At 41.2% G+C, this 141,335-nt stretch overlaps 6 protein-coding genes across 13 annotated transcripts; 3 read left to right on the top strand and 3 right to left on the bottom strand.

Annotated features, from left to right (window-relative positions):
- Nucleotides 1-35,671: 35,671 nt before the first annotated feature.
- Nucleotides 35,672-48,415, bottom strand: ap1m1 (adaptor related protein complex 1 subunit mu 1). 3 transcript variants are annotated; one of them, XM_063886252.1, is made up of 12 exons: nucleotides 48,191-48,415; nucleotides 46,961-47,117; nucleotides 46,774-46,841; nucleotides 46,509-46,639; nucleotides 45,789-45,936; nucleotides 45,464-45,590; nucleotides 44,995-45,140; nucleotides 43,090-43,161; nucleotides 42,610-42,768; nucleotides 42,236-42,361; nucleotides 36,860-36,935; nucleotides 35,672-36,460 (listed from the first exon to the last, which is right to left on the bottom strand). In XM_063886252.1, exons 1-12 carry the CDS (start codon nucleotides 48,230-48,232, stop codon nucleotides 36,438-36,440), a joined length of 1,275 nt encoding a protein of 424 aa, XP_063742322.1. In that variant the 5' UTR covers nucleotides 48,233-48,415; the 3' UTR covers nucleotides 35,672-36,437. The 3 variants fall into 3 exon arrangements, with proteins under 3 accessions (XP_063742322.1, XP_063742324.1, XP_063742323.1); XM_063886254.1 differs by having other exon boundaries at nucleotides 44,995-45,134; XM_063886253.1 differs by having other exon boundaries at nucleotides 44,995-45,137; nucleotides 48,191-48,414.
- Nucleotides 48,416-49,720: 1,305 nt separating this feature from the next.
- On the top strand, nucleotides 49,721-56,686 carry dapk3 (death-associated protein kinase 3). Its single transcript, XM_063885139.1, has 9 exons — nucleotides 49,721-49,839; nucleotides 50,839-50,936; nucleotides 52,373-52,733; nucleotides 53,476-53,605; nucleotides 53,771-53,819; nucleotides 53,906-53,932; nucleotides 54,035-54,187; nucleotides 54,295-54,340; nucleotides 54,726-56,686. Exons 2-9 carry the CDS (start codon nucleotides 50,875-50,877, stop codon nucleotides 55,254-55,256), a joined length of 1,359 nt encoding a protein of 452 aa, XP_063741209.1. The 5' UTR covers nucleotides 49,721-49,839; nucleotides 50,839-50,874; the 3' UTR covers nucleotides 55,257-56,686.
- Nucleotides 56,687-57,570: 884 nt separating this feature from the next.
- phc3 (polyhomeotic homolog 3 (Drosophila)) lies at nucleotides 57,571-70,259 on the bottom strand. 5 transcript variants are annotated; one of them, XM_063885133.1, is made up of 16 exons: nucleotides 70,238-70,259; nucleotides 67,516-67,606; nucleotides 66,302-66,509; nucleotides 65,632-65,787; nucleotides 65,492-65,551; nucleotides 65,056-65,208; nucleotides 64,786-64,875; nucleotides 64,023-64,218; nucleotides 62,809-63,452; nucleotides 62,604-62,721; nucleotides 62,020-62,303; nucleotides 61,262-61,421; nucleotides 61,064-61,181; nucleotides 59,956-60,088; nucleotides 59,047-59,332; nucleotides 57,571-58,343 (listed from the first exon to the last, which is right to left on the bottom strand). In XM_063885133.1, the coding sequence occupies exons 3-16, from the start codon at nucleotides 66,473-66,475 to the stop codon at nucleotides 58,189-58,191; spliced, it is 2,727 nt and encodes a 908-aa protein (XP_063741203.1). In that variant the 5' UTR covers nucleotides 66,476-66,509; nucleotides 67,516-67,606; nucleotides 70,238-70,259; the 3' UTR covers nucleotides 57,571-58,188. The 5 variants fall into 5 exon arrangements, with proteins under 5 accessions (XP_063741203.1, XP_063741206.1, XP_063741205.1 ...); XM_063885136.1 differs by having other exon boundaries at nucleotides 62,035-62,303; XM_063885135.1 differs by having other exon boundaries at nucleotides 62,020-62,300.
- prkci (protein kinase C, iota) lies at nucleotides 68,658-97,640 on the top strand. Its single transcript, XM_063885138.1, is given in 19 exon segments — nucleotides 68,658-69,140; nucleotides 77,371-77,492; nucleotides 80,870-80,959; nucleotides 83,436-83,486; nucleotides 84,335-84,420; nucleotides 84,742-84,879; nucleotides 84,978-85,032; nucleotides 86,114-86,169; nucleotides 87,083-87,259; nucleotides 88,887-88,934; nucleotides 88,936-88,985; nucleotides 90,190-90,276; nucleotides 90,366-90,501; nucleotides 90,624-90,711; nucleotides 92,173-92,298; nucleotides 92,744-92,823; nucleotides 93,097-93,186; nucleotides 95,273-95,388; nucleotides 95,867-97,640. Coding segments are annotated over 19 exon segments (1,764 nt in total). The 5' UTR covers nucleotides 68,658-69,060; the 3' UTR covers nucleotides 95,955-97,640.
- Nucleotides 97,641-102,345: 4,705 nt separating this feature from the next.
- On the top strand, nucleotides 102,346-135,777 carry skila (SKI-like proto-oncogene a). 2 transcript variants are annotated; one of them, XM_063885995.1, is made up of 8 exons: nucleotides 102,346-102,490; nucleotides 104,736-106,017; nucleotides 123,781-123,876; nucleotides 124,615-124,703; nucleotides 126,589-126,731; nucleotides 129,119-129,486; nucleotides 130,019-130,249; nucleotides 131,565-135,777. In XM_063885995.1, the coding sequence occupies exons 2-8, from the start codon at nucleotides 104,899-104,901 to the stop codon at nucleotides 131,811-131,813; spliced, it is 2,295 nt and encodes a 764-aa protein (XP_063742065.1). In that variant the 5' UTR covers nucleotides 102,346-102,490; nucleotides 104,736-104,898; the 3' UTR covers nucleotides 131,814-135,777. The 2 variants fall into 2 exon arrangements, with proteins under 2 accessions (XP_063742065.1, XP_063742066.1); XM_063885996.1 differs by having other exon boundaries at nucleotides 102,367-102,494; nucleotides 104,740-106,017.
- Nucleotides 135,778-138,366: 2,589 nt separating this feature from the next.
- On the bottom strand, nucleotides 138,367-139,590 carry gpr160 (G protein-coupled receptor 160). Its single transcript, XM_063886743.1, has one exon. It carries the CDS (start codon nucleotides 139,588-139,590, stop codon nucleotides 138,703-138,705), a length of 888 nt encoding a protein of 295 aa, XP_063742813.1. The 3' UTR covers nucleotides 138,367-138,702.
- Between the last annotated feature and the right edge of the window lie 1,745 nt (nucleotides 139,591-141,335).

Below are 141,335 nucleotides of genomic sequence, written 5' to 3'. Positions count from 1 at the left end.
CTAATTTCAAATCTTGTGGAGGAGATAGTAAAAACTCTCCATAAAGGTCAAACTCAGTATCAAATATTTAATGCTCATGAATGTGGTAGTTGTTTATATTCCACACACAAAAAAAAAGTGACCTAACAAAAGAGAAAGAGAAAACAGATCCAGCAACCGCATCACATAGGTAGCCACATGCGCCGCAAATTAGAGAAGTGGGCCTGACTTGTGGGGGAAGAGGTTCCCCACTGGTTTTACACACAGAGATAAACAGTGCATTTTGCTGAAAATAAATCCCCTTCATCTCAACTTGACCTAGAATTTGAGCGCCCACATTGAGGGTTTTTCACCAAACCCTGTTGTTACCTGCTAAGGAACAATTGGGGACATCTGAGACATTTAGCATCCAGAGGCTTATCCCTGTTGGCTGTTAGCCAAAGTAGACCCCAAAAACCAAAGGGTCCTTCTCTAAAAACTGGTTAAGATGTCCTCCTCCATCCTGAAATATCCTCTTCAGAGACAAAATGGGGTTATAATGGAAATGTATGGCAGGGTGTGGTGTGTTATGAGAATCCCACAAATTATGGGCTGGTGGGGAATTGTTCTAATCCAGCAAACCATTGCTACGGAAACAGAGCTGCCATTTTAAAGAAGGAATGGAGCCAGTTATTTCCAGGCCGAGATCTAATGGATCATGTGGAAGCTGTGTGGGCCTGGTGGTGTTTTTTGGGAGGCTGGGGACCCTACAGTTTTGAGGGTTTAGGGGTTTTGCATCTGCGAGTGTATAAAAATACCTGTCAGTGAGATTGTGAGACAGATTCAAACAGTGTGGAAGTTATAGTTAGGGTCAGTTCTAATCCAAATATGGCTCGCAGTTGTGTGCTCTTGATTTTTGTACCTCTCTCAGCAAGAAAATGTGAGGAACAGCGATCAAAGATAGGGTCTAATGTATGCGTTTCAGTAATTTAAGCTTTCAGCTATTTGCTCTGTTCTTGGCGTCATTCTTTACTTATAATTCATTGCACTTGCTAAGCTAAATCTTTCATCAGATGTTCAGGCGCAGCAATGTCCTGGATCATGTTGTGTTTCTGTGGTGCGCTGCTTTTCTTGGAATGTGCTCCAGCTCTTTGATTGTTCTGTTTCCTGTGATTTCAGAGGCCCTTTGTCTCTGCGTGGTAACTCACTAATCAGGGAACTCCGTCATAGCTCCCCGTCGCCAGGCCGCGCTCCCCTAATGTCACCCTCTGTGTAATGATATTTTTGGCTCTGCTCTCATGCCACTCACAGTCCATTCAAACAAAAAAACAAGAACAATCACCTTAAGGAATGTGAAACCTAAAAATGAGAGTGTGGTATCAATGGCAACTGCTCTGTCAGAGGTAAAAAATAACAGTAAATCCCCCTCAAAGGGCAGGTCCTCTCACTTTCACATGTAAGCTCCTTCATGATTTATTTATGACATGATATATTACAGGCTACTGCATTCATAGATCATATATTCTCTGTGAGAGGAGGATCGCATAAACTAAGACTTGAGAATCATAATGAGGTCAGTTTTTTTGCAATCTGGGTTTCCCCCATCTTTTTTTGCTTAGACTGTGGTTTCACGATGTGTTATGGGATCCATGAAAAAACAATGAAACCAGATGTGCTTAGTAATGCGTCTATGTACAGTCTGAACAACTATGCAGAAGTTGAGCTGAGAGCACACCATGTATTCAGTGTGAGAACTTTGTGCCGTCTAAGCTTTCTGGAAGGGCCGCTGTTCCATTTTATACCTCCTCTTAAAATAAGCCCCCTCCCATTGGCTGAGAGCAGTCTGGTCATTGAATCACATCAGGCCAATTAGAGAGTAACACTTCCTTTACGGTGAAAGATGTTTCCTGTTGATAGTAAACGTGTGGCCTGCTGAGGAGCAGCGAAAGGGTGCAGAGGGGGGAGCTTATTGAAACGCTGCCAGTGTTTCCCTGACCTCTGTGGCCTTCATGGCGGAAAAACTGATGCTGTCGTTGGGCTGAGGTGTGGGCTTTGACTGTGTTTATGTGTTTGCGGGTGTACAGCAGTGGTGGAAAGTAACTGAGTACTGCTGAACAAAGAAGAGATACTTTTACTTGACTATTTTATGATACGTTATACTTAACATAACATTACATAACACTATTTAACTCAAGCTTTATCTGACAAATATAAAATAGTTACTTTTCAGATTAAGATTTGACATAAAACCAAACACTTTTTTAAATACAACACATAGGAATTGAACAAGTGGATTCTCCCTTTAATAGAGCAGTGTCCCTTGTAACATATCAGTTGTTAGGGTTGCTAAAAGAGAACTAGTTTGAACCGCATGTCCGATGTAAAAAGTGTTCATGGTTGTTGTGAATGGCCACACTTAAAGGCAGCGTGATAATTATATTTTTGCACTCAGGTATTCACTTGACTCAACTCAAATTTAAGTTGTGTCAACAATGAAAAAAAGACAACCAGAGAAAGAAGTTCGAACCTTGAGAGTGAATATCGACTTTCTAGTTTCCGAAATGTTGTGCGGTTGGCAACTTCTGTTTGACCAGAATGGAAGAGCCAACACTGCCCTTGTACTGGGACATTTCCATTGATTTGATCTGAATACTTCTCCCACCACAGGTGTACAACAACACACAGACCTGGAGAGAGGAGACACTTGAGCCTGAGCATTCAACAACAGGCAACATGTGTGTGCTAAGATTGATTGATTTCTGATGTCATGTCTTGCTGGGGTCACTGGCTGGGGCTGACAGCAGATCCTGAGAGGTGAAGTGTTTTACTCCCTGTGGGAATGACAGCTTACTCTGATCAACTCAGACAGATCACTTTCCAAGACTGTCTTTAAAGCAGCAAACAGATGAGATGTTTAACTCTTTGTGGCACAAATGTTGTGTTTGCTCAGACATTTAAACAAAAAGAAACCACAAGGGATCTTTTTCTCTCCTTTTGATGTCTGTGAGAAAAATCTGGTGAAGAAAAAGGACATTCCCTGAAGTCTGAATCCTGTCTTGCCAAGGTGTTGGGGAAGAGTTGCTGTCTGCTGACCTCCAACAGGGTTTCAGTGACCAGTCTCACCCCTCACGCCCACCTGTTTCTGCGGCCTGCATAGACTCAGGGTTGTTTAACTCTAATGGGACTCTGCTGCAGAGTTAAAACCGAGGGGCCCGATGGTTGCGGCCACAGGTTGGAGGAATGTCTACCGTCTGGACGGGAAAATGTAATCAGCTGAGATCAGCGAATTAGAGGCCGGTTTCTCTTTCTCCCTTCGCGCCCTCACTTTCCCTCCATGTGCTTCTCACGCATGCAGGCGCTCTCTCACTTTTTTCTCTCACTCACCGACACCAACACACACACATGCACTCTTTCAGATGAAGAAAAATGACACCTTTTCTTTCAGCTATTTCCTCTGTTTTTACATACTCGGGCCTGGGGTACAAGAGGCAACCTTATGTTTTCATGTGACAAAACACACAGAGGTCTGTGTGGATTTGGGAGAGGTGAATAGCCTAATTCATCATTCGGGGTTAGGCCTGTCTAAGCTTCATCAGGGAATATCTCTATCTACACTTAAAAAGTGGGACTGTTGGCGCTGTCTCTTGAGCTGAAAGAAACTACAACTCAGTCCTGTCCTCCGTTTGACTGATGACTTCTCTGGAGAATCCAAATTCCACAGTTAAAAATGTGCTTTTACCAAAAAGCTGTAAGCTGCCGTTTCTTCCTCCGGTTTGACACAGGAAAACAGCATTTTACCTATTCCGAGTTTTTGACTGCAATCACAAGAAAACTACAGTATGATCTGAACCCAATATTTAGCCAGCCATATTTTCTGCCCCACAATGCAATGCTTAAAACTTTAGGTGTGACAAACCACCTGCCACAGTTGCACATGATAAATAAATGTCAAGAACCTAAATGGAATCCGTGTTGTTTAACACATGTAACCAATAAGCACAAGTGTCACCAAATCCAGGATTACAGACTGAAATACCTAGAAATACTCTTTTATGATTGATGAACATGGTATTCCCATGTTAAAGAAATATCAATCATAGCAGAGTGATAGGTGTACAAGAAGTTATTACGTTTTAGTCTCCATTTCACTGTTTAACATTGGTGAAATACCTAATATAGCTTGCCCCGTGGCACCTTTAAATCTCAGAGTTTAGTAACATCTCACAGTAGAGGAATGTGAAAAATACTTTTCTCATTCTCAAGTAAACAACACATACTGCAACATTGGAATAATGTTCACCTTTGGTTTATTCCTTTTGGGTGTCCTACACTATTTTAATACCACACCATGTGCTTGTCCAGTGCTTTAAATTTTAAAAATGCTTCACCAATTGAAAATCTGATCAGAGATTGTAGGCCCACCCTTTGAGAAAATCTGTATATCAATCTCCCATAATAGTATACTGAGGCTTGCCAACAGCATTGTCTCTGACCCCAGCCATTTCCTTAACAGTGAATATGAATTGTTGCCATGAAATCGGAGATTCAGAGTCAGGCCATTTAATAAAGATAGACTGAAGCACTCTTTTAAACACTACTCAATCTTAAAATTGAATGCAGACTCAATCCCAGGTCCGTTATAGGATAAAAAGACTTGAACACACTGTCCTTGATGAGTTTCATGTAATGTTAAAAGTCTGTTTCCTTATTTCCTGTCTCTTGACATATGTGTCCTTGCTGATGGTCTAAAGGGAGCAACTGTGACGCAATAACGTTTTAGACTTGATTTGACATGAAAATGTTTTCACATTGTATCATATTGTATTGTTGTACACTCATGAATCACGCTGTCCCAGCAGTGGCATTATTTCTGATGATTAAACCTCCACAGTGGACGTTAAGGCTAACAGGTCAACCGCAGGCACGCTCAGGCTGCGCTGAAAGTCCTGCGCTGCTCGTCACGTACTCTCACTCTCACACATTCTCACTCACTCTCGCACACATGTTGATAACCACACTTGTAATGTGAACCTTACTGCCGAGGAGAGCAGGCCCATAATTACAGAGCAATGGTGGGACAGCCATAATCACAAAGACTCAAATAGAAATCTGAATCAACAGATGATTCCAGATTGTTTCACTGCCTCTGTTTACACAAGGCCATTTTGATTTACATTCAGAACTGGAAAAACTATTGTCCCTTGCACAAATGTTAACATTACTCTGATTGAGCCTTTAAGAAGCCTGTTAGCGGTGATATGCAATTGTGCTTTTGTGTTTTTGCTTTCACTCAGAAGCCACATCAAAGGTGTTTTTCTCTATCTTGCCAGTCAATAGAAAAAGGCCGTTTGATTCTGCTCGTAACCACTGAAAAACAACGTTGATCTGAGTTATGAATCGCTCTCCTGTGTTCACACCGCTTACAACAGATGCCCCAGTGTGTTTCTGTCACACACACAAACACTGCCTTTCCACTATTTCAGCCCAGCTGGCGGAAACCGTTAAATGAGCAGAAACTATGACACCTCCATGGTATGAAAATTAGATGTAATGCCCATTTTCTTTCCATATAAGTGTATGTTATTCTAACTGGAGGTTTGGTCACTTGTTTTCGGACTTGTTGATCGTGCATGAGCTTCACTGAACAGTTGTAATGACATTTTTTTAATGACACATTCTAAAATAAAGCCTGTAATTTCCTTTTTGCAATACTACTGGTTTAGTGACTTTAATATGTGAAAAAACAAACATTATCTTTTTGATTTGTCTACAGTTATTCCAAAACATGTTCAACTTTTTTTCCGGGGCCAATCAAAGTTCGGAAATGTCAGTCATCCAATAATCCTCCTTTTAATACAAATAATGCATCAGAGATGAGGGTTTTCTCTATTGGTCTACGATCTACAACTGTACTTCTGTTTTCTGCATCAAAACTCTGCTGTTTGACAAAATAGATTTTACAAAATGACTTCTTAAAAACACTGTCGTTGCTCAATGGCAATTGCCTAAGACACCCCATTCCTGGGAAATGAATGCGTGCCCTTGTTCCAAATTTAGTTTTTGCCCGCCACCATGGGCTGCTATTTGGTCTGCCATTTCTCAGGGTTGTGGGCTTATTTAATGAGCACTTTGATCCCACTCAGGTCTGGAGCTGGTGTTTACGCGACCCTGGAGGAAAAAAAAGGAAAGAAAGAGGAATGAAAAAACATATCCCATTCTCTACTAAAAACCTCTGAGCTGTAGAGTCCAGGGTAGCGGCCACATCAGGACCCCGGGGACCCAGACTCCATCCTCCTCAGACCCCAAGTGACCATAGGAAGCGGATGCGGTCCATTTTCAAGTCACAGCAGGGTCAGTTTTCTTTGAAAGGTACAACTACATACGCTATATGAGTGTTAAAAGAGCCTACAAATTCAAGATTTCCCGTCAACCTGTTAGATTCCCTCGAATTACGAGTTCACTGCGGATGTCACTGGCAGCTGTTTTACTTGGGCCAATTTGTAGAATGAAATACATGTGTTTTTCATTGGGATTTCCTTTTATCTGTCTCATAAATTTCATAACTTAACTACAACAGCTTCTTGGCTCTAAACACTTGACTTCCAGCAAGGCATGACATGGAGCAGCTGTTTCGAGGGTGTCAAGTACTTTCTGCAAGTTGATCCATCTGTATACTCTGCAACCTGCATAATCTTCACAACTTCAATTTAAGTAATCCAGTACAGAATCTCAAATCTGAACTATCTTTAGTTGTGTTTGCTCCAATTCAGCACAGAAAGGGGTTTTCTCTACTTCTCTGTCATCAATTAAAAACAGATGACTTACCAACAAGTGGCCAATAAATAAGATTTGTGAAATGGATTACAGCCAACAGGTTTATCAGAGATCAGATATTGTGAAACTAAGAGGAATTTTGCAGGTTGTTGCTTAATTATGGTTTACAGATTGGCAAGAGAATGTAAAACAGATGTGGTGAATGAGAGATATAGTCCAGTTGCTTTTCTGAAGTCATGCATGCTTTTAGTAATAATCATTATTCTGTTATCAACAACAAGTACATTCAAATCAAATCTAAATTCCAATGAAATGCCAAATGCTCACTTAGTGTTTGTAGATCCAGGGAAATCTAAGCTGCTTTTGGTTGTAAAAAAAAAAACCTGATCGCAGGAAAGAAAACATTTGAGGCCCTCTAAGGAAGAGAATCATGTAAGAAACGTAACTTTGATGAGAATATTAGTTTAAGAAGCAGACCGGATTTTACCTCGGAAGGTCTTTATCAGGATCAGACATCTCAGTGTCAAGTGTAGTCAATTGATTCGGGAAGTGACAGCAATATGTACACAAAAAAAAATAAAAGTAAATCCCTTTACACAACTAAAGGATTTCATCTCTTGTTTATTAAAACTCGGAATAGTGTGTAATCATATAAGACAGTCAGGTGTTTTCATTTTATTTCCCTCAAGGCATCGGCATGAATTGCCACATTCCACCCAGTCAAATAAACTACAAGCCTTCAAGGGCTTCAACCAGGAGTACTGAATGTTCTCTTTTCATTCATAGTTTGGCACGTAATTCTATCTTGTCAGGTTGAAGATAGTTTGCTCTGTTTCACTCTGTGGGAGCCCCCTGCACCACACCTGCCAACCTGCCCAGCCTTTTTGTAACCTTACAAGTACCTCAGCAGTCACATGTCACTGCTGTGTGCACAGGACTTCTTAGAAGACACTGAATAAATATGCAGCATCATGTGTTTCTTCGAATTGGTTTGTATCAGCTCGGAGAAGTTGTGGGTGCTTTGTTCACTGTGACCATTTAATCTTAAAATCCTGTTCGTTTAGGAAGACAGGATATGCAAAGCCTGAATAACTGCCAGGCTGACAGCAGGTGTGTGTGTGTGTGTGTGTGTGTGTGTGTGTGTGTGTGTGTGTGTGTGTGTGTGTGTGTGTGTGTGTGTGTGTGTGTGTGTGTGTGTGTGTGTGTGTGTGTGTGTGTGTGTGTGTGTGTGTGTGTGTGTGTGATCTTGAACTTGAAACCTAAAGAAAAAACTAAACAGAGACAACCATATCTTTATGTTACCATGTTTTAATCATAGTTGTGTCATGTGTCATGTGCAAAAATAACTTACTCTAAGCTAGTGAATGCAGACTTGGAAAGTGTGATGGGAACTGAATTTAGAGCCTGAGACAAGACAAGACAACTTGCATGTTGACTTAGTGACTCACAGCTGGGTTGTTGATGTTTGCACTGGGCTGTTAATCACAAGAGTATATGGCCATGTGAGCGGGTGGAGGAGCAGGATCCGGCTGCAGGTAAACTGTGATGGACCGATCCGGACACACAGTAGAGCCATAAATAGACAAACAAGAAACGTGCAATGAAAAGAAAACCATTGATATTCTCACAGTTGGGTGTAGTTGTGGATGGTTTGGTATGCAATATATCAGAGGATTAATTCAGGTGTAAATGGCTGTCAGGCTGGTTACATTGCCTGGACTTGCCTGCTGTGTGCCCATCCACGTGTTCTGGATGCCCATGTGTCAGTGGTTATGAGTCATGCCAGACAACGTTGTTTGCCCAAGCTTCCATGACTCATTGCATGCTTGATGGACGGGACACGGACTGCCTTTTCTCATGCCTTTGTTACAAAATGTATGTACTTGAGCTTTTGTGAGGGATTCTGAACTGCATTTTATGCTTAAAGACAACAGAAAACCTCTCCGTCTTTGGCTTTAAATCTGCATTTGCACGTCACTCAGGACTTCTGTAGTTCTTATAATCAGATCTACGGTGCCAAAGTAAGTTTATTATACTAGTCATACTTCTACATAAGTGCACACACTCACTTCTTAGCTTGAGAAACATGCGTGGGTGACAGTCAATGCCATGTATTGGTGCGTCCAAGGGTTACAGCCGGATGGAGACAGCGTTAACATCAGTGCTGATACGGAGACATTATAGGTGTCTTATCTCTGCTCCTGGCTCCTTAGGTCAGCTATACTCTCCTTCAGCAACAAAATTTTATAGCAACAGAAAGAAATGGCCATAAACATGAAATGACTGACTGATAGCTGCACTCTGCTGAAGGATGCCCTCTAATTAGTGTGCTTTATGAGGCCAGGATCCACAGTGAAAACATGTTCGTGCTGTGCTGGAGAGCAAACACGGCCTGGGAGGTCAAAATGCCCGCAGGAAGCTCTGTCCTCAGACCAAGTTCAGAGGAAGCCTGATGGTGGACCCTCGGAGCCCACGTTGTATTTGTTATTTTTCATGGTTAATTACAGTGTGAGCAATGAAGCAATTTCAACAAAGACGTGTATTTAAGGAAAAAGTATTTGGTGGCTAAAATATTAAGTGGACATAGAAGTGCATTATCATTTCCACAAAAAACATGTGGAAATGATTTTGAATGCAACCCATAGTATGTCAACATGTGTTATCCACGCTACATTTAGTTCATTTTGTTGGCAGGAGCTCTGGATTCATGAAAGGCTTTCTTTGTCTGTTTTAAACTCAAGAAGAAGAAGCCTCACCTTATTAAATGAATCACATAATAAATAATCTCAGCCTTGCAAAAGTATCTCTCTTTCTTGTTGAGAGCTAGCATAATGGGTCGGTAATAAACTAAGGTTTGATAGTTTGATCAATGTTTGAAATATCCTCCAGCAAGACACTAAATACAAATTTACTCCAGAGGGGAAAGAAGTGCTTTTGACTCCAAAAAAAACCCCACATTTATGTAGCTCTCCCCTCTCCCTTTTTTTTCCAGCACAATTTGAGGAAATTATATTTGCTGGTAGACATAACATTAAAAAACATTGCAAATATATAAAAAGGTAACCTAAACCCTTGATGATGGAATAATACACATTTCTAGAGAGCATTGAACGTGTGTTTTGGTCATTTAGGAATGAATGCCTGACAAATTCCTCAAGTGTCGGCACTCAAACCCCTAACATCTCCTGTTTCACCTGTTCCTGCACAAGAGAACCACCTCCCAGCAAAGAAAAGCTCTTTAAATGATTGAAATATTTCAGATGCTCGTCCAGACAAAAGAAGTAAAAACAAGGGAGTTGAGTGAGAGGCAAGCGAGGTCCCCCTGACCCTCTGGTCAACCAGAAAGTGGGAAGGGTTAATCCTGCTTTACACTGACCTCACTCAGCAGCTCCTCAGAGCAGCAGGGATAAACATGAGTACGAGGAGGATTCCCTCTCACCTGGAGAGAACACAGCGCCCCGGGCCTGACCCCAGAGGTGACGACAGACTTTACATGACAACTCCTCCACTGAGAGAGAGGGAGAGGGGTAGAGAGAGAAACGGAGCCCATAAAGATAAGGCCCTTGCAGGCAGGCATAGAATACGTGCAAATTCTGTGTTTGTTTATCTGTTAGGTCAAGAATGGGCTTTTTAAAAGTGTTGTTTGGCGTTTGGCAAAAATATATTTGCCATTTAGCATTACAGGTACAAGGTGACATTTTGTGAGATGCAACAGGTGTTTATTTTTATTGAGGTAGCCCTCTAAATTAGACATCTGACTATTTTCCAGCCATTTGAACACATTTTTAAAGATGAAATTAGCTTGGGTAGCTTATAAAATCTGTCATTACAGTCAAGTCTGATTCTGTGAGATTATCTAAATGATAAACTAACAACAGTTACAGGTCACATTCTTGTGTGTTAAGATTGGATGACATCTCTCAATAATATTAGAAGGTAACAGGTGTTACCTCACATTGAGCCATGTAGAAACGTTTACTCTCTGAGTACTTGATTGACCGTATCTGTTGTAAATAGACACATGCAAAGTAACCAAAATGGTGCTACTACTATTATTTTACAGGAAATATGCCATATGTCCGTCAGTACGGGATTTTTAAAAACTCTAATGTGGCGTCCCTCCAAATATTGGTCAACTTGGCTGTTTTGTGTGCTTCCAAGTGTTGAGTCATGCTGCTCCATTGTAACGCTGGCTCACCCAATGAACATCAAATTCTCAGATAAAATATTTGCTTTTGCCATTTTAAATCCTGACCAATCAGTTAGCATGTCAAGTTCATGTTAGGATGTGATTCGGTGTCAAAAATGTAAGTGGTTTGAACTGGAGTGGTCCAACAACTGGCTGAACTGTGGAGATAGAAAAGCAGGCATAACATTTATCCTCCTCATCTCCCTTCCTTTTCAAGGAAATCTTTTTCTTTTTCTTGGCTCTTCTCTTACAACTGATAAAAACTCCTGCTATCGTTCTAGGTAAATGCAGAGTTCAAAGGATGTCAACACTGTTTGCAGAGCATTGGGCGTTGACTTCAACTTTGCAGCAATTCTTTTTTTTTTCCATTTCAGACTTATCTTTATTTCTATTGATAAGGTGAAGCTGAATCATCAGTGTCAATGGGTTGAACGTGATTGCTTCAGTTTTAATTTTTCAGAGTGACTGATGTTAAACCTATAAGTACTGTACACAGTTTTTGTACGATAACGAGGTTTGTATTTGAGGCCTGTGTTCAGGTGATACCCATTAATCAACCGTAGACATGTTTTTGTAGCCATTTAAAAGTGTAGGTGTGTTTTATGTGTAACAGGCTTATAAAACTATTACTGCATTCCATCAGCGTGTTTACCTGTCTGCTCAGGTCTCATCCCGGACCACACCTTCAATCTGTTTTTATTTCACAGCTTCAGATTTATGTATTCCTAATGATGATATATCAAGTGTTTTGGGAAACAGACTTTTTCCTACTTGTGCGAAGATACAAAAAATAGTTTAAATGTCTTTTGTTGCAACTTTCCTTGATTTTGATTCAATTAGATGGATCATCTGCAAACATAAAGTGGCTCTATTATGTTGATTTTCAGGTTTAATATTTGTAGATTGTGCCGCTAATGTGATATGTTTACAAGCTTCAATGTTCAAAAAGTGCTTTATTTGATCTAAACCTAACCCTAACCCTCATACCTGTTGCAAACTTATCAAAATGTAAAGTCTGTTGTTGATCATTCTGAAGTGGCATGTGAGATCAGCATCAGAATTAAAACCTACAACTCCTGCATTCCATCTTTTTTTTCCTGCTCTGTTTAAATTTCAGAGCAACACAACTGTAATAAAATGATCCAGGGAGAAGCTCCTTGAACGCAAGCTCCCTGTAAAATATTACCTGAGACTCTGCAAGTATCTTAATGAGCACATCATAAAACATATCATATGGGTTTCTGTTGAAAGAAAGAGAAATAAAAGAGCACTGAGTGCATTTTGTCTGTCTCTTCACAAAGTGCTTTGTGTGCTGCATTCGTCTTTTAATCTGTAATTATTTACCATTCATGAGGAGCATCAAGTCAGCCGGTATGGCGAATTATGGGTCGGATTTTCTCACAGGCAATCACACAAAATTCCTTACATTCGACTCTTCAGAGTGCATGAGATTTCTATGATTAGTTTACATGAATCTTGTCTTGTTTGTGGAGGACGCTCAGGATCCTTCAGTTGTTTGGATTGTTGGCTGCAGAAAGCACCTTCATCTCCTGCTTTTTACTTTTCTTTTCTACTCAAAGACAATCATAATGAAAATGAAAACACCTGAAGATTATTTTTAAATGATTCTTAGATGCATAAGCGGTGTAAGATTTGATGGATGAAGGTGACATCAAGTCAAACCCGGACTATCAGAGGATTCAGTTGGGTGTGCTTCCACACACACTCACTTAAATGCATACACACACCATGCACCTGTGCAGGACTGTGCTGAAAAGAGCTGATAGCAGAGTGAAAGAACTTGACATTTGTTTTCCTAATCACCTCCGCCACCTCCTTTCTGTTTGTGCAGAGCGAAAAGTATCACAGAGCTCAACAAAGGCCCCATTTACTCACCATCCCTATTTGTCCAAGCGTGTTTCCCTGCAGCTCCCTGCAACCACAGGCTCATTATTTCATCCTCCGTAATGTTAGTTTTTAAAATCCACATCAGCACACTCATTTGGTAGAGATGGTAAATATTTGTGCACCGTATCATAAACACACACACACACACACACACACACACACACACACACACACACACACACACACACACACACACACACACACACACACACACACACACACACACACACACACACACACACACACACACACACACACACACACACACAGCAAACAGACACACATATGCAAGCACACTTCTACCCTTTCATTTGTCAGATTTCCTTTTTTTTCTTTTTATTTGGAGCTCTGAGCTTAAGGCCAGTGCTGCTTTGTTGTGCCTGGTTGTCACGTTTGTTGCTAAGTACTTTGTTTTTTCATGCAAAGCAATTCTAAGTTAACTAACAAAGATGTATACGGGTAAATATTGCTCTCAGGGGAATGATTGTGCTTTGGCTTTGAGAGCTGAGCACTGATTTTCTAATTGAACTCCCTGTATAACCTGTCATGTTATCAATACTCAATAAGGACTCAATCCTTCATGTTTGCTTTGAGAAATGTTAATAACAACAGACCCCTGATTCATTGGGCCCCCTCATCTGTGCCCAGGAATCCATCTCTATTAGTCGGTTGAAGAAGTGTGTCATCCTTAATGCTTTGTCTGTCAAAAAGTATATATCTAGAAAGAATGGATTTTAAACACAACATAGTCTGCTATATAAAATACTAGAAAGGTTATGCACACCAGTGGTTGTGATAAGCTGCTGATGGAAGTAGCCTTGAAAGTGGAGGAAAAAAGTGTTGCACGCTTGTTCATCCTACATACTTTTCTCTTTTATTTAGATGATGTTAAGCCCTCTTCAGGTTGTTGATCTTGAAGAAGGCCTGACCACATCTTCTAAATAAAGGAGAAATGCATTTGGAGCCAGAGTGTCCGAGGCTTTCTTCCTTTTAAAAGTGGTGTTTTTGACCAGCAATGTTAAAACAAAAACAACTCACAATGTATGGCCTTAAATGCTTGGTTAATCACCTCCCTTAAACAGTCTTTCAGGTAGATGTTTTCCTATGCATTATTCTCTTCACCCCTCCCCCCCTCCAATCTGTCTCAGGTTGCCTGCAGTCAGGTGGGATGGCCCGAGGCCTCCGGTTAAATCCCCAGCCCAGACGTCTGCTCGGCCCTAGTCTGCCTCATCGAGAGTCTTGCAATGATTGCTGCTTTAGTCTCCCCTCATTGTTAAGGGGGACCCTGCATTGTATGGGGCCTCTTGTAATATTGTCCTGCAGTGTGCTAGAGAATTGACTGTGTTGGCACCGGGATGACAGCAGCTCCTGTGAGGTATTGTTGACCACCTGAAAGTCCAGAGCCCCAAAAGACCAGCAGGATTGAAGATTGGGAAAAACATGGATTAATGACAGACTGAAAAAATGACCAAATACAAGGGGAACATGTCAGCGTAACAACACACATTGTCAAAACACAATGAAAACTACTCTATAAATGTGTAGGTCTACTGTAGGGCTTCTGTATCATCGATAGTGATGGTGTTGCACTGCTGTAAATCAAATCAAAACTATAAAACAAATCAAATGTTTTTAAACAAATTAAAGAATGTTCTACGTGCTGTGAGAAAGTTTCATCCTCTTTCCAATATAAATCAGCTCAGAGACGTTTTAAATCTTGTTTAACCTGTATAATGATTCATTCACTCACACAACGGAGACATCTGCTGCAGTGTTTCCATCTCCAACACTGCATTAACCTGTTGCATTGTGTTTCAAACTGTATTTGTAACTTAATTCTACAAGTAAAGGCAACTCCACATTTCTTTTTGGCCTGAGGTGGAATGTTTAACGGATGAATAATTCTGCTTTGAAATGTCTGAAAATCTGGTGCAAAAACATTGAAACAATACATGCACCTGAAAAAATAATTTGTGAACGTCATAAAGACTTTTAATAAACGACTTGAGACAGACTTGACGGTAAGTAGAATGATCTGAAATGAACTCAGCTTTAGACTCAGGAAATAACAATGAACTGTCTTTGTGTTTGGACTCCACGTAGTTCCTGGAGGATGCTGTAATTAAACCTTTGAATCAATATCTGGCCTCTTTGTGGCTCTGTGTTATGATTGTTCTCTCGTGCCCGATGCAGAGCCATTGTTTCTCTCAACTTATCAAAGACGCTGCAGCTATCAGATCAGGGAGTGTTTTAACGTCTGTCAGCAGCCTGAACAACCAGAGATACTTCTAACAGTTTCTCTCTCGGCACGCAAGATGATATTCAAAGAACAACTTCTGGAGGAAGTTACTGTGAAGTTATTTCTGGAAGTTTGTTTGTTTCTTTTTAGGGAAAAGTCTGAGGGTAACATTTGCAGTTTACATTAACAAGGCAAATGGAGCCCAAGGATAATGTTGTTCTGAATTGTCAGCGCTACCTGGTTTCATGATGCATGTAGTTGCAAAAAGGGACACCTTACTCCAAGTCAGGACCAGAAATAAAAGCCTGGTGAAAGAAAGACCAGTCCAACATAAGAAAAAGCAGAGTGAAAATAAACGCACACAACATTTTAAGTGTGTAATCAGCCTGGAAAAAAAACCTTAAAGGGGCCCTAATATGCTTTTGGGAGTTTTCCCTTTCCTGGTGTGTGTTATATATGTTTTTCTGCTAAGGGGCGGGACATCTCTGATTGGTAGACAATTAACAACAGAGCTGGTGAGGTAACCAATCAGAGCAGACTGGGCTCTGGTTTCAGACAGAGGGTGAGAAGAGGTGCTGCAGCACAGGCAGTATAAGAAAAATAAAGAGCTTTTTGAACATTAAAGCATGGAGACATGTCCTAGTGGAGGAACAAAATACATTTATGAACCTGAAAACATTTTTTTAAAGGTATTTGAAGTATTAGAAGTTGTTTGTTGTATACAAAATAGAGAATTATATTCCCAAAGGTAAAAAAAAAAGCGTAATGTTGAAACAGCATCCTTCACATGCAACTTTATACTGACGGTCACACAGATAAACGCAAGGTTACCTCTCTTTGGTGGAGCCACTGGAGGGATGTGTGCCGGGCTCATGTAACTGAAGCTCGCAGTGAATCTCTGCGGATAATGACGGTGACTGAGCCGGCTTCTATTGTTCACCTGCATTGTGTTACATGGGAATGAGGACGGCAGGAAACATAGCTTTTGTTCAACTTTTTTATATTTTGTATTACCACACCAATGCCAGGGCTTTCGTGTGCACACACACACTCACATTCACATGAACAATAACACACATACTTACTACATTATATGCAAGACAGCTTCACCACTTCAAAGGCTTCAATCTGTGCACAAAGCAAATGGCAGGAGGAGGCAAATTAGAAGGGAAGCCCGGGTGCATCTTCAGAGAGAGAGGAAGCACATCGGAAGAACCTTTAATCTCCCAAAACCCTGCCAAATTTAACACCCGGAGGAAATGACATCACATGACTTTGTTTTAGTGGTATCACATTGCAAAATACAAAACTGGCCCAGATATTACGTCCTGTCCTGTTTCTTGCTATTGTCAACCTCTGAGGTATTATGTTGCTAATCCAAGCTGCTAGCAGAGCAAAAGTATATTCATGTGTTTTATTTTGTATTTCAATTATATGTTTTCCCATTTAGGTTCCTTTATATTTTTAGACTTACTTTTTTGGCCGACATATGTAGACATTTGTTTTTTCACAGATAGACATTGACTGTATTCTGGCATTTGAATGAAACTTTGAATCTTAGTACCATAAAACTGCAAAAGCAAGGGCAGAATATATTGTTCCCAAGTGACTTTATTTGAGGCTTTTGAGATCTACTGTTTGTATTTGTTTTTAAAGTTATCTGTAAGCTTTGTTTAATTCTGTGTGTTCTCTATAAGCCATGTCAAAAACCAAAAATCCTCTGCCTTGTGATTACAAATATGTTATTTTCATTTCGACTGAAAACAAGGCAAAACAGAGACTTATTTGTTTGCCGTCATGATCATTGTGTTCTGTTTACAACACAAAAAGCTGAAAGGCTTCTCTCTAAAGCCCTTTTGTTGTGCAGTACCAACATGCACTTCATTGTTCAAATCAAAAACCCAAACACAAGTTTTAAGTTATGGATTGGAAAGGATGAAGTGCTAGAACAATGTTTGATGTAAATTGTAACCTTTAAAATAAGCCTGTGCCGTTTAAGCAACCAAGCTTAACTCATCATCTCTTTCTTTGTGACAACCTATAATTGCAGACTTTTTAAGCAGCCCTGGAGATGTGTTGTAGATAAGCTGTCCAGCTTAACACAGTCAAGGCTTCTCAGTGGTTTTTCTTTAGGCATGGTCGTTCCCGCAGGCTGCAGATTTTGTGCGGTGGTGTCATATTTCAAAGACGTTATTCAAAACACATTAGAGAAAGACGAGTGATTCATCTTGTAATCAGCAGGAGAGATATGATCTGATGTTAAAGTTTCATATTCAAATGACACATTTCACTATCTGTTGTATGATTTTTATGTTGCTCCACAAGATCATGAAAGGTCGCTGGAAGACAGTTGTTGAAGTGATTAGTGGTCACAGCATTTAATAAAGACAACCTCTTTAATTATAGAAAACACCAATGGAGGTAAATACTCCGTCATCTGATAGCATCTTGGGTAAAGTGCCCCCCCCCCTTCCTCCTCTCTTCTCCCATCAACACCAAACACTAAGTGCAGGTAACGAAGCTGTAGCCCTGAGGTCCCCCTGTCTCCAGACTAATCAAGAATGACAATAGAAGTCAATCTCATTTCTATTGTGAGGAAAACATTCAAGTGATATGAAGAACTGGGTTTTCCTGGTGGGAATTTTAAATGTCACCAATGCCAAGGATCAGAATCTGTGTTAAGCAGGACAGGTTGGATAGTATATTTGTTTTTACTAAGTAAACTCATGCATATTTTACATAAACTTCTTAACTTGAACATCACAATGTGTGACTTTTTCTTCAGAGGGGTTTCCAGTGAGGATTTATTGGCACAAGTCAGTGAATTCCTGTCCAAAAGGTTGATTAACTTCCTGCTAAACTCAAAACGAGGAAGAGCTTGCTTTAATTTGAGTCATCCAGCATCCTTTGTTTAACGGAGATTACATTTAAATTGAGGCTAGTTTACTGGATTCAACGTTCAATGCTGTAGGGAATATAACTCCCACAAACAATGAAACAGATATACATCAAGAAATCTAGAGCTAAAGTTTATTAATAACGCTTAATGATTCATTATGAGTAAGATCAGTTTTCTCCAGCTGCATTTCCTCAGGCCAGTCATTCCAAAGCTGAAAGGCTCTTCACCTTTGGTCTTCAACCTTGAAAGAGGAAAAGTTAAGACATCTATGCCTGAAAGTTTCAAGTTGCATGAAGGAATGATCAGCCAGAAAGAAAACTGCTGTCAAATGTAGCAGAAAATTTGGAAAAGTGATCAATAAAACCTGTAAAAAAGAGACAAGGAAAAATGTGTTTTCCAAAGTACCATTTGGGTTTTATGTGCCGACCCTGTCTGGAATGTACATTTATATGTCGCTAATTTTTCATCATTACATTACGGACCCATAGTTCATATCCAGTTTCACCCTGTAAAGAATGTGTATTCATGGCACCATAAAAAAAAGTCCAAGCCAATTAAAACAAAAATGATATGAGGAAAAGTGTTATGATGAAGGTGAACTGGCTCTTCAAAGTCGCACAGGGTGTCTGTTAGTCAATCATTTAGAAACTCATTTGTATCCCTGGAATACTCTGGATTCTTGCGTTTAATGATCGCGTGAGAAGAAACAAGCGTGCATATGCCGCATTGTAGCACCAGCAGCTCTGTTTTTGAGTCATCATAATCGTTCAATGGGTGCGCCTTTTGTTGTCCCCCACCAACCTCCAGCTCAAGATAACAGAATTTGGCCAAGATGGGACTTTGGGTAATATAAATCTGTATGATGAATTTTCTCCTTGCCTTGGACTATTTATTAAGTTCGCTTATGTCCCTGGTTGACATAAGAATTTACATTTTGACTAAACTTATCCTTACTTTAAGAAACATTGCGCAACAAACACAGGGATATTCTTTCCCCCTATATTAATATAATTGAGGAATTAATTATGTTTGTCTGTGAAATTTGGAAAACATGACCTAAATCTGTTCCAGCAAATTTATCTGACAATCTGATAACAATAAGAAGTGTTAGATAAGAAAAAGCACTCGAGGGGCCCAGCAGATTGTTGCTCTGCTGACTTATGATCTCCTTGGAATGGATTCAATCTCCTCCTGATGTAGATAAGATTAAATAGCGTGGCATATCACCAGATTTGATGACTTCTACAGCAAATGTTTTATTTGTTCTAAAACCCGAGATAAGGCCTTGACTTTTGCAAACAGTTTGCTTTGGGTGATCGTGCGGCTTGGAGAACAAAAGGTGTGCTGACTGATGCCCTGCAGGTCACATGCACTTCACAGATGAAACGTGCTAATTACCAAACCCTGGCACTGTAGTCGTCGCGCATGCTCCTACCTGGAACAGAGACTTGTAAATTAAGACAATATGCAAATTCTGCCCTCAGAATATGCGAAGGACAATAACACAGACAAGTCACAGCAAATAGCAGCAACAGCAGCGATTATCCCTTCTCATTCTTGGTCATGTTTAATTTTAAAACACCTCTTCATGAACTTATATGAGTAAGAGATAATTGCTCAAGCCGTGTGCAGTCTTGTACCTTACATTGAAAGTGATACTGATGAGCAGAATGAAAAGAATTGAATAACTACAAAGAAGTTCTGCAGAGAGCGTTCACTCTGCAGTTTATTTCTGCATCTGCATCAGAAGTGGAAATCAAAATAAGTAATATCAATTATTTCTGTTTGCCAATCTTAAAAACTTTCTCTACAGATTATAAGAGTGAGGTGTAGTGCTGTGAATATCGTGTCAACCTCAAGTGACGATTCTACTGGAGGGTGCTATTAAAGTACAGATGGCATATATTTTATTAAAGAAAACCCAAGACCCAAAACCAGTATGTGCTTGGCCATCTCTTACGTCGCACCTATAGATTATTTTATTTTTAAAAAGTGAAAGGAAAGACTACATAATTATTGGTCAATGGTGCTTTTTTGGGCCTTTTTTCAGTTGCAGATTCGTACACATTTGGTGGTCAAATATTAATATGCAGCAATTGAATACACCAAAAATAAAATGGCTGTGTTTAATAAAGTCAGCCCTGTTTCGTATTATGTTCCTTTACAGCGTCACTGCGCTTTCAATCCTGTTCGAGGGAAATTCATTTTTGCCATTCTTGCTGTCAAGGTAAACAAATGGTTAACGCTGTAAATGTAATGTGTAAATCACAATCAAAAAGTCTGGAAGCAGAAATAAACATGTCTTTTCCGCCTTTACAAAAAAAAGGTTTTGGTGACGATCGCCAATGTACGGGGGGGTTACTTTTTATATAATTCAACCGTTCAAATTATATAAAGGCTTCAAGTTTTGCATGATTAAGGGCTTGGTCAACTTTCGATGAAAGTGGGTGCCGCCACAAGTTGCAAGTCGCCCTCTGTCTGCTCTGCACTTTTAATGACTATCTGCCAAGATGGCAAAGCTTTAGCGAGTAGCCGCTCAACTCAGAAGGGCTCTTTAGGAACCTATTTGTGATGTCACAGATCCTACATATTTTATACAGAAGATGATGCTACCTGTGTTTCTGCACGTGGGCATATTCTGTTAAACAATGACCATGCCTCCACTGTTGTAGCACTGAAAAGAACAGTGTCTGTTATAGGAGGGACGACTCAAATTAATCTTAAACTCAACACACTCATGGTTAAAATATTTGAGAATTACTCATCAACATTTTTAAATCCCATGACTAAGATTTTACTCACCCTGGTGCACAAAATGAGCATAATGCAATATATATTTAAAACTTTAACCAACCAAACCCAATGACTCAGAGTAATTTGTCGGCCTCTGACAGTTCTGGCTTCAAATGCCACTCTCTGGCCAGTACTCCAGTAAAATGGAAGTAAAATGCTGCCCAGCTTTAAGGATTACAGGATTTGCAATCTAAAATTATTAAAGGAAACTTAGAAATAATGATGGTGCTATTCTGGGTCATTATTTCTTATTTCAGGGCAAGCACTTCACTGTTTGCAATTCCTTCTGTTCAACAGTAGAAGACTGTAAGAAACCAATGTTTCGACACATTTCTGACTCAAACAAGTAGAAGAAACCTGCCTTGGTAAAATATTGATCATGTTTTTGTGTTCTTTTGTGAAAATCTAACTCTCAGTCAACTAGAATCTGACACTTATTTTACTGCATATTGTAGAAATTCCTCAACACATCAGTAAAACTGAATTATGTCAGTTAAATCCCTAACAATGCACGTAATGTCCGCAGTGTTAACTGAGAATCCACCCACTGTACATTAACCAAAGTAGCTTTAACTAGTGACACCTGTTATGAGAACACTGTGTGCTTCCAGTCTTTTTCTTGGGTGATGCTGGAACTGAAAACGCTTTCAACTCAAGTGAACGCCTACAGGATAATAAAAAAAACCAAACTGGACAATGAAGTTTGAGTTGTTAAATGTTTTATAGTGAAATACCCCTGCCTGTTCTCTCAGCATGGTACACTCAAGCAGAATTCAAACATTTACTGACCCTAAAAATAAATGTTTTGTATAATTACATGGCGCGGAGATGTTAGCGTGTAATGCGATGCCGTTTGTGTGTGTTTGTGAAGGGAAGGGGTTGCGGAAAGGGGAGGATGATGGGGCGGGGGAGCTTTGGTACAATATAATTAAAATAGGATGGCCTTCGGAGGGCTCGACTTGTTATTGTCTTTCAACCTCAAAAAGACGGTGCGTATAAATAGACATGTGGCAGACATTTTTCTTCTTCCTCCTCTTTATATTTTACAAAGATGTAGTGAATGAATTCTGCTTTGACGTGGTGAAGCCAATCAACATCCACATGTGGAGTGGAATGACAGCCTCAGCATTTCCTCAATCAAGTTTTTGTACCTGCACATACCAGTCAAACGTATGTCCGCTGTAACTCTGTCAACACAATAAATCCCCTCTCTTTAAACACTACTTCAGGTAAACCTTCCCCGAGTTTCACCCCCGTACATTTCTGACTTATGCAATTCCATCCAAGAGGTATTTTATTGAAGTGGTTGCCTATTTGCCCTCACATTAAACGCCTGAGGAATTCGTCCCTGGGTTTGCTGAGGTTGTTTTGATGTTCATTCAAAAAGCCCGTGTGTGCAGAAGGAGCTCATTCACAGCTCGCAGGGACTCAATGGCCTCATTTGTCCTTGAAGGTAAACACTCACAGAGGAGGCCCTCAAATATGGCCTTTTCAAATGCCAAGGCCCCCTCGGCTCTCCATCATATGTGACAATGAACAAATTTCTATTCAAAAGCACTTACTGTGCGATAGCGTGGCATTGTGGGGCCTTCGACACACCTGAGTAAATGAATGTACCACAAAGAATGTTTACCTTAATTGAACTGTAAACGTGACATCCATGTAGGGCTATGATGAACTTAAGTTTGACGAATGCCACGTGACATTACTGGAAAACCAGTTTGACTCTATATCAGGCCAAAACAGAGGCATTTTTTAATGGGGATTAAAAACATGAGTAATGAAGTGCTGTCTGGGCCAGTGGTTCCCAGTTATACACGTGTTCTCATGGATTGATTTGTTACTGTGCTACACAGGATGCTACATACGGTAAAGGAAAATAGAAACAAAGATATACATTTTCATTTTTCATTGATATAGGAAACAAATTGTATAAGTTTAGGATTCTTCGATCAACTTCATATTTTTGCTAGGCTGCTAGCACTTATGTATGTTTTTAACATTTAATCAACCAATTTATTTATAACAATTTGCTAACTATTCTAGATGTTTATCTGTAACCTTTAGCTAACTTTTTAAGATATTTATCTGAAGGCCCTACCTCGGCTGTTTGTCTATAGTTAGCATTTACTTTTAGGTAACTATTTGAATTGTTAATACATGACTTTTAGCTAGCTGTATTTACGGTTTATGTTATTTTATGGACATTTTTGTTGCTAACTATTTCAACAATTTGAATTGATAATATTACTTAGAACCAACGTTTTTAACTACTTATCTTTAGCTCACCAATTCAATCATTTATTTGTTACTTTTTAGCTACAATTCACTACAATACAACCGTTGGCAAACAAAGCCAAATAAAAAACATTGTGTTCAATACAGAGCACTGGTTGACAAGACACTTGACAACAATGAAAAATGTAACAGCAATAAACAAGCTAAATATGCCATTGATCATGTCTGGATAAGACAGTGTAAATACCGAAACACCACAACATATTTTACCCTGCAGGTTCCCATGCCACAAAGACTCATTGGTGTCACCATGTATCCCATGATGCACCACGCAACGCAGAGGTGTATGTTTTTAGAGGCATTCCCAGGTGAGGTGTGTGTCAGAATGTCTGCACGTCTTTCATTGCACCTATTACATGCAGAAAGCCCTTGTGAGAAGCTGATGTTGTTCTCTGTCAACGTCTCAGACTCAGATTCACTTCAGGCCCAAAGAAAACAACTATGATGATGTTTTGTTTTGTTTTGTTTAGAGGAGACTCACATTCCCACAGCACCTGTAAAATTCCACTCTTGGATTGAAAGCAACCTAGTGGCATCCCACACAAGACAACACCACTCATACTTTAGATAAGAGACGTGTACTCTTGCGTGAATAAAACCCAACCTGAACCTTGTGATTTACAGTTCCTCCAACAGGTATTCAGACGTGTTGCAAGGGCGTGTTGTGTTTTTCTTTTCTCATGCTGCTGCTCAATGCAAATGAGCTGCGCCATTGTTAAAAGCAAATTTCAAAACCCAGATTAGATTTGACAAACAGTTGATGTTGGCAAACAACCAGACAGTCACAATAAGTTTCAATATGCAAATGTATTGTTGATTGAACTTTGTTTATCTGGTTCAACTGTACCTTTCTGTGCATTTTATAAACTTCTAACCTACTTGTGAAATATCATTAGTATTAATTTTACTACCACTGATATAATATAAATATTTATTACTGGCATCATTTATAAAGCACCAAGAAACATCTGTTTCTGAGGTCTAAATTATTTGTTTAGTTTTTATTTCACATCTCGATAAAGTGAATTTGTGTAACCTAAATAGTCTGATGTCTCACTTATTGTTTGCAGTCAATCTCATGTGCCATCTGCAGTGAGCGACTTTTACTGTGCAGTGATCCATTCCTGTGTGTCTTCACTGCTATTTTATCACTGAACAAATCAAATGTTTTGTCTTCTTATTTTCCTGTGAACTCGACAAGCTTTCGTTTGCTCCACTGACCTTCACAAAACAAAGAAAAAGAAACTTCCTCAGTATTCACTGCATCAGCATTGTCTGAGCTCACCCCATCAACGTGCAAATCATTTAAATTGCAGGGAAGGGTGGGTATGTATACTGTAATTTCAATGGAAGATGTGTGCTTAAATTAGAGCGCGGCGTGGTTAGGGGGGCAAATGTACCGAGGCGCTGGGGCCTCTGGCTGGTGATTGGCTGTGTGTTGTACTAACAGACAGGGCCTTTCCACTGGTCGTGACGGGCGGTTCTGATGTGGCCGACCACGCGGCCCTGATGACGGGGTTGCATCTGTTCCTTGACCCTGACCATAATGGACAAGTTTTACCCGCCGGAAGAAAATTACAGCCCCTCAGGAATGTTTCTGTTATTATTTTTCCTTCTTCCTATAAAATAGAAGAGGACATTTCAACGTGTAAGCCATTATAAAACCATTGCTGCTAAGCATCCGCTGAGGGAAATTAGGTTTTTTTGTTTTTGTTGTCATGTAGGAGGGTAATAGACAATTAACTGGCAGTGCAGATGAGTTTATAGGGATGTTCTGCTAAATTAGAAAAGAACAATCAACACATTTGACTAATGTCTTCCTCTGTATCCCGCCTACTACTTTTCTAATACCATACCATGTCTGCCATGTATCTGTCACTCAATTTCTGTCAGATACAGAGGGTGTGGATGACAGACATTGTATGATAGTGTGAGTCAACACACAGCGTGCACAGTTTTTATTCTGAGGGAACATGTGTTTGAAGACTTTCCCACACAAGCTTCTAACAATATAACTCAAACACTTTAACACAGCTCCTGTGGGAAAAGAGTAACTTAAACTCCCCTTTAAAATCATCCTCAAAATATATCTCATGGAGGAATCTTTTAAACCAACCTGTGCGCGCTGGTAAAAACTAAAAGTATAACTGCATATAAAATGAAATTGCTTGATATATTTGGCTCGAGTCATTTGGGTAAATTTAATGGGGTCTGTAAGAAACTAAATAGAATTACCACATGGGTCAACACTAAAAGTGATTCTGGTTTGGCTACAACGGGTCCAGCATCTGTTTAAAAGCTATGAGTTTGAAACAAGCGGGGGAACTCTAGCTCACCCTCAGCCTCTTTTTTTGCAGAGCAGAGGCCAACAAGCCCACAAACAGGTGGCAGAGTTGTTTCATCCCCTGGTAGTTAAACTGCTCCTGAGGATTTAAGTCAAGGGATTCTGATGGACTTTGAGACACAAACAGGTCCTTTGGGTCCTTTCTTTTTTTTTGAAGTGTGGAGATAAAGATCACTTGGATTAGGGCCGCTTGAATTCAGGGAGATGACTCTGAAGGTCTTTCGGAGGGTAGTGAGGTACCCTCAATGATCATATCTGCTGTGAAGGATCAAAGGAGAGGAGCCTCAGCCCTGAGGGATGCTGTAGCCTCTTGTTGCTCCTCACCTCGCTTCACCTGTCCCATCAGGTGTGTATGTTGAGTGCATGAGAGGATAGAGAGGTTGGGATATGCAAGCTATTATGTGACAGATGAAGGGAGAAAGGAAGGAGGAGGCAGGCAAAGTATTCCCTTCAATCTTCAAACATTTAACACATGTTCAGGTAATGAAAGGTGTCCTGCAGGCAGAACAAGGTCCATCACTCTGAGGGCATTCAAGGACACTGTGATATTTAAGGAAACTCGGCAACCAACCAATTGTTTTATTCAAGCACAATGTGTTCTGTTCAAAATAACATGTTTGCCTATCGTGTTTGGTGTCTGCTTACAGCTACATTCCCATTTGACATCGCATCACGTTCTTTCACCTTCCGCCAATTTCACACCGCACTCTTCAATGACTACTATCTAACAAGGGCCCCACAATACTGTGAAGTTGTTTTGAATAGTAAAGCTGTGCGCAGGATACTCTTGTTGATGTGTGATGTGCAACATTTTTATACAAAAAAGGAAGGGCTTTTCCAAACCTTTGACAACCAAAGAGTACATTTTCATGCCTAAGTAACAGTTTGAAACTCTGAAAACATACAGTATTCAGTGTAATGTGTTTTGTTATTAAGAGGTGCAAGTTCATTGGAAATTCTCCTTTTTCTATATTTCTATTCAAACAATAACTGGCTACACACATATATGAAGTCAGAGCCCTTTCACAGATTTCCTGTATAGCGATAGAAGACACCGGTATGCTGTCCCAAGCTGTGACTCAACAATGTGTCCTGTTAGGTATATTGTGGCATGATTTGCATAATGTTTGTTCTAATTATTTCCTGTCTCTTCATTGAAGACAGTCCGGATGTCAAATTTACAGCTCAAAGATTCTTTGTTAAATAACAATCATTTATACCTGAAGATACGAGGAAGCACATCCTGTTGTGACGGTGACACATCAAACAGGAATAGCTGAGAAAACACTGCTGAAATGCAAGAAAATATACAAATATTTTTGAAATATTTCCTGCACACACTCTTGTAACCGCAGTCTTTGATTTAGTCTTGTAATTTATCGCTTCAGTGCCTGATGATCTCCTGTGGGCATGCGAGTAAATTGCCCCCTCTGTGTAGATGTTGAGATAGTGATCACAGTACAACCCCAGCTTTGGTGTGCTGACAGATGGCAGCCGAAGCTTTTCAGACACTTGTAAGTGCAGAGAGTCAAGAAGTCAATTAACCTGGGGTGAAAAGGTCAATTTAAAAGGATCTTTTCACTGACAGATATTCAGGTCTCTCAGGTATATAGTTTGATGAGTTTCTCTGTCTTTACCTCCTTTGTAAGATGTTTGTTCTTTTGTCAAGTAAAAACCCTGTGCTTCGGGTTTTGGGGACTTTCTAACTTTTGAAATGAGCGTTTAGAGATATCCTCATTATGATGAAACAGGACTAGCAACTTTGTGAGGCTGCCTTTACTGGCAGGATGCTAATATAAGATACAGAAATCACCTATTTGACCCAGAGCAAGGACATTTACATAGCAAAGGGACAGTACAGATAGAAGGCAAAGTAAAAAAATAGCAGACTAACATATTAAATAAAGCAGCAAGCACACATTGTATAATCCATGTACACATCTATGGTTAAAAGCGTTATAATAACACTTTTACTATTTTAGATTAAGGTATAAACAATTGCTAATTAGCACTAAAAGCAAAGAACAGCTGAGAATGTTTTCAGGTACAACCCAAAGTATTGCACAATGTAAACCTTTTCAACCTGATGGACTGTGTATAGGGATAATGAATGACCAAAGCGAATACAATTTAACCAAAGAGGACATGACTGTTTATATTAAACGTATAATAGTTGTGGATAAACTTTATCTTGGTCAAAAGTGAATCTCCAGGTTGCACTTGAGGAGAAATTAGGGGTCAGAGTAGTCAGTAGGTTTCATCATGTAAGCAACATTAATGTGTGTATAAAACGTTAATCCATACAATCGCTGTTGAGAAATCTCAGTCTGGACCGAAGTGGTTGATTGACCAACGAACGGCTAACTGTCTTTCCAGTGGCATCCTGATTTCAGAGCTTGAAGAGCTTAATAACGAAATAAACCTTCTGACTAAATCTCAGGTTGTCTGCACAAAAGCATTTGAGCTGTTAATGAACATGTGTCCCAACAGTTTTTTCTGCATTGTGAAATGGCAACTGCTACAATATCTACCAGCCCATAAATCAGTCCCAATAATTACAGAGAGACAGTAATCTCTGTAATTGCTCTGAGGTGGGCGAAGACCGTGCCTCCATGTCTGCGTGCCTCACACCACATTTACAGGTTAATCAACGTGGGAGGCAGCCACACCTCCTAATATAGAGTACTTACTACATCAGACGGGGATATGAAGACACGCTGGTGTTTGCTTAAAGAGTGGGGAAAGAGCAGCAGCTAATCTAATTAATTTAGTCCAAGATTAGTGGCACTCTCAACACGTGAGTTTATTTTGGGAGCGTGTGTAATTTACATTCAAAGACGGATCTAAATGCTTCAGGATGTTTGAATTCTTAAACCCTCAGTGTCTTATGCAGAAGCACACAGCAAGCCAACCACGTGCGCAACCACCCTACCCCAAATCATAAATAGGGGGGGAGCTTTTAAAGCTCTCTAGAGAGACCCCATCATTGCGCCACTGAAATATATACCCATCAAACAAGCTATTTCTGGTCTCAACTTCTTCATGTGGTTGAATTTCTATTTTTGCCTCACCCTTGAATTCAAACTGAAGGATATTGTATACCCTGACCGTACTCCCCTTGCAAATTATATGAGGGGAATCATCTGCAGATAGGATGAATCACAGTAGGTTATCGTGACCATCACAAAGTCGTACTGAACGCGTCTACAAACCCCTGTCCCAAGGATGCGTCCCAAAGGTTTATTTTTACTCAGCTGTGAATGGTTATGGCAGCAAACCGCCATATGGCTGTAAGATTGAGTGGTCTTTGGTGGAAAATGGGGATGGAAATTATAGAGGAAGAGAGCTGGTGTCACAGAGGCCTTTCATTCCTCCTCTTCTCCACGAGCTGATTGGGTAAATACACTTTAGGACTGGGAAACAATTACCGGTTGGGTTCATGAGGATACTGGTCAAAAACATCACCTGCCTTTGTCAAAGGAGAGTTGTTATTATGAGTCTCAGTTAGAAACCTTCAAAGCTGATCTTCATCAGCTGTGTCGTGCTTTACAATGACCTTTGCTTTAGAGTCACAAACATTTATGAACCTCTGAAAACAGACTTTGTGTTTTGGACAGAATAACATGCAGATTCTGCTCCTTTGTGACAGGCAGCACCACATTTGTTCTTGTGCGTGTCGATGAAAAGGTTCTTTTAAAGTTGAACAAGTTTAAATAACGAGAGATGTTTGGGTTTTATATGAAATTCAGACAAAGGATAGTAGGGTTTGGGAAGAATAAAGTTTAGGGTTAGAATTAAACAAGAAAAACTGCAGAATAAAACTAAAACTTGCAGTAGAAGTAACAATCTGACAGATTTGAAGGCAAATCCTCCTGAAGTCCACCGACTTTATGCCTTTCTATTTCTGCGTCATGTAATCTTTATATCTTTGGAATCAAACTTACATGGACTGAATAGTAATGCTATTCTCATTTCAAAATATTTCATAAGACGACAATTTTTGAGAACAAATATTATTTATGGATTGAAACACACATTTTAGCTGTAGAGTACCAACACATGGGTGCCACCGAGTATTTCCCCCCCCCCCCCCCTATCAGCAGTTGCTCAGCTGGAGCAATTTGCCCATTGAATGTTTTGATTATGACTCCTGCACAGTAGTTGTTGTGGCACGATGGAGCGGCTCACTCACTTTCCCCTGCCCAAACTGTCACTGCACTTCAGGTTTGTGAGTAATCTGGTGATTTGAAGTTGGTCATTCCTTTGCTCTTTGATGTTGGGCATGTTGTACATGGCTTGATAGTCTTGGACGGTTTGTTGTGGCGCGGGACACGCTGTACTTTGTGCGTGTGTTTACTTTGCTTCTGTCTATCGAGAGCCCATTTCAAAGAGGCACTATAAACAGCATCCCAAACAGATTCAAAAATGAAACACAGTGTTGGATCCAAAAACCATTTCACCTCAATAAGTAGGGCTGTCCTCGAACATGAGCTCAATGATTGGACTGTAATTACCCTCTGAAATCAACCATTGTCACCCGTTCATTTAAGTGGAGTTCCTGTTAGGGGACAATGAAGCCCCGCTGCAAAATGTCTAGCGAGTGACACTGATGTCAAACACATGTTTCCCCCCGCAGCCCAACAGAAATAGACAACCCTATTTAGAGGGCTGGTTTGCATGCAGGCTCCAAGGACTGATGTTTGCAATCTGGGAGCCACAGTGGGTTTTTACATGATCAGTAATTCAAAAAGTGGTTGGCCAAAGAATTCATCTTGTGCCTCTTTGTTTTGCTGTTGCCATGCACTTGTGCTAAAATATCACTTGGTGCAACTGGCCGGCATTAAGACAGCAGAAAGTATGTCGGACGCCGTCCAAGGCCTATCAAATGTCCAGAGGAGAGAACACAAATATTTTCAGTAGCAGTTAGCAAAACCAAAAGACGCTCTTGTGTGCAATCAAAGTGAATTAGGGGGTTTCTGATGAGCGCGTCAATGTTTATTACAGCTGTTACTGTCCAGATAATATCCAGATGTAGATTTGTAGCTGCTTATAAAAAGCAGTTTGAAGGACAGGGAGTCGAGGGTTGTCCTCCGTGGTACTGCCGAAGGTCTGCAATTGTCATTATCCCGAGTGCAAGGTGTCTTTGTGCCCTCTGTGCACTTGTCTTTCTTTTTCCGAATATAAAAGACGGACAGAAGGTTACTGAAAGCTCCTAAAGGCCTTTGAACTTACATCTAACAGCCAGGTGTCCTGTGATTCTCAAAGAGGACAGACAAGGATTTTACCCTCCATTGTGCTAAAAGAAAAGACTTCTCAATCAGCATTCTGCCCCAAGCAACTTCTATTCCTGGCGGTTTTGTTCAGTGTCAGAGAAGAGTGAAAGACTTCCTTGTTTTTATTAAAACATACATTATTCCCCGTGCTACGTGAACACACTACTTCATCTCTTTTTATGTGTTTGATAAAGGAAGACATCGTTTTCCTTTTACAAGAGCACTTCCTCCTCATACAAGCCGGACACGTGTATTTGTTCAGAGGGGGTTTGTTTACTTTTTTCAGGACCAGTGCCATTACAGACAGTTGTCTAAGGAAAAATGATTGAAGGTCCTGTAGTCTTTGCCCCAGGTTGTATAGAACCATCATTATAGATGTGTAATTTTCGCATAATCCGTCAGCAGTGCAGGGCATGTCGTGGCAATGTCACTGCACAGGATAGAGGAAAAACAAACATGTAAATATAGAGAGCTAAAGAATGATCGGGGGCATTTTTGGAAAGCTATGCCTCTTCTATTGACATTCAGTTTGGATAAGTGTAAATGGAGGACACATTTACTCACTAACAAAACAAACAGGAGTCTGGCAGCGAGCGTTGAGTTGCTTCTTTGTTTTGGATGTCATGACAGTCAGTATCCAGGGTAGTTTTCCAAGAATATAAAAACAGAACTTATAAAGTGAAGCTGAATTAAAAGTGAGGTCAGACTTCCAGTTATGTCATTAAAGTGACTGTAATGCATCTTTGTTCAAAGATTCATGGAGTATTTAGGGCTGTTTTTGATCGTTTTTTCTCCAAGTAGCAACACCTTAAAACAATTAGAGAAGTAATCAATAATTATGAAAAGAATATATATGTATGCTTCTAACTGTTTAAAGTACTTTGTTATGTAAATGATGTCCCTTGGCTTTTCTCCTCAGTAAGGATCTACCGCATTTCTCTGTCTTATTGGATTTGTTTTTTCTATATTTCCTTATATTTTATTGATCAATATTCTAAATGAAGGGTCTAATGTGACCCCTCATCAAAGCTTATGGTCCTATGTAGTGCTGTCATGTGTGCACTTTTAAACAGATACTTTTCTTCGTCTCAAACAATCATTTTCAGGGGCCTCAAGAGATAGAATATTACAGTATGCCATAAAAAAAAAAGGCAAACAATAATAAAAGCAAAAACAATTTAAGGTTGGATAGTTTGGTGTTTTGGGAAATATGCTTAACCTCTTATCTGAAGGGAGTCTGTCAAATTCATGTGTGAACAATAAATATGTATTACTGGAGCAACAAAGATTTGAAACAGGATCAGAGAGTCCAGGAAGTAACGTGGCCCAGGCCAAGAAATAGTCTGCAACATCACGGATCGTTTTCATGTGAACATGTGAAATGACTGAGCTTTGGAGTTACTAGGCAGACTTTGTTCCCTTTAAACTGAGCAATGGTAGCTGTTTCCTGTAGTTTCCATTCTTTATGTTAACTGGTTTTTAATGAGACATGAGATTGATGATGCTCTTCTAATCTTACTTGGTAAAGAAACCTAATAAGCGTGTTTAAATGCCTTACTTTTCCTTTAATCGTGTGCTGACCCCTTTGATTAATCTTATGACCACCTGGGGGGTCCGAACCACAGCTTGGGATCCACTGCTCTGGTAGTACATAATAATATGGTCTGTGTGTTATGAAATGTGGTTGATAATAAGGTTGTTCGTGCTTTACTGTACTCACTGATCTGTCAGACTTTGGACTCACTGCTGATGAGTCAGTTTCCAAGGCAAAGACAAAACAAAACACTCTTACATGAGATCTCTTAATGGGAGGTAAATATAGCAACAGTGCCAAGTGTTTAGCCGGATGTGCACTTTGACCCAGCCACACTAACCCAACGTAAAAGCTGTAATAAGGCTGAATGACCTACTGTCACGTACTGTCTGCCAGCTATGTGTGGGCTGCAGATTACAGAGAAATCTCAAGGTTGAACACTCAGCTATATGCTCTTTAAACCAATATTGTTCCACAGTCTACACAGGAGGATGGAAATTTCCCTCACACTTGAGGAATACCCTGCTGTAAAGCCAGCCCGGACCACACACTGAGTACCTGGTGTTTTTCAACAAACTATTCCAGGTTTTCTGTGGGAGGAAGTCCCTCGCACCGGGCGGCTGCACCTATAGGGAAATACCTTTTCTCCAGTTACTGTCTCAAAGTGACACATCAACTGTTTGTATTTCACAACTGAGGTTGAAAGACTTCACACACACACAATTAAAGGGGCACTTTGCATGCCAGAGAGGGGAACGACCTGTCGTCTTTGACGTCAGAGTCGTGATGCGACACAAGAGGATTCCCTCTGTTGCTAGGCGACGGGGGTAAACACGGGGGTTCCTCGTGGCACACCTGCGTTTGAAGTCCGCCACGCTGTCAGATCTCTACCTGTTGCTTCATCACACTGTTGAGTAACCATAGCTATTTTCCATTGACAATAACTGCACAGAGACACCTGCAATAAAATCTGTAACAATAGGGAAATGTTGGCATGGTAACCAAATAACTCTACAGGGGAAAGGTGAAGCTTTATATTTCACCTGTCGAGGACATGACAAGGTTTATTTGTTTTGTACCAGGTTAAAGGGAGTCCCTACAGGTGGAAATGACTAAATATTAAGTGATTTATATCACCATGAAACGTCCCACCTTGTTTGAGTTATTTAAAATGATGTTTAAATATGCAAATGAGGCATTACCTAATTAAACATTTCATACATGTCTGGAGCATAAATCTGAATATTTGATAAAGAGCCAGGATTTATACTCGTTTTTTGACTTATTACAGTGAAAAGTTTTACTATAGAGCAACCTTTAGATAGATATCTTTGTACAGTAGTTCTCCAAAATGTCATTTGTGCCACACTTAAATATAAATGTGGTTTTATGGCTCGATTTTTATTAGACGTTTTATCTTATCGTATTTTATTTCCCCTCTGTAAAGCGTCTTCGAGCATTTGATACAAATAAAAAAAGAATTATAAAGTATCCTATGTTTGTATCTTAGCTGTCATGCTTAAGTATATTATAATCTGTTCTATCGTATCGCATTGAGTCAGAAAATTGCCATAAAAACTATTTTTGCCGTGGTTTTATATAAATCAGTCTATCTAGGACGCATTAACAGCTCTGTTGGTGGAATGTGATAATAAATATTGTACTTCCAAGAACCTTTTTTAGGAAGTGAAATTTAAAAGACAACTTCTTACTTATTTATTACAAAGCATAATGTGACTAATCAATGCAGAATGATGTGGGCTACAGGATAAGAAAGCAGTTGAACTTCAACAACAAATAAATACTCTACATTAATACATATGCTAATATAACACTGGAGGGATTAATTCCGCTGAACACTTCTAATCTTTTATGTACAACTTTCTGATCTTGCTTCACATGATAATAATCTCCTTCATATTTCTTTAAGATTCACACCATTTTTACTGGAATGAGGAACCTGTGTCGATAACCCTGTGGTTAATCATAGATAAAAGGGAACCTATTTATTGTAAATATTTGTGAACATAGGAGAGGATGCCTATGTTTTGCTGTAACCAAGCCTTCTGTAAGCAGTCCTGCAACATGGGGCAGATGTCAGGTCTCCCCTCTCGCTCCCCAGAGGTTGAATTTACTCTATGAATGCAGCCTTCTCATCATGAGCCAAACACTATATTCACATGCTCTGCCAAGCATCACAGAGACTGTTCCCCAGTGAGGGAGAGCTGTCTGCTCAACCAACGGCTGTGCTGTGGGGATTTCATGACTTTAAGTACAGATGATTAAATGATCATGTTAGTAGCTGTTGTAAAAGTGCCGGTATGTATGGACAATCCAGCAGCAGAGAACCTACTAACACCAGACTGTTCAACAATGTGATGCAGACGAGATAAAATGTAATCCGAGTAGGCTAGCAGTCTCATACCTGTCGTTCAGATCCCTGCTTGATAGGACAAGTATTTACATGCAAAACTGCACTCCAAATCGGGTTAGCTTTGGAGACATGCTCCGCAACTCTGCAAAGAGTTCAGTGAGCTCACTTTGCTTTTTCTCCAAATGCAGCAGATTTACCGACTTGTTGTCTCAATTACAGAGAGGGAAATTCAGGTATTACTCTACAATTTGAGATGTTGTCTCAGAACCGTCCATGTGCTGCTGAAAGAAAGAAAAAAAGAAAGAAAGAAGATGCAGCTGAAGATAAGAAACATAACAGCTTGCATGTTTCAGTTACAGGCCGGTTAACCCTTTACTTGATCTTTATGACTATTGGGAACAATGAAAGATGAATTACACAGCATTATCTTTTTAGAGACTCATTTAGTCCCCAAAAAAGGGACCTCTGGTTGGTATTCTACAAAAACAGGCCCGTAAAAGAAGAATCGAATACTAATATTACTCACAGCAACAGCAATGATAGAATCCAGCATGAGTGAAAAGGACAAATCTGGCAGTTCAGTTCATGGTGACATTCAGCACCTGCTATGAGTGAATCGCATGAATAGAGGGTATCACAGTCACCTCACAGGACAAACTTAAGGAATGACCTCATGTAGGACCACTGCAGTCTGGCTTGGCATGAACAATAGCTAGTCTGTGCAGGTCCATCCTACTTTTCTCTCTAGCATGTCTGCGACAGCTGACCACAGCTTGAGTCACATCCTTCCCTGCTTTCCTGCGTGTTTACGGAGTGCCGGCGCTCAATAGCCTATGATTTCACGGGCCTTCAGTATTGAGAGTCACAGTGTTAGCAAAGACCTCCAGGACGGGATGGAAAGAACCATCCAGGGTTTGCTACAAACCACAAGCGTAATACAGGAAGCCCCCTCCTCTGTCTCTCTCTTTCTGCAGAATATTTCCACTCCATTCAGCATTCCTCTTTGTGGGACAGGTGCACGCAGATGACAGCTAACCGTGATGACTGCAGTGACATCACACACAAAATGACGCAGGGCGGAGATGGAACAGTTTTCTCTAAATAGACATTTAATGATTTAAAATGTGTGGCTACAGACAGGGAAAAGGGGAACATGTTCTGGGGATGGAAAAGAGGGATTTTTAACTGGTACTCCGTTGACTCTGTTGACCGTGCAACATAAACTTCATCTTTTCTGCAAAGCCAAATGTAAAAGGAGGCAAACGAATGAATAGCACAACAGCCGTGCAGGCGGACATTGCTCTGGCATGTATCAATGGCATCACATTGCGGTGATAATTCTAAAAATAAAATAAAAAGCATTTCAATTTACAATCGTTGAACAAATAACACTGAAGTTCAAGAACATGTGACAAATATATACAGATAATCAACGAATAGGAATTGTGGCAGAACGAAGCAGCTTCATGTAAAAAAATATCCTACTCCGATTGACAAAGAGAGTTATTGTGATTACAGTAACTTTAAATGAAAATGTAACATACTCTTTAAAACGTTTGACCCATTCTGATGGATTGTGAGCATCTCTGTGCTGTATGTGTTGGATGTAAACATTACTCCTGCTTTTCTTGAAGCCACACAGTAGTAACACATAATCATTATTAGTTATTCTCATTAATTGAAGGCTCCATCTAATGTTTGCATTGATCAGAAATCAGTAAAACTTTAACAAATACTAAACAAAAAAAAGAAAGTCCTGTGTTCTCATGACTGACACCTGCCATTGATAGCGCATTAGCCGCTCCACTCCGCCCCCTCTGATTTCCACCTGCCTACTGCCGGCTGAGGCGCTGCCTACTGGGTCCGGAGCTGGTAATCTGAGGAGGAAATGGACAAAGACTTAATCAAATGTACAAAAGAAAAGAGAGAATAGGAGAGAAATCAAGTGTAGGCAGCTGATGCTTTCCACCCAGAATGAATGGAATACAAAGGAAATGAGATGAGGATGTTTGGCAATTAGTGGCAACATTAGCAAAAAGACCAACATGTGCAACCTTGTTAAGTCGCTATGAAAATCAGGGAAGCTCGACCAAAAAAAAGTTCACTTTCTCACATTTTGCAGGACGTTGCCACATTGCCTCATGTTGTAGTGTATCCCCTTTCCATAGAACCGCATCAGATCACGGCTGATTCCCACCACATTGCACTGCATTGCCCAACTGTTGCCTAAGATCTGCACATATGGCTGTTCGGCTACGAGTGAACTCTTAACCTACCTCCATTTTGGGTGATGTAGCGCACCCACGGCAGGGCCTGATATCCACTCTTCTCGATGATCTTCAGGTAACGCACCTGTGGAGGGTAAACAAAGTGTAATGACCAAGAGGAACAGGTGTCTGGTCTTATTTTTAAATACTAAATTCAGGCTGTTTTTAGGTTTGCACATCATTGCAGAAGATGATGCAAGTTGCTGCAATCTAGTGTGTTATCAGGGTCATCTAATAACACAATATTTCAAAAGGCATTTGGTAAAACTAACATAAACATTTTCCATTTGTAGTCTAAATATGTCCGATGCAGGGTCACAGAGGTCTGGGGCCCATCCCAGCATGCACTGGGAGAGCCAGGAAACAGCCAGTCTATCACTGGGCTTACACATACAGACAAACCAAAATATAAATATGATCCCAACAATGGAACATTTGAGCAAGTCTTTGCACTGTGAACAAAAAATAGATTGAGTGCACACTGACACATGGAGAAAAGCAAACTATGTCCATAAAGAGACCCCAAACAAGCCCCTTTCATAGCACTGTACCTAATTCTAAGCAGGTTTTGAGCATTTAGTGTCTTTAAACTAACATTATTTGTAAAATCTAAGAGGGGTTAGAGCATTATGCAGTTTGATTGTCTATGAAAGATGATACTTATACAGTATTTTGACTTATGAGGCTCTGTTGTGCCTACATCCTCAGCAAAGGAGCTAGCTACAAACTTTCAGAGCCTCCTTTTTAATAATATAAGCTAATATTTAAACTACTTTTTCAGCCGCATATGCCTTCAAGCATGCAGAAAGCTGTAGTAAGAGTGGTGTTGTTGATGAGGAAGTTGGCAGTAGTAAAAGTCACACTAAGAAGAGGGAAGCAGATACAGAGCAGCTTTCAAGGCACTCACAAAGTGAATTTACATAACTGTTTTCTTGGGCGCCTGGAAGTGAACAAAAAAAAAATGCACATCAGCATTATCATGATACAACTTTCACAAGCCATTAACCGATATTTCACCAACCCAATGTTACGACAGAGCAGAATTACGAGAAGATGTACTAAAAATATCCTGCCGTCCTGTCTTTCACTCAACATGATTGAACATTGTGTTCTACCAGGCATGTAGGAGGAAACTGTTCAAAACTGAGTTAGCAACAAATCATTTCTATCAATTCACCACATTTAATCTGAAAACTTACTTTTCTGTGTTATATTGTCATCTATCGTGTGCAATATATACTTATGTACAATTTAAGCATTATTTTTTAACAGTTTGCTTATGTTACCGGCTCCTTCCATACTCTTTTAAAGACACTACTTTTTGTGCCTTTTATCTGCACTGTACCTTTGCTGCTGTAACGCTTAAAAAAATTGTGGTAGCAATAAGTCACTTGGCACTACAAAAACAAAATGACAGACATATCATTCATCCTTCTGTGCTCTTTTAGGAATATCCTTCCCACAACATTCCTGCATTTTGCTAAATAAAGAATAAATACCAAGTCCTGTGAACTAAAAAATTAGCAGGAGTGAAAGCACTGCCATTTTAAGGGCTGACACGACCCCCTCTCTGAGAGATGCAGCCGTGCCATGTCTCCATCACTCCGGTTCCCAGCCGAAAGCCGGACAGACACGGCAGGAATCTGTGGGCCCAGTGTCGGCGAGCCTCTGGTAGCGGCCGCCTTGTTATTACCTTCCACTACAGAGTGAGGTCAGAGAGAGAGAGCACCGCGGCCACCAGACACATGACGACAAACACATAGACTTGGGATCACCGAGTCTGCTGGCACAGCACTTCTCCCTGAAACCGGCAGCCAAACGTGCAGTCGAGCTGACCGTGGGTACGCAGTCAGCAAAACGGCATCAAAAGCCATCCTCCGCAAAATATCATTATGGCTTGTAAGATGAGAAGGGGGAAAAGGAGGATGTTTGCTGTATCTCGTTCGGTAAGTACAGACTACATGTGTGGTCTGGATTCTTAAAGCTTTTAGGAGAAGTTTGTCCCAAAAAGCAACATGTCTCGGTGTTCCTCAGCATCACCTAAAGACAGGAGATTGGAAAACGACACTTTATTTGAATTCAGCCAATTGTCGGGCTTCTCCATTTCTAGTTAAATGTTTTAAGGTGCAGTTACGTGCATCATACACACTTCACATGTGCTCTCCTCTACACTTAGTGGTGGAGTTAAGAGGAACTTTCTCATGCTTTGATATTTACATGTGTCTAATTAAGCTTCACGGCCTCTTCTCACACGTACAGAGTGGTGATACTGGCTGCATTAGAGCCTGAGACCCAGTCTGCTGTTGCCCTGTAATAAAGAAAAGGTTAAAGGGCCTAGCGAAGAGTTCGATGGGAATATGGCTCTTAAACTGTTGCCTCTGAGATGGTGGGCGCACCACAGTGTGATGCAAACACTGACACTGTTTTTATGCATTTGGCTTGACGGACAGATGTACTGTGGAGGCCTACAACAACATGGGAACTAGTGAACAACTAAAACTTAACCATACATATTCTAGGTTGAAGCCAGTGGAAAACATTACATGACATGTCACTTCTCAAACAAATGTGATTCATAAAAATGAAATTTACACCTTACAAGTTCATATCGATTGTAGATAAGCTGTCACATGTTTTTATGACCCTAATGAAACATCTCCCAAAGGAGCAATGGAGTTAAGAACCAGAACATCTCTTGGGTGGCTTCTAAGAAGATACAGATGATTTAATATAAATCAATCTTGACATTTATCCAGGTTTGTATCAAGGAAACTATAAATTACATAGATTCTCTGTTTATTACATAGGTTTAATCAGATGTGTTTTATTTAGGTTTGTTCTAGAGTACAATTTTGAGAGACTTGAACTTTACTTAGTAATTCCATTTTATGCTACTTTGTACTTCAACCCCACAACAATTCAGAGGTAAATCGTGTACTTAACTCCACTCCCTTTTTTTTGTACATTTAGTTGCTTTACAGATTTGGATGAATGACGTGAAACATAATCATCACCTAAATCAGACTACCCTACCCTGTAGCATACAACGTCATTAACACTAGCTGCACCTTCACCAGCTTTGATAACACTTTAATGATCAATAACTATAATCAATACATATCATATATATTATTCTGAAATGGACCAATCTGCAGAACGATTACTTTTTGTACTTTAAGTAGATTTTGATGCCAATACTTTTGTACTTTTACATTTGAATTCCGAACGTTTGCCTGTAACAGGGTATTCCTACACTCTGGTACTTCAACTTTTACTTTAATATCTGAATACTGTCTGATGTCTTTGCATGTTTGTTTGAAATGATCTTATTAATATGATTAATTTTTACGACAATGACCGCCAAGCACTTCTGCCCAAAGGGTGTGTCGAGATTGAGGGGAACAAAAAAAGACTCTTGTGTTTGAATACAAGCAAAGAATGGAAACACAAAAAGAGGATCTATCGACCAAACCGATGAGCAAGTCTGATCCAGTTCTACAAAGATGACACTGTGTATATTCTTTCTTGTTTTCATATTCACTTATCCTTTATTTTTTAAATGTTTTATATTTTATGTCAAATGTTTTATAAATGGCTATTGTTTCTAAAAGTGCACATATAGATTGTTTTATATACAAGTGCACAAAAAGACGCCCACCAAAAAAGCAATGCGACAACAATATTTTTATAAACTCGTAAGTAAAAATGTCATTCATAAATAAACCAAATCTTAATTTAAAAAGCACTATTATGGGAATTATGGATATGCGTTTATCTAATGGGTATGAAAAAGACATTTGACTTTGCACTATCCCTGAAAGCACTTGCTTTCATTCGAGCATTGGTTAATTTATGGATTGGAAATAATCAAGAGGAAGAAAGAGATGAGTTCTGACAACTGCCAAATTATCTTCGAAAATGGCCAGAATTCACGACTGCCAAACACAACCCCAATTAAAAGTATCACATATTTCAATTATCTTGGGTTCAAGCTCTTCTCGTTTCCGAGTGGGCTGCTTAATGTCCATACGACTTAATGAGGTTTCATTAAATATCAGCATAGGAAATGTGGAGAAGCTGGAAAATAGGACTTATTTTTTCTAAGAGCTTTGCACAGGAAGCAGGGAAAAGGGGAGTAAATAAAGTGTGTTTAAAGGAGGGATTGAGGTCTCAATCAGCTAAGAACAATACATTTAAAGAGCATTATGTTACAAAACATGCTAAAGTAAGTTATGAAATATTGAGTTTATATACCCTCACAATGCTATAAGCCTTCATGGCTGCTTAATCCCGATTACTGTACAGAGAATAACTACTTATTTTTACAGTTTTTTTCTAAAAGTTATTACTCTGCTCTACTTATGAAGCTTAACCAACCATTTCCATATTCTTAAAATGATTTGAGGAACAACATTTATTACTTATCTAACGTTCCTTAAAAATATGTCATTTATTTATAAGCACGTTTGTTTCAAACTTCTGGATTTAACATCACATCTTGCTTGAGAAAAAGCAGCACAATGTCAGTTCTGGTTATTGCAACACTGAGGCAGATGTATGTAAATGTACCTATGGAAAACTAAAACGTTTTGTTTTTGGGCAATGATGTGATATTTTCAAATGGAGTTTGTCAAGGTGCCATTGTTTCCTCACATCAGGACATGGGAAAACTTAATTTTGTGTTTCTGTGGGGCAACAATGTATAATCACAGGACAACTGTGATTATACAGTCAGCGCAGCACATCTGTGTAAGTCTGCGGTCAGCAAGTTTTCATTCAGACATGAAGAAAAACATTAGCCTCTCTCTTAGTGTCATGGGAATCACAATCAATTTCGAATGAATCTACTGACCTGTAAATAAGAATGACATTTTATATCACTGTGTTTAACACACATATGCAGAGGCCAACATAAACTGATGAGCAGCTGCTTTCTGGACAGAGCTGTTTAAAAGTGCTCCCTTACTGCCCCCTCTGGCCAAAAACAGGATATAAATTGCGTAAATTCTTTCTCTAGAGAGACAAGAGTTTATATGAAGGACAGGGCTATAAATTATAAATCCAGGATGACAAGGAAACAACTGACAACCACCAGATATGTGGACTACGCAGGCCTTTGTGATAGTAAAACAGCAGTCCAATAGATCTTGCCGAGCACCTGCTCCCAGATGATTTACTCTATTGGAATGATTTTAAAAAAGCTTGGACTGTAAACAGTTTGTACATTTTCCTGTCATAAACACCTTTTTTAAATAAAATGTTGTCTAATGACAAATATATGTTCACCTTATCTCATATCTGGACGCAAGCTGCTGCAAGTAGGTTGGACAAGGTAATTGACAAAGAGTTACACAGAGGTCATGTGTGTGTTGGAATGGGATGTACCTGGATGCCGGAGGTGGTGAAGTATGGGATCTCAAACTTGACACTAATTGGTGGCTTCCCCTCCTTGTCTTCAGCCTCAACGCTCGGCAGACCGAAGTGGGCTCGCATTAAATACTCCTTTCCACCCTGTGAGAAAAACAAACAAGAAATTCTATGAAGCAAAACTCTGGAAACCTCTTTTGTTTTTAACACTAAATGGAGTGAAATGATTTAAATGTTCATTGTAGAAAATCGACCATTTTTCTTCACCATGAAGACACGTAAACAACCAAACCGCAAACGAATTTCTTAGGGTATTGCATAAAAACCCAGATACAACATCACAGTCATTTTAACCCTCTGTATGACACTGATGAGTCATGATTTCCGCTCACAGGGAAGGACTTGATTGACCAGACGATCTCGCTGTTCTCAGGCACCCATTTCACGCTGCCCACCGTGGTCTTGAATTTGGGTGAGTCAGCGTCCGTTGGCACAGGAATGTGGATCTCCACGTTGTTGGCCGTGGAACGCCTCTTGAACTGACTCTTCGCCTGAGCAGAAAAACAAGAAAGACAGGTTTAACACGATGCCCCGCCCGAACACAGTTTTAATTATAACCTAATTACAGTATTAAATGTGTATTAAATAGGGTTTGACAGGCATGAGAACAAAATACTGAACATTAAAAAACACAGTCCTGAGAAATCATTAGAGTGTATTGTACTTCTGAGGTGCTCAACATACCTCGACCCAGCTTGAACTGCATTACGGTCAATAACTCTTTACTTTTTCCTTCACAACTTTTTATAGCACAACGGTTTGACAACGATAAAGATGTCGCTATAAATGACTTGATTGCAAAAGTGATCTACCTTGATCATGTACTCGATACGACTGTGGGAGTGCTTCTCAATGACGGACTCAATCCAGATCAAAGGCTTCACCTAAGACATAGAAACACAGGTGCTAAACACAGTGATCATATCATATGACACAGTCCCCACCTGGTGGATAGCAGGTGAGACTACAACCAACAACAATATCAGGGTTACTAAAATCTATTTTTTTTAAAAAACTTGGCAACAGTTTAAAAAAAGATTTGACCAATTATTTCGAGACTTTGAATTAAAAATATCAAATAAAAAATGACATAGAAAGGGAATGTGCTTAATAATGCTTATTTTTCTAATTTAAAAAAAGTGATGCCTTTAAAGACTTTCAAAGAATTCCAGCAAATAGTTAAGTTTGAAGTCAAATCACTTTTTGTGCTCTCAGTGATGTAATGAAAATTAAGGGGAAAAACACACATTGCACAACATTTAGGGTGTGTGGGGGGGGGCGGATACCCTATGTAGTTTTGCAACTTGTGCTTAGAGTACGGATATATACAGTAGGAATCCGGCCTGGACAACATTGTTTAAGGTTGATACTGATACTGCTATTAGGGAAGTGCATAAAATCCGATCGATCAGATGAAGCACTAAATGTTTAAACTAAACAACAACCTTTATCCATTAAACGGGTGTCGACCAGGATACAAACAGATATTTTACAGTTTAATGTAGAAATATTTCACTTCTTTCCTTTGTTTGATCTATTTTGTTGTTTAAGCACCTAGAACATTGGGTTTGGTCTGGGGAAAGAGATGGAAACATAGTCTAACAAGCAGCTCTATAACTTCAAAGATGTATTTTATGAATAAATCCGGGCACTAAATGTTTAAATGTGGTTGGTCACTGGAGAGATTTCTTGGGAAGCACATAGCATTGTTGCTACAGAGAGACCTCTGCTCCAAAGTATTACTTCCCCTTCCCACAAGCTTACTGGCAGTCCTGTTGTGAAACATTTATTGAAACTGTGATGCCCATTTAAACTTTCTTAACCTAAAGTGCTTGCTTATCGGCCTCCCCTTTTTCTCAATACCTTTGATTTTCCAAGTTATGTCATGGGTATGCTCTTGGCATTTGAAATACACTTGGACTGGTTGATGTTTTAGAAATTATAATACTCTCTTTAAGAAAGGGCAGGTTTGGCCGAGACATCATTGCTTCCAGGTTGGAAGTGTTGTGTATTAATATTAATTGAATGACTGTGCCTTCCAAAAATGTTGTTTTAAGCATCATTACTCAATATAAGCTTTCAAAAGGGAAATTTAGGATTTACAGGTTTTTTTAAATATTACCGACAAACAAACCAATAAATAAATAAAGCATGAAATAGCACATTTAGTCATCGTAGTTTATCTATTGGAATCTATGGTCGTGATTCAACTGCTGTTAAAGGAAAATGCTGCCGTATTTCCTATAAATGTGATCAGTGTGACCACATGGTAAAGGTTTGCAAAAACAGGGACTCACGCAAAACCAGATATGACAGGATAATAAACATGTTTTTTATGAATCATTTCTCTCAGACCAACAGAAAGTGTACAAACAAGAAGCACGCTATAACAACTAATATAGCTCGGTCATCTTTCCTTGTTACAACAATATTTTGAAGTCCAAATTGAATGACTAATTATTGTGAAGCCCTCTAACGCTTTCTTTCTTTCTTTTGAAGTAGTCAAGAAGGTTGACTTGTTACAAGCTTGACAGGGGAAATGTTCCTTGTACTCTGATTCATGTGTTGCTTTACTGCCCTGTAAGGCATGCAGGGAAATGTATTAAATAATTACCAGCCTGTGGGGGGATTTGCTGCTCGGCAAGATCTATTGGACCGCCAGACCCTGCTGGTGGATTAAACTGGGGGCTGGAAGGTGTCTGACCTAGAGTACTCACGTGAGTGTTGAGGCGATAGGACATGAGTTCAAACTCTCCATCGGGAGGAATGAAGGAGATGGTGCGGTCGTTCTCAAAGCGAGACAGACGGACACACTGGTGAAACTTCACATCCTCTAGCTCTACAGATTTACTCTTTCCTCCTCCAAGATAACACAAGAGAGAAAATTAAAAGAACAAAAAAATAAGTATACTGTTCCTCCATGTCATGAATTTAGAGTTATGAACACTTCACATCTTTACATTTTTGGCCTTTTAAACATTGGGTTTTCAAATATGCATGAGGTATAAATACATCTATCATATACGATGTAGTGCAATGTGTACCAGGAAGAACCCTCCAATTGTCACTCTATAGTTGGAAAGGGTAATTTATTATCATCAAATGGTCCATCAGGCAGCTCCTCCCAAATCCCAAATCATGTGTTAACACAATATTACAGAAGTCTGTAACTAGGAGATTACTCACTTCCAGTATTTTCAAACAGAACCTTGTCGTTAAGGCCGAGCCGCAACTCAGGCATTCCCGAAAGGAACACACGCATCTTGATGGAGCCAACGATCTCACTACGTAGAACATTGCCATTGGCACTGACCTGTAAATAACGAGATTACAATGTCACATAGAACCCCACAAAAGAAAACCTCACTTAACGAAAACTCTCACAGCCGCCAACAGCAAATACAGCAAGATCAGCGAGCTTTTGTTGTGACGCACAAAGGGAGGAAGTTTACAATCACTGTGACTGGCATTCCTTAAGCAACACAGTAATCCTAAAACAAGGAGTTCCTACCAGGAGGTTGACTGACTCAATGACGTCCAGGAAGACTTCGTTCTTCCTGTACTTGATGCCCTCTGACCTCCAGGAGACAGCGTTGGTGACTGTGGCGGGGGGTCGTGGGGCGCCGGTGTCTAGCTTGTGTCCCTCCTGAGTTATGTATCTGAGAGTCAAAAATGTAAACACTGAGGGGAAATGGACTGTCTGCAGAGGTAAGTTCCCAGAAAGCATCAAAGAAGCACCAAGAGTGTCATGGTCACGAAGAGGTAAAATTGTCTGACTTATTTCTGAACATGGAACACTTGGGGGAAATCCAGAATTAGCTTGCTACATGCTCAAACCACAATATTGTGAGTTCAAACGGCCATTTACAGTACTCATCCAGTGATTAATGCTGAGTACAGTAAGCTCCTATTGACTTGATGATTTATAGAAATGACAGGATAATACCAGAAAGCTAAAAAAAAAGCTTTCGTTTGTTCCTGATGTTTCCTGATCATTCGAAAGAATTAACAAAGTTCATTCAAGCTTCTTAACTTTGATAGCCAATCAGATATCCATTTGGACTCTAAGGAAGACTGATGAACAATTGTTACGTTTTGGTATTTTATATACTAGGCAACAATCAACTAAGAATCGCAAAAATAATCAAGAATGGTAGTATTAATATATAACATCTATAGTGAATGTATGTAAAGGTGATTGCAGTGAGGCTATGGTAAAGAGGATACTCACTCCTGCAGGATTTTGCTATCAGTTGTCTGAGGATAGCCAAAGTCCATCAGCTCATCCATCAGCTCGTATATGATGACAAAGTTATCTCTGATGCTCTCCTCCTCCAATTCTTTGAAATACTCGGAAAACACCTGAAGAACAGAAAAGATGTTTTATAATCCTCTTTGTCCATCAATGTGTGAATATAAATGTAATGGATTCATATGTTTTGTTTGTTATCTATACTGATGTTGTTGATGATGTTGGTTAAAGCATGCAATCCTACCTGGACAATTTTGTACAAGAAGGAGAAGACCAGCGAGACGCTAGCATTTTTCTTGGATGTTGCAACCACTGTTGTGAGGTTAAGAATAAGCAACAAATGTTGAAAATCAAAGCAGGGTAGAAAACATAACACAAACTGTCAACAAGTTGCTTGGGTAAAAAAGGCGTGCAGTGCACCAGAAGGATACAGTAGAGGTTGTTGTGTTTGATCCACATGAAACGGACTCCCCCATGGGCCAGGATTGGAGAGAGGGTCCCCTCCTCCTCTTTGTCCATCAGAAGGGTCATGAAGTGCTCGATCTCTGACATGTCCACATCTCCCCGATAATTTCGGCACACCAGGACCTGAAATTCAATTGGAAAACATTTAATTTATGCAGCTTGCAATAACAAGATTACTGAATGTTAGCAGCAGATGCAGTAGTTAAAACATGTACATACAACAGTACTTCTGGTAGTGCTGGAAACACAAAAACTATCATTGATATATAGTTATAATTCTGTAATACTGCTCACAAGTACATTTACTTTTGGTACTTTAATTATGTTTGAATGCTGATACTGTTGTACTTTTACTTGAGTAACATTTTGTTTGCAGGACTTTTACTTGTAACAGAGTATTCCTACACTCTAGCACTTAAATAAGTACAAGATCCGAGTACTTCTTTAAAAACTGGTGGTCAGTTGCCAATGGGCGATGTTACCAATATAACCAAAATGAAATATACTATCATTGTGTTTCCATTCATTTAGACTCTTTAATCATCGTTCATTAGAAAACATGATTGAAAGATCTGACATTTAGATGTAGGCCTCTATGACATTACTAGAAAGGTTTTCTTTTTAAGTAATAAACCTAAAGAAAAAAGTAAAATCTTCAATTTGTCCTTCAAGCATCTACTTTGTATAAGATGCACTATGATGCAAATGTGATGTAAAGCACCTGTTACTTTCAGTTTAACAGAACTGCAGGGGATGTCAAACCTGATTCTTGTGGTAAGAAATGCAAATCGATTAACCACTTTAAAGCCGAATTTACCAGAATACACTCACGGTTAACAGTTAACTATATGAAATGTTTAAAATATAAGCAAAATTGTGTGAAACCACAGAATTGTGAACAGAGTTTGACATTCCCTGCTGCTAACAGCTGATCACCTGTTTGTTTTCTCATCGCTACGTGGCCTAATATTTTCAGTTAAACCATCACATGAGACAGATCTCCATGGCTAGGTGAATTGTAGTGGCATTAAAAAAAAGGCAAAAACCTTAACACTGCATATGAACCTATGCCGATGCAATACCCACTGCTGCAGATCAATACACATCATTATCTGTCAACGAAGAATGTGTTAGCAAAGCTGCTAGCTATGCTAACGACAGGTTAGCAACGTTAGCAGGCTGTACCGTTACCTTACCTTTCCTTTTAAATCCAAGACATACACCGCACTCGCAGACATCTTGAACTAATCTATGCGAGCTTAGTTCAGCTCTTTATTACCAGCTTAATGACAATGTTTGATAATAACTATTTAAGTGCTAAAATCAAAGGACAAGCTTTCATTCATAATACTGAAACAGGGAAAAGCCACCCTTCCCCGTTTGTCACACCATCAATGCATCTAACGAGGGCCCTCTTTGGAGCGGGAGGAAGTACTGCACCAGAGGTATGATGGCCATACTGTAAACTGCAATGTAGTTATTACATAGGCATCCAAATGTATGGGTTGAATGGCTGATATTTTGATAATAAGGCAGAAAATAAGACATAAAGGTAGTAAAATTAGACAGACAGACAGTCAGTCAGTCAGTCAGTCAGTCAGTTCAATAACCACAGGCTGCATAACTTTTACTGCAAGTTGTTCTTTTACTGCCGTAACCCCCCAGAATGTGGCTGTCAGCTAGAAACACTGTAAATATCATTCCTGAGCTTCGGGTTTGAATTTGATAGGATGATTTCCATTTTGCCTGAAACCAAACATGTAATTCTACTTTTCGACTACAAGGTTATCTTTGTGAGATACTAATGAATGACCCCATGAACAGGGGTGGGAAAAGTACTCATTTGTTACTTAAGTAAAAGTAGCAATACTACATTGTAAAAACATTTAGTTAAAAGTACAAGTCCTGCATTCAGAATCTTACTTAAGTAAAAGTACAAAGGTACCAGCATCAAAATATACTTGTAGAACAAAAGTAGTAGTACTCCTTATTCGTAATGGCTCATCGTGTTTTTATCACAGCCTATAACAGATCATTTGAATACACGTATATACTGCTGCTGGATATCTTAACCTATAAATATATGCAAACATTTATTTAATCATTTATTAAATCGTTTTTATTTTGAATTAGCTATTATTCTTAACTTAAAAGTAAAAGTAACTAAAAGCTGTCAAATAAATGTAGTGGAGTAAAAGTAAAGTAGCATAACATGCAAATACTCAAGTAAAGCACAGTTACCTCAACATGTTATTTAAGTACAGTACTTGAGTACATCTAACTAGTTACTTTACACCACTGCCCATGAACAACATATAAGCAAAAATGAGTGAACAAAAATGCATTAAGTAAAAACTAAAAAATGGTGACTTTTGTAACCATGGTAGTACTTGCTTTATTGTGGTCTGAATGACTTCAGTCCCACTGAAGTCTTCGCTGCTGCATGCTGAAACTTGTTATTCATTGACGTACTGCAGCTTGATTCACTCAGCATGAGGTCATTCCATATGGCCCCCTGTCTGCGGTGGATTTGGATTTACCTGCATCAAGTAAAATATCATCACCAGAACTTGACCGATTTCTGCCTTCAGAACAAAAGCCTGCAGAGCTGAAATCAGTCGAAAACCCAGTGAACACCTGTTTTGTTTAAAAAATAATGTTGTTCTAACTGTTCCTGTTGTTTTTTTGCTGCAGTGCTTGCACTATTAAATACTTTTATACGATTTTGTTTTGAAGAAAGACCGGAAGTGGGATGTGTCGCTGGGTTAATCTTCATGCGGTTGAGTCTGGGAATTCATACACAACTACTTGGAAGAGGAATGCAGCACTCGTAGCCAACCATACTGTAAGTCTACTTTAATAACAATTTCATATGTTATTTAGTTAAATACTCCCATTGCTGTCAGTGTTATTAATTATAGGTGTTCCTAAAAAGTGTGACCAACAGCAAAGCCGGTTTTATTCAGTATTTAAGTAACCAGCTAGGCTAACGTTAGCTCTCTCCCGTCGTTTGGATTGACTTCAATTCTTCTTTTAAACGGATTTTTATTCCATAAGATAATGTTATATCTTTCGGCATGAGCTTTATTTTGTGTTGTCACCTTGAAGCTTGACATTGTGTGTTGTTTTCACCAATGAACAAATGTCTCTGCTTTAAATGAACGTTAAACGGCCATTTGTCTATTATTATGAAACTATCATCAGAATTGTATTTGACTGCCCTTTTTCAGATATACTAGAACAAGGTGCTAATTAATAATAAATATAAAAACGCCAGATGCTTTTCAGTGTGTCTGAACAGGAGTAATTGAGTCAGAGATGGTCCAGGAGGAGGTGATGTAGTAGGACTGGTATGCAGAGGTCTGACATCAGCCAAAAACTCTCCGAAAACTGAAGCTGAGTTTACTCGGGCCAAATAAGGAGGAAAAGTGCCCAGATACTTTGTCTGGGCACTTGTAGGTGGAACATACTAATGTGGCCTAGGGTATATGATATAATAAGTCATACAGTTTAGATCTACTAAAATGGCGTTGTTTTGGTCGCTGTCACTGTCAATCATAGACTGTCAATGAGATGTTTAATTCATTGTGTTGTATTGGCATGATTGTAATAGAGCATGATTGTAATAGAGACAATATTGCCATCCAAGTAATTAAGAGATTAAATAGAAAAAGGTACATTTATCTTGCCCGTACTCTGTTTGAAGACTTCTTTCTGTAAAATGCATAAGAAAAAGTGAAACATGTCCATCGCATTTCCACAAAGTTCACAGTGTTTTAAATGGTTTGTTTGTTTGTTTGTCCAAACCCCAAGCATATGGTTTATATCTCCATTTCTCCTGCAGTGAATCTTAAGGAATCATCATTCCAGTCAGCACATAATGGCTGGCTTCAGACAAGAGGATGTGGAGGTGTTTTATGAGATGGAAGAGGAGCTGGGCAGGTATGTTTATTTTTCCTCTCCTACTTTGTCTTTTTCACACCAATGTATGTGAAAACATTGGTGTTAAACCACTACTGTCATCAGTGTAACAACTGTGGTCAGGAACTATTCACACTCTAACATGTATTAAGAGCTGCCAGTTAAGCAATAGGGACAAACATGATGCTTTAGGTTATTTTTTATGCCACATTTAAAGGACATCAGGTATTTATGAAGTGCCATGTGAATCTAAACGCTTACCTGTGTACTTACTTTCTTACCAGTGCTTATAGTTTGTACATCAATAAATAAAATAAATCTCATAAACAGTGCCGCTGCTAGCCATTTTGGTGCCCTAAGCATAATTCCTTCATGATGCCCTCCCCCCCCCCCCCCCCAATAAAAAAACATTATGAGTTGTGATGAGTGAGTGGGGAGGGGAGGGGGGAGGGGAGAGGGGGGCACCATCGGTACCTTTGAGTAGTATGCCTAAAAAGTGCCTCATATTTCTATAGTCTACTGAAATAATTTCGGCCTTATAATTATTATGACGATTTTTCATTAGGCTATTTTTGGTGGTGCCCCCTCGACACTTGGTGCCCTACGCACAGCGCGTAATGCGCGTTATGGGAGCGGCGGCACTGCTCATAAAGTTGCTTGAGTTGTGTTTGAGATGCATTCTGATGCCAGATATGAGCTGCAGTCTACCAAAAGCATTAGATTTGATGAAGGCAAGAATATGATATACATATACAAAGCACATTTAATAACCTTTTTACAATATGCTTTTATAGCTTGTGACTGAGGCATCATATCTTTATGGTTTCCATTAATTTTGCTACCCAAGCTACTTTTTGCTGCAGTAATGCAGCAAAGCTATTGTGTGCGCTCATTGAATCCTCTGCCCAGTCATGCTTTATGGAAATATTTTCCCCACCTGAAACATTAGTGACTTCTTGTCGGTAAATTAATTCCATTTTTTTAAAAACAGATTCTATAAAACAAAACTGTATATAATACATTTCTTTATTGATTATTGTAAAGAACTATATCTTTTTAGCACCAAGCCTCAGTTTTAAAGTTTATCCACATAATGCTTACAATAGCAACAGTAATCTTTTTTCAATATTAATTCATTACTTAGTCTAGTGTTTCCCAACCTAGGGGTCAGGATTTCCAAATGAGCCCACAAGATAAATCTCAGAGGTCACAAGATCCCTGCGAGCATTTCCTCTATGCTAAACCAATTATTCCACAAACTAACATCCTTGAAATGTTCTAAAACTAATGGAAACTGTGTGCAGTCCAGTCCAGTGTAGTAAAAAGAATACTTATTTCATATGTAAATAGATTATAATATATAATTATAATTAAGTTAGGCCAGAAGAAACCCAAAGGGCCAGGTAAGGTCTGTGTTATCCGTGTTTTTTTACGCTTATTTCTTCTCCTCCCTGCAGTGGACAGTTTGCCATCGTTCGTAAATGTAAGGAGAAGAGCACGAGTATTGAATATGCAGCCAAATTCATCAAGAAGCGGCGTCTTTCCTCCAGCCGGCGGGGGGTGAGCCGCGAGGAGATTGAGCGCGAAGTCAACATCTTGCGTGAAATCCAACACAGCAACATCATCACCCTGCACGACATCTTTGAAAACAAGACGGACGTGATCCTGATCCTGGAGCTGGTGTCCGGAGGAGAGCTGTTCGACTTCCTGGCTGAGAAGGAATCTCTGACAGAGGAGGAGGCCACTCAGTTCCTCAAGCAGATCCTGGACGGGGTTCAGTATCTTCACTCCAAACGCATCGCTCACTTCGACCTCAAGGTCAGTTCTCTGTGTGGTTTGGACGCTTTGTTAGTGGACTCTGATCCAGCAGGCGTAGTTGACATGTCAGTGAGGATTCCCGTTGAGGTGTAAGAAGAAGTTTATGTTGTACTGGAAATCTCCCTGAGGTGTGCAGAGAGATTTTTCCATGACAGAGACAGGCCAGGGCTGCAGAAGTCTGTCATGCTGCCCTGTGAGTCCTTGCTGCGTGCTGATACTAACAATACAAAGATGTTTTATGCTTTTCCATTACCTGTGTGGCACTATGAAGCTCATGAAACCTATCTGTTCATCATATTTAGACGTTTTTTTTCCATGTTAAAAAAGATTTGAAAATGTCTTAGACAATATATCTTGGTCTTATAAGTATGTACATATGACCAACATTTTGGCTCGTACACTCTGTGTCCCAAAGATAAAAGGGTGGAAAGTGTACAGCTTCAATATACAAACCTTTTGGGTTTTAAGATAAGAAAATGTAAACCATGTTGATGGCAAACCAAGTTTTCTTTGAGAATATAGAAGGGACATAACATGTTTTCTCTTTGTCTGACTCTGTTTTTGAGACTGTTATTGGTTAACTTTAGTTCCAGGACAAACACGTTGTGAAGAAAAAAGCACTCACTTAGCAAGACGTTGTTTTAATGTGAATGCAAACTTGGATGGTCTTCTTGTAACAGATTTTCCTTTCTTGGCTTTCTGTATACGTAATCCTCTAATGTTTATTCATTTGATCTTTCAGCCTGAGAACATCATGCTGTTGGACAAGAACGTCCCAAACCCCCGGATCAAGCTGATTGACTTTGGGATTGCTCATCAGATTAAAGCAGGAAACGAGTTCAAGAACATTTTTGGGACACCAGAGTTTGTGGGTGAGTTCAAGTTTATTTCACACGTAAAGTTAAAATGTTCTGCTTTAAAGTCTTTGAAGTGTTGTGCCTGTGTGTGTCCTCACGGGTTAAACCCTGTGAGTTGATGATAGTGCGTTTAAGTCCTCCACATCTGGTCTGAATTAAAGCATTCCTCTGTGCTTACAGCTCCAGAAATAGTGAACTACGAGCCCCTTGGACTGGAGGCGGACATGTGGTAAGATGTCAACATGTTGTTTCTGAAGCTGTGTTTTGACCTGTGTGACCGTGTTGATTCATGTCTGGTTCTTCTCGTCTCTGCAGGAGCATCGGAGTGATCACATACATCCTGTGAGTTGTGTTTCACATCACCACTTGTTGTTCACATTCGTTCAAACTTCAATAGCTCGCTCCTCAGCCGCTAAACAAACCCTTTTATCTGTGTTCCTGCAGACTGAGCGGGGCTTCACCATTTCTTGGGGAGACAAAGCAGGAGACCCTGACGAACATCTCAGGCGTTAACTACGACTTTGATGAGGAATACTTCAGCAACACCAGCGAGCTCGCCAAGGACTTCATACGCCGCCTGCTCGTCAAAGACCCCAAGTACGAACCTTTTCGGTTATCATGCTGAAAATTAAACACCACATTTCTGTAGATGTATACAGTTTTAGCTTGGTCGTTTGCTCACTGGTGGAATATTTTGTTTTCAGGAAGAGAATGACTATTAATGACAGTCTTCAGCACCCCTGGATTAAGGTGGGTGTTTTCTCAATAGTTTGTATGGTGATTGTGGCCATAAAGCGTTCTTTCATCGTCAAAGAAATCTTGGCTTGTTTGATAAACACTTACCAAAACTGCAATATCGACAGTTTTGTTTTTAGTAAGTTGAAAGAGTTTTAGGAGAAAACCGCACTTTTAAATAGAACTCTTTTTCAGTGCCTTCGGTTTTCAGCTCAATGTTTTTATTTGATCATCAAAATGTTTTAAATCATTTCCCATTTTTTAATTGTACAAGCATTTTCTTGCATTATACTCAAAATAACTCAGCTTTAATTACAGTTTATGTATCGCAAATAATATTGTTATTTTGATCCGCAAATTGCAATCCTTGTTTTAAACCTTTGCATATTTCCTTCTCCAGGTGATCAAGAGGCGAAATGTCCGCCAGGAGGAGAGAGACCACAAGACTGAGCGGCGTCGGCTGAAGACGACCCGTCTGAAGGAGTACACCATCAAGTCCCACTCCAGCATGCCGCCCAACAACACGTACGTCAACTTTGAGCGCTTCTCTCAGGTCCTGGAGGAGATTGCAGCCGCAGAGGAGGGCCTGAGGGATCTGGAGCAAAACCAGCGCTCATGCCGGGAGGACGTGGCGGCGCTGCTGTCCATATACGAGGAGAAGGAGGGCTGGTACAAGGAGGAGAACCACAGCATCTCCACCGACCTGACCCACATCCGCCAGGAGCTGCAGCGCACCCAGGCCCAGCGCAAGAAGAGCCAGGAGGAAACCCGACTCACCATGCAGGCCGCCAACATCCTCAAACGCAAGTACGGGCGTCTGGAGAACCGCTACGAAGCTCTGGCGGAGCAGGTGGCCTCCGAGGTCCGCTGGGTCGAGGAGCTGGTGAAGTCCATATCTGCAGAGAAGGACGTGCTCGGCAGCATGCCCTGAGCCGGGCCGACTGCCAACACCGACTTTGATTTTCAAGCTCCCTCCGGCCTGTCCTCTCTGCAGACACTGCGGCGAGGTGGGTCAGTGTTCATCATAAGCTACGTGCTGCTGCCATCGAAGAACACTTTCCACTCTTTTTATGTCGCGCTCGACAAACCAGCAAGAAGCAGAGGCAATCTTTTGAACCCATTCCCCCATGAAGAGGCTCATTCCTGTGTTTTTATAAGTTAATTTATAATTTGAGAGATTTTACATACTGTTACTTGTTTAGAATTTGAAACTTTATTGGCTTTTTTTTGTTTTTGTAAATTTTCTTTGCCTGGTTTTATTTTTAGAATCATAGTTACTGTACGTCACAATGTGCTGGTGCTGTAGAAGCTGTGGACGTCCGCTCTCGCCTCAGGTTATTGCCCAGTTACGTAAGAAGGCTTCACAACTTAAAGCTAAAGCAGGTAAATAAATACCCATCATCAAGGGTTTTTATTTATGCGCTTACATTTCAAATTAGAGTGCAGCAGAACGTCAACTCTAAAGGATGCAATGAACTCTGGAGCACCCTTACGCTTTTTTACAGAGCTTTGATTTTCTAATGAAAAGTTCCTCCAAAGACCAACCTAGTTTATTCTAATTACAGGGAAAAAGAGTATTAAATAACTTGCATTTCTTGCGTTGAGTTTATTATTGACTTTCAGAGTAACAATAATAAACTTCTACGGTTTAGCAGACTTTCAAAACCAAAGTGTCAAGGGGCTTCACAACAGAAAACACTCTACAATATAGATGCTAAGAAAGCAAATGCAAGCAGACAATAAGAGATAGAACTAAATTAGAAATGATGTTTAAATACAAAAAAACAATACAAATATGGGTCTGTTTTAGAAACTTTTGATCTGATCACACTTTCATAAGTACCAAATGACATGGTTCTTTCTAGGACCTTCCTTAGAAATCAAACAAATGTACGTAAAAGTCGAGCTTTACCGGATTTCAAATGTACAAACTCATCTCTGCAGTGCCTGTAAACTGATTGACCGTATTGCCTCATCTGTCATCGAGTTATTGATATTTCTATCACATTGCTCCATGTCTTAAACTGCAGCCTGTGCTCAGAAGCCTTGTAAACCAAACAGCGTGCATGGAAACTCTATAAACTGTAACTCCTGTTAGTGGTCCTCATCCCAACCATCTCTGCAAACTCGATACATTCCTCTGATAAGTTTCACATCCAGGCAACACATTCCCCATGTAAAGCATAGAAAGGTGTATGATATATGCAGTAGTATTTTTCCAATAGAGAAATGTACACTTAATTGCACTTGAATGATTATAGCAATGTAAAACAAATCTATTTTAATCTGATTCTAATGTTTAAAGAAGCTGAAATGTCTGGGCTTGTTTCAAATAAACAAAGTTATAACTGTTAATAATAAGTATTCATGTGTTGTTATTGTGCGAGTGGCAACTCACTGTTCACCTTTTATACATATCTGTTATTTGTGCCTTGTTTTGTCTAGTGGTGGAAATGAACTACATTTGCATTTAAATAGTATTGCACCAAAGTACAATTATAAATAACTGGTACTTTACTTAGGTAACATCATCATTTAACACCTCCTTTTTCATTATACCCATTATATTACATCAACTAGATAAACGCTGTGAAATGCTGCTTGCTGTCAGTTGTTGTTTACAGAAAAGACTACATGCAGGTCTTTGGATCACCAATATATATCCACCAATCAAAAAAGCCTCACCTATTCTGCACCTGGTCTCCTGTACTGGGGAACATTGATAATGGGTAGTGACTGAATGAAAGAGGCCCTCTGCTGGTGGTTCACCAAAATACAGCAAGCTGCGGTCTCTCAGTGACCAACCAGAAAGTATAACCATCTCATTTCTTGTGTATTAAACAACTGGTGATCCATAAATACATATTCTGCTTTGTCCAGCTTTTTCATGTACAGTGGGTCAGTGAAAGGCAAAGGTCAAAGGCCAGGTCAGATGTTACTAAGATATACAGTATGTATACAGCCTCCCTGTTATATATGGTGAAGCCAGGCAATATGCTATGGGATATGATGGAGAAAGTAAATTTAGAACTGGAGAAACAAAATATTTATACATGTATTTGTTAATAATGAAAGTATATCTATGTTAAGTAAATCATGTATTAATATAATGCCATGTGCATATGTAAAATTGAATTGACACTGTAACCCCCTCATTTGTAATGTGTGTGCATTGCCCTTGTCCTTATGTATGTCTATAAACACAACAAAAAGATATACAGTATTTTTATCTGCTGACCGTCATATCATTGCTCTATATTCCATTTTTAAATGTTGAGCTTTATAAAAAATGTTGATTTCAAAATGCTTGCATCCATCACAGGAGAACACTAATGGGAAACTGTATCACTCTTTATGAAAACATGTATAAAAAACACAAAACAATGCTTAGTGGTTTAATTTGTAAATTAATTATGACAATAATACATTAATAATAAATAAGCTTGTCATCAGTTTGGCTCCATACATCCTTAGCTTTCTGATGATAAGTGTATCAAATCTAATCTGTTAGATAGTAAATCTGTTTTGTAAACTTTGACATTGTACAGCATTCTTAATAATAATAAGTTAATGTAAAGTTGTTTTCCTTGTTATACAAATAGACTTTTAATAACCATTTTGAAACAAATGGATAACCAGGGATAATCTGCTACAAACAACACTGTTGAAATGGAAAGATGGAGACAGCTGCTCATCTCTGTGAGACGTCAGCTGGTACAGTGTGTGGACTTCACTCAGGAGAGGAATCCTTGGCAGTGGTCTCCGGAAACTCTCCATACAGTCTGTTTAACTGTCTCCGTGTTGGAAAGAGCCTCCTTGTTGCTGCATGTTTACGTCCTCCTGCTACAGATCAGAAAAAGTGTTTATGCATCCTTTAGAGAGTTGATGTGGGCACACAGTTTGAGTGCAGGTCCCAGTTTAAGGTTCATGGTGCTGAGCAGGTGCTCCTCCGTCAGCAGCAGCAGAGCCTGTCCGTCGATCTCCTGAGAGCGAAACTCCTCGGCTACATCCTGACCCCCTGCAGGAGAAAGAGGATACAGACTGAGCGGGTGTCTGTCTGAGTGTACGTACTTGTAAACACATATCAAACTGATTAAATATCCATTTTATACCAACACGATGTCAAAACAGGAGCTTGGTCTAGCACAGTAATTGATTCACTCAAATGGAACCAATGATGGTAATGGCTAAGTAGATGATCACATACAAGATTTTTCATGGTTTTTTGGTTGATAACACTACATATATAACGATTAAAATAATGTAAAATTCTGAAAAACACAGATATAATGGAAAATGTTCAAATAAACAAACGGAAAACTAGAGCTCATTCTACAGTAGGATCTCATCAGGGTAAATTTCCTCACTTCCCACACTCTACTTCCAGCGCCCTTGCTTGGAAAACACCAACCTCCAGACATAAGTACTTCATTTTTATCATAACACATCTATAAAGTTTGGGGACAATTTCATTTACAACACAACCATATTTAATGTATTTTATGCAAGACAAAGGAATCATAAAGTGTCAGCAGGTTTCCAATAACGAATATATAGTACAATATTTCACCGTGAATTGTGTGAAGTGTAGCAGAAGAAGAATTGCATGACAAGTAAATACTCAAGTAAAGTACAAGTACCTTTAAATGTGTGAATAAGTATAGGCATGAATGTACTTAGTTGAATTCCACCACTGATACACAGGTGTCCTAAAGTCTCACCTGGCAGGGAGTTGATGAAAGTAAACACTTGTTGTACGTTCCACTGAGACGCAGCGCCGACGTCTTCTTCTTCAGAAACACTGATGGTTTCTGCCGTCCCCTCCTCCCCTCTCTCCTCCCCCCTCTCATCCTCTCTCCCTTTCTGTCTCTCCCTCTCTCGCTGTCTCTCGGTCTGTTTTCTGAGCCTTGTTGTCATGGGAATCGGAGGCTCATCCTCCTCTTCCTCCTCCTGCTCTTCCTCGTCTCTCAGAGAGTTTTGTCGGGTTTCCTCAAACGACCCACGAGCCTGTGGCGCAAAAAGAGAAATATCAACCAGGTGTTAGCCTGATCATACTCAGATGAGATTTAGTTTTCTACTTCAAACTGCAGCTCTTTAAACATGTAAAGTCGTTTTCTCTTCAAAATAAAAGGTTTCATTTAAAAGAGATGGGTGCATTAGAGCTTTTACTCTAATGTAACATTGGTTTTAGGAATCTGGATTTCAGCAAAGAGTTTGAATGCTGAATTAGAGGCTTTCTCCCTCCCCATTAAGCAACTCGTATTCAAACAATGATGCTTATGTGAGCCTACAAAAATATATTTCAACTTCACGTGAAATCCTTGATTCCACGTCACAAAATGTAATTGATTGACACATTTCTACTTTACCTTTCATTTCTTTTTTAAAGAGAGAAAATACATTTATAGTCCTTGGACTTTGAGACACTTTATAGACAAACTGAATCCATTCAACTAGAAAATAATCAGTATAATAATATCATATAATATAATAATCAATCACCAGGAGTCTGCTCTCTCTGCAGCAACTTGCTTCATGAGCAGTGACCCCAGCAGCACTGTGTGCAGTGTGTGCAGTGTGTGCAGTCTGCAGCAGTGTGTGCATGCACCGGGTCAGTGCTAGTAGCTGACCTGTCTCAGAAAGTGTTCTCTGGAGGCTCCGTTGACTCTGCTGCCCGGGGGGCGTCCTCTCCGGCCCGTCAGCCGGTGACCCCAGCGCCCTACTCTCTGCACCGTGATACGCTTTGTGCAGCTCACACTGAACCTGAACATTGAAAATATCTAAATGTTAAATTAGATTTATACGGTTCACTGCAGGCGAACACATTTGTTTACTGATGGAACTGTAGTCATAGAGTTTTATTGCTGAGTGCAGACAGAGTGACTGAGCTGATGGTCTGCATCTGGACTCTTTGATGGATGGAGGGTCAATGGGAAACATGGGAGTGATTACACCCTTGAGACATTTTCTTATGGTCTAAATGTAACTCAATGGGCTCCAGATGTCAGAGGATGCATCTCACCACCACAGAGACAGACATCAATTTTAGTTTACTTGTCTCATGTGGTAGACACTAAAGTCTTATTTATATAAGGAAGGGTGCTCTTTCTTGTCCATATTATGAAACCATATACTTAAACTCCACTACATCTCAGAGAGGTTGTACTTGTTACTCCACCACTTTTCTTCAACAGCTACCATTGATTACCATTTTAAGGTATTGTTGAGTGTTTTGAGCAGTAGTTCAGTGGAATTTGAATGTATTTTAAAGACACTAGTTTGTGTCTATGTTCATAGTAAAGAATGATCATATTTTACATCAATTCAAATTAGGGATGCACAATTTATACATTTTTAGAAAATCGTTACATGAACTTGTGAAATATTTGAAACACAGGAAACACAACATCTGTTACAGGCTTAACATGTGTTACATTTCCATTTAGCTTGAAGTATTGTGGAGCTACAGAGAAATCCCAGCCTACAACCAGTATTTTACAGACTTTATAAAACATCATTGTTTGGTACAGATCCCTTAGAAAAATTATACTATTATAATTTGTATATATTCTTTATTTATAATGGGATCATTGTGCAACTAAACTATATTTAACTGTCTCATAATGCTGTTTTCCATTTGCAGCACTGCATTTGCATTGCAGGATGGTGCTCGATATAACGTGTTCTTATTAATCAGAGTGTTGTTGGTGCATCTCCATGTGAGAGTGATTTATTTACCTCCTGACACACGTCATGGAGCAGAAGCGTTTGGAGCGCAGGAAGGTGTGAGTGTGACCTCGACCGCCACAGAACTCACACTGCAGCACGGATGCCGCACTCCCCCTCCGCTCTGCAACTACACAGGGCCAGCTGTTAGTCACACACACACACTTACTGTACACACACACACTCACATGTACACACACATGACCTCACCATCTGCTGCAGGGCCGTCCTCGTCCATCTCTGAGTCGGTTGAATCCGACTGGTCAGCGTCCAGTGGGCTGTCCTCTGCTGCCACGTCCCCGTTAGTTTGTCCCTCCTGAGATTCAGGAAGTGAAGCCTGCTGCTCTGCCAACAGCGAGGACGACACCACCTGCATCAAGAAGAGCTAAATCACACACACTGACATGGCAAGACAAGACACCTGTGTAGAGGCTCTCATTTTTAAGCATCTACAAGTTACAGAAACTTGAGGTTACTGTTGAAAGTACAATTGCTACAATAACTCAGCAACTTCTCTAAAGTATTTCTATTAAATGTAAAAGTGTACCTGAACCAGACATTTTTGACTAACAATCTCAAATTTGTTTCTCTGGATTTGGAATTGTACTTGTTTTTTGAATTTTCTTCCTCTGTAGTCATTTACTACAAAACTGGAAGAGACCAGTACACACCTTTACAAGTGAGTTGAATAAATAGTCTGGCGTGTTTTCTGTCTAACCTGCTGGGTGATGAAAAACGCGGCACTCATTGTGCACTGCTTGTGATATTTTGACGCAATGTCGCCATAATCACCTAGTGTCTCATACTGCACATGCAATGACCCTTACTTGATTTAAAAATCTTCAAGAATCTAACGTTAATTACCCATGAATAATAAGAACACATACTGTCAAGTAAAAGAGTTTCAAGATTAGATTTCCAATTATCTTAAGCATCCATCTCTAACAGATCGTTAGTGGTGATGTCACCTCCAGTGTTCGTACCGGGAACGGCTCCAGGCCTTCTCTGATGACAAAGCCCTCTATGAGGTGTGTGAGGACGTGGGTGGTGTGTATCTTGTCGGGGCTCAGGGGTGCACTGGTTGGGGAGGAAGGGGGCTGGCTCGGACCTCTCACCGCTGCTTGTAGGACTGGAGGAGGCAGAGGGGGAGACGGGGGAGGAGGGGTGCTGGTGGTGAGCTGTGAGGACTCTTCCATCACCGGAGACCTGATCACTGCGCGGCTGGATGTGATAGAGGATGAACCCATCACTGCTGAACAACAACAGGGGTAAAAGATAAAACACTAAGAGCAGGATTACCAGTTTAACCAATTTTATTCCAGTTCATTTTCAGGAGGTTTGAATAAGGCTGACCATTAAAACGTATTCAGTCAGTCAGGTTAGTTTTCAGTGGCAGAGAGAAAATATGAAGGCATTTTGACATATTTTTAACCATACTTATACATAGCTCTAAAACAGCTTTAGGAAACAGATGCATGGTCAGTTTTTTTACATTTATTTAACACCCCCCTAATGAGCAGAGTCTTTGGTTTATGTTGTGTTATATTTTCACCTGCACCATTCTGTTTGAACGGCCCATTGAGAGGAGTCCTGTCTCGCTGTGCACCGGGAAGACATTCATCTTTCCTCGCCTCTGAGCTCAATCCATTCACTTTGCACGTTTGTCCTGACTGAAAGACAAATCACAACAAACCGATCACATACTGTTGACATAGAACACTTACAAAACTTAACCGCAGCACACAGAAGCGACTCACCGATGGTGTGTCATTGTGTCTGACTCGATGTACTTTCAGATTTACAGCCACTGTTTGCGGAGGGGGGAAGTTCTGGTAGTTCATCTGGACCAGAGCCTCCGCTACAGGCAGCCCATGCTCCGTCAGCAGCACCTGACCCGACTGAAGAGCAAGAGCCTGGAGCGAATGCAGGGGTCGCCTCTGGAGGGAGGCAGGGGGGTTCTGGGGTAACCTGGGGAGGACCAGAGGCGGAGGAGGAGGTGGAGGCTGGTTCTGTGGGAACGAAGTCCGACGCTGGGGGGCGGCCAGCAGAGGAGGAGGCTGAGGCTGGACGGCGGCTGCTGGGACTGAGGATGCAAAAGACTGTACAGAAGGAGAACAAGAAGAAGAAGAACAAGAAGAAGAAGAAGAGGAGGAAGGGGCTTGAGGGTTGTGGTTGGTTTGTGATTGGGTACAGGGAGTTGTGAGTCTTTTAATTGAAAGAGGAAGAGGGCTTGAGTTGGTTTCTTGAGGCGCTACTCTGAGGGCGATGGGCTGGAGCTGCCTGTGGTGTGGAGCTCCTCCTGCAGCCTGCTGTAGGATGAGCTGGTGGTGAGACACCCGCTGGCCAGAGGGACAGGACAGCTGCTGTTTGACTAGAGCGTGGGTCTGCACCGGAGAGAAGGCTGCAAAGAGAGATGAATGGATAAGAGAGGAGGGACCAAAAAACCAAAACAACTTCTTGAAATTGGTCTTTAAAGCATAACCCAAATGACGAGCGTCTCAGGAGTCCTATTGCACATACCTGATTTCTCTTACACCAGTTTGTACCTTTGAAACATCCCTAAAGAGAGTAAAAGTGACACATCACTTTTGAAGATTATTGAAGCTGCAAGTGAAAAAATACTTTCAAAAGGCTGACTCCAGAGAAACCCTCCCTCTATTCCCCTACTTATTATTAATCAATCTATCCGTACAAAAGACAAAATGACTTTAACTCTTGGACTTGGGAAGGAGAAAGAAAATAAATACTGGGGAGAAGAGGGATCAGTATAATCATCTAGACTTTAAACAATTTCCTTTTTTTTATCTGAATTCTTATGCATTATGACCCGGTCCATTTTCCACTTCTTTCAAAAAAGGTTGACCTGAAGAGTTGTGGGGGTGTATTTTCATTGCTAGCTTGATTGCAAGCCTGAATCACACTTTCTAGTCAATGTTCCTTTAAACTTTGGTATCTGAACATGTTTTGTAACCTGGGGTTATGACGTGGTGTCCCGGTGTTTCTGTGTTGGATTCAGTCAGCTGGTGGTTTTTCAGCCCGCAGATCGACGTCTTGGAAAAAGAAGTGTTTGGAGTCTGGGCTTGTGATTGGGCGGATGGTTTTAAAATGACACTGTGGGTGGTGGCCAGCGCTCCGGGCAAGTGGGCACGCAGAGCGAGATTCTGCACCTGAAAATATGCGGAGAAAACTTCAATGTTAAAGTCTTTAGAAAAGTCAAAGTTTAATAATGGTTCCTCTAATGTTCATCACTTGACTTGTGTCATGAACGGTCTGAAAATCAACGAGCATCCATATTATTCATCCATTGACATCTGTTAATTTAAAAGAAAAGCTGAGAAAAAAGTAAATAACAATGTTTCACTTTGAACAAATTCAAAACCCTACGGCGTATTATGGTATACCATGCAGTGGAAAATTGTTTGCCCTTCCACTCATAGTGAACACCTGTTCACCTGTCCTAAATGAAAGGGCCAAAATCACATCTACAAGTTACATCACTATAATTCACTGATAGTCAACATAAATCAAAACAATAAAAAACATCAACACAGGGAAATCCACGATGACATTATAAATGTTAATAATGCAAAAATTTCTTCAACAACTTATGTACATAACTTTTAATTTCATGCAGCTCATGCTCATAATATGCAGCATCCTGCAGTCTATGATTATTTCAGTCTGGTGTTATTCAGTTTGTGTTATATTCTGATTCTGTGCCTGACAGTGTGTACCTGAGAGGAGGGAGGTAAAGCAGAGCAGGAGGTGACAGCAGGGAGCTCTGATTGAACTGCAGCCACCGTGGATGCTGGGGTTAGAATAAGCTAACAGAAGAAAAAGAAAAAAGCAGGGAGAGACAGGTGGCTCGGTGGTTAGAAACAAACAAATTGCATGTTGTGAAAAAACACATTCGGTAAAAATAGAAATAGGGCAAACAAGTCGTGCGGTTTTAAAGTTCCAGTGCAATTTGTAAGTGTGCTTTAAAACTTTGAAAAAGTTTGTACCATCTGAGTGCGAAGATACATCTGAGCTTGGTTACAGTTGGCCGGTCTGTTCCCCAGGAGCATGGCCTGCTGGGAAATGGTGGTCGCACCACCAGTGGATGTTTGGGTTCGTCCAATCAGCTGGGCTGTCACTGGAGACGCTGGAATAGTAATCTGTAGGAAAGACAATAAAGTTAAAAGGACAGTTCTGATTCTTTAGAGTGGGGTTGTGTTGCCCCAGTTTATAAGCAAAGCAGCAAAACGTATTTAAGCCACCTAAAAAAAGATCCACATTTAATCATCAATATCAGTGCACTATACTATTGACCCTGTTGTTAGACAGCCCTTTCCTACAGGGAACATCTAAACATCTAAAATATTCCTTTAATATGTCTGCTTAGCTCAGGTTGATGTCAGTTGTAACACAAACGTTTACTGAGTTTTGGGAAACACCCACAGGCTGATGGACCAAACTGCCACCGGATGAAGACGGCTGCTGCCTCTGACACACTGAAGCCTGAAAGACATTGGAGAGACATCATAGTCTCTGTTATTCATGTTTAAATGATTTTCCATGTTTGACCGACGCAACCCGACCTGCTGTATGGTGGCCAGGCTCTGCAGGTGGGGGCTGTGCTGGTGCTGCTGCAGCGCGGCGGTCTGCAGCATGAGGTGCTGCTGCTGGGCTGCATACATCTGCTGCAGGTACTGAGCCGCCATGCTCTGAGGTCTGTGGATGGCGTGCTGGATCACCTGATGGATAGATCAAGCACTTAACAAATGAATTTCAGTCAGTTAGTATTGTTAATTGTATTCCTGTTTCTCTTAATTAACTGAGAATGGATAAGTTGAAGTATTTAGAAAATGTACTTTTTAGAAAAAATGTATAATCAGCTGTTAGGATTGGAACATTCCTAGATATATTAAAAAGATGTTTTATTTTTGATGGCCAAGGGCTTAAGATGTTCAGGTAAGTGTCCATAACCTGGTCTCTCTGCAAATGAAAAAGCAATGCAGAAACCCCAGTCATTGTCTCTACTACCTGGACTCCCTTTCAAATACAAACAATGAACCACCAAGTCCCAAGTAATGTCTATTACCTAGATTATCTCTCAGGCATGAAAGTGTTTGCAGACACCTGGGGTACTGTCTATAACCTGGGCTCCTCTCACATGAAACAATCCATGCTTAACTCCCAGGTACTCTGTATTATCTGGATTCCTCTCGTGAAACTATCTATGCAGAGGTCAAAGGAAGCGTCTATTACCTGGACCGCCTGTCTGTCGGGTGAGATGATGCTGAGGGAAGTAGACGGTGCCTGGGTGCACGTGGTGTTGCCAGAGCTGACTGTTGCCATGGTGACCACAGCTGATGATGGGGTGGGGGTGCTGGTTGTCTTATTAGTGTCTGTCTGCTTCTCTGATGATCCCTGCCTGTCCATCTCCAGGTCACACACAGATCCAGTGATTGGAGAACTGTGGGGGTAAAACAATAATTAACAACAGGAAGTTCCAATAAAACTTTAATTGAATCAGGGGGATGGACCTGCAGCTGTCACTGCACTTGTAAAAGCTCAATAAAACTGTTGGTTGAAAATAATATTTCATTTAATTTTCAGTAAAAATTCACATGCATAAACAATAAATAAATTGGAATTTTCCATCCAGTGCAGCTCTGATCAGTTTCTTTTTGCTAATAAAGAATTCACTGGTATCTAAATAAATCTATGTGCTAATTAGGCTATGTAATATAAGCTACCCAACTCTAATATTATGTTGTATGTCAGCCTATGTTCTTGGAAAAATGCATTTTTATAATCAGGTTTTCATCTTTGGTAATTTCAATACAGAGATACAGAGAACATGAAACCTGCCAGTTATTCATAACATGTAGAAAAACAGATGAATTCATTGAGGAAAAAACATCTTTATGAATATGTAATGAAGATATGTGGAAGGAGGTAAATCATTAACGTTATTGGTTTGTTTAAAGGTTATTTTGTACCAATACCACATCTGTAAAGAGACAAAGGTGCCACAATGCTGTACGTTTTATTTATAATTTGATGATAAGCAAGCTTTTAAAAAAAGTCATACCTTATTATCATATTAATGTAGTAATATCAAAGAGCTAGCCTTTTAAAAAGACAGTTAATTAGCAATATTTAATAAGGCTAAACACTGATGGTCTAAAGCAGCTTGAATATTGATTGCTTTTTGCTGCAGAGCCGGTTCTGTCCAATTAAAAACCAGCTGTATCTTTCGATAACAACCACTGAACGACAACAAATGATCTTGAATGCACTGCCCATAATTTAAGAAATTCGGATTTAACATTCAACAATGTGATTCCCTCTCTGTCTCTCTGTCTGTGTGTCTGTGTGTCTGGCTGTCTGTCTGGCTGGCTGGCTGGTTCTCATCGCTGAGACGCTTCTTCGCTTTATGCATGCACAATCATTCACCTCTTGTCGGCGTTACCTGCCTGCTATTGAGAGACCGTCAGGCCATCAGGAACTGACCAGAGCCCGGCGCATTATCCCAGTCATGAAGCCTCTGATGCAGCAGTATACAGTCTAAAATGGAGATAAGAAATATATCAGACGGTATCCTACAGCAGGCAATAAAAACGCCTAGACACAGCACCGCTCGCTGTGCGGGAGGACCTTCCACAGCCGAAGTGCTCTGCATGGAGAGTCCCTCAGATGCTAGACAGGTTAAAGTGGCTTTTTAAGCGTATTACATGTGTTTATTTATTTATCACGATAATGTCTGGAGAAAATGTTGCCACAAAACAAAAAAAATTGGGATGCTGGGATTAACACTAAAATATGCGTCAAAATACAATTTCACCTACTGCTGATGGGCTCATAACACATGCATAAACTAACCATAGGCTTCTCTTCCATTTGGGTTTGCTTTTTCATGGCATAGCATACCGTTTTTCACTTTATCTATGTATTAAACGGGGATACAATGATTTAAAAGCTCACTATAGTTTGTGTTTTCTGCCAAAAAAGAATAATCCTGTGCTTGAAATAATTTGCTGTCAGGAATTTCATGGAGTTGTTATTATTGAATGATAATTAGGATTACTACTTTATAGAGCTAGGCCTTTCCCTCTTTCTCTTATCTGGCCTGATTTGCCCTGATCTTGCAATATTATATTATTTATGTTTTGTTAATTTGTCTAAACCATTAGTTGTTAAATAAATGTTATGGAATAGAAGTAGTAATACTCAATAAAAGAGGGTACAAGTAGCCTACCTCACAAATACTTACTTACAGTGATGAGTAAATGTACTCTGTTATTTTAGGTTTAGATTCATATTTTATTTGCTTCTATTTTTTTCTTTTATACATTTATTTTTCTAGCACAGCAGCTCAAAGGAATTCCCTTATTTCTAAAAAAGTAAATGAAAAGGGGAAAAAAAGAGAAATGGCTTTGCTTTAATTGCTGCTCCATGTTGTTGTTACTTCCGAACCAAAGCACTTGAATGCGCGACATGTCTTGAGTGCTTCTCCGATGTCCGAGCTCAAATTGTTGAACCTGAAAGCAGCACACACTCACATATAATGCTACAATTGGTACAGTCGGAATGCAGTCAATGGATGATGTTTTACTTTTCGGAGTTGTTTACCATATAATTCTTATTTGTTATATATTATTGACTGAAAACATGCTTGATATTATGCCTTCTAATGTTTTTGACGTAAAATGTGTCAGCATACATGTCTGTGTGTCTGTATGCGCAACCCCATGCATTCCGACAATGGACTCGCCCGTCGTCAGGCCTTTGCAGTAGGGAGTTGTTTGGCGGACCCCGCAAGTTTTTCTTTACTTTACATGTTATTTTAGTTTCTCTGAGGAAGGCGAAAACCCTCGTTTTTATCAACACTAGCCTCGTTCTTCACTCACCGTGTCGAGGGACCTAAACAACAAAGTGTTTCGGGGCGTGGTACACATACTAGAGAGGCGGAGAAGGAAGGGAGGCATCGGGGATTCAGACGGACCACGGCTGAGCTCAGGATGCCGACGGTGCGGGACAGCACTATGTCCCACCCCGGGGAGAATTCCCACCAAGTCCGGGTGAAGGCGTATTACAAAGGGTAAGAAATCATACCAACATGTCATTGAGGTTGTCATTATCCTACTAGGAGTAGTGTTAATACTTGGTACGGTGGCTAATCAGTTGGCTAACATTAGCTAACCCGGCTAACGGCTTGCTAATGCTGGGTTCGGGGGTTTAGGGATACTTGAGCAGGCTGCTGAAACTGTCCAGACCTGCTGTCAGTGTGAAGCCAGACCCTCTGTGTTGTTAGATATACGTTACAGCTACACTGTGGAGTTGTCAAGTGATTTAAATTCAGTCAAATATAGTTAATGATCGAGTTTGAAACAGAGTTAGTCTGTCAGCTAGTTAGCTTAGTAGCATTGGCTGCTAGTTCAACTAACTGTCACTGGTAGATTGTCCCCACTTCACTAGTCCTATTGTAAAACTGATTTAAGGTTATAACGAGCATAACAGGCTTTACACCAGCTAACATAAATTATTTGTAGGCAATTGCCAATTAGCTATGTCTTTAGGAGATTGGCATTATGACAACAGGAAATCATGACAGCCTTGTATTGATTGATATCGATACCAGCATTGGTAACTATTTAGGAATGGAAAAACGAAATGGGTTTTATTTTTGATCCTTATCCTGTTGCACTACCTCATAATGTCAAGTCATGCTGAACTGTTTATTTCAGTTGGTAGTTCTGAATAACTCATTTAGTGTTTATAATACAAGGAATATAATTCAAAGAATGTCCTATCATCAACTTGTGTTTATATGTCTTTTTTAATTGGGGTGAACGAGTTAATTATTCTATTAATATGGGATTTTATCACAGTACAAAGGTCAGTTTCCACTTAGTTTTTACTTCATCTGCACCCTATCCTGAATCCCACCTAAGACTGCAGTTCTGATTATTTTCATTACCGGTTCATCCGTTGATTATTATTTTGATTAAGTAATAAATGGCTTAGTTTAGGAAATGTATAATAACCAGTGAACACGTCTTTAAAGCCCTATGTTTGTCATCAAATATCTTATTTTGTGTAACCAACAGTTCAAAAACCATGGACATCCAATTTCTGTGATACAAGTGATCTTAAAGATGCTGAAACAGCATCATTGAAATATGTAAAAGACGCTACCTTTTTCAAAATTGCAGCTGGATAATTTCCTGTTTATATACTTCTAGATTAATTGTTTCGGCTCTAGCCCTTACGTCATCTCTTCCTAGATCTAACCTTAATTAAGCCCTAACTCCTGCGACGGGTAGCTGGGAAAACACTTTCCTTATGGCAGAGAACCTTGCCCACAAGACAAACAATAGAAAATAAACACATAACCCTAATTGTTCTATCCATCCCTGGTATAGCGATGCCAGTGCTTTTGAATTTTTGTCATACCAGACCTGGCAGAGGCAGTTTACCTGCTTTAGTTTCGCACTAGGATGTGATGATGGAAAATCATTGGTCACCCAGTTGCTTTTTTGACACTCCCTGCCTGACTGGCTCTGTTTGATGGAGCCAGTGACTGGAGCCCTGCCAAGACTTGAAAAACGTGAAGTGCAAGTCAGCCAGACCTCTTGTATTCTTCCCTGGCTCTGTGACACACCTCACACACTCAGTGTGGGCTGAGATTAGTTGTCATCGCACACAACAAAGCATCTGAAGTATTTATGAGGCTGTTGCTGAGGAATCTCAGCTATGCTGCCAAAGCGGGAATGCAGTCAGATTGTCTCGTTATCGAGTCGCATTAAGCCAGGACCATCAGGGTTGTTATTGTTTCCCTGCAGAAGTTAGGAGTGGGAGATCGGAGCAAGATACTCGATTGGTACAGACATATCACCACATGCCAGTACAGTTTCGTTACTGTTTTTTTGTCAAACATCATAACGGTTATAAACCTTCTCGAACTATATAATCCAAATATACACATCTTTAAAAAATCAATGGAGTCAGGGCAATTAAAACATATTCTCTGCATGACCATCTACTCTCTCCATCAGTCTTAGTATAGTGTCTTGTTTTAAGTCCATTCATGCCTATTTGCATGTCTGCTGTCTGTCAGTGTTAACATCAGCAGACTGGTGTCAGCCTGTAGCAGTCTCGGCCTGTCACCGGCTCCTCTTCATTTTCCTCTCATTCAGGCTGATAGCCAATAGAGAAGTGTAAATGACTGAGACTGACAGATATTGATCTGTACAGTACCAGCAGATGGATTGCAAATTCAATTTGGTTGCACTTCCAACAACAACACTTTTTTATCATCAATTCATTTCTTTATTTTCTCAAGTGATTGATTTTGAATAAAATGTGTCCGTCACAGTTTCCCAGGGCACCAATTGACCGCTTTGTGGGTTTCTTTCCCTTCCGTAGTTCAATAACTGAATAATAACCAGTTTATTGTTTTATAAAAAAAGAGAAAACACCAAATCCTCTCATTTAAAAGAAAGTATATGTTTTCATTTTGAATTATAATAAATTATTTCTGGTTTTAATTATTTGAAATATCGATACTTCTGTTTCATTGCATTATGCTTCGGATGCAGTTAACCGTTTTCAATTTTGTGTAGTTATAAAGAATTTTTAGGAAATCTGTTATTATTTACAGTGTAACATTTTGTAAATACCAGCTGATCCTTTTCTTGCTCCACTACTTATCCAACATATCTATTAATACCAAGCCCGGTATCTTTTTGTATCAGTATTTAATTTATCAAACTTTTCTTATATAATACAGCTGCTCAGTGCCCACTTATACGGAGGAACGTATATATGGCCTGCTTGACATGTCTTCCTTGATTGCTTGTCATGTATTGCTACCTACACTCTTTCGTATGTATATGAAGGGTTTTAATTGGGCACAAGGGAATGTTTTTGACAGCTGAAAATGTATTGTTTTTATGATAAGTCTTTACATAGAGAACACAGTTTATCAAAGCCTGTATGAACTTTGATCCTGCTCCTACAGCAAATGAATGATGTGCAGACGTTCATTTGAAGGTAATTAATGAATCACATTTTAGTTAAGCTTTATTTTTAGCTATCCAATGTTATGTGAAGGACTTTGTTTTTCCATAATGGACCCGCAGGAGTTCCCATATGTAGTATACCTCCTGTGCGGGTTGATGTTCAACCACATGTTTACCTAGGTGGAGGAATCTGTTTGCGTGAGCCCAGGAGTTCAGCTAACTTAATTTGAGAAAATATTGAAACAAAAACTTTTTAGTCAGCTCAGCATTCCTAAGAAAAAGTTTTATCTTACAAAAATGCTAAGCTGTTTATACGGTGGTGGGTCGATGTTACTGCCAGTGACAGGCCAGAAAAAAAACATTATTATGCCGAGCTGCCAAAGACTAACAAGAGGCTTCTTATGTGCCAGATCAACTTCAGGATTCCTGTGCGAGGCATGTTGTTTGGCAGGAAACTGGGATTACACTGGCTCGACGAAGCAGTTCAGATACTCTCCTCTTTTGAAAGGAGTTGCTCTTCTCTTTCAAAGACCCTGCCATCTGCATCAGTGCTTCAAGGCTCAGCTTTGTTTAAAATATGGGAAGCGTTCGTTGTCGTGCCATTTACTTTTTGCTCTGAAAGCCCTGCGAGCACTCAACCACAAAGTCGTACACCCCTCACCCACCCGTCCGCTGACACACATCTTGACTTACGAGTCTGCGCTAACGTACGTGTGTTGTGTGATGCAGCGTCTGCACGTCCTGCACACTGTGTTAGCGTCAGCGCGCCGGCCAGTCGTTCTCAGTGACTCTGTCTCAGGCTCGGCAGGAGGGCTTTTTCAGTCGGAGCCAGACTCGCTCATGTTCAGCACAGCAGGATGGCCGTGTTGCCTGGAGACCACAGCATCCTGCAGCCTATGTTTTCTTTCACCCATACCCTGTTGGCTCTTCTGATAACTTCATCATTCTTCTTCTGTATTTGTTTGTGACGAGTCAGGCAGATTCTTGATATCAGAGCGTCTGCAGGGTGGTTGGGTGAAGATGATTGATAATCATAATTAGATATAATCATTACAATATTTCAACAAGCAACACAAAACAAACAGAACAAAGACAATATTCTGCTTCTGTCTTTATTTGTAATGTTTATCCTGCCGAAAAAACAATGCTTTCTCTGAAGCCTAAAATGTTTGCGCTTTAACGTCACCATTTGTATAACCACAATAATAAAAACTATAATTCAACTATATCACTCTTTGAGTGTAAAAGAAAGAGACATGGGGGATAGCACTTCCGTGACGGGGAGACAGAGGGTCCGAGGTTTTCATAGAAGCCCAGAGAGGCAGGCAGACCCTTCCTCCTGCTTGAGTGCTCCTCACCGGCAAATGGCTTCATGTTGGCCAGATGGGGCTCCATAGTACTACTCACGGCAGACCAGACGCCAGGGGCACAGGCCGGCACTCTCCTCCTCCTCCTCCTCCTCCTCCTCCTCCTCCTCCTCCTCCTCCTCTTCTTCCTCATTTTAATTTGGCTTTACTGTAAGCAGCAGCAGAGGAATGCCAGGTCTGTGAGGAATGCTGCAACCTCCCAGTTACTCAGCAGTGATGAGCGTCCAACCTCTCGATGCAAAATCCTTCTGCCTTAGTCACTCTGAGGAATCGCACCACTCGGTTTCCTTCGTCAGAGATCCTTTCTTTCTGAAGATAACTATGAGGTTCCTTTTTAGAAGACTGATGGATATATTTACATTGTGAATTGTTAAAACATGCATACTGTCATAAGTCACCCAACAGCTTCCTGCTTGTCAACCTCGTTTTTAAAATATTGCCATTTGAACTCCAGGTTCAATTAGCATTTTTGGGTAGATCTGCTTGGGCTGTTAAATGGAAGTAAATAGTGTAAAATGCCAAACATCCTAAAAGTCAAAGAAAACCAGCATGATTTTGCACCAGATAATCTTATGTATTTGTAAAAAAATGACCTGAAAGACTGATCGTTAAAGTCTATCAATATTTTTGTAAAGACGAATCAAAGCATCATGTTCTCAACTTAAGACATGCCTAACTTCTCCGTCCGTCTCAAACCCAAATAAATTGTGTTTAAATCGATACAAAACAAAGAAAAAATAGAAAATGAAAGCTGCAACTAACATTCATTGTTAACGTCAGTTATTTTCCAGTAAATGTTTCCGTTTAGCTGCTTTTACAACTGCCCATAACCTGTAATAAAAGCCTATCAAATTCCAGAGGCCAAAGTTGACATTCAATGCCAAAATATGTGTTGTGTTTTATAGAACAGCGGCTGATTATCTCATTCGATCAGCTGGATACAGCGAAAGTTTGGCATAATTTCCTTAAAAATCAATACATTTTCTGTCCATCCTAGGTAAGAATACCTTTTTTGAAAAAGTGTTTCAGCTTTACAGGAGATATTTGGCATTCCTGCTTTAATAAACGACTGAAGTGATTCATCAATCATCAAGCTTGTCTTTAGGTTATTTTTGTTTTGTGTTCCTGCTTTAAATATATTTGAATCTCTTTGTAGTCCCTGCCACTTGCCTGTAAGTGCTATCCATTAGCGTAGCCTGTATCTGTGGCACAAAGGATGTTGTTTGGTCACCTGAGACGCAGCTAAACTTTAACTACACCGCAGACTCGGTGTTTAATGAACACACGCTCGGCTCAGGTCCAGTCGCACGTGACACAGTTAAAGTGGCCTGCTGCTATTAATGCGTGCCGGTACAGTCTACAGTCACAGTGTGGGAACCTTTTAGTGTGCTGTGTGTGTGAGTTTGTTCATACACGGTCTATCTCCTGATGTTATCAGGCCTTCAGGAGGAAGTAGCTGCCATGCAGGTCCTCACAGGCAATGATTAACACCAGCAGGATGGAGGGAGAGGGAGAAGAGGGAGGCATCAGTCCGATCATTACATCAGTTTAGCTCAGAAGGGTTTCCTAATTCTTTACGCGGGATTTTCACTCAAGACAGTTTAATACATGCTGCGTGGAATCTGCACTGCTGGAACTGAATCGATGGAAGCTTCATTCATGATGCTGACATCTCGCATGTAAATCAACAATCATTGTATTCTGTTTCGACCTGGTATCTTTGCAGAGTCGAAGATTAAGATAAGACTCCAATGATATTGATATATTTATTTTTAAAATTAGATCCATTAGGAACGTTTTCAACTCCAAAGATTTCCAATAAATCCAGAGCGCAGGCAACAATAAATATTCATTTTAAAAGATAGATGTAATCCCTTTTATAAATTCACAACATGTTCATAAAACAATATATTACTAATGTTTATTCTTTCAAAAACACAAACATTTACGCTCCTGTTTGCTACCACGCTAATGGCACCATTTATAACATTATATCCACAACAACAAAATATGTTTGTCGTCATTATTTTATCCACTTTTGGCTTTTCCTTCTGTATGAGTTGTTTTGTAAGAGTGTGTTGATTTAACAAAAAAACTAATGAGAGGATTTAACGTTTTGTTCTTATGGTGATGTCACTTAATATGAAAACAGATATTAAAAGCTTCATTTGAAAAAGTCATAAATGCTTTGAATGTAAAAAGAATAGCACTTGGTTACAGCCCTATAAATCACACTGTGGTATTATTTGCGTGTGTTTGCTCCTGGCAGTTTCCGACCCTACAGTGACCTTACACACTCTGACTGTCCTTGGACTTTTACAGCAGATGTCCTTGAAAGTGTGTGTTGTTTGCTCCATGCGTTTGGGGTTTTATCATCCCGCTGTAAAGCTCTCAGGTTGATGAAAACCGGGGTTCTTCTTTGACGATGGCAGTAAAGGGAGGGTGAGAGGTCCTTGTCCTTGCAGGTCACTCCCCGGCTGGTTTACCGTTCTTATGCCCTTGTTTCGGCCCCTTCTGCCAGACCCCGTGTCGCCTGAAGACCTGTATAAGAGAGTACCATCTCCATCCCTCATCTCTGAGTTGTAAATATTGCTGAGGCTGGGAATAAGGGACATCAATCCCAAGGGCGCGATGAAATGTTAAGGGGTAGATGATCCCACCTACGGTGTTTGAGTGTCTGTGTGAACTGAAGAGACAGAGTGTCATGAGGAGCTTGTTGATTAAGCCAAGTTGTCTGACTGCTTTCCGGGAAGTGATGGCATGAATCGACCAGGGCGACGACAACCATCTTCTGTGATTCATTCTGCTTTAGAGTGCGTCTCTCACTCACTGTTTTTCACTCTTTTTCTCACACCCACAATCATGCTCTACAGATGAATGCACACCTAAATGTGACAGACTGCGAAACTGTGACTCACACACACCGCAGCATTTGGCTTAGAAAAAAAAGACGCTTTCTCCCATCTTTCTTTTTCTCCATCAAAAATCTGGTTTTTACAGTTTTTCTACGAGTGACAACGAAAGAAAAGTTGTGTTCTATTTATTATAATTCCTAGAAAAAAAGAACATTCGAATCCAAAATTGGAATTGGCGATTTATTGTTAACAAACAGTGGATTAATCACTTGCTTTAAAAGGGGGGAAAAGCCTGCTAGATATAACAGGAAGCACAATCTGACTTCATTTATCATTGATGTTTCCTATATCTACGGTGGCCATCAATAATTTAAAATCTGTATACTTGTTTACAAGGAACTCAATGGAAACATGTAATACAATGACATGGGTGGCTCTTGGTTTGAAATCAGATTCCAAGTCTTGAAGAAATGTAACTGATGACAATAATAACTGAAAGCAGATCACTCTCTGCTCCATGGCTTCACTGTGATAACTAGACTCAAACCACACTGTACATTTTACACTGATATTCTATTTAATGTTCCATACCTTACACACTTAATGTATATATAATATCCTGCTTTATGTTTTGTTTTTGTTTATATTTTTGGTACATTTGTAGTCCGACATGTATATTTTTGACTTTAAAAAAAATGTAATGCTATTTTATTTCTATTGTAACGTAAAATGCCTTGTCTTTTTGTTGCTGCAATACAAACATTTCCCAAATTGGGATCAATAAAGTACCTTTATCCATCCATCCATCCATCCATCCATCTATAGCACTTTCATAAACCCAAGGACTCAACACAACACACACAAATCTGTTATGACATTGTCAATGAAAAAGTGTTTCAAAATAACAATATAACATTTTATTTATAAAGCAACTCAAAGACATTCGACAGGGTTAGTATGCGGGTAAGTCCCATCATAGCCCGATCTGTTTACTCGGTGGTAATTCAATCAACAAACTGAATTGGTGATTTCCGAGTGATCAGCGGAGTCGGATAGAATGCTCATCCTATTTCTCTCCTGTGCAGGGACATCATGATCACTCATTTTGAGCCGTCCATCTCATACGAGGGTCTCTACGGGGAGGTGAAGGACATGTGCTCCATGGACAACGAGCAGCTCTTCACCATGAAGTGGATCGATGAGGAAGGTAAAGCCCCCCACCTCCCAACTTCTCATCCCTGCATCCCTCACTGTTTCTCTCCATGTCTGATTTTAGTACTGTCAACTTTGTCAGCTTTTTTTTGTCTTAGCCCTGTGTCGAATGACCCTGATAGTTTGTATATCTTTTCATGTTTTTTTCTTTCATTTTATTCGTAGAATTTGATAGATTTGAAACTAATTTAAGGGTTTAAAGAAAACTGTTATTAGTTATCAGAGTATTTGAACATACATTTCATCTAGTCAGTGCCGTCTTGCCTTTGTGTATTAGTCATTGAAATAGGCTGCCTATATCATTTAAGATAAATAAATAAAACTTGTTTAAAATGAGGTTTAAGCCAGAATACACCATGGAGCTTGTAATTAACTAAACTAAAATCCTGTCATGGTCACTTGTGACGTCATTAAGGTTAAACAGAGGTTACGTTTGACAGCATTTGATGTGTTAAAATGAACACATGCTCACATACTGTAAGCATGCACTTCCCTGTCACTTTGACCTCAGGGCTCAGTCTCTTTCCGTCAGTCAAGAAAAAGTACATCCCCACACTCAATTCCTCGTCGTCAGTCAGTTAGTCAGGCAGCAGTAATAGTGTCATCGGAAAGATGGAGCCGTCAGACCGCTGTGCTCAGGATAAGGTCAGCCTGCCCGAACTCATTAGACTCACAAGAGCTCCCACTAGTTGCCACCCACATACAATCACTGGAGTCATTAGTGTGTCTGAGGAAGGAAAGCTGCTTGATGGTCAAAATGAAGTTCACTCCTGCTGCCCTGACCATGGGAACCCCATGCACACAGCTCCCTATGCACAAACGCTCGTCATTATCACAATAATTAGTGCATTTATCTGTGGTTCATGAACACTCAGTTAACTCTGGGTTTAGAGAGGCCCTATTAGGATTTTGGGGGGGTTTCCTGTCGTGTGTTATATAGCTTTTTGTGCATGTAAATGGTCGGCAAAGGCTAAAATCTCAAAGATCCCTCATGCTTGAAACGCCTGGCGTCCTTTGTTTATTTCAATAACATAGTGACATCACTGTGTGTCACTCGCACTTCTATTGACTAGCGCTCCAACACATTGTACGTGATAGACTGAAGGCCGATATATGGTTCAGCGTCGACACAACGCAAGGGACCTTACGGACCCGTTGCGTCGTTGCGTGCACTTCCCAAAAATTGTAACCTTGCGTCGAGGTGACGCAGCCGTAAGGGCTGTGATTGGTCCGCTAAAACGACAAACGTCATTTCCATCATTTTGCTTTTCCCCGGTTTTCAATTCCTACAATCCACCAAGACTGCCATTTAAAAAAAACGCTAGAATAGACCAAGCAGAAGAACGTCTGGTAAACAAATACAAGGAGCGACGACGACAGATGTCAAAAGAATCTTGGTCAATCTTAGCAAAAAACAGTGCGCCCCCTACCGTTGTGGCGACGAATTGCATTGCATCACGTAAACCCGACACAGAACTATGAATGTTCACAGCTGCGTCACATCGACGCTGACCCTTAAATAAGTCTTAAGGGGCGGGAATCTCTAAGCATTTGATCAATCACAAAAAACCAGCCAGTTAACCAATCACAGAGCAGACTGGGCGAAAAGAGGGTGAAAAGAGGTGCTGCAGCAGAAATGTCACAAAACATGTCACAACATACAAATATATGAACCTGAAAATAAGCTTAATATGTCCTCTTTAATGTAATAAATATAACAGACGGGGCCATCTTTCTTGTAATCTACTATTTCAAAGAAGTTTGTTGAACGAATGCTGCAGCTGTAAGATTTTAGTCACAAAAAAATGATTGCAACTCTACCCCAAGCCACAAAACTACGAGGGTAAAATAAATGTAATCTTGTCGGCTGACTTCAAAGTACATAATTCAGTGCAGGGGAGAAGTATACTGAACTGACTGACGTTGGGACAAATAAATTGGTGTGTTTCATCCTTATCAGCGCTTTGAATGTACTGTAAATAGTCTCTCTTCCTGTTTGTATTTTGACCTTAATGAGTCCTCCGGAAACCAAAACTTTCAGATAAAACCAGACGAGATTTCATCCTCCCACACGTTCTAGTTTTCTGTCAACCTCCAGAAGTTTTAATCTTTTTAAATCTGCCGAGTGTGTCATAGTTTCTGTTCTCAAGTTATTTATAAAGTCAGCGGTTTCTAGTTGTGATTAGTTAGGTAGAGCACTAAGAATAGATCCACTGTCAGCCCTCACTGGCTCTCTGAATGCGTCACCCGTCTCTGTTACTGATAAGGAAATAATTAGATCTGCTTCTGAGTGTTATTTTAATTATTGACTTAGATGGATCACCGTGCAAATAGGCAGGTACATTTAAAAGGAAATGATATGAATGGCAGCGTCGACTGCCAGTGTCACGGTCCTGCCTCACTGCCTCATCCTGACAGTTTGCTCTTACACCTTTTCCCATGATTCTCTCAAAGTTCACGTATTGCAATACACAGGTTTTTAAATGTCATGCCACTCTGCTGTATAATTAACCTTTTGCTCTGAATAATACTTTGCAATGTACAGGGTAATTGTTTTTACTCGGTCCTGTTGTTCTCTGTGATTAAAACTAACCTAGCCAGATTGTGTTTCTTGCAATTATCATATCTATAGATGTCATGCATATAAGACTGCTCCCTCTTACCGGATTCCAAACATGATGTTTTGTGAAGATAAAAAAGAGAAATTACAGCAAAAAAAATGGATTAAAGTTAGGACAATACAAGCACAGAATGAGGAGCACATAATTAACATTGATCTTTGGTTATTGTGACGTGTTCTAGACAAGATTAAAAAAAAACAGGAAATGTTTCAGATGGATGAAAGACTGCAACTTTTTTATTTGTCTTATTAATCTAACCATTCTTTTATCAAATAATAAAAATTCCTCTTCAAATGGGTTGTGATGTCCAAAAAAACCCTCAAACCTAAATGTGTTGAGTTTATCGTATGACGTAAAAAAAGCCTCAAATCTTAACTCTATTTTATAATAACAGAAATAGATGCAGATTAATGTCCAACTAAGTGTTCTATAACTTGTATCATAAACATAAACTGAAATAAATAGTCAGTTTACTCGGCTGAACATTTCGTTTGTCAACTTCAGACACATTTTCCTTCTCCTACAAGGACAAACACTGTCCACCCTCTCACTTCAGAGCCTGTCCTCTCACTGCGTTGCCCTTCCAAATGTTCTAACATGATATATAACATATTTTCTGTATTTGATGTAGGTTTCACAGGAATCCGTTTAGTTCAGAGGATATAAAAACACTCTCTGATGCCGCCCTGCTGCTGGTTTCTCCTGGTGTCTTTCCTCTTTAATGACATGTTGTCTCTCCTCTGCTGCTCAGGTGACCCCTGCACCGTGTCCTCTCAGCTGGAGCTGGACGAAGCTCTGCGCCTCTACGAAGTCAACAAAGACTCGGAGCTCATTATCCACGGTGAGCCTCACTGCTTACACACACCTTCAGGGTTTAACTGGCAGGATGTCCTTGTGTCCGGTATGTGGTAGGATTCACACCACGTGCTTTGTCAGTAAGAGGTAAACATGAGGAGCGTGTTGTTTTTAAATCCCTGCTCCTGAAAATATCACAGTCATCCGGACGTATTTGGCAAGAAAACAATTATTAACTGCAGGCATTTAGTCTCTACTGCTAATAATAAAAGGACCATGCAAAATATTTTATGTAAATCTCCTTAATAATACAATTAATCCTCACCTCATTTAAATAATAAAAATCAAGGTCAAAAGCTGCTTTCTTTCCATTTATGAGCGCCTATATGTGAACCCGATGGAGCTGTCAATTACAGATGGCATCATAACAATGACTAGTTCCTAATTTGATAAGATGAAACCGAAATATCAGTTTATAAATAATGGCATAATAAAAATAGAATAACAAACTCTGGGAACACTATACATTAGTGTGGAAATAAGGATATAATGTTTTGCCTTATTGTTTCATAGTAATAAAACATTAATGAATATATGATTTGAACAGTTAAAACCATGTTGGTACATCGACACGTGGAAGAAACCCAGTCGGGAGTTAAATAATTGTAAAGCAACTCAACAGTTTTCTTTCATGTATTTAGTGATGTAAGTTATCTTTCTGTTTGTGAGAAGCTCTGTCTCTTTATTGAAGACGTGTGAACCTGCGCCGTAGCAGGTTAGTCGTGCAGTTGCCATGGCGATCTCCAAGCTTCACGACCCGGGAGTCGAGCCCAACAACAGCTGCCGAAACAACTTCACTCCCCGTAGCGCCGTAAAGAATAGAATCTGAATCAAAATACCTTCATTCGTCCCACAGAGGGGAAGTTTAAATTTGCTGAATTTAATAGTTTGAAGTTTCAGTCGCTAGGTTAACGTTCAAATTCAGAATCAGTGTTCTCCCGCTGCACAGCATCTTTATTTCATTGTTTTCAAACCCGACATTATTTCCCACTTGTGTCATCCAAGCATTCCCAATAGCCCGAGAGTCTTGGCCAAATATCTAAATGTATAAAAAGGAAAGATTTAATCATTTATGAATTTCACTGCAATTTTCATATCATTTGTTGGAGAATGAGCCTTTCAGTAGCAGCACATTTTTACTGTGGATTTTAAAAAAGTGCTCGGCTGCTAGACAAACACTACGGCATGCTCCGGTATTCCAGGCAATTTACCAGCAATCTACAATTGGCTTTTTATTATTTTTTATTAAATGAATAGAAGCTTGAATGTAAATGAAACCAAGACATGTGTTGGAGCCCCAGACCCCTGGAAATAAATGATACATAGAGAACCTGAAAGAAACAGTCCAACAGTAATGCAAAATAAACATTTATATTTTACATAGTTGATGTTTTATTTACTTGGAGTTGTTTATTTGTCTGAAATGTTTACTATTTTGCTGTTCTTGCACTATGTTAGGCCTATACAAATGTAAATTACACGTTGAGATCATTCTCAGCACCGATGTAAACATCTCTGGATTTGATAACGAGTTTATGCTGCTCGCTTTCGAGTTCCTTTCCTTTTTTAGATTCTCTCTGTGCATTTACAAGTCTGAACATAGACGTATATATACCGGACACAACAAAAGCGCATCAAAACACACGGTTAATGCCGCACTGACCTGTGAAGAAGACTTCCGCTGTTGACGTCTGTCTACTGGCCCTTGAGCTACTTCACATCCTCCTCTGAGGCGAGCTTTGACGACGACTATTTGTAAAACTTTGTGCGTCAGGAGGTCAGTGCTAACTCAGACGCAGGGTGAGAGTCGGGGGTTGTGTATGCGTAGTGATAGGGAACATTTGTTCGACAGGCTCTGTGTGTATAAGCATGTAACCCGGGGGTAGAGGGGACGGGGACTCTGCGGTTAATGTAATGTTTTAATCAAATCAGAGGTGAGGGTTCAAGAGTACTGTGGATGTCAGAGACGGAGAGACTGAACGGAGGATGTGACGGCGCCGCGGGGGGTCGTCAAATCTGCTCGTTAACAAAGTTGCCGGCTGTAGCCTCCCCCTCGCCTCTGACTCACCCTGCCCCCAGTCTACCGCCAACCACCTCTCCCTCACACACAGATAATCATAGCCATCCTGCTTAAGATGGCATCTCTTCAGTGTACTGTATGTTGCTCACACACACACACACACACACACACACACACACACACACACACACACACACACACACACACACACACACACACACACACACACACACACACACACACACACACACACACACACTTGCTCCATCATAAGAACATGAGTGAATTTCGATAAATTGCTAGAGGTGACAGGTTTGCTACAGGTAACTGCTGCCACGCTGAGAGGATGTGAATACACTCATCAGAACACAGACAGCCTCACATGAATGCGATCAGGATTGCCCTCGACAGATGTATTTAATGTCAGTGTTTTTCTCCACAGTTTTCCCATGTATACCAGAGAAAGCTGGCATGCCGTGTCCGGGAGAAGACAGTGAGTTCCTTCTCTAGTATGAAAAACCTACACGTTTGAATTATTAAACTATAGGAACAATTATTTTACCAAGGACAGTTTAGAATAGCAATGGTTCTGGGCTCAAATAAAGATAAAAAAGACTTACGTTTGTTCAAAACTAACAGTTGGTTATGAACCAATTTTGTTTACCTTTTAAGAAAAATTCTGTATGGGAAATGTAAGCGTGTCCCTAGGTGAATACACACATTAAACAATGGTAAATGCAGTTTTTTAAACATCTGAATTTACATTCAGAGCGGAAAACAGCTCAAATCAAAGATGACGCTGAATTTAGACATTTAAGTCCGTAGTATAAAGTTACAGTACTTAACACATAAATATGAATTTTGATCAACAGGGCCAGCATTTGTGTTTGTAACTTAATTGTTTGCATTTTTACATTAAGGGGCAACTTTTGTAAATATATATTTTGGGGGTATTTTGTCCTGTTAGTATCGTGTAGACATGGGGGAGATTATATGCGTAAGGGTCCCAACAAGCCTATGAATGAATATATACTCCTGAATCACAGCCTTAAAATAATATCTTAACACTTTTACATGTTTGAATTTCTTATTGATCCTTAATTGAGCCCATTCAAACTGGTACTACAAATGTTTGACTCACAAGAATTTTAAGGAAATGTTGAAAGGTGAAGGGGATGAATCCATTTTCCAAAGATCAACAGTTTGTAATTTACTCTCCAAATAAAACCGTTGAAACTTAAGATGGTGGTTCAGATGAAGAATTTTAGTTCTGTAGAGAGTGCATTTGTCTGCTCATAAACACACAAATGCAAATCAGCTCCTCTTTTTATCCCTCCACAGAGTCTATATACAGGCGTGGAGCGCGGCGCTGGAGGAAGCTTTACTACGCCAGTGGTCACGCCTTTCAGGCCAAACGCTTCAACAGGGTGAGGCATGCTGCTGAATCTCACACATTTTGCAATTTCATTGTTGGATTATTGTAAAGGTGGAAATATCTGGGGTGGTTCCTGTAAAAAGGTAACCACAACAGATATTTCAATGTGACTGCCGGTGTAAGTAAAGGAGAATGAGACATCCACCGCTCTTCGGTAATTGGTCTGTGTATTGATTGATGGAGGAAGAGGGATGGCGGTGACACAGAATGATTTGATTGTAGGCCAGCAGGGCTCCGTCTTCCAGAAGCCATCGCCGCCTCAGTAGCGTCTCCTGGGGTATAATGTGTTTGTGATGATTTTTTCTCTCCGCAGCGAGCCCACTGTGCCATCTGTACAGACCGGATCTGGGGTCTGGGAAGGCAAGGCTACAAATGCATCAACTGCAAACTGCTGGTGCACAAGAAGTGCCATAAACTGGTCACAGTGGAATGTGGCAGGCCGATGATCCAGGTGAGAGGGATCGTTACTGTCCGACACCTAAACATACTTTAAGATGATATTATGTGTTTCAATGATGATTATACTTAATGACACATGTTGTTGTGTAGGATCCAATCATGCCCGGGCAACCATCGAGTCAATTAGACCAATCTGAACAGCCAGGTAACACACACACACACACACACACACACACACACACACACACACACACACACACACACACACACACACACACACACACACACACACACACACACACACACACACACACACACTTCTCAAAAAGCATTGCACACAGGAAAAAGTATTGGTTTAGAATTAAATAAATAGAGAAAAATACGCACATAAGAGACACTCAAACTGGTCTCCAAACACAGGCTTTGCGTAACTTTCATTGCATTTCTGAAATATCTGTCCTGGGTGGTTAAAATATGGTTTATTTCTCTCACGCTTCTGAATCTCTTTGCCATTCTTTCGACATAAATTCACCAACAAGCTGCAACTTTTTACCGCCATTGTTAAAAAGCTAAAGCTGCTGATATATTAATGTTTGTTATTGTCAACAAATCCCAATAAGAGAACATCACTGCAGTAAAAAGCCCAATAAAAACCCAGATCCTAAATAAGGCCTTTTTGGAATATGCTTTTTACATGACCTGTCCCAAATTTAGAAGACTGTCATGTTCAAAATAGAGTGGAATATCAGTGTCCTTGTAAACCAAAATATACATTATCCTTATGGAATATATTATAGACCCGAGCAGAGTATTAACGTTAGCTTAGCAGCGACCACCCAGAGTACACGTTGGGTCAGCTGCGCTTCAGGTTTACCAACATCACCAGACTTAAATCCAGTCAGGTGGTTGAGGCTGGAGTCGGCGTTCCTGCTGTGAATGAGGCCGTTTAAACTCTATAAATACTCACAGGCCACCTGGGACGTTTGGGATGCAACTATAGAAACATTTAGACTGTTTTAAAAAGCATCTATGTTAATTGTTACTACAGAATAAAGCTGCATTGTTCTTATTATTTTAGACGCTTTGATTTTTAATATTCTGTTAAACAAGGGTGGATAGAAAAGGGTATTTTCTGTTCTAGTCGAGCAGACAGAAACGACTGCAGGGCTGTGAAGAAAGCGTGTGACTGTCTCTCACCTACTTTCACTCCTCTCATCTCTGCTATATTTTTTTTCCTCTCTTGCCTCCCCCTCTCCTTCTGTCTTGTCTGTCACGTCTTCTCTCAGGCCCTCAGAATAAAGACTCCAGAGAAAGCTTGACTTACGATGGAGAAGAGAAAGAGGTGAGAGGCAGAAAATCTTTTCAAACACTGTTGATATGTGATTCATAGTCTGTCTATCTGTCATGTTGTATAGATGGATGAATACGTGTGTATATTTAGAGTGAGAACACACCGCTGTTTGTGTGAGAACAGAGGGGAAGGGAGAATAAAATCACCTGTAATTGGAGGCAGGTTTTCTGCTTATTTTGCCATTGTGTGCATCTGGGTGATGCTTCTTCCAACTGCTGTGCATGCGTGATATAGAGAGCATGCAGACGTAGGCACACTCACAGTGCTGGGGTATTGATTTCCTTTGGTGGAGCTAATAAAGTAACCTTTTATCACAGCTCTTAACACCCAAGGCTGATTAATGGCCAGGGATGTAGTTTGGGGGTTTGTTGAACGGAGCTGTAGTTGGGGGGGAAAGAAATGGATCGAGTTGGACTCAGATGGATGCAGATAAAATAGTACAAGCCAAATGATCTTATCTACGACTCCTTGTCTGACTCTGGGGATGGGGGTTGTCACGTGTGGGAAGGTGAGATGAATAGGTAGTGGATATGGTTTGCTACATCACATTGCAGGAGAGAAGATGGGTGAGGAAATGGTGAAGGTGGTAATCAGGTTTACAGAGTAGTAGGAGTAATATAAATGATCGCTTAATCTGATGGAGGCAGTGCGATGGTATTTAATACCGACAGGAAAGTCATTGCTTAGATTTACTTCTTTTTAAATGTGGTGCTGTTAGATCTTTACAAACCCCCCAAAGGAAATCACCTTCATGCACAAACCAAATGACCAGCTGTATTGATAGTTTGTCAGAAAAGGAAATTGTGTTGAGAGCTGATGTTCGTAAACGTTGCATGATCAATTGTCAAATAGTTGACTTTGTGTTTATCACATCATCTCTGTGTTAACCGCCCCCGCCCCCCAGGCCAGGAGTAGTAGAGACACTGGGAAATCGCCTTCCAGTCTGGGCCTGGCCGACTTCGACCTGCTGAGGGTGATCGGCAGAGGTAGCTACGCCAAGGTGCTGCTGGTGCAGCTGAAGAAGACGGAGCGCATCTACGCCATGAAGGTGGTGAAGAAGGAGCTGGTCAATGACGACGAGGTAAACAACACGGATGTTCGACGCACCATCAAAGTGAAGTCAACTCAGACACAGAGAAATGCTGGTTTCGTGCCCAAAGACTGCAGGAGACTCAGGAAAATGATTCATTCTGTACACTATATTTAGTATTCATAGTACTTCATTTGCAGACACAAATTGGATATGATATAGTTTATTTTTTTGTTATTTAGGGTTAGGTTTCCACAGAGGGTTCCTCCATCAACAGCTCCCTTGTTGATTCTCTGATTCGCAGTCTCTCTTAGACATCATATTTTGCCTCTTTCTCACACTACAGGCATCTACAAAGAGAAAAAAGCTGGTGAGGTTTACAACACGTGCTAACTCAGTGACACGGTCGTTAACAAGACTGACTTACCTGAACATGGCCTAAAGCTTTAAACCATAACTTAAACCATGGATGTATAATGAATTAACGGTTCCAAAATTGTAATTCTCTTCACCGAAGTCTCAAAAACAACTGAAATGCAATATTTACGGGAGGGAACTCACTAGTCCTATGCTTAACGTTTTACCTTGTAGGAAAATGACAAATAAGTCAGTATAGGGTTAATAAATGTTACCAAGAAGTGTTGAAATAAAAGCACTTTATGTCAACCAAGACGTTTTCATCAACAAACGAGTTACCATAAAAAATATTTGATTCATATTTCAACTCGCCTTCAATTGTCTCGTTCTCTATACATGTAAATATTTTCATGCATAGAAACGCAGCACATCCTCGCATTAAGAGGTTGGCATCATTCATATTCTTTCATCTACTTATCAATTAATCAATTAATGACTTCAGCTCCAAGCATTTCATTTAATCTCACTTATTGGTTAATAGTCAAACAAGTGACTTAATACAATACATTTATGTGATTTTTTGTAGTCTTTATTGAGGAAACATGAACAATATCTCAAAGCGTAACGGTCCCTTTAAGATACCCCTTCATCTATTGAGAAGTGAGATGATCAGTTAACAGTGAAGTCATCAGTCTCCTGTCCCTGCCATGTTTAATTAATGCAATTAGCCCAATCAATGGCCGCTGTTATTCATAGCACAACCAACATTCGCCTCGTGTGATTGAACGCCGGCCTTGTGTCTCTTGTTTCAAGCACTTTGAGTGTTGATGACAGACCTCTTCCACGCCATCAGTCTCTCTAAGAAGGTGTAGATAAACCATCATGTCATCAGAAATTGATCTGGACGAACACATGTAGCAGCACAGCCAGAGGCAATGGGAGTAGTTAGCCTTGATTAGACGCACTTAGCGTGATTGACAAACTGACAAGTGCCTCTCGATCAATGCTCAAGTGTTCTGCTGTCCCTGCTCTGTCAGTGTGAGCCTCATCCGTGTCCACACACACACACACACACACACACACACACACACACACACACACACACACACACACACACACACACACACACACGACCATCGATAGAAACCTGCTTCTACTGCCTCAGCCCTTTATCTCACAGCTGCCAACCCCGGTCTCTATCTGCACAGGAGGGTCGATCAACCACTGTGCTTATTCAGCTCTTATAAGTTCAAGGGTAGTTTTGTCAGAATGCTCTCTGATTTACTCCTGGGGTGTATCTCTGTGTATGTTTCTCCTCCAGGACATCGACTGGGTCCAAACAGAAAAGCACGTTTTCGAGCAGGCCTCCTAATCATCCCTTCCTGGTCGGCCTCCACTCCTGTTTTCAGACGGAAAGCAGGTGAGGGCATCTCAGTCAGGAAAATGTTTCTCTCTTTTAAACATTGTCTCTATTGTCCCAGGGCTGAACAAGGACAATGTACAAGAATTTAATCAGAATGACTTCTTCACAATGTGTACCAATTCAAAGAGAAATAAGGAATAACAAGAGAATGATTACATCTGGTACTGTATTTACACCAAGGGAACCGCTTACAGCCCTTATGTGTCAATTTACTTGTGAAAGTGGGGTTAAAAGAAAATACAAATAAACTATAACTAAACCATGACTAAACCGACCTCATCCAAACTTGCAGGAATTTGTAAAAAATAACCAGCTTTTGATGAGTTTTCTTTTATATATTCTTGAAATAGTTGTTTACTCAGACGTTGCCAGGTGACTGCTTGCTCCCACAGCATAGAAAATGTTACAGAAGGACAAGAGGCAGATTCTCAAGATGTTTTTCAATGAACATAGTTACAAAACAATAAGTTCTGACTATTTGTCAGTGCGTCACAATACGGTAAATATGATAGTTTGAAAATGATGCATCACATCCTCCCTTGCTGATGCTGTGGTTGAGGTCTGTTGAAGGTTAATTAACATTTTGTAAAGTTCAGTGCAAGAGTGCCAGGAATATCCCCACTGTGGTTTCACACCTGACTTTAAATCATAGGTATGACTCACTAACGGTTAATAGCAATGACTAAATAACCTAAACAGCTACAGAAAATCCCAGAAGAGTTGAACTTTGAAAAAGTGATTTTAATCAGATTTGTTTTGATAGTGGATAGAATACAGGAAACCCCACAACTGTCATTACATTTTGATTCAAAGTCCTGATTGGTGCGATGAAGTACATGACATTACCCTTTTAAAACTTCAAATCATATATCAATCAAGGAAGTACCAAACTCTTTTAAGCTAAAGAAATTGAGATACTCTTTTTACAGATTTTGTAAACCCCTTAAAGATGAATTAAAGATAAAATACTGACCTCTTCCTCCTGACATTAAAAGTGGCAGATCCTTCAATATATGTTTCAGTTCAGATGTACCTGACATGTGTGTTCAAGATGTTGTATTAGGTGGATGTGTGCAAGTGGATGTAGATAGAATTACATTTCAGGTAAAATAACCAAATCTCTTCTAATATTGGAGGAACAGTGTGTGTTATTTACTGCTAATTGTTAAAGCCTTTTTGTAAAATGTGCTTCTTTTGCCAGACTGTTCTTCGTTATTGAATATGTGAACGGTGGAGATCTCATGTTCCACATGCAGAGACAAAGGAAACTACCAGAAGAACACGCCAGGTAGAGTTTTGTCTTGAATCTCATCAAAATAAATTACCTTGATTTTGTCTTTGTCGAGGTAATTAATAATGAATATACCTCCTTTATAGATTCTACTCAGCAGAGATCAGTCTGGCTCTCAACTACCTTCACGAGCGAGGAATCATCTACAGAGATCTGAAGCTGGACAACGTGCTGCTGGACTCTGAGGGACACATCAAACTTACAGACTACGGCATGTGCAAGGTGTGGATTGCAGTAATGATCCCACAATGCACTTTGGATAAAAGCACCTGCAAAGCTGTATAGGTGTCTGCTTACAACCCCCTAAGATGATCCTGCCGCTGATGATCGTTTTGTTTTTGCAGGAGGGCTTGAGGCCAGGCGATACAACGAGCACTTTCTGTGGTACCCCCAATTACATCGCCCCTGAAATCCTCAGAGGAGAGGATTACGGTAAGCATTACAACACACCTGCACTTAGCAGAAATGTTATCCTTTTCATTACCCTGATACAATATAGGGGGCATTATACAGTAATGCCTGTGGGCTGACCATCTGTGTCGTTATTATGGATGATACAATGGTGCAAACTACTTAAAAAGTCATCATCTAAATTGGAAAACATACCATAGAAATAAAAAAGGATGAATGCCCCCTCAATAATGTGAAAATGGTAGCTACACATGAGCAAAACACACGTAAAAAAAAAGCTAAAACTCTTGAAAGACAACTAATTAATCACCAAAGTAATGTGGCGCCCTTTGAATGAATGCTGCTTTATATACACTCGTTATTTAGAGTGTATTGGTCAAATTGATGTGGTTAAAGATGACTGCCGTGTATGAATATATGAATAAAAGTGTGTAACAGCCATTAGAAACAGAGGTTAGATCTAGTCTTCATAACTGAGTGCTGCTTTAAAAAAACATCTATTCGTACATACAGTAAAAATAGAAAATAAATCTCCGTGGTTACCAAAAGAGGTATCATAGCAATAAGATCCACTGATACAGATGCAGTGCTTTTCTGGTTAAGCTCCGTCAGAAATTACAGGAGAACAAAGCTGTTGTTAACAATGCTTTTTCCACAACGACAAGAAAATAAATAACGGTTTGCCTCTCAGAAATGCTTTATGTGGATGGATAATATCCCTGTTGGACGCACTGTAATTATTAGACCCCCCAGCTTATGTGTAATCCATTTTACTGCTTAATGGGGAAATGCAAACCAGAAACACTTGGGTTTTTTTGGAAGACATTTTTCAGATAAACAAAATAATTAAGACTGATTGAATTACACGTGTGCTACTGTATGAGCCCTGCCTGCAAAGCCAGAGACCAATTAAAAACACTTTAAGACTGATTTATTGAGTTCAACAACAATAAGAAAGAGCCATTCTTTCTTTAAAGGGGGAGTTATATGCAAGAAACCATACCAAAATGAATCGTTATGAAAGGTTTCTAAATGCTCCGGTTCAGTCATTAAGCGCTGGCGCTAACACGTCTCATTATCGGACCTTTTTACTCTCCTTTCTTAAACATTGACATTGTGATACACATGTTATTGTCAGATGAATTACGCTGCCACTCACTGAATCACTGTTTCTGCCTCACCTGGTCATCCCACATGTTTGAGTTGTAGTTTTTCAGCAGTAAATCAATAGGTCACCCTCAGATGATCTTGAAAATAATGCATTTTTTATGACATCGTTTAATGTCAGCGTTTTAACATAATACTGCCGGAGTGTATTTGCTTTTGCTATATCAGCTGATCTTCCCTCCTACACTATCCACAGTGGGAGGAAAAAATAGACTGTAGTGCGTGGTACCAAAAGTCATTTGAGCAGAGCCGCACCACTTGTGTTGCCATCTTGTCATAAATATAATGTGTGTGTGTGTGTGTCTCTCTCTTCAGGTTTCAGTGTGGACTGGTGGGCGCTGGGCGTGCTGATGTTCGAGATGATGGCGGGCCGGTCGCCCTTTGACATCGTCGGCAGCTCTGACAACCCGGACCAGAACACAGAAGACTACCTCTTCCAAGGTAACACACACACACACACACACACACACACACACACACACACACACACACACACACACACACACACACACACACACACACACACACACACACTGCACAGTGGAAACATGTCACACCTTTTTGTTGTCACCTTTCCAATGGCCGCTTCTCCCAGAGCCAGGCACATGCCATCTGTTACGGAGGAATGTGTGAATGCATGTTGTTGTTTCATTGTAAATACTCTCTAAAAACGTGTCAGTGTTTTCTCATAACTGCCAGGAGTGTGTTGGATTGAAGGGGATTTAAAACGTTACTGAAGTCATATTTCATCAGAAGCCATTGACACTTCATTGAAAGGTGTTCTGTTCTCATAACTGCAGCAGTGTCGGTGCCATGTTATGTCATTTTAGCCTCAAGAGACCACCTCTCTCACCCCCCCTCCCCTTTTTCCTCTCACCTCCTGCAGTAATATTGGAAAAACAGATCAGAATCCCGCGCTCGTTGTCTGTCAAAGCCGCCAGCGTCCTCAAGGGATTCCTCAACAAGGTAAGAAGGGTCAGGCAGGCCTGGATCAATCAAAACCGTGTCGCTGGCTCTCTGAGAATGACATTATGATGTCAAACGCCATCTCTCACCCTCTCGTATCCTCCTTCTCTCCACTCCCGCTCTTCTGAGTCTCAATGTGGCTCTTGCACCTCTCCATTATACTTTCCCCCTCACCTAAATCACTCATCCTTTCTCACCCTCTTCACCTTTCTTGTCTCCTCCACAATCTTCCTCAAAATGTCTCTCACCCTCCTTTCGCTCTCACTCCCACAGGATCCAAAGGAACGTCTAGGCTGCCACCCTCAGACAGGCTTCGCCGACATAATGGGCCATCCGTTCTTCCGAAACGTCGACTGGGACCTTGTGAGTCACTCACTTCGATCCTCTCCATGTTTCCCTCCATTTGACTGTTTCTTGCATTGCGTTCTTTCTTCGCCTTATACCCTAACTGTACCGCACTTTAAGAAAGTTGCTTTGACGATCGCAAACTCAAAAATTCTGCAACAGAAAAACTAGTATTAGTAAGTATTTCTTCATTTTTAGAATTTTAACCAATTTATTATCACAATTCAATGAAACCACCACTTTTAAATCTGGGATGTCAACCACACTGATTTAGAGGAATTTTATTTTTCCTGGAAAACAGGGTAAAAATCACGTGTATGTCTGGTAGAAAAATGTCAATAATCTTTTGGTTCATTTTCTAACTTTCTATATTTTGGCTACACAATTTGTTAGAGACTTATGAGTGGAACTTCCAGTATTTTTGGGGAATAAAACACATACCCTCGCCAAATGAAAGCCCTGTGTATTAACAGAGCCCAAATGATTATACAATTAAAAAGCAAAACGGTGTTCATAATGTGGCACAAGATTTTAATCATAACTTTTAATGAAGGAAAACCGAACTGGAGCACACCGGGTGCCGAAAGGTCAAAATAAATCCATATATCGATCACACAGAGGAGGAAAAAGAGAAAGTTGCCATCAGACGCTGAAGGTCAAATCTAAGTGCGTCGGGTCACCTTCCCTCTCTGGATCTCTGCTGCCCTGCAGGCGAAGAGAATGTCAGAGCGGAGACGTGTCCTTCTGAAAAATAGCTGATAGACAGAGAGTTAAGAGGACTGAGGGAAAAAAACAGGGCAGAAAAACCGCAGATAGTTCAAGAGGGGGGGCCAGAGATGGAGAGGAGACAGATCACTGAGTGACAGGGACTATGAGAAAACAACAGCAACAATAAATTGTTTATCAACAAGGTTCACCTTCCATTCGCAAATGGAAGACAAACACTGAAAAGTTTTTGCCAGTTTCATGAAGGTACAACTTGGACTAACACCAGTTGAATTAGTGTTTGTGTTGCGTATTGATATAAAGAGCTATAACAACAGTTAACATTTCATTTGTTTGTGTCTGCTGCTTATTCATTTCATACTAAATGTATAATCATGATTATCACTGTAATATCTAAAAGGCGTGAACTTTAAATTTTATGATTTATTTTAATATTAATGAACCAAATTAAACTGGTCACTTTGATTCAGTTCCCAACTAAAACTAAAGTACAACTTCTAGCCTTGTATGTATGTGCATGTACTGTATACACATTGCCAAAAAGCATATGATGTAACCTTCATGAATGAACAGACGGACAGACAGAGTTCACCATGACCTGTTTCTCTCCCTGTTCGGTCTTGATCCTCACCAGTCTGTCACGGTGTCTGGAGTGTCAGTTTACACCCCTCCCAGCTCCCTCTCTCCCCCATCTCACACATACCTCTAATTTGAGTGTCCCCTGCAGTGCACCTATTAGCCTGCAGGGGGAGGATTCCTACAGACATGTAAGACTTCAGAGACAGATGAGGGTTACCTCTACCCTGTGAAATTTGAAACCGGAGGAGTGCAAGTGCGTCATCGAGGTTTAAGTCACTGTTTTAAATGGAACAATGAATACTCTGCTGTAGTATTTACTAACGGAAAGAAAATGTTGATAGTTGGTGGAAGGAGGACCAAAGAAAGATGCTCATGTCGATGCCAGTTCCTAAACGTCTTTAAATGTCTTGTTTCTTCAGTCCAAAACGCAAAGATATCCAGTTCATTGATTTAAAACAGAACACCTCCATATTTGTGACGCTGAAAGCTGCATTTTATGACATTATGTATGAAAAATTACTTTTAAAATGACATTTCTGTGGCTCAACTGTTTTCTGTGTTCTAATCTCTGACCATGACAAAGCAACAAAGCCATCCTTTAGAGGAGCCAGAGACAGTTTGTCATTTTAATTGACAAATAACTCAAATTGTTAATCGATAATCCAAATACTTGAGGAGGAATTGTCGATTGACAATCACCAATATTTCCATTCAGTTTAAATATTGATTGTTTTTTTTATGTCAGTAGAGGAGGATAAGCTGGTTGTGTTCTCACCTGGTCCCTGTGTTGTTGTTCCAGCTGGAGCAGAAGCAGGTGGTCCCGCCTTTCAAGCCCAACATATCAGGCGAGTTCGGACTGGATAACTTCGACGCTCAGTTCACAAACGAGCCCATCCAGCTCACGCCTGATGACGAGTGAGTCCCCATTTTATCTTTTTTATGTTATACAAGCAAGACGTTACTGAATGTACGTTTTTTTAGTTAGCTTTTAGTGAGGTTTTCAAATGAATCTTTGAATCTCTGTTCATATTTTATCATGTAATTTTCTTTAAAAAATCTAAGTACACGCTCTGTTTGAAGTGCTGGATTTATTTGATTAAATTAGTTACTCTTTTCTTTCTTTTATTAAAGTCATTTGGGTATAAAATGAATGTGAATGCAGATACAACATATGATTTTATTTCTCTAAGCAACTCTCAAGTCATTAGTCTAAATATGGTTTGGACCGCACTAAATAATGTTGTTTTGAAAAGGCTAAGTGCCACAGAATATGGGTTGAAGAGGTATGTTTTGTAACATGAAAACATACAAGGTAATCTTAAAAATTCACAATTTAAATTCCAGCTTCAAACGATTAGTATTAATATTTACCTTTTTCTTTTCCTCATTGTAGTGATGTGGTTAAGAAGATTGACCAGTCTGAGTTCGAAGGATTCGAATACATCAACCCACTCCTGATGTCGGCGGAGGAGTGTGTGTGACAGAGCCACAACGTCTGTTCTCACACACACCACCCACATACACACACACACACACACACACACACACACACACTCTCATGCACGTGTTACGTGGCGTCTCAGTGTCTTCAGGCTGCATGGTTATGGGACAACCGGTGACATCATCCTCCTGTTGGAGGGCCGCACATGCACAGCAGAACGCTTATTTGCCAAAACCAGTCTCACACTCTGCCATTTATAACCACTTGCCCTTAAGTCTACCTTCTTAATTATTTTTATATCATGTAAATCTGCACTGATATCGATTATCTCATCGGGGCCTCTTTAGCGGTAGCTGACGAGGCTACAAAGTTCTTCCAAGGTCGCTGTACATCGGGGGCGGGGGTGAGGCTAAACCCCCAACAGATGAACTGAACATCCTCTCCTTCCAGCTGGTGGGGTGTTTCCATGCATATTTTATTTGTACATATATGAATCTACTATAAATGTTAGACAAGGCCTTTTTAGCTTCAAGCCACAGGGCAGACAAAGCGGACACCTATCATCATCATCATCATCATCATAAAGTCGTTTTTGGATTCAGCTTCAACATTCAACATCCATTCTGTAGAGGAAAACATATCATAACACTAGCCTTTTAAAAAAAAAACACAAAAAGATAAAAATCTATATATTTTCTCATGTTTTATTTAACAACATCATTATATATGTTGTTCTAATGTGTGACATGTCCTGCCTGAGTAACAGAGCCAAAAAAGGTTCAGGCTTTATGGAATACACGACATCTGGAAAGCAGAAGGCGTCTGCTTCAAGTCCCTTCTCCCCAGAATGAAGGAACGTATACAGCAGCATCCAACCAACGCTAACAATGAGTTAACGCTCTCAAACTGTGAATGAAAGAGCTCGCTTTGCAGGGAAGTGGGCTGGAAGAGAAGCACATCATACCTGAACGCTGGAGCACAGGTTACATTTTGCTGTGCAGACCATCCATTACATATACATTCACAGAGGACCAAAAAAAAAAAAGCATTTTTCTGAAGAATGTCTTGCTGGTACGAATTAAAAAGGGACAGTATACACAATGTTCTGTCCCAAGTCATAGAATTTATATATTCAGATTTCTTTTGTTAATTTTAATACTATGCCATTCTGAAACGTATGGTCGGTCATCTTTTTTTGTACTTTATCCATTCCATGTTTGTCTTCTGTTGTAAATCAACATTTTAAATGATTGCTGAAACGAGAGCTCGGTCAGAAAGCCACAACGCAGCGCTGACTGTAAACTGCATCCATTTTATCTACCATTACCCATTTTGTAAAACGGCTTGGAGGCATTAGGGCTATGTAGAGCTTCCCTGTAAAACATTACACTACAACCCCCCCCCCCGACTGTAATGACACTCAGTGACGGTGCATGATGGACCTCCAGACTCTTCTTTGAGGGACTCGTTCATCGGTTACATAAGTTACTTTAGCTTTTTTTGTAACTTTTTTTGGTGGATCAGATTTAATTTTGAATCTTTTTTGTATCACTACATTGATTCCTAAATGTTAATGGGGGAACCCAATGGAAACACTATTTGTTGTATTTGTTGTGTTTTTTGGGATGTTTACCACCCAAAGGACTCTGCTGACAGTTATTATTTGTGTGCAAAGAAAAAACAAAGACGATAAAATAAACGTTTTATTTCTCTCCTTGTGTTAATACGTGCTCGTGTCTGTGTCTGTCTGTCATCTATCTTAACTGTCACCTCGCTGATTTTACTCAAGTCGATTTACTTGTCATGTGGAGTGCTGTTCAGCGCATGAAAACTGATTCTTCTGAGTTGCATTATGGGAAATGTAGGATTTAGTGTTTTTGGGACATACTATGGACTAAAATTCAGGATAATTGAGCTTCTGCTGCTCCAATATTAACCAATCCTTTTTGAGTCTGTCTCTCACAAGTCCTGCAACATTATGCAAGAGCAAAACCGAATCTCAAAAGTGCCCGTTAATGTAAACACGAAAAGTGTTTAAATAACTTGTTAAGCGTAATTTTCTGTTTGCCAAAGTAAAGAATAATTGGGTGCAGTGTTTTCTCATTTCTTTTTGTTTTTTTTTATCCTCAGGGATGTCAATAAAATATTGAATAGAAGAAAGTTACAATAGAAATATGTAAAAGATATCTTATTTATAATTCAAATGAGCTATCCTCGTTTTAAAAATGGTTGTTTTGGGCATAAGTAGGGAAAATTATCCAAGGAATGTTTGAAAGTTGCCACACGAACAACAAAAAGAAGATGCAAAGTCCAAAGATACACGTATAGACACACATGAAAACTTAAAATGTGATGTCCAGTGAGGAAAATTGAGAGGATCACCAATTATATAGGATTATTTTTGTGGGCTCCATGAATATGTACAGTCTATGGCACTGCGTCCAGTAGTTTTGCCCAAAAACTAAATATGTCCACCTCATGGTGGTGCTAATGGAAAAGTCTGAGGGTAACAAAAGATAGTAGGCTTCAGGAGTATTTTCACACATTTTCATGAAAATCATACCAGTTGATTCATTTCAGTCCAAAATTGCTGTCCCTAACACTGCCTAAATGCCCCTGCTTTTTAAGATGTGTAACTAAAGAAAACCTTGTGATCAGAAATGACTCAGACCCACTCAAAAGTGGACTGATTTGGAGAAAAAATAGTGCACTGCACTCTGGAGAGTAACCCTTTTTGCACAAACTCACACCATCTTATGAGGGTTTTACTGCTGGGACCAGACCTGAGCTCTCAGACCCTCCTGGGCGCCTGGAGAGAGGAATTAGGCTTGAGTCGTTAAGCTTTAGCTTTTCCACTCCAGCTGCATGTCTGCACTGCTCACGTGACCGGCCAGCTTTAGAAGGCCCTCGGTGTACCCGGGAGTGAAAAGGTCATTGACACCATTGCCCTCCCCCTCCCCCCCGCCCCCCAACACACAGTGCTGAGAGGTGAATGAAAAAGGTTCGTGGAAATGATGATGTGTCAGAAATAATAAAACGGATTGATTTGTGTGCTGCAATAAGTCGAACAATGGTGGATAGAAACCCATTGTGTGAGGGTTATTACACATCCTGCTCCACTGTAACCATTGTGTATTGTCTCAATTGAGTCAGATTTCGCAAAAAATAACTGCACTTGTACTACGACACGAGAAAAATACAGCATTGCCGCACGCAGGACGAGGATAAATGTCTTTGCATAATTCTGTATTCCCATGATGGTGTGTTTGACATTGTTCCTGTGCCCTCTCCGATGGAGAACAGGGGAGGGGGGGTACTCACCTCCCCAGGCTCTGTGGCTCCCCATCACCCGGTGGAAGACATAGAGAAGACTAACCTTGTATAATTAATGATGTAAAACGAAGGCGGATCTGAAAAAACATTCTGTTTTAATTGCTCTTATCTTGTTTGGTGTTTTATTCTGTCCCTGAAGGGATTAATTAGGCAGCAGAAGAATCTTACTCGGTGCTAAATGCAATCCCTTAGTAAAACACACACTGCAGTTTCAGGTGGATCGTGTTCTACTTGGCACGGTCTCCACTACACACTACATTTACCGGAGCTCTTGTCTGTAGCACCGAGGTAGTGAGCTGTTGTTCAGCCTCCGTAGTTAAATATACTTGTCTCAACCTTCCTGCTAGGTGGCTTTAAACTGGTGCGTTCTACTGAAGTGATTGTAATGATATAGTGGAGGCTGCTTGAGATATAAAAACATCATTAGGATGCACTTGAGATTATCCATCATAACCAACACTTCAGAAACACCTAAAGCTGTACATGAATGAATGGGACTTACCAGTAGAATAATGAAGGAACCCTGATGCTGCAAAATACATTGATTGGCCAGGAGACACTCAATACCTTAAGGTGAGACATTTGAGTTAAGAACAGTGTATTGATGCACCTGTTGATTTTGAGATTTTGGGCTACTCTGCATCCACAACAAGTCTTATTTCAGACTAGTGGAGTAGAAATATAAAAATATACGTTAAGGTGTTTATGTTACTTTACTTGGATCTGTAGATTTCTCCCTGATTTACAAAAAGTAAGCGTTACATCATGCCTTATGTGCGTGTTTAAAAATGTAAAAGAAAGTGTATTCTAATATTACCAATTAACTAGAGAATGTATTCATTTGTTGACCATTTTCGCCTATATGTTAAGAAATCATGAATCCAATGTTTGTCAATTTATGTAATGAGAAATACATTTAAAAATGTTGGAGTAAAAAGGGATAAAACACTGCTATCTTAGTCTTAGTTTTTCTTTAATGTACATGATGTATGAGTTCACACCCTGGGTCATTTATACGCTCGATTGCCAGTTTATGGAACCTGACTCTGTGGTGCAGTTGTCTGACCTCAGACCAGCACTTCAAGCAGGCATCATTACTGCAAATTACAAACACAACCAAGGAACAACTCGGGACATATTTCAATATCCCCCATTGATTCCCAGACAGGATGTATGAAAACGACTGTGAGGGGCCCCCGGGGTCCACTTAGTACTAAGTCCAATAACAGTTAGACAGAGTCTCCGCTAATGGAGAAGCTTATCATTGTGAGAGATTCTCTGTAAATCCCAGCATTTTCACAACCTCATCCTTCAGCTGTTTCTTTAATGAACAATCAGTGTTGGTCCCAATATGGCAGATATGAGATTAATTTACTTGCAGTACACAGAGTGATGTTATTACAGGAAAATCAATGTCCCTCTTGTTGTTCTCTGGGGCTGGACAGGGTGTACGCACATCTGCTCTCATAATACAACTGCTGACCTTGCTGTCAAAGAGAGGCTACGGCGAAACGGCTAACGGTGTTGTTTATCAAAGCTTTATCAAGCCGCTCTGCTCTCACAGACGTGTCACATCAGACTGTGGGTCAGTCAGTCAGCCAGCCAAAAAAAACCCAGCTTATGTAGACATAGCATGATAACATTTAAAGATCCAAGCCAAGAACAGGAGTAATACATGATAGTGTGTAAACTCACTCAACTACTTCAACAGAAATTAGCTATAATTCATAAAAGCTTATTCCTGACCTCATGTCATGCTCAGATTTCATTAACTCACATCGTCGCTAAAGGCACAATAGACGGCCTGAATGACCTCTTGACCCTTTGCAGAGGATAGGTTCATAAAAGGAGTGAGGGTGTGCGGGGGAGGTGTGGGAGAAGAAGCCACCCCTTTTGCCAACAGTGAGTTTACCCTCTCTTATCCTCTCATTTTCACAAACGTGATGGAAGCTAACCAGAGACAGAGAGATGAAGCTTATTGTCATGTTTATAAAAGCAAAGGAAGCTTCAAGAAAGGTGACCTGCAACGAGATGCAAGCCAAAGGTACATGAAGATGTAGCTCTAAAAGTAGATTTTTAGAGGGAATATACCTCAAAATCAAAGACATACTATAGTGGAAATCCTGATGAGAATACTTACAAAAGGATGTTTTTTAATGACTTTTAAGGACCTCTTAAAATCCCATCCACACAGTTTTTTTTTTCTCAATGTAGTTGCTCTACACATTTTTATATACAAAAAGTAAAAACAGACACAGGTTAAAAAAAACTTTAATGATGCCAGAGTGTGTGTAATATACATCACATTGCATTAATAAATAACTTAAAGGTCTTAATAGCATTTGTGTTATAAACATTGTAATAGATGGTGCCATATGCAAAAAATAAAATGCAGAAAAAGTTGGATTGATTGCTGACCTTCATTTCTTAAAAATAGGGACTCGAAAAATAATAAATAGTTGTATGATAAACACCATAGTTAGATAGATAGATAGATCGATCGATCGATAGATAGATAGATATATCGATAGATAGATAGATAGATAGATAGATAGATAGATAGATAGATAGATAGATAGATAGATAGATAGATAGATATATTGATACTTTATTCATCTCAAAGTTGTGAAATTGTACAAGAAATTTCTTACAAATATAATAAAATATGAATTTAGGTTTTGATTATCACATCATTAATCCAAATCTAAAAGGTAAATAGTGGTACCAAATAAATGTAGTGGGGTTAAAATACACCATTTACCTCATGTAATTATAGTCAAGTAGAAGTACAGTTACTAAAAACTGAAATACTCAAGTGAAGCACAGGTCCCTCAAATGTGTAAGTACAGTACTTGATTAAATGTACTTACTTTACACCACTGGAATACACAATATAAAGTATACAGAACACATTTGAACATTCTCTATACCAATCAGCTAAAGGGACCGAAACACATTAGCATTGTTATTCTCCCCATCTCTCTCTGTTTAAGAGAAATAAAATCTCTCAGGCTGCGCAGTAGTCAAACAGACAGTCAGACAGTCAGTCAGACAGACAGGCAGACGAGAGACACCCCCGCATAGTTTCCGTCAGCCGGGTGACGTCCCCGCCTCTGTGCAGTGTGACGTTGCGGGGCTGTAGTGGAGCCTCTCGCTGCATCTTGTTGACGGTCCGCCAGGCTTTTCCAGTACCGAGAAGACCCCGCTGGAGAGAGGACGACCGTCACCGCGCAGCGTTTTTAGGCAAGTGTTCACTCGATTAAATACAAAACATGGATCTTATATGACGTGCTTTCAAACAGTATTTAGAAATAGGTTGTAACGGATCGCGACGTTTAACGGTTGAGTTTGAGTCCCTGTGTTCAGCCGATGATCCGGAGCGAGAGGGGGGAGCTAAGGGTTAGTTAGCCTGCTGTATCGCTCTCTTTCTGGGGGTTAGCCTGCTGTAATGTTAGCGCTTTAAGTCCCGTTTTATCGCTTACTATATCGCCCTTAATAATATAGTGGGTCGTCCTTCTCAGTCGGGACCCACTCTGCTTGTTATCACAGTGTGTGTTTGCTTGTCTGTTTTACTGTCACTCTCGTTGCTGGTTGGGTGAACCGAGTTAAGTTAGCCTGTGCTCTTGAGAACCGTGTTAGCCTGCTTCATACCCCCGCTATGCTGATTAGACCGCTTTATAGCCGGGGTAAGCTGGGGGAGCTAAGCTAGCTAACGTTAGCACAGTTAACGTCAGAATGAACGTTGAAAGATTCAATATTTCTAATGTATTTCCAGACGAATGGGCATTATATTTACGTTTTTGTGTCAAGACATTTAATTAATTTGAAATAAGTTGACCCACAAATGCGTAAGAATTAATGTGCTCTTTGACCGTTTCGGGTAACGGTTACCTGTGTTTTTAAACATACGGGGAACTCTGCGGTTGTCAACCCCACCGTGTCCTCACTGTGTGTGCGTAACGCCGGACCGCGGTGCCTTCCCTCTCAGCCCAGACTGTAGTGCAGACAGTGAATGTCATTATCAGCGCTGTCTGCATACCAGTGCCGTCGTGGCGAGCCAGCAGAGAAGGCGAGGTACAGTTTGCAGACTGGAGAGAGGAGGAGGAGGGGGATATCTGGGGATGGAGCAGGAGCATTATTATCCGCGGTGTCCTTGCAGAGGCAAAAAAAAAAAGATACCAGTGTGGAGGTGACATTTGGAAATGTTTCCTATTATGGCTGTGAGGTTGTTTGAGGGATACCTCCGCGGTGTTATTTTAGCCAAGAAATGCGGGTGTTTTGATTTCTGACAAAAATACACCGATCAGGTTACGGTACTTTACAGCCAAACCGGAGTCCCGAGCAGGCTGAAGTATAAGCTGCTGGCTCCCCGTAGACCCAAATGTAGTGGTTTATCATCTGGTTTACATGTTTTTTTTCTCATTCGGCCCACGGTTATACTTGCCATTAAAAACGCCCACAAACATCAACCGGAATCGAGCTCGAGGTTTGCAACGTTTCAGTCGGTGGAAAAAACGATGTTATGCTGACATTTGCAAAACATGCAAATACAGGCATCGTGGTCAATTTACCCAATGTGCGTTTTACCTGTTTTGACAAGCCGTAATCCCCATTAACTTTATATTTAGAAATCGAATGCATTTCACGACACAGAAGGGTTATCAGTAAATGTTGCATAAATAAACTTAAATGCATTCGGTCTGTCCTCTCTTGGTGTCATATTGCAGCAGTATCCATGATGATGTAGATAGCGTATTACATTAGGGACACGAGCTAACTGTTGTTTACCTTATTACAGTCGATTTAGTAATTCCGCAGTAAAGAGTAAAAAGGGGGAAACACCGCTTTCCATACTGCTGTATGTCACGCTGTGAAAGGCCTGAGAGAAGGGGACGACCGCTGTTAACGCTTTTATCAATTGTTTTTCATGGAGTTGATGGGGTCAGCGTGGGGTAAGCAGACCTAGGGAAAGACACAATATGGTTTGGAAGGCTACTTTCATTTGCTAAGTGAAATGTTTTTGACCATTGTATTAGCTTTACATTAACTATGTAATGGGAGAGGGGGAAAGAGGTGGGGAATGTCACTTTGGTTGTAATGTCTGGTCAACTGGTTTACCTTGTTAAAATTCTCACTTCGTGCCTAAAAGTTTGTTTGAAAACCTTTGTTGAAAACCTTAATGCAAATTTTCTTTTGGGTTCAATTACAAGGGCTGAGAAAGCCTTGTGTTTGTGTGAAGTATGGTAATGGCCATTTGGTTTAGTGGGCAGTCATTGACCTCTGCAGCCCCCAGTCGGTACAGCGGTCATAAAACATTTAAACTCTTTATGGATTAGTTCATGCTCCAAAGCATTTTTTATGTATCATTTTCAGTTAGTTTATTCATCTACAAGAAATTAATTGATTAGCTATAGTTTAGATAGTGACTGAATCCTTTTTTTCTGCCTCTTCCCTGGTTTTTAAATTGTTGTTTTCTTTTTATACTCAGGAAGCGGATCAGAACACAGAAAACTTCAGTCATCATCATGCATGTGTGTCACTACCAGAAGATTTGTGTAATTTGAAAAGACGTAAGGACAAAAAAAAAAAGGCTTGGAGGAATACAAGAACTCAGTCAGCTGAAAGAAACAACAATAACACAGTTCCTAAACATGGCCAGCACCCAGACCAGTTTGAACACCCCTTTCAAAGACTTGATCTCATTCAAGGGCAACATGAAACGTCTATACAGAGAGCGACTGGAAGACGCGCCCATCAAGAAGCGAGTGATTGCCGAGATCAACCTGAAGCGTCGCAGCTTGGATTCCCTCCCCAAAACTCCCAAGGTGAAAAGGGAGTTTATCGAGGATCTGTGTCAAGAGGACATGGATGTGGAGGGCCGGGCTGAACTGCACATGGTGGGCTCTGCTAAAGCCCTGGACCTGAGCCCTGGGCTCAAACACACACTGGCCCAGTTCACCCTCAGCAGCCAGAGTTCCCTCGGGGGCCCAGCTGCCTTCTCAGCCCGCACCGGCCACGAGCATTCCCCGGCCGGCATGCCACCCCTCCCCTCCCCTCCTGTTCTGGGAGGGGGCCCTCTGCTGGTTCCCTGTGACAGCTCCACTGAACTCACCCACTCGCTGCTGGAAGGAGAGTCTATCTCCTGCTTCGTCGTCGGGGGAGAGAAGCGCCTTTGCCTGCCCCAGGTGCTCAACTCTGTGCTCCGCGACTTCTCGCTGCAGCAGATCAACACTGTGTGCGATGAGCTCTACGTCTACTGCTCACGTTGCGATGCTGAGCAGCTGCACATCCTCAAGGTGCTGGGCATATTGCCGTTCAACGCACCTTCCTGTGGCCTCATTACACTGACTGATGCACAGCGGTTGTGCAATGCTCTGCTGCGTCCTGGGGCGGCATTGCCCTCTGACCCCAGCGGTAAGCTGTCAACCCAGGGCCTGCTGAAAGAGAGTGAAGCCAGTTTCCAGGTGGAGCACCAGTGTTTGGGGAAATGCCAGGGTCTGTTTGTGCCCCAATTCTACACCCAGCCGGAGGCCCACTGTATCCAGTGCATTGAGTGCCAGTTGCTCTTTTCACCGCAGAAGTTTGTCATGCATTCTCACAAGTCACCCGATAAGAGGACCTGCCACTGGGGCTTTGACTCAGCCAAGTGGCCCTGCTACCTGCTGCTTGCCAGGAAGTACCAAGGCATGCCAGAGGAGCCGAAGCTCAAGCAGCTCCTGGATGAGGTCAAAGAGAAGTTCCACTACCAGCTCAAGAGGTCGCTAGAAAAAGTAAGTGCTCTCCTGAATGCTATTTGCGTATTGGTTAGTATTAAAATGAAACGTATCATTATTCTGGAAAGGAAGAATATTTAAAACTGTTCAATTGTTTGGGATGGTGTAGTCTGTGCATTCATCAGGTTTGACTAGACTACCTTACAGCTGGTGTTTTCTTAAACCTGCGTTGACCTAGTATGTGTTAAATGAGCCTGAGACAGGTGGTGTCATCTGCCTTGCCAGGTCTGATCAGACAAGGTTAGACCAGCTGGCCACAGCTGAACTGGAAGTGCATAATTTGTCCCCTCAGGTCACCTGGAGGTCACTGGGAATATCACTGGGAATGTCACTGAACAAAAGGCCAATATAGGAGGCTCAGCTTTGATCCTCCTATATTAAAGGGATTTATCAGCAGTTTAACCTTTTATCTAACTGTCATTAAAAAAATATTTCTAATTTGTCCAAGGTAGCTGGAATTTGTTTTGCAGATTCCTACATGATTTGAGAAAAAATACAAAGAAAAACTACTGCAAACCAAGAGAGGGGATTCTTAAAATAGGAACATGTTTAGCCACAGCTTGAGGACTGGATAATAGACCTCAATGTGACCTATTTTACCTTCATGCAAACCTGACATGTAATATGCTTTATTGCATTAGCATTTGTTATCACCAAAACCCAGAATTCAGCAGATTCTTCCAAATTATTTTGGCAGAATCTTTTTATTCTGCACTGTCTAAGCCGCAAGGACAGCAAGCCTATTGAGAATGCAGCATTCAGTGTGGGGAAAAGCTCTAGATTGTTTCCCTGCCATTGACTGGTTTATGTCTCATGACCTCCCTCTGACCATAGTGGACTGCCCCTTTTCTATTGTTTTGTGTAGTTTGTCTAGGCAAAAGTCAGTTTTAGCAAGCAAAAGCACATTTTAAAGACACCAGAGCTCCACCACTAACTTTGCTGGCAACCTTTTTTGAGTACATTTTATATTGTTAGTGTACTTGAGATAAAGAGATGCTTCGCTTTTTCTGGTTAACTTGGTGTCTGAGTGTACCGGAAATACCGCGTCTGCTGTTTCGTCTAGCGTCCTGACCGCATTCCTGTCTCGCCTCTTCCCAATTGTCCTCCCTCTCTTCCTCCGCCTTGGTTTAAGGTATGCATCTTGGAAGAAGTAGACATTCTTTCTCAAAGGCGGAGACGTTTAATACCACAGAGGAAACGGCATCGTACACAGACCACAGACGCATCACACTATACGAAAACATATGCTCAAGGTGGATGAGTCGTACAGTCTTTGGTGTGTGTGTGTTTATGTGTGAGACATTGCCAACCTCAGTGTGTGTAATGAGCTGCTAACTGAAGGCTGGTATGACACATCTTTGTCTCTCTCTTTCACACTTTGTCTGTCTCTCTGGAGCCTCTGTCTCACCACAGTTCCAGGTGCTGTCTTTTCTCTCAGAAGTGATTTGTCAGTCAATTTATTTTCCTTTTTACTGGCTTCTCCGTTTTTCTTTTTCTTTCCTCTAGTGCTGGGCTATAGGGACTTGGATTTGATTTAGTTTTTTTTATTTGTGAGGCTTGATCAGAAATAGTGTTGTCAAATTTAAAGTGAAACCTTAGCTATATTTGTGCAGGTAGAAGTCACAAATGGCCAGATTCCTGGAAAGACAGTTGCCTGTGAGTCTAGAGGAAGCAGGTGATTTTGGCATTCATAGAGGATGCTACCCCACCCCCACACAGAAGCGGATGTACTGGTGTGTGAGGTCACTAGCCAGAGAACGAGGTGACCTGACTGGCAGTGTCCCGCTTCACTCAGCCAGTCCATCCACTCTCTGTTTATGTGTGTGTATTTGTGTTCTGAAAGTGTGTGTTTGACTGAGCAGGAAGTGGTGTAGACGGACATGTCTCTCACCCTGAACATCCTCCAGACTCTCTGTCCAGCCGCCTCTGCTGCACTGGTTGTGTGACTAATACTTTCCACATCCCTGTGGATGTTAGTGGTGGTTCAGCCAGGCAGCTTATAGTCACACATGTTTTTTGGAAAGATGGCTTGCCTCAGTATGTTGGTCTAACCCCGACTGCATACACTTTTCCCAATCACCCTTATTTACACAAAGTGTCAATGTGCAAATTTACAAATTGTTCATAGTTTTACTGGAGAGCTGTGGGACCTCTAAAAGAGAAGAGAATTAAACAAGAGGGCCTTCTGGAAGGTTTTTCCCCACCTTCTCGAATGGCTACTGGTCCCATATCCTGTTAGGAGTGTTTAGTTTGAGAAGGTGCAGTTAAAAACTCCCGGACCTGCTCTATAAACGAGGCTTTGTGCCTCGAGGCACTGCAGCCCTGTCTATTGATCCCTGCTGTGTAAATAGAGTTTGCTACACAGACGCCACCAACAGACAGCAACAAGGTGAAGCCTTATCTCAAGAGTTACGTTGGTTACTGACATACCATAATTTTATTTTGCCTTCAGGGGGTGTGATGGACACTTTCCTCTGAGCCAAGATCATCTGTAATCTTTTTTTATTTTTTTTATTTTTTTTAATATCTCGCAAGTCGGGAAGTAATATAAATTCTGTTTGATGATCGTCATTCTTTTTATTTAGGCTGTTTGTTTTGCATGGCATGTCATCAGGCAAGCAAACAATGTATTTCAAAACATCTGAATGTTAAAAAATCCCCTGTAGTATATTTCAAGATACAAAGGTACTTTTTACAGTCTAACTGTATACCTATTTGGGTGTTACTGGTTTCATTTAACACAATCCTGAACTTTTCTGTGTTTCTAAAGTAGAAGCGACATGTTGTTATGAAAAACACGAAAACATTATGAAATGATATTTTAGACATATTTCCCCCACCCTAGCAAGCATGACTGCCGAGGAGAGGAACATAGTGAACATAACTGTGTGTTGCTTATTTTCCTTGTTTGTGGCGCTGTGCTGGCCCAGAGTCAGAAGTGTCAGACGGAGAGAACAGCCTTCCTCTGTCTGTGTCTCGCTGGCTGGGCTGACACTGTGGCTGCGCCACAGACGGCAGACAGCTGCATCTCTCTGGCTTCTCCTATTTGCTATTTGGAAACCAGTGACTTCATTACCGCAGACCAGTACAGCTGCACTCTCTGGCGGTCTCCTGGGCCGTCTGCTGTGTCTGTCTGTCTGCTTGTCAGTCATTCTCTTGGGCTGTATCTAATTGGATTCTGGCAGGCATTCTAATCGCTCACTGTGCTGCCTTTGCTATCTCTCCCTTTATAATGACGTCAGTCTTCCATCTGCCTTCTTCTCTTGGGCTCATATCCTCACCCATCTTGACTCATGGCCTTTAGTGTGCACTCCCCTTTTTTCTAACCCCTGTGCTGTCGCCCACATGTGTCTGTAAACAGTCAATACCCCCTGGGCCCCGTCAGTGGACAGTAACAAAATAAGCAGCCAAATGACCCGATAAGTCGATCGTTACATGAGCAATAAGACCACTTGTGTGCGTCCGCAAGGCGCATGAGAGGAAAGCCAGTGGCTATTGATCAGGTCTCCGACCTTGATGGATGTAGCGAGCTGTCGGATGACACAGGCACTGAAAAGCGTAACCGATGGACCAAGAGGTAGGGTGGAAAAAATGGAAGAAGAGTGAAATGAGAAGACTCAGTTACAGGGCCGCAGCCGGTGTTGCATAAGTTCCTGTCTGTGATCATACTTGTGCATCAGTTTCTCCCGAGTTAACCTCACTTCTGCTTCTGCTGTTGCCTGCCTTAATATTTAGCAGTTGACACAGGCTGTCAGTCAGAAGTAGGGCCACGCACACAAATAACTGGTAACTGTGGTCCCTGGGAGAGGCACTTGAGCAAATGAGGTTAAGGCTGAGAAGAGAAGTTAAAAGTATAAAATTAAGAAGATGAGAAGTTGGTCTCAGACACAGCCCTACAAAGCTGTCCACCTTGAAGGGCTCCCCTCCTTAATCGATAAAGGGACACTGATGTATTTTTTCTTAGACTATTATTTCCTCATTCGTTTTTTAAATACTTTCTTCATGCTAAATGACTTATTTTCAATAAACTTAAGATCATCTTTGTGGTGAAAACAAGATTTAATTTAGTATTTTTGATGGAAATCTTTGTGGAATAATTGATCTGTTGATTTATTCAAGTAATTGATTGACAACATTTAATGAGTGTAAGATGACTTAGTCAGTCAAGGACAGCCTTAACATGTTGGTTGTCTTCCGTGAAACACCGTGTCCACAGCCATGGGGTTGTTACACGGAGCTTGGGCCCCAGTTTCTCTTTCCCAGGGTTCAAAATTAACCTATACAAGACCTGAGCTGAACCACATATCTAGCCTGGATCAGCCCTCTCGGTTGTCCAATCAGAGGCCCTCTAGCTCGCATTTCCCCAGCTAGCGTTCCCTTTGCCCCACACCCCACTACAAGACACCCATACACATTTCTCTGTCTGTTTGTGCATTTTCCAAAGAACAATTATCCACTTATACTGAATACACAGCAGCTTCTTTGAACGCCGGCCCAGAGTAACCTACAGTCGATCACGCCTGCATGTAGTTTGGTGTGGGATGCTGTCCGTGTTCCCTGTGCACAACAGGCTGTGCCTTGGCCAGTGTTTGCTGCCTGTTGTAAAGGACTAAATGGGGCCCCACAAGGTAGGAGGGGCTGAGCTGAGGCGAGGGGCCTCTGGTATGTCACCATCAGGTCAGTGCCAGTATCACAGCTCCTTAACAGCATTGCAGCTGACTGGAGGAACGCCAAAGTCATTACTTCTCAGGCTTTTTCTTCAATAGATAACAATCTCATCAAGTTTTAAAAACGTCACAGGCCACAGTTTGACCACACCACTTGGATTTGTTGTGAACAAAAGCTTATCCTGTGCATTACAACCCCACATTTAAACATTTAACGTCAGTTGACTGGTGGTAATTTACCACCCCCTCAGCTGCAGCTTGTTATGTTTCGGCTTGGTCTCATTTCCCACCTTGCCACCAGAGGAAGAAAATGCGATACTGTAGGATTGATGTGAGCGATCCACACTAGCAGGCGGAGATAGGTCAGTCCAGATACAGTGGAGCCTCTGCCACGTCTGCCAACAGTCTCATAGACTAAACAAACTGGCTTAGCCCCTCCCAGCCAAATGTCCTGTGGGCTTTATAAGAGTCTTGGACTGACAGCCTGTTTGAATGTTCACGGAGCCCTAGCTCTCCCCCCTCAGGGCATCAGACCAGTTTGTTGCCTCTAAGGAAAATGAGAGCGTGAACAAGTGAAAGAGAGGGAAACATAATGGGCTACGAGTTCAAACAGACTGTATGAAGAAAAGGGGCTTGAAACGCATCACGTCCGACTAGCTTGCTCGGTTGTTTTACATGAGACCAGAATAATGAGGAAGTCCTGGTATTAATTAATCGATGTGATGAGAAGATTAACTGGCCACTGTCTGGTCTCCCTTGGAGACAGTCAGACGAGCAGGTTGTGTGTGTTTGTGTTTTGGGGGTAGGGAGACTGAGGCAAAGGAGGTATACTGTAAAAGGGCTGTGGGAGACTGCCAGCCTGTGCGTGTCGTTTGCAACAGAGCGAGCCCGTTTGCATTTGAAAGGCTCTTCTGTGCCGCCTTCCCGGTGGGAACGGTGATTAATGAAGATATAAATGGAGAGACCCAGAGACGAACTTACCATGGGAGCACCATATACCCCCCCGCCCCCCCCCACACACACCATATAGGCACTTAGACTACCTCTCTCATATTTTCTCACACAACCCCAGTCTCCCAGACAGGGAGGTAAACACTGGATATCAAAGGCGTGTCACGAGTCCCGCTGGGTGTCCACCCGGCACATCCACAACACATTAAGCCCAACCACTACACTGATCAATTATGCATGTGGCAAACACAGAGAATCAGGGGAAACTAGTCAGCCTGTACGATTAAAGTAATCCCCATCCCTCCACTTTGCCAGTCATTTATTTGCGTGTTTAATAATGGCTCGCACATGGAAGGGATTCCGCCTGCAGTGTTTGTAAAGGTGTTGAGGCTGCACATTGTCATTTGATTATTTTTATGGGGATGTCAATTTCTCGATAAACACATCGAGAAGGTAGAATACTTGCTACTTACTAAATATAAACTTTAATCAAAACATTTTTGATTTTAGAAGCTATTTGTTATATTTGATCAGTTTACCGAAAGCAGCAGAATTGAAATATTCACCAACGTTTTAGTTTCTTTTCTTCATATTGTTCAGCCTTAATAGATATCCAATTACCCACGCATGCTTCATTGCTGCGGCCCATGCTAGTTTTGACCTTGAGCCTACACACCAAATGAAAGTAGATGCTAAAGCAAACGACTGTGAGAAACAAACTTACCAAGCTTGGATAGGTGATTACTTGTTCTGTAAGTTCTTTATTTTGCAGCTTCACCTTTGCTCCACTAACATCAAACGCCCTCCAACTATTTCTTTCCCTTCCAATGCTAGCAGCCTCTATACCATGTAAATCCTTATCTCACCAGGGGCCAGACTGATGTAGCTCAGGGCGAGGCTGTAAAGTTAGCAACTGGGAAACAGACTGCATTAGTGAAGGTGAAACAAGCGGCATTTTGTGTATGCCCAGTCTTTAAAGTATTTTTGCCTCTACCTTGACAAATGCTGATGTGTTTATCTCATCCGCTATCCCCACCTGCAGTGATGCAGCCTGTGGGAATAATCTGTCTCTTTGATATATCTTAACATACAGTCTTCTTTGCCTCATACCCCTCGGGGGTTTGTACCAGCTCATCTAGATCCTGTAAATAGAGGAGTTTTTCCCTCTGGATCCCAAACCGCCCCACTGCACCTTTTCACTGCGAAGACGAAGTAGACTTTCTTCAAAGTGCTGACATTATGATGCAATTAATTACCTAACTACTATACAACTTATATTGTACGTTTTTATTTGAGTATGTTCAAGCCATGGAAGCCTAATTATGGGTTGCATGTTGAGACTTGTGAGTGCACTTCAGCATCCTTGCACGTAAGCTACTAGTCCCTCTTAATTGTCCCCAAGCAACCAAGTGGTGTGTGCTTATGTGCGAGACTCCTGTTGAGCATGTGGCAATAATTCTCGCTCTTTGCTTGTCCAGCTCTTCTTTTTTTTTCTGGCTTGGCTGTTGCTCATATTATAACAGCCTTGCTGCTGGGGTGACTTGGCTCACATGGAGCCTTATTGCCCTTGACTTTTATCCTTTTGAAGAGTGAAGCATTGCCTTGTGGTTTTACAGTCTGGCTACATTTTAACTAGCTCCTATGACCAGCGCACTTTGATATGCCAAGCATTTTCTTTGTCATCACTATCAAAATTCGCCGGCTGAGACGCATCCTGAACCCAGATGATGCCATGTGTACAGTAGATCTTCTGAAGACTGACTCATGTCGAAGGAACAAATCTCGCCTCCAGCCAAATGATGGTTAATTTTGGCATGGTTGCTTTCTTTTTTCTTTGTCAGGCAAGAATGCAGCCTTACTTTCTATTCTGTGAAGGACTAACATCTGAAACAAATAATAATAAGTGACTGTTTAAAATCCAAAGCTAAATGTTTTTGTGATATCAGAGCTGAATGACAGAAACCCAGACTTTGACCTGGCCCTGGCGTGTCCATGTGATGACATCTTTTATAGGAAAGATGACACACAAAACCACACTGTAGCACGGGTTGCTATTCACAAGACACAGTCCATGATCAGAGGAAGTGAAAGGGTCAAACACCGGCAGTCACACAGCCAGACACACACAAACACACAACCACTATCAGCTGCAACTTCCTCCTGTCACCACGCCAAACCCCACCCTGCAGCGTGAGTCACGGCGCTCCATCAGTGCCGCCGTCTGCTCTTCACTCATCAGCGTCACCGTGGAGCCAGGACAAAGATTTATCACCGTCCCGGTCTGTTTGATCTAGGCCCAGGTGTGTTCACTTACAGCCCTGACTAAACTGTAATGACATTTACCAAATCGACTGCACTTTTCTCGGGCTGTTGTCAAGCCTGCCCCAGACATTGACTGTGTGATGAAGGAAGACTGGTAACCAAGTGTGTGTCGACTGCGTGATCACCTGTTATATGTTCCATTAATATCATCACGGGCAGGATGCAAGCGAATATGCACATCCTGCCAATTGCTGTCTCGACACCGCGCAATATGACAATTAACCCTTAATAAGAAAACTTCTTTTAAAGCTTGAATCTAAATGAAAGGCATTTTGTACAGCCTTAAGTTTTTGACGTTTAGCTCCTTAATAATTCAGATTTGTCCGATTTTAACAGTGAATGTTTGTAGTAACTTTGGTACTCAACGAGCCACTGTAAAAGAAGTGAGAAGGGTCTTCAGAGACTTGTTTTTGAAAACCAGAGCTTGTGACAAAGAAAAAGAGAAAGATAGATGGAGAGAGGCATGCTAGCTGATGCATTTGCACTACTCTGTGTGTGTGTGTGTGTGTGTGTGTGTGTGTGTGTGTGTGTGTGTGTGTGTGTGTGTGTGTGTGTGTGTGTGTGTGTGTCTATGTGTGAAAGGGACAGGCGAGCCCGAGGGGTCTGGACAGCAAAGCCAAGCTACCCATGCAGAGACGAGTAGTAGAGGCTTCAAACAAGCTCCTGCATGTAATATGGATGAGACCCGAGCTCCCTGCAGAACAGTCGGAGGACTTAGGGCCTTTTCTGGGTTTAACTGTCTCTCTTTCCATGTGCATGTGATAGATTTGACCCTACAGGGCGTTTTGCCAGGTGGAACGCTCACTATGTCGAGCTGTGACTATATCTTGGATCAGCTAGCTCCCTTAGCATCTATCTCTATTCCTTTAACCTTTCCCCCTCCTTTCTCCATTTTTCTTCCCCCCTCTGGCCTCGGTGCAGACCGACAACCAACCAACCATTGACATTTACTGCAGTATTCCACATTTCAGCAGAGCAGCCTCCTGTGCTGAGGAAGAAGTAAACAAACCGCAGATCAATATGTGGCTGCATACTAGGGCCAGTAAAGATTGGTTTTAGTCAGGGGCACCTCCAACTCTTGCATTTAAACATTTAAACACTTTACCGGTAAACCCTGTGAGTTGTTTGTAGAGATAGAGCACAAGAATGACGTTTTTATTTCCAGCTTTTTCACTTGGAGACAGTGGCTAATTATAGTTTCTGCTTGCTGTAAGACTAGCCTTCAAATCAGGCCAGATTAATGTTAGGTTATTGTTGTTTCGTGACATAAAGTGCATTTAGCTACTGAATGTCTGTTTGAAACAGACATCAGCACACGTTTCAAGGCGTTTTAGTAAATGCTGTGTAAATGATTGCAAAAACAGAGGGTTGGGCAGTGTCTCCATTTTGTGTTTTCTCTGTAGTGATAGCAGTGCATCACTGGCTTGCTGACAGCCTCTCTCGGCTTTCAGTCTGCTTAGCAACGCTCGTCCTCTCTGCAGCTCTCTCACCCCCCTCTGTCTCCAAGCACTCTGAGTTGTTTCATCCATTCGAATAGTAAGTTGAGTTCCCTTGTATGGAAAGACTAGGCAGCTGTTTTGTATTTTTGGGTGGTGGTAATGTGGGAATTTCTCTTACTTATTGCAAATTTGAACCAGTAACCCATCTCCAAACAGCATCCCATGACATCAAGCATCTCCAGAGACTTTCTCTTTCGTTATTAGAGATGCTATAGCACACACGCTGGCCCACATGAAGCTCTAACGATGAGTACAGCCATCTACAGACAGACGAGAGCCCACTGGCCTCATTCTCAGTCCAAGTGTCCTCCCCGGGAGAATGAAGTGAGTGTATCTTGTGTCTGTGTGCGTACTTCTGGACAGCAGTTTAATGCTTGCAGTAAACTACGTCATCCTCCTACCCTGCTGTTTGATTGAGCAATTGTTTTGATGGGATGTGTGTGTGTGCGTGCGCCTGTCTGTCTGTCTGTCTGTCTGTCTGTCTGTCTGTCTGTCTGTCTGTCTGTCTGTCTGTCTGTCTCCTGGCCTGGTTGACTCACATAGGTGAGCCCCGACAGCTTTGGTAATTAACGCTCTGGGGGACACTGGGGAAGGAAAGTGGAGCACACGCACACATGCACATACACACTGAAATGCCGTGCTACAGATGAGAAGCTGCGCATGTATCCAGTTAGTAGGCTCTCTTGCGCATGGATGATTGTTAAATGCCCTTCACGGACTCAACCACGCTTCCTGTGCATATGTGTGCATAGATGAACATTTTGAGGCCAGTAAAGCCTCATGTCAAAACTGACGTAACTGATGACATGATTTGGGGAGTACAGGGCGGATACAGTATAGAGTTGAATTGAATTTGCTTTCTCAGAAAATTGTGTTGAAATGCTTCGTCTGTTCATGACGAATAATCACAGTGCTTGAGGTTGATGATTTAAAGCGTGACATAATGTTGTACTTTTTCCCTCTGAAGCAATGTCTAGACAGTTTGTACTTGCAACATGTATCCAACTGATGTTGCATCATTGTTTCTAGGGCTACATCAAACAATCTGTGTCATATGAAAATAGCAATGGAACTTTTTTTGTTTTTTGAGCACATTTTCTCTCTTAAGTCTGTATTGGAGTATGATTTGAAGGCTCCGGAGCGCCACCATTTTCTGCCCCCTGCATTTTTTTTTAATTGCACTTTTTCATTTTGATACCATTCTGAATCATTTTTCAGTTTATTCTAGCAGCATTCCAGTGTTGGATTCTCTTTCCCATATCCTTACATTTCCTACACCAGACACATAACTGAATAACCCAAAATATAAATGACAGATTACATATTAATTATATTATATTACACTACTTTGATACAGTTTCATAGATACTGTGTGTGGTGTGGAGGTTACCCAGACTAGTGTATTCCAGTCAGACAATTTGTCCGTTCATGAGGTAACATTATTACAACCCTCCTCATGTACTGCTGTGAATATAGACTGGAAGCAGCCGCCTGGGATTTGACTGTGAAACATGAGAAATGGAGGAGGGAGAGAGGGAGGGAAGGAGGGAGGGAGGTAGATGAATAGAAAAAATTGATCCAGAGAGCTAGAAGAGACTGCTTCTGATTTGAAAGATAATAGATAGAACTTTTTTTTGTTGCATGTCTATTCATGAATATTTAGCAGCATATTCTTTTAGTTAGGATTGTTTTAGATTTGTGTCATTGAAACATTTCCATAACTCCACAGCAAACATAAGTCCAAAAGATACAATGTATTGAAAGAATATAGACGTAATGATTTTCAAAATGTACAATGGGATCCCTTCAAAAATATTCAATCTTTTATTCACTCCCGCTTGCCTCACACAGAGACCTGTACAGACGAGTATTAGTCCTTATGAAAAATACGATATACAAATATAATGAACGACTTTTAAAGCTTCATTCAAATACCGAGACATAAAAAACAAAATTACATTCCTCATTTTTTAAACTTTCATTACTTCATTTTTCCCCATAGTCTGCCGTTAACTGTGTGTCTGTCAGGTCCCGTCAGCTCTTGCCTATCAAGGCTGTGGCGTTTGGATTGTAAAATGGCTGACTGGCTGTAGCTGGGGAAGAAGGAGCTCCACACGTTGGCAGGGAGGGGAGCGGCTGGATGCTTGACGTGCGTGTGATGACTGTCTAGACAGAGAGTGCCCATGTGGTGCAAAAATGTGCCCGGGGCCCGAATCCAAAGCAACCAGGAACCTGTGTGTGTGTGTGTGTGTGTGTGGTGTGGTGTGTGTGGCATGACTGGTCTGGCTGATGCTTATCAGTGTGCTTGTCTGGCTCTGTTCTTTCTCTTTGTGTTTGGAAAGAGGGAGGAACAGGTGTGTGTGTCTGGGGGGAGGCACAAACAGACAGTCACATGGTGCCTGCTTGTCTCCTCATCTGTCTTGGCAGTCTGCCTGTCTTCTTTTTTATTCTTTCTGTTTCCTGTTTTCCTGTGCCACCTGTTTGTCTAACCGTCCACCTGTCAGACAGGCGGGTTCTCATATGTGCCCTGATCTGTTTTATTACCGCGTTATTTATCCCTTTCCAAGGCTGAGAGGAAAGAGAAATACATTGAGTAACCTTCTCAGCACATACAGTCAGACACGCAATTTCTTTCCGCTGAGCACTTAGTGAAGGGTCAAACACTTTGAGCAGACATGAAAAGATTATTGCTGCCTCTTGACTTGAAGTGATCGAGCTATATTGTATCATCGCATGTTGGAAAACTTGACCTTTCTGCATTTTTCCTTCGACAACTAGAACACATAGACTCATTTCACAGTGATGAGTTAATTAGAAAGCCTTCACCCAAAAAAATAGTGTATTCCTTTAAATGCCTCACTTTGCTGCCTGCTTCCCTTGTGGGCTGTTATTGATTTGGCTGCTCAAACAAAGTGCGGCTCCCAGTCCATGGATAAATGGCTTATTGGATTAAGACTTCCATATAAAGGCCTCTAGTGTGTGTGTGTGTGTGTGTGTGTGTGTGTGTGTGTGTGTGTGTGTGTGTGTGTGTGTGTGTGTGTGTGTGTGTGTGTGTGTGTGTGTGTGTGTGTGTGTGTGTGTGTGTGTGTGTGTGTGTGTGTGTGTGTGTGTGTGTGTGTGTGTGTGTGTGTGTGTGTGTGTGTGTGTGTGTGTGTGTGTGTGTGTGTGTGTGTGTGTGTGTGGTCCCCCCCCCCCAGTAAAAAGAAAACCTACAAATCTAGACTCCAAAGGATGAATGACATTAGATGAGTTTAAAGCTCGCATTGTGTAATTTTCCAAGCAGAAACGTTCAAACCAATCAAATATTTACTGATTCCAGAAATTTTGTAGACTCAACAGTTATTATTCATTAAAAAATTAAAAAATGAGTTCAAAGATATAAATGACTTTCTGACTGGGACACACATTCAGGCAGCCCAGATGCCTCTACATGTTATTTTTGCATGGCTCTAGCCAGGAAGTATATATGCCTATGTATCTGAAGCATGATCTTTGACACAGTTGACGACTGCAGCCGAACAGGATGTGGTCTAGAAACAGACAGGGCATGACTGACTGACTGTGAATGTGTGTGTTCCTCCTTTCCTCCCTCGCTGTCTGAGGCCGAATGAAAAGGCACCCAAATAAAGGCTGTTTACTTCCTCCTGAGAGGGGAGAAGGAGCTGCATTACTCCGTCCTCCTCTGCTGCCCACCGCCATACCTCTCCCTCCCCTCCTCCTGAATGCCAGGCCGATGAATGGCTCGGGGGGGGGTGGGGGTGGAGGAGAGGGAGGATGGGTGGCACAGTTATATTTGGGACCCCCTCTGTTTCTGTCCCATGGGCGAGATTATGGCGCGCTCGCCTGGGGTTTGTTTCAGTTTTCATCCACCACCGCTGATGCCCGGGTTTCAGCAGATGAGAGGACAGTTGGAGCCAACAGTGTTTATGTTTCGTGGCACAATAAGGGATTTTAAATATATGTATATTAACCCACACACACAAGACCTACTGCTCTGAGCGTGCACACTTTTCTTTATTGAGCCCTAGATAAGATTTTCCATTTGGCTCGTTAGTGTGTTATGACAGTGTTATCGTTATTGTGCCATAGTTTCTGATCAACTCACGCTACCGAGACCAACTTGTGTTTAAGACTGGAACTGTAGTCATCAGTTAACCTGCAGATTATTATCTCCGTTTATCTCCTCTGTAACATACCCAAAGGTGACATCTTTAAATGCTTTGTTTATTTTGACCAACAGTTCAGTTGACAACGATATACCAGGAAATTAACTTTAGATTTTTTAGGGAATATGAGGAAGCTGGTATTTGTTTAACTCCTCTCCTGAAAAGAAATACTATCCATTTTGCTCCAACCTTCCTACTCTGTGCCTCGCTGAAGTGAAGTGTGTGCATCCTGTGAGGGGAGATGAGCCTTGAATGTCTTTTATTATGTATGTATGGAGACTGTGTGTGTGTGTGTGTGTGTGTGTGTGTGTGTGTGTGTGTGTGTGTGTGTGTGTGTGTGTGTGTGTGTGTGTGTGTGTGTGTGTTTGTGTTTGAGTGATATACACTAAGATAGCAGTCATCTGTTTGTCCATATGTCTGGAGTAGGGAGGAGGAGAGCTTGACCTCGGACTTTGTTTCCACTCATTATGTGTCAGCCAGTGTTTGTGTCTGTTTATTTCCTGTAGAATGGAAACACATGAATTGCACCAATGGAGAAACAAACCCCGATTCCATTTGTTGTCTTTGGTCACTAGCAATAACTGGCAAGAGCTGAAAAATATTCTTCTAGTACCAAGAAATGTGGCGTTCATTTCAAATATCTTTCTATTTGAGGAATTTGTGCAAAAGCTTGACGTTTTTACAGAATAAGGAGCTGTTTCAATTAGAACACTGTTTAAAAAGTAAAATAAAAACTGAAGAAAGAGAAACAGAAACTATTGCCAGTATAATTGCCAGTGTGTTTAAATCCAGCCACAGTGGGATTTTCCGGCGAAAGGCTTTAAACTGTGGTTCAAAGCGGCTTTTGAGACCTGATTTTTGTTGCAGACACAGGAAAACATGAATTCATTTAGTTTAGATTTTGAATAGTATAGCCATGACAATGAATATCAGCCACCATTTTAAATGCCCTTTTGCAGTGAACATCCAGTGGAAAGCACGAGAGGCAACAAGTATTCCTGCTGTAAACAAGGCGTTAGTGCTTTGCAGGGGAAGCACAGATGGAGCTCATGGTGGAAACACACGGCTGCAGCTGAAGTGCATTTACTCTCCTCCGCCTGCGTTTGCCAGACTTTGTATGGTAATGTACGATGATGCACGTCTGCGGAGTAGAGTGGTGCCTGTTGTTGTTGGATTTAACAGCACTCAGGCGATTCAGAAGCACACAAAAATGATTCTGCTCCATTAATGTGTCGGCTGCAGAAATGTCACATGCACTAAACTGGGCTCTGGAAATGGGTCATTTAAAAAAAGTTCACAAGTTGTGTCTAGAGCAGTGTGTTTGATCTGGTTGCAGTGTGTGTGTGTGTGTGTGTGTGTGTGTGTGTGGCTGCAGCGACAGGCAGACTGCTGGTGATTAGGAACAACAGGGCAGAGTTCAGCTGAGCGAGTGTGTGGAATGCTAATCCACATTGTCATAAGGCGAGCTTCAGCCTGACAAAGGGCTGGAGACAGGGGGGGTTAGGGGCTGATTGTGTTTGTGTGTGTGTGTGTGTGTGTGTGCGTGCATTGCAGAAGCGGATAAATAGAGGCGCATCATTATTCTAGATTAAGTAGTAGCAGCGTGGTGTGTGTGTGTGTTAATAAAACAGGCAAGGTGGAAGGGACAAGTAGTTAGGGGGGGGCAGCTGTGTTGAAATGTGCAAATGTTTGCACCCGTACACATTCATTAAGGAATAGAGCAGCAGGAATAATGAGTGTGTGTGTGTGTGGGCGGTGGGCGTTAAGCTGTCAACTGTCAGGTAAGCTGGATATACACGGAGAGAAAAGCAACCATTAGTGGAACACGTGTATATATGTGGATACACACTAACACATACTCTACAAACATACACTCTTTTGTTGTTTTTTGCACACACACAAAGACATGCACAGTTTACCTTTTAATGAGCTGTCAGTGGTCTCATCAGCATAGCGTCTGCTGTCGGTGGGGTCATGCAGATGAAAGACCCCTGGATGACCTGCTGTTAATGTCAGTTTGGCCCCATTGCTCTCTCCCTCGGTCTGTGTTTGTCTCGTACACACACTTGTGCATGGGGGAAGACGTGACAGGGGTATGTAGGAGAGAATGCCTTCCACACACACACACACACACACACACACACACACACACACACACACACACACACACACACACACACAGTCACACACACACACAGTCACACAGTCTGACAACCTTGATAGTTGATGGAATCAAGCCAGCAACGACCGGGCTTGCCTTCAAACCACTGCAGTGGGTTTATTGTTGTTTCTGTCAATTCTCCTCCCTCCTTCCCTCTATCTCTGCTCATGTCCCATCATCCCACACTCTCTCTCTCTCTCTCTCTCTCTCTCTCTTTCTCTTTCTCTTTCTCTTTCTCTCTCTCTCTCTCTTTCTCTTTCTCTCTCTCTCTCTCTCTCTCTCTCTCTCTCTCTCTCTCTCTCTCTCTCTCTCTCTCTCTCTCTCTCTCTCTCTCTCTCTCTCTCTCTCTCTCTCTGTGCTTCTCCTTCACTCCCTCCCTCCCTCCCTCCTCTCGAGTGCTGCAATGCTGCCTTCTGGAGAAAAAAAGGAAAATACACCAACTACAAGTGCTCGTAAACGGACGAGCCCCCCTCTACACACACACACACACACACACACACACACACACACACCTGGCGACGCATATGGCGCCAGGCTATTACATTTGCATGCACATGCTCGTTCATCCATGGGCTTTGTAAATAAGAGACTATCCTCCACATACAGTACACATGAATACACAAACACGTGCGATGGGACGAGCAGTGATGTTTTTTTCCCTTTGTTGACTTTAGCAAAGCTCACATTAGAGAAGCTGGCACCAGTGCATATTTGGTTCATATAAAATCCATGAATTAGATGAACATTATAAGACATAGCAAGATAATCATTATGATTGATGGATGTTATCTTGACTAACGCTGCTGCCAGGCGAGTGACTAAAAGACATGTTAGAGGGGTAACACCTGTGACATATCGTGCTGGTACTGTGCACGGTAAAGTCCTTTGGTATATCTGAAGGAAGGCTGTCTGTTCATTATTCACTACATATATACGTCAGTTTGTGAATAAACGTCTATAGATGGCTTTAAGAGGCTAGTTAGTCAATTATTGATGCCTTCTACGTCCACTATCTCGCCTCCTTCCTACTGCTCTGCGTTTGCACTTTTCTCCCCATTGAATTCTCTTGTTTCCTGTTTCTCCTCCTCCTTCCTTCTCTCCACTCTTAAACCTCCCTTCTGCATCTCTGTCTGTTGCTGTGGGCGAACTAGAGGTTCGTATTGCGATGCTGCAAAGTGTTGGTCCTCTGGTGCCTGTGCTACCTGTGTGTGCGTGTGTGTGTGTGTGTGTGTGTGTGTGTGTGTGTGTGTGTGTGTGTGTGTGTGTGTGTGTGTGTGTGTGTGTGTGTGTGTGTGAGAACTGCAGGCAGTCTGTGTGTAGTGTCAGGCCTGTCTGCCGCTGATAAGCATCAACTCCATCAGCTTGTGGCCTCTCGCTGAGTGTGTCCTGGATTTGGTCAAAAGACACACACACATACTAGAGGCAGCGCCAGCAGTATTTACTGAACACAACGGGCTCGGGGCACGGGGCTGACACAATGAATCATAAACATTCAACACACAAATATGTCTTCGCTATGAGAGAAAGGATGACTCCAACCGTGTTACATGTATACAAATGAATCACACACGCAGAGGCACATAATGACAGGTCTTGTTGTATCCGTGTTGACGATCACCTTGTTTTATTCATACTCCTTCCTCAGTGGGCTCGTTCAGCCACTACTCTTATCCATTTTCCTACTGCCTTCATTTTCTCTGACACTGTATCAGTGTATCAAGTATGCAGTTTCAGTGCCATTCGTCTCCATTTTATTTCTCTTGGATGTGATTTGTCTCTATTTCCTGTCGTTATAATGCCATTTGTCTCTATCTTACCCCTCGGTGACCGTGGTTATAATTTTAGTTTTCCTCACCACTTTTGTCCCCTCGTTCCCACGGTGTCTGACAGAGACAGTGCATCATTTTAATTGTTCGCTGTATTCTAACAAATGTAATCTGTGTGGCACTCTATCTGCTGGTTTTAACCCTCTTCTCTCCCGCCCTGTGTTTCAGAAGTCAGTGGAGGAGGAGGAGAGCCAGGTGAGGAAACCCCCGGCGGATCTCTGCTCCCCCAGCAGCAAGTTGGCCGAGTCCGACCCGGCAAGAAAGGTCAGTCACTGTCTCCCTCCCCTTATCCATCAACCCATCCCGCCATCCCCTCCTCTCTTCCCCCTCCCCCGCCTCTACACACAGGTCGGCTTTCAGGGTCACCACTCACACACACCCTTCCTGACGGACACACCCCCTGCTCACCCATTCATAGCGGCACACTTCTCCTCTCTGACCCATCAGGAAATAGTCATACAGCAGCTTCTTCTTCACCTCCCCCCTGTCGCAGCACACACAGCAACTTTACATACACACACAGGGAAGAAGCTCTATCATGATTATCTTTTTTTCTCCAACACACACACACACACACACACACACACACACACACACACACACACACACACACACACACACACACACACACACACACACACACACACACAGTCACACACACACTGATGCCTGGTAGATGATCCCACATCCACATGTATGCATGCATATATTACTTTTATTAGGTTATAGCTCCAAGAGTGCCATGTGCAGTACAGCACATTATATTCTCCTCCTGCTGCTTCTCCCCATGTATTCATGTGTATGCATGAGTGTGTGTGGGGGGGCATGTAACCGATTTCCATTGTAATATATCATCTGTTCAGCTGCAAGAATTGTATACAAGAATCAATAAATGTAGATGAAGATGCCGTTCTGCTCCTTTGTATCAACAACACAATAGCTTAAAGACAAATGTTGCTGTGTTGTGTGATACTTATGTGTGTGTCTGTGTGTGTTTCTCAGGGGAAAACATCTCCACCTGCTCTGGTGTTCAATCGTCTTTTCTCCGACATCAAGGAGGAGCCAGGACACCCCACCATGGTCCATCCCAGGTACTACACCTTTCATCTGGATTAAACAACACCAATAAGAACGTTCAGTGTTGAAAATAACTATGATTTAACTTATTGAATCTTCTAAATATATTTTTTGAATTCATTATGATTTCAAAGGATATATTCGTGCATCCAACAGTTGTTGTACATACATAGTTGTGTTGTTATGTTTTTGGCTGTGTGGTATTATCCGACAATAATGGTATGAAGTGCATTACTGAATGACAATTGATATTTAACTGATTTGATAATAGGAAATAGGACTAGCTGCATTTGTTGTTTAAAGTGCGCAAAGTGTGAGTTGTTTTCCGAATATTAAAAGCACTACTTGTTCAAAAAGCCCATTTACTTTAGGGAGTAGACTTTGCTTAAAAGAACATGTATCAATACTTGAAGCTATTCCAGTTGGCCTGCTGTTAGGTCTACAAAGCTGCTACCTCTCTGCCAGATACTGTAGGTCTGCTTCTTCGGCCCTTTGGCTTCACTGAAATAATTACCGAGTAAAGTTAACTTTCACTTTCCGTTTCAGTGAGTGAAACTCCCATCCCTAATTTCCCTAATTGGTGCTGCACTCCTTCTTCTGCTCTGTTCCTTCCTCGTCCTCGCTCCTTCATCCCTTGCCACTCCCTCCTCCCCTTTTCCTCCCAAAGCTCTCGTTTCCTCTCTTCTGGTTTCTTCTGTTCCTCCCACCATCCCTCCCCAGAGCACACCAGCCTGTGTTTGGATATGGCGCTCAGTAATCTGACCCAGATTAAAAACTGGATTTAGACGGTTTTACGGCGCCGTGACTTTCTGACTGTGTGGAGGCGCGCAGACAGCAGGCCAGACAAATTGGCACGGATTAGGGTTCTGGTCACCTACCAGTATCACATGACTGCCTCACTCTCAAACCAGCCAGGACTTGCACAGACCAGTTTGCAGCTTTTGCATTGCAGCCTTACTAATAATGCACTGCTACACCCGAGCACCGTGCTAGACATCCACAGCACTTAACGTCGTATTTGGGTTACAACCGGCATCCATTAGCGATACACTTGTCAAATACAAGCCAGGCTTACATTATTCAATCACATCTTTCATGTGAAGGAGTTTCAGATTCCCATTCAGGCGAGCACTGTGCTTTCCCTCCATCCAGAGGAGAGGATGCTAGGCTCGGTTGGAAGATTTTTCCGGCAGAGCCCCACCGAGCTGTCGTGCATAACCTAGTTCACAGCTCCAGCTCTGTCTGGAGGGGACTGCTGGTGGGGGAGGGGTTCAGAGCTTCACTCTACTTCTCTCCTCTCCTCCATCTGCTTCTCTGTCTCTTTCTATTCCTCTCTCCTCTCCCTCCTTCCCTTCCCACCATGAAGCCAGGAATAGACAGATAGTGTTGGCTCAGTGGCTTTAGTTCATCTCCAGGCACTATCTCTCTCAGTTGTACTCACTATCTGGACATGTGTGATAAGCCGAAAGGTCTGTTTAGGCTGAGATCCTGTAAACGCAGGATAAGAAGTACCCGTATTCCTCACTGTGTTTTCTGCTCTTCCGATGCAGTTACTGTTGGCTAAAACAGCCACCAAATTGTTCTATTTCTCGTATTCCGCTGTGCTTTACTGCTCTAGAGGTAAAAAGGGGCAACATGTATATCAGCAATGCAAAGTCCATAACTCATAACATTTTACGATGTTTACTGCAAAGAAAGAAGTATGTGAAAGGTGATACTGCTACTATTATGGCTAGAACAATAAAAACTAAACACAAGACAAGACCTTTTTGTCATTGAGGAAAAATATGTTTAAATGTTCAAGCCTCTTTTTTTTAAATGAATAAGTTCTGTATATGTTTGTATTAAATCAGTTCAGTGCTTCAATGTCTTTTTTCTTTGTCTCTGTCTCTCTCACAGTTACTACCTGTACACATACGATAAGATGGTTGCTCCCAACGTGTCTCTGCAAAGGGAGGCGGAGATGAGCCCCGAGATGTTCGGAGCGCTGCTCAAACACCACTACAGCCGCCGAGTGCTGGGGCACGACGAGCCGCCCATGGGTCAGTAATTAAAACTGGAAACAGAGTGAACTTGCACTGACTGGCCCGAAAGACATTTGTTATATATAATGCACACATGACATACCAATCCAGAAATTTAAATTACAAACACCATCTTTTGATTTCAGTTGATGATTTTAAAAAAAAAAAGAAGTAAAAATGAAGTCGAGTCAGAGAGGAAAATGTGATCAAGTGTAATTTCCATAGTATCCCCCATGTATGTTGAGAATAATCTTCCCTCCTGCATGGGATTAAATTGAGGTAAGCACAGAGTAAGTTTTGCCAGTCTTTTCATATAATGATCCTAACTATACAAACACTGCACTCAAATATATTTATAAAGAAAGAAAAACGAAAAGAGCAGAGCTAAAAATTCAAAATTAAAAGGTGAAATTGCAAGAAATTGCTTCCATTTTGTCCATTAAAGAATTACAGCGAGATAAAATATAACCTGCGTGTTTTGGGAGTCAGCAGGTAATGTGGAATGTCCTGTTCAGAAAAATGGTTGGGATATTTCAACACATTATTCCTTCTGAAAAGTTATTACCTTTGGCTCCTGGAAATGAAAAAGGATGGATGGTCGTAAATATAATGTATTCAGTTTTACCGATTTTAATATGAATATTCAAATAATACATACTCCTGTGTGTAAACTTTGTGTACATTAGACACATAAACACAGCTGACACATGCCTACTATAAATACATGACACACATACAGCGAGCGGTTTACATACATGTAACATAAGCGGGAGAGACATGCAGATCATGTTTAGCAGACACGTGCTCACCGTAAACATACAACCTAAACTAGCATCCGATACACACACACACATACATGCCCACACACACTTCACATAGCATCCTGCAGCGCTGTAACATAATCATGCATTGACCTTCACGTAAAGACTCTGCGGGCACCTCAGTATTGATGAACGAGAGGAGTGGAAGTGGCCATGACCTCTTCTCTGGACTGTGTGTGTTTTTATGTGCATACTAAATTGTGTATATGACTGCATTACTAAGATGTACGTACCGGGGAAATACAGCTTTTCTCATCGTGCTCCTGAAATGCAACACAAGCCTACCTTGATTTTATCTTTAAAGGGGAGGGGGGAGGGAGGGAGGGAGGGAGGGAGAGGGGGAGAGGGGGAGAGGGAGAGTGAATCATGGGAATAGTTTCCGTCTGCCATTATTACGCCATGTCTGATTGCCAGGCTGAGTCTCTCGTATCTCTCGGGCGTTCTGCTTCCCTTTTTCTTCTCCAACCAATCTGTCTCTCGTCCCTCCATCCTCCCTCTCTTTTCCTGGCAGCTTTTTTCCACATCCTGCCCGAGTCCGTCCGCTCTCACACTTCCTCTCCCGTCCATCCATCCTCTTTTCTTCTCTAGCTCTTTCAACTCCGCCTCCCTCACTGTCTGCTGTCACTTTTTCTTTCCCCCTCCTCCACTTCCTCTTCATCCTTTCTTTTCTCCTCATTGAATGTTTTCCTCCCCCCAGTCTGTCTGTGTGCCTCTCGCTTTCTCTTTCTACTACTTACTTTCTTTTGATCCACCACCAAATGACCCACTCCCGTTATTTGTTTGCTTCCACTATTGTGTGTGTGCTTTGCAGAGTATGTGGGTTTGTGTATGCACATGCAGAAGCCGGTTTGAATTAGTAAATGAGTGCTCTCCAGTGCCAGACATGCTGCGTTCAGAGCATGCTGTTTCCTGTCACACATATACCGAGTGAATACATTATTCTGGCAAACATTTAACGTTTTAATGTTCCCTTTTCTTCCTCTCTCTCTGTCTCTGAGCCTATACCGTCAGACACACCATCATTACTAGCCTACACATGTCCCGCTGCAGCATCTGTGCACATGTGTGTTTGTGTGAGAGAGTGACATGGCCTTTTTGATCCTCTTCCCCATGATGCACACATTTAAAGGCAACAGCGAGGGAGCGAGCCGGAGTTTGAACAGAGGAGAAGCCCACGCAGAGCAGGGCAGCTCCCACACAAGTTCCTTTATTCCTTTATTCCTCTCTGTTCTTTCTCACTGTCTGAAGATGCACACACACACACACACACACACACACACACACACACACACACACACACACACACACACACACACACACACACACACACACACACACACACACACACACACACACAGTTTGTGTTTGGTAACGCTGCTGTTGCCATGCTTGTGCTCGCGCTCACACTGAGAAAGAGGTGTGAGCTTTTATAAGGTTGTGCGAGGGTGTTACTAAGCGTAGGCGGGAGTGTGCACCAGCTCGCCTGGCACTTCCTGTCTTTCAACCACCTACTCTTCTTCTTTGTATCTTATTTTAATATTTTTTAAAACTCCTTCCCTCACCCTCCTCTTCCTCCCTCCTCAGATCTTCACGCGTCGCCTCCCGTCGCTGCTGGCGCCGAGGAGGCCAAATCCCATCGTGCTGCTGCTGCCTCGGCCACTGAGCGGGAATGCCAAACCCAGGCAGTTTCCATGGCGACAAGCAGCCCAAGCTGCAAGAAAGCCACCCGCACCCCCGTCCACTCCCCTCCTCCGGCTCCCACTCCTGTGTCGTCGTTGTCGCCGGTAACGGAAGTAGCGGTTAAGGACACGGGCTTTGCTGTGAGCAGTGCTGCAGTGGTGGGGGGAGTGGAGGACGACAAGGACAGGATTGTTGTGGAGATCATGCAGATGTACGGCAGGCAGCAGGAGAAGCTCAACTCCACCCTGCACAAGCAGCTGCAGCTGGAAATGGTGAGTTGGCGGTCGGAAAAGAACAAAAGCCCGAGATAAATGAGTCCAGAACCGTCCTACTGAAGTGTCCTTGACGCAGACGTGGAGGTGATGATCACCTTCCACCCGACCCGCCATCTTTTTCTCCTTTAGCTAAGATATTAAAGCTCAATGTCAAACAGCACCCCCATTCAAGTTAATCACAACTGAGTCACTGAAACATACTGTAAAATATTAAAACACAAGTTTGTATAGAAAAACAGTTGATCTATATTATAGAGATGTTTACATTTACTCGTCTATGTTCTTTTGTATTGTAACTCACCAAAAGGATTTTTATTTTGCATTTCAGATACAAACCGTTAGGAAATATTAGTTCCAAAATGTGTAAAATATATTACAAATAAATTACGCAACATTTAAATACCCAAAATCATCCTTATCTTACACACTAGGATATTCTGCTCCTTGTGTAGGGGCATCTTCCGCTACAGGGTCAATGATGTATCACATTACAGTTGTTGTTTCTTTAACTTAGCCTCTGTTTCCTCAGGAGCTGGAGGCGGTGCGCGGGGGCGAGGCAGCGAGGCTACGAGAGCTGAGTGCCGAGCAGCGGGAACTGCGCAGCGAGCTGGAGGCCGTGCACAGCGAGCAGGCGCGGCAGCTCAGCCAGGCCCGCCAGGAGCAGCTGGAGCTGGAGACTCGTTTGGAGCAGCTCCGACAGCAGGCCTGCGCCTGCGAGCCGGGGGCTCAGCGCCACCAAGAGGCCCACTACACTGCACAGGTACGGACTGAGAGTGGAACGCATGCATGGACAGTAATGTCTGTCACATCAGATCCAGTCTGAATCACTGTGACGTATACAGTCTGCGCTTAAAATATGCCAGACGCTACAGTGCCATGCTCTAATCACACTCATTGGCAGTATTTTCAAGGAAATTACTTCCATTTAATTCCCTTTGCTTTCAATGGATTCAAAAGAATTTGCCCTTGTGACATTGCTGAAAGGATGTTTGCATTGTTCTGCAGCATATTCAGAAACAGTGAGGCAATATAATGTAAACATCGCTCTGCGAATCTGTTACCCTCAGTAAGTTCTTTCAGTCAATACCAGCAGTATGTTTGGACTGGTGGATGTCGATTCACTGTTAAAATATGTTAACATCTACTTTTAAATCCGCCCATCAGACATGTATAAGAATATTTAGATCTCACACAAATCAGCCCCCTTTTTCACTCTCAGGCTAGTGAGAGTGTTTTCTACCAAAGCCTTGACAGCGGAGATGTGGTCACAGTCTTCCTATGATTGAGAGTTTCCCTGCTGAATGGTTTCCTGCGTATGCGTGTCCTATGAGTCACTAGCTGTACAGCAGTGGGAAAACTCACACACACATACTCAGAGCCTTTGTTTGGGTTTCCACCAGACTTAATCTGTAGATAGGTTTTGTTATGTTGGCCTTAGCTCCGGTCTGCAGTGTCCCCCTCCTGTCACTCACTGAAGCGGACCCGTCCCCCACCCCTTGGCATCAAACTCAGGATGTCTCCCAGTTAGTTAGGAAATGGGATTGGGGTGTTCATGTGTTTGTGTGGCTATGAGAATAATGTTGGCCTGAAACTACACCATGTGTGAAGCAATTTCCCAGTTTTGCGCAGTGAAAACAGAGCAGGAAACACACGATCCATGTCCTTTACATCTCTTTGATATTAAAATCACACGTTAGTATCGTGAGTGCTCTTTTCTCCCTGCTCTCTTTGGCCAGCAGCAGCACGTTGTAAAGATAGCAGTAGTCTGTAGTAAAAAAAGATAAAAAATGTGACCACTGATGGCTGACGAAGCAACAACAATGAGAACCTTTGACTGTAAAAGTTCGAAAACGCTTTCCTTTCCATTTTGAGTTTTCTTACATTTAGAGTCCTCGCAGAGGGACAAAGTCACATTTGAGTTTTCTGTGGCTGCTACAGCTCCAAAAACATGATAACAAAAGAAACCATTTAATTTCCAAAATGTGATTCCGCTGCCATATGTGATAGACTAGATGTCCTCTAAAGTGCTGCAGGCATATGTATACCTCATGTCTGTCTCTCTCTGTTTCCTCCAGTTGTCGGAGCTACGTCAGAGGCTGGAGCGGGCGGAGGCCGACCGGCAGGAGCTGCAGGAGGAGCTGCGCAGGGAACGTGAGGCGCGGGAAAAGCTAGAGCGCACAATCAGCCAGCTCAAGCAGCAGATGGTGCAGTCTGCCGTGGTGGGAGGCAGCCCCTCTCCTCCTCTTACCCCTTCAACCAGACCCCCTAACGCCCACTCCCCGCACTCCTCCTTCTCGGAGGCCCCAGCGGCTGGCCAAAAGTAACTGCCACCCCCCCTCAGGCGCCTCTCTCATTCCTCTCCCTATTACCCGCCAACTCTACAGACACAAACAGCCTGAAGCTGAAAGGATGTTTTTAAGTTGAGCTCTCCCCTTTCCCTCCAGTGTAGGACTGACTTTTGTTTTGTAATTTAACATCACTTAAATGTTCTGTTTTTTATTTTGCTTTCTTTTGCTCCCCTCTCCTGTCTTTAAATGGTATTTAAAGATGTGTTTGGGGGATGTATGTTTGATTTAATTTATAGTTTTTACTGAACAACAGCTGCTTCACAAACGGGAGTTTGGAGACAAACTCAACCCATCATGATTTCCCCCTCACGACTGTCTCCCTCCTCTCGAACCCCTCTCTGGATTCTGGAGCTCATGCCTTGGAGATTTCAGACTCCAGCTCAGACACACAGACTCCTCATGCTACTACCTGGCACAGCAGCCGGTGCCCTCGGACACAAAAAGGCGCCCCGGTTGCATGCCCCTTCTCCATCTCTCTCTGTACGTACAGCCCAAACACTCAAGTACCAGCGACTGCAGGAAACTGCATGGACATTTTAATACAGTTTTCTTTTTTGCTCCTAAAACACAGAAAGAAAAAGTCTATCATGTTAAATAAATCAAATCTATATGGAGGAGAAAGACCTTTACTGTACAAAAAAAAGACCTCATGAGAATATGCCAATTGTGACGCTGAACATGGAATGAGTGTTTTGAGTGGGACCCCTTCAAGGTAGCTAGCTTACTCTTCTGGCCTGGACTCCAGCTGCTCCGCACACACAGTTTCCTCTTCCTCCGCTGTATGCTAGTGATTGCCCTCTGCTGGAAAACTCCTTAACACTGTGGTTTTCACCCACTTTAGGCTAGACAGGAAACACTGTGCTCTTTTCTTGGCTTGGCTTGGAAGAAGCTCACGAGCGGTGTTATACACTTAACGCGCTCTCCTCCCCCAGAATCCCCTGGGAGAGGAATGTTTCTGGACTCTGGGGGCTGGTTGTGTAGCTTTTCTAAGAAAGAGGGAAGTCTCACATGTGCAGTAGCTAGCTGCACTGTGTTACCATAATAATACATTGCACCATCCTCGAGTGTGTCAGTGCAGAACAATGGCCCCGGCAGATGATCAAAGCTCCGGGCTGTCCCTGTTTTCAGGGCTCCTCTTTTTGTATCGTTTGGCTTCATTGTTAACAGACGTTTTTTATCCAGCGCCCGGTTTGTCAGAGCGTCATCTAGGGACGTGGGTCGCAGGTGAAAGCAGTTAGTCCGGTGGTTTGGGCCTCGAGTCCGGCCCCTGCTCCACATTATTCTGCCTGGCTGAACAAACAGCACCGACAGGAAGAGAGGGGAGGCGAGGGTTGAGGGGAGCGCTTGGGGGGGGACTGGTGCTCTCTCCCCCTGCAGCAGGCTGGGTGGCCCAGACGCCAGGGGTACACAGGGAGCCCGGTTTTTTGTTTTGTACCTTCAGAATGGGGGCAGCTGTTGTTGTCTGTGGGCCTCTGATCGCCCTTGACTGTACAGGATCCCCCCCATCTCCAATCCACCTCTCAAAAACCTCCCTCCCTCGTCCTCTCCCACAAAAACGACCGTAACTCACTCACACATACCCGTCCATCCATCCCCAGCGCCAGATCAGCCGGGGGTGCGCCGTGTTTTGTAGGATAGCGAGCAGACGTCCAGCCAGAGGAAGAAAGGACTTTTATTGTCAGTTGCCGGGCAAAAGCGCTTTTTATTGCCACTAAGTAGATCCCTGTACGCGAGTGTGTGTGTGTGTGTGTAAATAATTGTTTAAAAAGAGAAGGGGATCGGCCTCAGTTAAACTCTGAGCTTTTTTATGCATCTGCTATAAATGCAAATTGATAGACATTCCACTGTGCTCCATCCTGTTCGATGCAGATTTTCTTACACAGCTTCCCTTTACGATAGCAGAGCCTGAAGACTGGGCCGAGTACAGTTGTGGTTTGTTGATTGTCAGAAAAAGCAGGTGCAGGTGCAAGCCAGTAAAATCAAACCCACGCCGCAAATGTACACTCTACTGTTCCATTTAAACCTTTATTGAAATTATGAAAGAAAATATTTAACGTATTAACTAAAGATTTATATTCACTTTGTAAATACAGTAGTCATTAATATATTAACTGTTCTTATGAAAAATCTTCAAAAGGTTATATAAATTGGACCAGAACTAAGGCTTCAGTTGTTTCTGCTTTCTTTTTTAAAAATGATCAGAACTCGGCTTTTGTCGAGTTGATGTGGGGGGAGTGAAACATGGTTTACTGAGACGTGATGCAGGAAAAATGCAAAAATAGGAAAATAATACTTTGTTACACACTTTGCCCCCTTTTTCTGAAATGATGCATTCTGTTTGTGTAATGTGACAAGCTTTTCCCTCCTTGTTAACCCCTCCCCCTATGAGATGCATTTGAAAATGAAACATTTGCTTAAGAAAATGCATTTTGAAAAAACAAAACAAAAATGTTTTCTTTTTGCATGTTTGGCTGCCCCTTATGTTTTGTGTCACTGGGCCAATCTTATCAATCTGTAAAAAAAAAAAAAAGAAAGAAAGGAGATGTCCCCCCCCCCACGTAACGCACAAACTATTGAGATGGCTCATATGCATGAACATTGAACATGTGCAAGTTTTATATCATTATTGGTTTAGAGGTTGAATAAGTATAAAGTCAGATTATGAAGAACATAAAATGTAGCCTAATTTGAAATGGTGTGTGTGTGTGTGTGTGTGTGTGTGTGTGTGTGTGTGTGTGTGTGTGTGTGTGTGTGTGTGTGTGTGTGTGTGTGTGTGTGTGTGTGTGTGTGTGTGTGTGTGTGTGTGTGTGTGAGAGTGTGTGTGTGTTGGCCTCCCACGTCTGACTGAAGCACAGCAGCTTTGAAAAGGGAATGAAAACTTGCTCATGTAGCTCTGGATGTGTAGTTATTATTTCTGATTCTGATCATTTATCCTTGTGTGGATCATTTCAAAATATAATCAGTATTAGTTTTTAATGACTTAATTACCTCTTCGGCAGAACAGAACAAAAAGAATTCCTTTCAATTCATCACATTAGCAGATAACCAATGTTACTCTAATCGTGTAATTACAATTTTGTACACAAGGGGGCGTTACGCTTCTTTAATCATACATCATATTGAAAAAAAGACAAAATGAAAGGGGAGAAATTTAACAGGTTTGCTGAGCCTTTTTGCATTTTGCAGTGTTATGCGAACTTGGATATGCTTTGTACAGAATTTTTACAGCTGTGTAAAGTTTGCCCCACACAGGAGAAAAACAAGGCAAAATGGGCAGAGCTTTACCATGTGGAGACATTTAAATACTGGATTCACATTCCCATAATGCCTCCTGGCTATGTGGAGAAAACTTGTAAACTAATCCAAGATGACCTTTGACCTGGTATGCTTTATAGTTGGGTGTGTCATTTTCAGCAGGTAATTATTCTATGCCAGTGAAGGAGAACAAGAAAGTCTGGCTGCATTGATCACACAGATCCCTGGTTACTGAGAATAGGGATGCCATGTTTTTAATTTATACACATCCTGCTATAGATGAAAAAACAAAAAAAAAATCATGGCTTTGCTAAGAAGAACTCTCTTTCCCTTTGATGCTGTTCTGAAAAACAGCGTCTGAGTTTGACCATTGCATACTACGTTGCCAATACTACAGTGTGATGAGACTTTTGTTCTTGCATGAATCGAGACACTGTTCTCCTACCTCATGTTGTGATATAAAAATATGTTTTTTAAGCAGATGACACTGCATCTCTAACTGTTTATCATCATTGATATTTACTAGTAAATTACATACCTGTAAATGCTTTTAGCTAATACCTCAGTTGTATCTAGTGTTTGTTTTTTTTCTGTTTTTGCCCTTCCCTGATTTCAGATCTTGTAAATATTCCCTGTATAGACAATGAACTTGGATCAAATTCAAGTAAAGTTCTGTAGTGTCAAACCTGAGTTGTCTGTTGCTTTTGTGATGCAGATTTAGTTCCTTCTCATAACTTCCTATTTTACTAAGGATTCACACATTTGCACATAATTCTAATTAAAAGCCATCAGCGAGCTCCTGGTGTGGTTTTAACTTCAGTATTTGTCTCTACAGCTGACGGAAGCATGGCAAAAATCCCTGTCACTAAAAATACAAATGTATAGAACATAAAGAGTTCAATTAAATTGATTCATCTTTGATCAACAGAAAACTGTTCTTACTTACAAATAACATTTGCTGGTTCCAGACTCAAATATTTACTATTTGAGTGTTATATGAAATAAAAGGGATATTTTTGACTCCATGATCAATAAATGACAGATTATTTGGCAGAGGAATCAATAATTATAACAATATTTGTATATCTGATCAGTTTAGTAAGTAAAAATAATCTGAATATTAGTCAAGTATGCCTACAGTTATTAATAATTCTCATTATTCTTAAAAGTACACACGTTCAGCATAACATCTCATGCTGTTGGATTATGATAAGAGGCATTCATGTGTTCATCACTTCAATGTTGCAGCTATTGAAGGTGGGCCTGTTTTTGAAAATCATCTCAAGTGATGCATCACACCAGACTCAGCCAAATTCTGTCAGGGGCTTCTTCCTCACTTTCTACACATCTCTTTTAGACCCAGTGATGTCGGTAACGCGTTACTCTAATCTGACCACTTTTTTTCAGTAACGAGTAGGCTACACGTTCGTTTCTTGGAGGTAGGTTGTGTGACATCAAGGTATTTTGGTTCCGAATTCATGGGACCCGCGAGGGCAGTTGAGCTGTTACAGCACATCAAAGTAAGTGTAGCGGCCCCTCAACTTGAATAAACAGGCTTGGAGTGTTTCCTTACGGGTGTACTTTATTCAGACGAGTGTGCATTGCACAAACACCGTGAAAACTTTAAAGGAAAATGACAAAGGCAATTTAGCTAGATACAAATAATGCCTTGACAAATGCACTTAAGCAAGCTAGCATCAAATAGATAACGACATTATCATGAAATGAATCACATTACTATTTACATTACATCATTTACACAAACGTAAGAAATGAATACATATGAAATAGACAGTACATTACAATGAAACACATACCTCGCTCCGCATATCGAGGGGTGCTAAAGAGTGGTGATCCAGGGAAGACTGCCGCCATTAACTTAACGTTGGAGAGCTAGCTAGCAACTTCATACGTTATTTTTTAAACTGCTACTGCCAAGCAAATAGAGCACTCATTCAAACGGGTTTGACCAGGAATGCTGCAACGTAATATAACACTTCAAGGAACGCTTTAGAGAACACGTTAATTTAAAGTTATAATACTATTTTGAGATCTCTGACTCTAGACATGCATTGTCTTGTAACGTGCCTTCTTGTGTTATACCTTCAGCGAGCGTGCACGTTCTGGAAGGATTGGTTCACCGTGCAGATAGCATGATGTCAAAATAAAAGTCACATGAGATAAAAAGTAACTCAGAATAAAGGATAAAATATAATAACAGGATAAGCATAATAGACACTGCTAGTGGCCATCTACAGTAAGTATTTCTTATAATTAGTGGTATATGCTCATGGGCGTCGCCACAATATAATTTGGGGGGGACACGTCCCCCTCACCTTAAAAATAAAGTCGTTTGGACCCCCCCCCCCCCCACATTTGCCATCAAAAATATTAGTGCGTGACTGCATTTTAGTCCAGCGTTCTTCCCATTGCTTCACAATCACATCCGTTCCACTTTATCACAGGGGGAATACCCATATCAATAGAAATCCACTCCGCGTTTTCCTGGTTTCCTACACGCAGCCGCATCACGCACGCAACAAGCCTATGTTGAGAGTTGGATCAACGACAGACAGACTTCAGTCAAAATGTCCAGCTTTTGCTAGCTTTTCCTCATAACTTGGATGAGATATTTTGTTGCATGACATTAATGTTATATGTTGCCTCAAATTCACCTCATTATTTTCTAATTTACTCAGTGTCAGTGTCAGTCCTCTGCAGTGTCCGAACTACGGGGGGACTCGGGGGATCCGAGACCCCCTGAAACTGACACGAGATCCCCCGAAAACATGATTTGGGAAATGTTGGGGGGTCTCTAAGATAGTGTTTTCGAGATCCGCGCTCTGAGTCAAGCGCAAGAGCAAGCAACCCCCCCCCCCCCCCCCCCCCCCCCGAGAGGAAAAAGGGGCCCCCCGAAAATCTCGGCATAGTTCGAACACTGGTCCTCTGTGTATTGCAGACCAGCTCCAAGGAAAAACAATGAAAGATGGAGATCATTTTCAATCTCAACACATGGTCAAACGCACCACAATGCTGGAAAATGCATCTACTTCTTTTACAATGTTCTGGGGTAAGACCCCCAGACCCCCCCTTAAATGTGTGTGTGTGTGTGTGTGTGTGTGTGTGTGTGTGTGTGTGTGTGTGTGTGTGTGTGTGTGTGTGTGTGTGTGTGTGTGTGTGTCCACACTCAAAATGCTGCTAACGCCCTTGTATGCTAACATAGGGGCATTGTTTGCATTTTAACGTTTTCATGGATTTATAGTGATTCAATCTATTTAACCTACTGTTGATTTTCTGTAACAGTAGCTATAATATTGGCAAATGTATTTAATTAAAAGGGCTGTAATCAGCAGACAAAGCTAGTTACTTTATGGAAGTTGGAGTAGAGTACCTGCACAATAAATACACCTACTAATTCAGGTTCAATAGATCCCTTAACTCACTCTCGCTTTTGTCCCTGAAATGAGGACAAAAGCAAAAAGTCATGACTGATGTATCCCACCAGCTACAGTAGCATAATGGCAAGCATTCTGTACTTTGCTCTCACCTTTGTCAGCTTATCATCGATCTATTGTAGTTCAACATCTTGGTATTCATCCATCCACATTTTCTAACATGAGACCTGTTTGCGTTTTATCTGTGTGGTCGTGCTCTGTCCTCCGATAAATCTCCATGCACAGAAGCTGTCGGGGGGCACAGATGCCCGGCCCTGCGCTAGCTGTGAGGCTGGACAGACTGCACATAAAACCACTGCTATCAGGAGGCTGTTGAGGAAGCAGAGCCAGGCGACACTCAGGCCCAGGTATGCAGGTATTTCCACAGGCAGCAGGAGGAGAATGGCCAGAATAACCAGGAACAGAGCCCATGTGTTCAGATATATATGCAGGGTCTGGAGAACAACACTTCTTCTGGAGTGGTCTGTAATTTGATCTATTAAAGGAGGATTTTTTAATGTCTGGAGTCCAGCATGCACCGCTGCACAGCCTAAAAGCATGAGGAGGAACGTAGCAATGTGCAGGATATGAGAGATTTGGAAGACCCAGCACTGGTGTATCTGGATGTGAAACACTTCCTCCATGATGGGCCTGAAGTCAGACAGGAAGACATAGAGAGCAGAGAGGCTCCACAGCAGGCCGCTCACAGAGATGCAGACGCTCCGTCTGGTGGAGGCCTGCCACCTCCGAGTGACGGTGAAGAAATGGTCCAACCCGGCCACGACTACAACAGGCCACTGCAGAGTGATGTAGACTTCTCCAAGGATCTGAACCAGCAGACACACATGGTACCGGGTCAGCTTTAAGCCCAGGAGGTGTCCCTCAGCGGTGAGGTGGAGGGAGGTGATGGAGAGGGTCAGGAGTGTGTCAACAACAGCCAGGGAGACGCTGAAAACTCCCAGGAAGCTTCGGGAGAGGTGTTTCCTCTGGAAGAACAGCAGCGCCCAGTTGAGAATACAGTTTCCTCCAAGGCCCCACAGGATGGAGGCGATGGAGATGTGCATGGTGATTTCAACCAGAAGTGCAGCAGATTCCGGGGGTAATTATGGAGGGAGGCTCTGAATTGGAAATTATTACATTAAAAACAATTTACAACCTTATTCGTTACGTCTTAAAGAACCAGTATGTAGGAATTATTTATTTAATTAATATGACTTTCCCAAAATTATATTGTTACAGGGCAACACAACAAGACAATCCTGCATAGTAAACAAATATTTAACAGATAACTAATGTTCTGTAATGTAATGTAATGTACATACTTGTCACATCTAACCAGGATCATTAGGAATTTTCGTTGTTTCCATGGTCACAAATTAACGCTCAATCTGTGCTAGTTATCCCTTCTAAAAAAACAACATTTACACAGTTGGTGAGGGTAATCCATTACTTTTGACCATGCAAAGCACAAATTGGTCTTAACTTCTCTCTTTTAAAATCAATGTTTGAGAGCTTTGTTTGAAAATGAATTTCTTTCTCTTCCCAGAAGTGAATGTTGCACAGATTAAGAAATAAATTGGGTGTAATTCTCTCTTAGTTCAGTATCTGTACACCTTTTTGATTAATGATACACTGCACTACACTTCTTCTGCTTTTCTCATTACACAGTTAAAGGAAAACCAGTAGAACATCATTAGTCATCTATTAAGAAAGTAGACATGCCTAAATATTGACACAACCATTAACGGATACAGATCCGAGCAAAAAACTAAAACTAGAACATATTAATGTAATTCTGCTCACTATCTGACTTTTCTTTGGTTAAGACACTGCACATATGCACAAGAAGATTCAGTTGTCATGCTTTACATTTAAATATGTATCTCCATTTGACAGGAAACTCTTCAAACCAATAATCTCATATGTGTAAAATAAATATAAAATATAGTTACCTTTGAATGTATCACCTTTGTGAAATCTGAATCAGAATTTAAATTCAGAAGCTAATCTCCAGCTCTGTACCCTTTGGGGTGTAATCACATATCATGTGTCAGTGCAGCAGTACTTATAAATAAAAGTTGGTATAAGGCGTGGTGTATGTGAAACCGGTTTTGCACAACAGCCCTGCGGACACATGTGTACCACAACATAAATCCTATGTTTCTCACCCAATACAACAGGGGGTGTGATGCCAACACATCAATGCATATGTCACACATTTTTCTTTCATTTCTTAGAAGATTTTTGGGAAGCTTCTCAGACTTTTTAACATAGTTTGTCAAAGTTGCAAACAAGACATGGTTCATGGTATTCAAATCCTTTGCAAATGCACTTTGGAGCACATTACAGTTGCAACTCTAATTCAACGTTTTTCAGTAGTAGTTTAAAACCCTGGCTGTTGTTGATTTAATGGTCTTGAGTTCACACAAAAAAAGAAATAACATTTCTGAACAACTTAGACAACACAACGAATTCCAACATTAAAGAATTAAGAACAGGCATATCATCAGGTGGTAAGAGAGGTGTATGGAGGTTAATTTGAGGAAATGTCTTATTACAATGACTGTAAAGTTAAGGTTTAGTGTAAAGTTGTAGTTATATTGACAGATGTACTAGTATTTTTGTATTATAGATCTGTTAGACTTGTTACTGTGACAGGCACTAGGAAATGTTTTAATGTGTGTTATGTGTACCGGACTGTTGATTGAACTTTTTGGGGGCTTTTTTTTTTTTGTTGCCTTTAACCGGATAGGACAGTAGAGAGTGACAGGAAAGTGGGAGAGAGAGTCGGGGTGGGTGTCGGGAAAGG

The sequence above is a fragment of the Eleginops maclovinus genome, chromosome 6 (assembly GCF_036324505.1).
Source record: "Eleginops maclovinus isolate JMC-PN-2008 ecotype Puerto Natales chromosome 6, JC_Emac_rtc_rv5, whole genome shotgun sequence".
Taxonomy (NCBI): domain Eukaryota; kingdom Metazoa; phylum Chordata; class Actinopteri; order Perciformes; family Eleginopidae; genus Eleginops; species Eleginops maclovinus.
The sequence above is the reverse complement of the archived record's forward strand: the minus strand, read 5'-3'. Positions and strand labels throughout refer to the sequence as shown.

What these genes read in the sequence shown, in the direction of transcription:
- gpr160 (XM_063886743.1), bottom strand. Translation starts at nt 139,590, where the DNA reads ATGCACATCTCCATCGCCTCCATCCTGTGGGGCCTTGGAGGAAACTGT.
- dapk3 (XM_063885139.1), top strand. Translation starts at nt 50,875, where the DNA reads ATGGCTGGCTTCAGACAAGAGGATGTGGAGGTGTTTTATGAGATGGAA. An exon ending in ATGGAAGAGGAGCTGGGCAG is followed by an intron (nt 50,937 to 52,372) that starts GTATGTTTATTT and finishes TCCTCCCTGCAG; the next exon opens with TGGACAGTTTGCCATCGTTC. An exon ending in CTGCTCGTCAAAGACCCCAA is followed by an intron (nt 54,188 to 54,294) that starts GTACGAACCTTT and finishes TTTTGTTTTCAG; the next exon opens with GAAGAGAATGACTATTAATG.
- skila (XM_063885995.1), top strand. Translation starts at nt 104,899, where the DNA reads ATGGCCAGCACCCAGACCAGTTTGAACACCCCTTTCAAAGACTTGATC. An exon ending in AGCAGCTGCAGCTGGAAATG is followed by an intron (nt 129,487 to 130,018) that starts GTGAGTTGGCGG and finishes CTGTTTCCTCAG; the next exon opens with GAGCTGGAGGCGGTGCGCGG. An exon ending in AGGCCCACTACACTGCACAG is followed by an intron (nt 130,250 to 131,564) that starts GTACGGACTGAG and finishes TGTTTCCTCCAG; the next exon opens with TTGTCGGAGCTACGTCAGAG.
- phc3 (XM_063885133.1), bottom strand. Translation starts at nt 66,475, where the DNA reads ATGGACAGGCAGGGATCATCAGAGAAGCAGACAGACACTAATAAGACA. An exon ending in GCAGTTTGGTCCATCAGCCT is followed by an intron (nt 65,209 to 65,491) that starts GTGGGTGTTTCC and finishes TCTTTCCTACAG; the next exon opens with ATTACTATTCCAGCGTCTCC. An exon ending in TGTATCTTCGCACTCAGATG is followed by an intron (nt 64,876 to 65,055) that starts GTACAAACTTTT and finishes TTCTTCTGTTAG; the next exon opens with CTTATTCTAACCCCAGCATC.
- ap1m1 (XM_063886252.1), bottom strand. Translation starts at nt 48,232, where the DNA reads ATGTCTGCGAGTGCGGTGTATGTCTTGGATTTAAAAGGAAAG. An exon ending in TTGAGTCAGTCAACCTCCTG is followed by an intron (nt 45,591 to 45,788) that starts GTAGGAACTCCT and finishes CGTTATTTACAG; the next exon opens with GTCAGTGCCAATGGCAATGT. An exon ending in GTATCGAGTACATGATCAAG is followed by an intron (nt 42,769 to 43,089) that starts GTAGATCACTTT and finishes TTTTCTGCTCAG; the next exon opens with GCGAAGAGTCAGTTCAAGAG.